The sequence below is a fragment of the Coturnix japonica genome, chromosome 2 (assembly GCF_001577835.2).
Source record: "Coturnix japonica isolate 7356 chromosome 2, Coturnix japonica 2.1, whole genome shotgun sequence".
NCBI classification, from domain to species: domain Eukaryota; kingdom Metazoa; phylum Chordata; class Aves; order Galliformes; family Phasianidae; genus Coturnix; species Coturnix japonica.
In genome coordinates, this window is record NC_029517.1 from 54,951,990 (window position 1) to 55,063,918 (window position 111,929).

The window sequence follows — 111,929 nt, forward strand, 5'->3', positions numbered from 1 at the left end:
TCTTCAAGTGCATGAGCAGAAACGTAACAGATAAAGAAGCAGTGTCCATTACAGAGTGACAGACTAGTCCTGTTTGACTTTGGAAAGCCAAGAAGGAAACAACACAGCCCTGTCCTAGACAACATACAGGCACTGTTCACTATTAACCACTGTTCTGCAATCAGACACATGCTCCTTACCCACACAGCCCATTCTACTCTCACCTCCCCTCTCTTTAAGAGTCTTGGTTTGCGTTCAGGCATCATGGTCTGGACAGGTAATGTCATCTGAGAAAGAAAAATGTGACAAAGTCACTCTGGCATAACCACTAGAAATGCTTTGCTGATTAAACAAAGAGAGAAATAATGCTGGTGAGAGGCAAAGCTTAAAAGCTTATACTTTCATGTATTTGTAATAGTACTAACTCTGTTATCTGAAAATATGGGGATTTATTGCACCTGCAAGTACAATGCTCTTCCAACTGGGTGTTTTGATAAGCTGCCCTTATGTAGATACTTGTACAATGTAAGCTAATGCTCCACAAAGGCAGAAAATGTTTGGGATTATCCTGGAATGATAAAGAGGGATCATATGAATTACAGTAGTATAAATTGCTACCCGTTGGTTTAATTAGTTTATGGGGGGCTTGGCTGACACAGAAGAAGCTCCAGGGAAACAGTCAGTGGGAAGATTTAGAAGCACCAGTTAAACTCAAGAGATGAAGGAATCACAAACTGTGGAGGCTTTCTCAGCTCTCTCCTGTACACTTTGTTTCCCACTTTTAGATTCAAAAATTGTTGGCACTTCTCCATGTGCAATATTTTTATGGTCCTCTGCTAGTGAGCACTGCTGACATACTGCAAGTCTAACATCTTTTCACTTTCATCTGTAGCTATCATGACTGGCAATGCTTTCTGAGTATCTATGAAATACACTCAGAATCAGGTCCTTGCAAAACAAAGATCAGTTTATGCATCAGACTGGAGGAATTAATTACAACACCACTGGCTTTAGTCTGGGAGAGGGCAAGTCCAAAGTAGTATCAACAGAGGATTTTTCAAATATACATTTTCATTTTGATTCAGAAAGAGCCATTGTTGTGAACAAACAGGTTGTCAGAGAAGATGGAGGAGGAAAACATTTTTGAAGATGATTAGCAACGATTTTTGTTTCTCTCTTTACATGACAAGCATCGTGTGGGTACTTGCTATGGTGAAAGGCCAGTACAGCTATTGTCCAAGTACAGAAGTAGAGACTTCTAGATCTTCCATAAAGTACATTCCCCTCATCTTTCACATGCTTGTGGCTCAATGTATAAACATGGCCTTTCATTTTCCTCTCCTCTCCTCTCCTTCTCTCTCTCCTCTTCCTCTTCCTCTTTCCTCTCCTCTCCCCTCTCCTCCCTCTCTCTCCCCCCTCTCCTCACTTTCCCCATCTCCCACCTCCTCTCCTCTCCTCTCCTCTCCTCTCCTCTCCTCTCCTCTCTCTCCTCTCCTCTCTCTCCTCTCCTCTCCTCTCTCCTCTCCTCTCCTCTCCTCTCCTCCTCTCCTTCCGGTTTATGTAATATTTCAGGTGTGGAAAATGTTTCATAGCTCAGCAATGACTTGAAATAAACAGTCCTTCACATCTGTACTTGCAAATATGAGAGGAAGGCTTTTTGTACAAATAACCCGTTAAGAAATTTTTGAGTCCCTCACTTGGTTGGGTAAGAACAGAGTACAGTGAAGAGCTAAGGTATTTCAGGGGAAGCGGTATTTGTATGCCAAGCTCTGTACCATGCCAGAACTGTCTTAATAGCTAATACTGGCTGCTATTGGCATGAATCCAGCAGGAGCAATGCCCTTGCCCTCAGCCACGTGGCTTTCTGGTACAGCTTTGGGAACAGTAGAACTATGGCAGCTACAGGGAGCTGCTTCAGTGCTGCCTTGCTTCATATTTTCCTCAATGACTGAACGCAAAAGACATGACATGCCCTGTGTACTCTGATGGCCCAGTAACTATGAAGTCTGTAAGTGATGAATTTAAACTGTGCTTAAATCTTGTCATGATCAATTTAGCAGGTATATCACATGACTCAAGGTGTTGGACAAGCTCAGACTTCCTCTGACATCTTCTTGGGTGCTGGCTCCCCAGGTCCACCATTTAAATCTCACCCATCCTTGTAACAACTACACTGAGAAGACAAGAGGAAAATAAAGAAGCTCTTAGAAGATTCAGGTACTGCACAATGTGAACTAAATAATTAATCTTAATAAAATAGAGGCTACTTCTTCAGTTCATATTATCCAATTTTTATTCAACTGAATACATTTCCAGCTGCACCGAACCACTATAGCTCATTAGACTTCAGAGCTTTGCCAGTCTTAAACCTTCTGAAGATTTGACTCTCAATTTCTGAATGTAATGAAGCTGCCACTAAATTAACGCAATACCCAGAAACCAGAGATGCCTCCTGCAAAATTTAGCCTAGCTTGTCACATTGTATACTAAGCCCTGGAAATATCATTTATTTTACTGAAAGATTACTTGAGGAGGAATTTATTAGTGATTCTAAGCTGCTAAACAGGCAAGCTTGGGTGAAAGTTCTATGTATCTTTGTATTTATAGAGTAAAAGGCTATGCAATCTAAAATGTTCTAGAAGATGCTGACAGAAAAAATTCTTTTGTGAAAAACTGAACATTTAGAAGCTTGGTTTTAATCTGAATTGAAAATTTTTCTAATGTAAAATGCACCACTCTACTCATGCTTCAGAAAGTTCTAATTCCGAAAAAGAAAAAGTGTTTTGTTAGCTATTTAAACTGCTAGATCTCGTTTAAAAATACATACAACAGTGAGTGTTTGCAATTGTGTTTCCGCATGTATATTCAGGATTTGTAATGAGTGTTTTGAATGTTTGCATCAAAACAGAAACACTACCCCCCAAAAGATAAAGATGCAATAACATACGTATAATCCTTACAGCTAGATATTATACCTCAAACTATTTGCTTTGATATTTCTCATAGAAGGAAATAAATGGTTTTGAAATACTTCAGTTTGACAAGAGTTCATTCAATACAGTGGTGAAAAACTCTTCTGGCCTTTTAGGGATTGACTTAAAAGTTTTATATTCCTCTACAGGGAGGAGACAGTGTAAAGAATTAAAAAACACATGTCAGAGCAAGAACTGAAATTTGGCAGGAGAAGCACTGAACTTCACACACCCAAAACCTCAAAGGAATTGTCCGAGGGCCCACTGAAATCAAGGGAATTTTGGGCTGGCTTCAATGTGTGTTGGAACAGACCCAGAGGGACTCTGTTCAGCAAAATACTTAGGTGGATTTTACTTCAGGCATGAGGTTAATGAGACTTCAGCAGGTACTTAAAGTCATGCACACACGCTTTTTTTGAATACACACTTGAATTTTTTAAACTTCTTAAGATCTACATTGTGACTTGCTGCAATATAATAAGAAAAATCTTGAGCAAGTGGTCTTTAGTAGCCTCAATACACAGCGAAATGATTCAATGGGAAATACTGGGCCACACTTCTCAAAGAAACCACAAAAAAGACAGCTATTTCAGAAAAAAAAAAAAAAAAAGTAGTTCTAGCAGAATGGGAAGTGAGAAAGAACAGATGTTATAACCAGGGGATTTTCCAAATTTTAAATATGAGGCAAAATTTGCGCTGTGGTAGGACTGAAAGATCAAAGCCAGAGGTGGTATAAATTAACATACCAATTACTCAGATTAAAGGTTTGGTTCAGTGTGTCCCTGCCCTGGAAGGGAAAAGAAACGTAGAAAAGCACTTAATAAAAAGGCTGATTTCTGGATCCAGTCCCTTCCCCCAGCCCTCGTTTCACCTACAGTAAACTTCTTAGTAAGTGAGAAATAGCTTCTGTTTTTCAATTTTAAAAATAGGAGCAGGAGAACGGCTTAGGTACGTATGGAAATAGAAATTCAGTGCAAAATGCAGCCTTGCAGATTCCAGCAGCAAGGAGCTACTGAAATATCACTTTTTATTTATTTATTTATTTTAAGAAAGCAAGCTTCCCTTGCTACATTACATGAAAGATATTCTCAATGGAGAGAGTGAAGAAAATTAGAGGTGAAGCTGGAAAACCAAGACAGGTGGTTAAAATCCCAAACCTGACTTCAGAAATCTAATCCCTGACTTGCTTCAGAAATCAAACCTCGTTGTACAGACTGAAATCTGAGGTCCGAGGACACAGCATTTGAGTAAGTTTGGAATTACACTTAGCACTGAAAGTGATATTCTAACAGGATGTTTTTCACTAGCTTGTAGCAAGGGTGATCCCTCCATGTCTCTGAATAAATTTGGCCCTCACAATTAGTATAATGCACTTCTCTTCCAATTTTAGCCATCTTACAAAGATTCTGTCATGCAGACCTGACTTAGCAGACGTGCTCAACATGAGGTATAGTCACCACATGAGTATCCTGTCTGTTTACTGAGTAAGCTGCAGTTCTATTACAGCAATCAGTATGAGGCACTGGCCACCCCCAGGGGATACTCCCATCAGAGAACAGTCATTTTCTGGAATGGCAGTCCTGCAGTGTGAAACCCGAGAAACAATAAACCCCTGGCTGTGTAACCAAAACCCCGGACTTGCTCAGAGGTCAGGTGACTCATGGAAAAGCAATCTGCATCAGGCACGAGACAACGTTTTTGTAGCCACAGCAGCTTTCCAGCATTTGCTGCTGCTCTCAAGTATGGTTTGCACTCATTGTGTTAGTCATCAGATTTATGAACGCATTGTTCTGAGTTTCAAATTGCAGCCTTCAGTGATCGTGTTCATGCAGATCATCTCCCAGTGACAGGCAGCACCAGAAAAGTCTTAGGAATAGGAAAGAGTGCACTAGCAGAATACCGCTCATTTAAAGCAACCCTATTTTAAGGCTAAAACCTTCCATGAAAGTTGGTATCTTCTCTCTTTCCAGTTCACAAAGCCAGCAGACAGCCCTTTAACCCTCAGGAGACAATGTGCCAGAGTGCTGTGGCGATGGATTTGTTCTCCTAGGATTAGCCTTGCTTGCTCCTACCTCAAACCATTTCCTAAACTTGAATGTTCTTGTGGAAAGCTTTAGCTCTGAAGCATGAGCCGAGGTATTCACATCAAGGATTCCAAAAAAGGAGTGTTAATTAAATTGACTATTTAAATTTCCATTTGGGAAGAATGCTGGATTTTACTTCTAGCTCCTCCATTTAACTGTAATAAGTTTATCCATGTTTTCTCTCTGCTCTCTGTTTTGATCTCCTCTTCTGCTTGTGGCAGGAAGGGTAGCATAACTGATGGTGTGTTAGATGGTGACTTTACCACTCTCAACCACAGCATTTGTTTGAATTGCTGAGGAAGTTGTGTGTGCAGTACAGGCTGGGGAAGCTCAGGATGTACAATCCTCCTGCCACTTCTTTTCTAGGAAACTACAGTGTTGCAGATGAATTGACACAACTTGACTCTCAGAAGCCTTTTGTCATATTTATTTAGAGAGGCTGAAAAAAGTTAAGGATATCAATAGTTCCCCTTAGGAGAAAACTTAGAGTAACAATAAATAACCGGGACCTTTTCCTTTCCTTAGGTCGCACACAGAAATCCACATACCACCAGTGGACACAGCACCAGATTTAGGGCAAGTGATATGTGGACCTTTTTACCAAAAATAAATCAACTTACAGAAGTCTGCTGGTGACACAGGATGGTAATGGATTAAATAGAGCTGTAGCTTCTCTGTGCTTTCCATATGAGGGAGCAGGAAAGCTGCCACCTCAGGGCACAGGGACTGGGAGCGCCTCTCAACTGTAGCTGGGCTTCCAAGAATAGTGATACCAGGAGTTTTCCTACCCTGTGTGAAAGCAGAAAGGGGATTTTTATCTCTGGGACTATGGAGCTGCAGGTTTTGAAAGCACAGCAGTTACTGGTACTTTCTATAATGAATTACAGTCCAAGAAAAGCAGGAGAGGAAGCAGCATTCATAGCTCAATTGATGTGTTGTCAGTCATTATGGTGGGCCTCCTCATCCCACAGAAATGTGACTTGGAAACTTTACCAAACCTCCTAAATGGTGCTTTTTTTTGGAAAGGATGTTTCTACTGGGCACAGTGTTGAAAGAAAGAATGAGGAGGCTCTCACTGACAATCTATTGAAGAAGAATTTTACTGGGATTTACAAATTTCATGGCCCTATAAGACATGACCCACAGGAAAATTTCCTATCTATTAGAAGGAAACTTTCTGTGATCAAGACATTTTAATTTATCATGCCAAGTTTAAGATGCAGAAGATGTCACCATCACAGATGGTTGTGTTTTTACAAGGTGTACTTGAGATGTATTTTTAATTTAGGGAATAAATCTGGGTCTGTTCTTTGGTCTATCCATAGATTAAAGCACATATCATAAACCTATGGGAGGTATGTTTTAGGTCTAAGGCTTTGTATATATAAAATATACAAATATATAAATATTTGGACCTGGAATGGGGGACTGAAGTCTAGGTTTATCTTGGTAAACACTAAAGCAGCCATAAAACTACAGTCCTAAATAGTTAGCTTATCCAAGACATTCATTCTTTTTGCTGCTGTATGAGCTCTTGGGATGCTGTTAGCTCTGATTTTCAGTCCTCCCAGGATCTATCCCAATGCTACTCATGACCACATTTCAGCCCAGCCCAAAGCCCTCAGTCCCACCTTGAGGTATGTTGCAGGTGGCCATTTTCTGCTGTTCTTGAATTGTTTAGAGTTTCCAGGGATGCCTGTCCAGATAGACTCGACCCATGCCTTCAATAAATCATCACTGGATTGTTGATGGACCTAGTTCTGTCACCAGCCTGGTCTTACGATGGCAAGGGCAAGGCCAGTGCTAGTGTCCTGGGTTCTCTGATATCCTTTTTCAGACTCAACAGGAATGACTAGGCATTAAAATGGATTTTAGTATTTGGGCCTTCTTGGCATTGCTTATGGCAGTTCTGCATGGCTCACTGCCCTTTACATTGTTTTAGGCCAATAAGAAATCAGAAAACAGAGCAGAGCACGATCTTGAGAGTTCAGCATAAGTTCCAAAGATGCTATTTCATATTAAACAGACAATCTGTCTCTATACAATGATATTTAGAAATGTTTTCCAAGCACAGAATTATCTTTCCTTACTACAGTTACTCTTCATTTCCCTTTCAAAATCTCAAGTTGCTTTCAGGATATCTCAGTTTTAAAGATTTGGTGCATGCCTTTTAAAGTTAAAAGGCACTTCTCTACTCCCAGGTGAGGTCATAATACATACTAGGAAACACCAGTGTTCAAGAAAAGAGACTGAAGAATGGATGTACTTTCAAGAAAATTCAAAAAATAATTACCCTGCAAACTTTATAGCAACACTTGACATGAAAACTGAGAAAATCATTTTAGATCTTTCTTTCAGCATACTTAACAACATCGTTAAATATGGGATTGCTGAAACTAAATTAAGAAGGCTTGATGGTACTTATCTCACAAGGAACAGCTTGAAATTCACAGCACCTGGAGGCTGTTGTTTTCATGCTGTCTTGTAAATGACACCATGGGAAAGTGCTAAGCTATCTTCTAGGAGTGGAGCTTTAGTAAAGGAGTATTTGGAATTAGCTTGATAAAATGTTAACAGCAGTAGGTGATTGCTTAAGCAATGGTTTTTGCAAAGTTATGTGATTTAGAAGATATTGGTGCTTTACTCATGACTTTCTGTACAACAGTGAAACACACCAATGCTCAACAAGCTGGGAACAGGCTGTCTGTAACTCAGCTGTGGGCAAGCTTCAGTTAATGTTTTTTCGGTCAGGTAAGTTACCCAGTCCATTGTTGCTATGGCCTACTTATTTCCTGCCCCTAATCCTCTGAGTTTAAATGCTACTCTCTGTTAAGCATTTTGTGACTGCAGTCCTTACTGTCCTTGGCCCAAATGTGGCTCCCAAATGTATGTGTGCAACTCCAGAATACATTAACAGAAATCAATTAAGTTACTCTCCATTGATATCAACCAAAAGCTGAATTTCACCAGTCTACTCTTTACTGCTCCTTTAAATGCCTGTATATTTTCTGGCTAAATGTAGCGCTGCTGTGCTACTCCGAGTCTGAAGAGAAATTAGCTATGTATCCAAAAATCAATTAAGTGAAACCTTCTAATAACGTACAGTAACCTCTCAGCTTGGCAAGCACATGGAAACATGTACCAATGTCATTGTAATAACAATAATGAAAAAAAACTAAAAAAAGAAAGTGGATCTGAAGCTGCTATTTTTCATAAATACACTATTTGGGAATATGGAAGGATTTCTGTATTAGATCATATTCTCTTAAACTAATTTGTTTAACTTCAGGGACAGTCATATGAAAAAGATCTGCCATATTATGAGCTGTCTATCTGATATGACAACTTCGAGGCTCCGGATTAATCAGATATCTCTGACTCCTTTTTTCTAAATGGAAATATATTAATATATATCAGAAGAATGTTTAGATGTCTGAGAATAGACATGCAGGAATAGGAATGTTTTGGCCTTCCTAAGATGAAGGAATATAGATATTTCCATTATAATGATGATAAAAGAAGCAGATATCTTAGGATAAAAGGAAAGGTAAGGAGTATGAGTCCATTCCAATTTAATTTAGAAATAGCTGTAGTGAAGTGTAAAGATATTATGAGGTAAAATTGGGTTCAGAATCTCCAGTTATCTCACACAATCACTCAAAGGGTGACATCTTATTCAGTAAAGCCCCCTGTAATCATTGTACTGGTCTCAGCTAGCAGCTTCCTTCTTTGACTCACATGCTGCTTGTTAGTCTTCTGATAATGAAGCTCCGATTTATTTTTCTTACCAAGAATTGGAGGGCTTTTACCTTATATGGTGATAATAAATAATACTTTGACAGATTGAATAGTGCTTTTTTTTTTTTTTTTTTTTTTTTCCCCCCCAGAAACAGGTTGAGAAAACCACCTTAGGAGTTTTTTGCTATAGTACTTCCTTACTTCCTGAGATTAGATTTACTTTATCCTTCTGACTGCAGTGATGGAATTAGAAGATCTTCATTACATACACTGGAAGAAAAGCAAAACCCAAATGCAGCTAACAAAAATCTCTTGCTAATCAGTGCCTGGTTCATCCTTTGTTTATTGGCTACTTGCCTACAGGTCTGCTTCTCCAAACTGGTGTTTGCAACCAAACAACTAGCTTCTAGGGCTCAGAGAACAAGACTGATGTGGAACAAAGATGGCTCACACTGATGCCTTAGCTCAGGGCAGAGGTACAATGATGGAAGTAAGAGCTGCCTGTTTAATTTCTGTAGCCCACGGCTACCAACTGTTTGTGTAGATCCAGGAACTTATTATTTTCCTCTTCCCATCTCCAGGATTACAGTCTTAAATGATAAAGTGATAATTACATGCATCAATAGATCTTCACATTTCCTTTCTTCTGTGGCCTATTTTGCTATCTGATGAAGTCAAAGGGAAAGTTTCCTATGAATTTGTTGGTGCAGGATAAAGCCCTAGGTGTTTTTTTAAAAATATAATAGAGAGATCTACAGAAGTGCCAAGTCAGAGCAATGTTCCCCTCTTTTTTTCTCTCCTGAAGTATTATAACAAAGCTGATGAGTTAAGAAGGTATGTTTTCTTCCCGTGTATCTCATCACATCAGATTGCAAAGGATATGAAATAGAAAAATGTTATAGAAATGAGTAAAATGATAACATGATCACAGCATACATTTCTCAAAGAAAAATAGCTGCTGTATTTCATAAAGAGAAACACCCCATGCTGTGAAGTAGCAAAACAACACATTCCAACAGCAAGAGAAAGCTAAGGACTTTCAGTGTGGCAGCCTATACAATGGGTTCAAAGGATTCTTCAGTCAATTCAGAAAATCTTGTGTGATCAAATCTTCCTCTCTCTTTCCGGTTGTTGTTTGACATTTTCTGGGAGCTGGTTGCAAATTATATAGTAGCAAGATTTGTAGAAAAGATGGAGAAAGATAAAAGGCAGACCTGGAGAACAGCGCTGAGTAAAGTCTGAGCTATACTGAGCTTGCTGCATCTTATTGCTGCATGCTCAAAAGAATGCTAACAAACAGCAAAATATCTAGGTGAAGTGTGGCAAGTAATTAGGGAAATCCAGGCTTTAGGTTGCATGTGTTAGCTTGCTCTGTAAAATGACTCTTAGTCCAGCCCTTTCTCTTTAGGATCATTCCTTAGTCAGAGCATAGAGTGTTTCAGTGCCCGGAAGGAGCAGTTTTAATTTTGGCCCCACTGTACAGTGTGTATCCCCTTATCTGATGCTATTCCCTACTGATAGACTGCCTGTGGTAAAGAACTGAGAATCTGGAACTAGTCTCTGATTCTTTGGGGTGTTCATGACAATCTAAAGAATTTATGAGAAATCATTATTTTCCAGATGGGAATTAAGCTTCTGAATTTTCAGAAAAAGGAAAACCACAAAGAAAGGATATTTAGATTCTCAGTTCCCAGCAAAATTAATGTTCTGGGTGTTAGTCGCCTAAATTCCTGTAAGCCTGGAGGTCATAAGGATTGTGCTCTTTGTTTGTAATTGTGCAATCCTGGATGCCTGTGGCCTCTTTAAACAGGTACTCTCATGAGGGCAGCTGCCCTATTCAGAGCACAACAGCTTCTGTGGGCCTCAGCACCTCTGCAGATTATAGTCTGGGAGGAGGAACAAAATCAATTTAAGAACTGATATTTAAAGCTCTCTCCTTGTGCCCTGATCATCTGTGGTGAAAAAAAAAAAAAAAAAGGATCAATGGTATATTCAGAATCACAGAAAATATCCGGGGTTGGGGTCGAATTTTAATTTTATCTTTCAGCTCCAAAACTCCATGTTGATTTTCTTATCACAGTGCCCCACAGTGGTCCTATTCACCCTTAAGGCTCTGGGGAGATTTGAGCAGGGTAGATGGAATTTTCTACGTGTTTTGCTATTAAACCATCGGACGGATACAGACTGAAATAGTCAGAAGATTGTAATCTGGTTTGAGTGGACATTTGTCAGGTCAAAATCCAGTGCTGGGATGACGTTTCAGGTTTCCACCAGTTCTGCTTGTTTCTTTTATTCTTTTCTTTTCTTTTAGTATTTGCTGCACACTGAGAAATCAGAATGTGAGAACTACTCATTCCACAGATATGCAATGCATGCAAACACATGCATTTGGTGTAAAAATGAGATCTGTGCAGTTGTAAACACACACACACATATATATACATAGATACTTCAAGTAATTGCTGTAGCAAGGTATAACTGATATAGTGTTCTGCATTAAATAATCTTGTGAAAAGGAAACTCATTTGTATTAGCTGTGTCTACAAAGAGTGGAATCTTTTTAAATGAAATAAATGTATCTCAGAGCAGATTAAAGCCAAATACAATACACAAGAGTGTCATTCTCTGCTAACAGTTAAGCATTCTAACATGAAGCAATTTCCAAAGCACTGGCATCTGCTGTAGAATATTTCTTTGAAGTTAGCTAATGTTTTAGCTCTAATTGGACGTTAGAGCATTAGGAATAGTCTGTGTTTTAAATGTTCTCATCAATATGTTCACTCTCTGACAGGAAAATAATGCTATGAAAATTAAAATGTCTTCTCAGCCCAAAAAAGGGCTTACATCGTTGCTTTGGACAAAGAAGAGAAACACTCGAAGTATCCAGATTATTATTCGTTCTCTTCACCAGTTCTTGTGGGTTTGTTTTTGATGTTATTTCCTTACAGCATATTAACAAACAGCACAAGTTTAGTTGTCTTATGTTTTTTAGTGCTGTTCTCTGCAATTGAATTTTCTAGACCTCTGATTAAGTAGTTGCTGGTGAATTCAAAGTAGGCCTCAGTTTCATAGATACCCAAGCTTAGTGAGAACTGTCTTTGAGATGGTACTTCAAGAGCTTTCCAGTATATTCAAGAAGCTGATCTGATCTTAGCATGAGTCAGAAAACTTCACTTATTGCTATGTACAATGCTCTGACATGAAAAACATATTGTTCTGTGCCAAATTTGGTTGAAATTAAATATGCCCTCTGACTCCCTCGCTTCTGTATTAGAGATGGCCAAAACACAGTTCTTCCAAGTGTGCATGGGTCAGTGGCTCCTTGCTTCTGCCAGTTCAGCAGGAATCCCACCAGAACTTCTGGCAGATGTTTCTGTTGCCTCTGATGAGCCCTCAGCAACCTCCTCAGGGTAATGCATGACAGCAGCAGACTCACTGCCCTTCCATCATAACACTTCAAAGAAAGTGCTTGCTGCCAATTTCCTTCTATTGGAAAGTCTTGGTTACATACCAAGCATCTGAGTTGTCATTTCTGGTAGTACATAAGCACTTGTTTTGCTACCTGTGTTTATGGAGGGGAGAGCAAAAGAAAGGAAAACAGCATAAACATTTTGAAGGGACACTGAACATCAAAACGAGAAGTGACGGAGCAGTCTACTGAGTTATTCAAGGTATTTCAGCAGGGTTATGCAAATAAAGACAAACGCAATAATATTCTTGATTCAATAAGAAATGCAAATTATTGGTTCTCAGATGTTTTTTGTTCTTTTTTTTTCACTTTCCAAGTTACTCATTTTAATTGTAAAAATTTGTCTTATCAGTTGGATTATTATTTTTGTGTTGTTCTAGTATGCAAATTTTATTTTGCAATGATCTTGAATGTAATTGACTGTTATTTATTTCCTCTCCAATAGAACACTGCTTTAACAAAATAAATAGAAGTACCTCTATTAGTCTTAAGTCATGCAAGCAGACTGCCAAATTGCTCTATCTGTGCTCTGTTAGTTGAGCTTTAATTTTTTTGTTCTTTCTCTAAGTCATTAGTCTTCTGATTTTTAAAAAGAGTAAATAATAAGTTATGTTATTATCATTAGTTTATTCTTATCCCCAGTATCCTTGTAGGTGTACAAATGTTAGTCCGTAGGAAGTGGCTTCTATTTTTTCCTGGCTTTGTGCTAAATAATAAGTTACTTCTGGGAAAAGAAAAACACATAATTCTGCGTTTTATATCCCTTTGTCTTCCAAAACATCATAACTTTTATTTGTTCATCTCCCTTAAAAAAAAAACATATTTGAGTTATTAATGTTTTAGATTTATTCACTGCCTTTGTTTCCAGCTCACATAGAGGTCTGAAAAGATGGAATAATTTCTCCAAGTAGAAGATATTTTTCCCAGGTATGTAAGTTATGTTTATTTGCTACAGGACAAGATCGGTTAAAACAAATTCCTTAGCCTACTGATAAAAAGCTCTGATAAGAATGAAGAAAAGACTTTGCATTGAATACTTTGGGGGTTGTGATCAAAACACAAAGGACAACTGCTTGTTTAAGAGTGATGAACCATATTCTTCCAACTTTATCTTCTACTTTCCATCCATCTCTGTGCTTAGGAGAAGGAAATGAGAGAAATGTAAGAATTTTCTGGGGCATCTTGTAAAGGAGGGAAGACAAAAGAAGAGAGGCAGCTCTGTGGCAAATCAAGCTTTCATTACCCATGAATATGTGTAGTGTTTGGTCTTCTATGAAAAGACTTAGGATTTTAATTCTTGACTTTCTTGTAAATTAAAATATTTATTGGTGAAAGCATATTTCTCTGGACACAACACTGTATGTAGACACTCTTATTCAAACTATATTAATTTTAAGACTCTGGTTTGAAGAGTAATTTAGACCACTGCATTTACTTATCATAGGAAGTAAAAACAGTGTTTTTTGATTTAGAGGACTCTCACCTCCTAATGCAGTTTTCTGAATTCTCTGTGAGAGAAAGATATATTTTTTTTAATCCTTTGGAGAGATGGAATGGTGTATTTTACTAATTTTGATGAAATGCTTTGGTTTCAACATCAAAGATTTTAAAATCCTTGTGTGACTGTAAACACGAGGTCTGAATTTGCACTGCAGAGGCAATACTTATGGTGATAAATAGGTAGAGTTCTGTCAAGTCAGGAAATCTGTTGACTCTCATGTGCACACAAAATAAGTGTATTTCAAAACTATGCTATTGTGTGGAATTAGTATATTGTTTCCTTTTTAGACAAGATGCACAAGGTGAAGACCACTATTGTCACACATTATGCCGCTTAGCAGAGAAGAAAATGTCAGCTCAGATTTCAGCATGGAACTGAAGTAACTTTCCTTATCTTTGGTGAAAACAGACATGTGGCTGCTGGGGATTGGAAAGAGATGGTTAAATACAGCTTTTAGTTTATCTCAGGTTTTGTTTTGTTTAGCAATTGTGTTTTGTTAGCTTCAGTATGTGAAGCATCCAGTTGATTATAAGAATACCTTCACAAACAATCAGCTGATCTGAGGCGGCAAGTTGGATACAACAGGCTTTTCTGGTTAGATCCCCATCTTTTTTTTTTTTTTTTTTTTTTTTTTTTTTTGCTGTTGCACTGAAAAGAGTGGGATTCCTCATCATGGCTCTTGTAGGTGAAAATGGAAGTTGTTGTGATCCTTGAAGTATGTAGGTGAATTCTGTAAAAGATGCAGAAATTGAATAGCCTCTCTTCCTACTTATATGTTACTATCTGCCATTCACTCTTCTCTGATCACTGAGGCATACCTGGAACACTGGATTTGTGATGTTGCTTATCTCTCCAGCAGACATGAGCTGATCTAAACATCTGGGTATATCATTTCTTTTTTATTTAATTTTTAATTTTTTTTTATGAAAATAGTGAACTTCTCTCTCTCTCGTCCCCCCCTCCCCTCATCACATCTAACACTGATTTTCACTACAAAAGTAAATGAGGTTGCTGCACAGTTAAAACAGAATTGCAGGAGGTTGTAACTAACCGTAGTTCAGCACCAAAGTCAGTCAGTGTCAGGGACTGTGGAGGATGGCATGAAAGAAAAGCACACTGCAGAAGAACAGGAAAATCCACTTATCTCATCTCTAATTAGATAATTTTAATAGGAAAAAAAACCTGAATGAAATGCATTAAAATCATTTTTTAAGGTTTCAGGATTTCAATATCAGTTCCTGCAGTGCCTACACAGATGATCTGGAGGGATCTAATTTTCTTTCACTGAGGTGATTATAGGACGGTTGCTATGGTATTATTTGAATTTGCTCACTTGTTCTTCTCTAAAGCTTTGGAATTGTCTTATCCCTGCTGTTTGAACAAATATTAGGCCATCATGCAGCAATGAAAAGAAAAATGCTGTGACTGTAAACATTTAGTTGCTATTTGTCTCCAGTAAAGACAGTTTTCTCCGAACACCAGTCTAAATACTCAGTATCTCCATGAGTTATTTTCACTAAAACTTGAACTGAGATCTAAATTTACCCATAGAAATCTTCTGACCGTGTCTTTTATTTTATTTTAGTTTTGTTTCACTATCTGGAATACTTTGAGATGATTTCAGGAAGTATTAGATTAACATGTACCAGTTTCTTGTATTAGAATTCTTTTAAAAATTCATCTCATCCAAATGAATTGGAAGTTCATTCTTGTTTAAGGCTGTGCAACTCAGCAGAATACACGGTGTTAGTTCTTCTGACTGTGAGCAGTCAGCCTGTTTTTGTCTCTTGATCATCACAAACAGTTTCCTGGGTTTCATTTTGTTAGGCTGAAAAGGCAGGTCACTCTAGCAGTAGAACCCACTGTTAGCTGAATAGTATTAGCTGTGTGCTGAAAGGCAGAGTACCAAATTTTATCTCCCAGATTCCACTAAATCTTTCCATGTTCAACGTTCTGCAGTTCAGTACCAGGAATGGAGCCTTAGAGGTGCCACTTTCTGCCACTTGGGCTACTGTAGCGTTTGATAGTATCAGTAATGGGATACAAAAGCAAGAGGATCTCTTCCAGTCCGCATCTTAGTGGCTCTATAATGGACAATGTGTGACGAGACAATCTTCAGTCTCCTTCAGCTTCTGGGGTATGGCCACAGGCTCTCCTGCATGATTCTTTCTTATCTTGACTTCTTTTGCTCCTTCCTATCTTGCCTGTCCACGTTAAAAACACTCTCCTAGCTCCTTTCTCAGGCCTGCCTCCATTCCTTGCAGTGCACATTTGATGTAAGACAGCAGCCAAGACAAAGGAGTACCCAAGTTTTATTCTGCTCCTTATGTTATAACCAACAAGCACTTTCTGTAAGTGTCTTTAAATTCCTAAGCACTAACTTTTAAACATATGTCAGACAGAATATAAGGTTCACAAAGTAGCTTCCCTTCTTTCACTTTCATGGGAGGCAATGAAATGAAACATTATTAATGTAATGTGTGTACAAACTGAACTTCGAGGTACACTTCCTGAAAAATGGTCTCAGACAAATTAGTACTAACTTTACTGGTTTATTACTGTTTTGGGAATAACGTCCTCTGTGTCTATGAACGAATTATTTTGCTTATTTAGCAAGATGTTGGAAAAAGTTCAAATATTTCCTTTGATGCTTGGCTATGCTTTGCACTTCATCTTGTGCTGTTGAATATGTTGAATGTATTATGGCATTATGGCATCTCTTGCTTTTGGCTTGTGTTCTATTTATACTGGACTGCTGGATTCTCTGAAAGGTGCCTAATGTATTAGGACTCTTTGTTATCCAACTTCTGGCTTTTTTATTATTTTCATTTATTTATTTATTTATTTATTTATTTATTTATTTATTTATTTATTTTATTTTTATTATTAAATATGAAACACCTACGAGTTCCTTTTTCCTTTTTCCAAAGGGTTTTGTAAACAGGAAAACTGTTTACCAGTTTCAATCTACTGATCTAATATATGGCATGAATTTTGAAGAAATTGGTCATTGCAGCTATATGGTAGGTACATAGTCCTACTTCATGCATCCTTAAAAGAGACTTGTAGTGAAAAGTATTTGGAAGTATGTCTGTGCACCACTCCAAGTAGAGTTACTTGCTGAGAGAAAGAACATCTGGTGTTTGTAAGCCTGTTATGAAAAACACCTAATTACTAGACAAGATTAAAAGAAATCTCATTTTAGCAAAGAGTACAAGTTAAGATACATATTTTCTGAAAAGTTAGATAGGATATCAACAATAATTCTGTTGTGGGGGCTTTTACAGAGATATTGGGCCCTACTTTAATTACTTTGTAGGTCAGGATCCCTTTTTAAATAGTAACCTCTGGAGATGTTCCTCCTTTTTGGTGATGCTCTGAATGCAAGTGAATCTTAAAAAAAACACCTTAACTTCCAATATTGTCCTTTCCTGCTATTCAGCTCAGTGATACTGCATTCCTACTTGTCACTAAAAATACAAATTTACAACTAGATTGCCTCATATAGGAGAACTTGTAAATATGAATCCAGTTTTGCCTGTTGTTGTAGCCTAACTTCACTTTTCATCAGATTTGCTCTCAGACAGAGAATGTACAGTAAATGTGGTTTCTTTCCTCACCCAAGAGTCTGACTTCAGGTTTAAATTGTCTTTAACTAGGCCACTTTTCCTAGTTTACACGATCTCTTCTTGCTTGGTGGAAAATTTCTTTCATAATCACTCTTAAAAATGCTGATGGCATGAACTCCCGATGAACTCCACAGCTTGCCTCCAGCATTTCTTACAGATCAGTTATGAGACACTGGTGCAGTAGGCAGTGAAGGAAAAATTAAAAATAGATATTTGGTCAAATATATCACATAACCCCCTTTCCTCAATCACATTATTAGAGGATTTTTTTTTTTTTTCTCTTATTTTTCACAAAGCAGTTGTTGTTTCCAATGATTAGCTAAAGGAATTCAAGAATGGTTCCATATGACTTTTCCATCTGAAATAAGTGACCGTTGATTTACTATGAGGTTGGTGGAGCGCTGGAGCAGGTGGCTCTCTGGGTCTCCATCCTTGGAGAGCTTCAAAAGACATCTGGAAGTTGCCCTGAGCAGCTGGCTCTAAGTGGCCCTTCTTAAGCAGAGGGCTGCACCAGATGGCCTGCAGAGGTACCTTACAGCCTCAAGCATTCTGTCATTATGTGATATTATAGTTTTTCACCTTTCTTTTGGTAGTTTATAGCATTTTTAACAATCTGACTTGAGTGCTTGACTGGAATTAGAAAAGTTTGATTTTGTAGTTTCTCTTTCGTGTGATGTGTAAACAGGAGCCTACTAGCTAATGTGATAGTATGGGGATATCCATGCTCTTAAAATATCTTTCTGTCTTGTCTGAGAGGACTGCTAGGGCAATTCATTTAACTTTTAGCGTTTTAGCATCCTATAACAACAAAGTTTGTAGCAAGAGTTTTTCCGTTCCTCCCTCCCTCCCTCCATCCCTCCCTCCCTCACATTAAGATGTGAGATCATAGGAGGCAACATGCTGCATGTTTGGCTTATGTGAAGTCCTGCTGGTCTGAGAGGCAGATGAGGTTTTTCTGTGAGCGTCCAACAGAATAACATCTGTGATCAGGAATTAATTCTTCTTTGCTCTGACTGTTTTGTTTCTGCATTCTTTCCAAACCCATACCCTGAAACAAGAGTTGTCTAGGGCATGACTATGCACGAATCTTACATTACATTCTGTAGAAAGTGTACACAACCTTCCAGCCAGCTGAAGATCTCATGCTCTGACTTAACTTCTATTTATTCCATAGTGTGAAGTTGCTCTGCCTAACTCTCTAAGGACATACCTGCCCTGTATGCCATCCATCCAGTGAAATACATAACACTGCAGACTCACTAACAGTGGGGGCTCTTAAAAATGGTCTTTTACTTATTTGTGCTTAATTTCTTTTTGACTGTACAGCTTGAAGCTTTCCCAGGGTAATGGCACTGAAAGGTATTCCTTTTTTCACACGACTCTCATCTTACTACATCTGTACTATTATATAAAATAGGCCTTTTTAGTATAATTTAACATAGCTAAACTGTATTCCTGCTGTTCCCATTCCTCAAAAGTGGTGTTGTCTGTGCTGTTGGTGGGGGGGAGCATCAACCTTCTGCCTTTTGCTTTTCCCAAAACTGTTGCTGGACATTGATAGGGAGACTGTGTACTGTCATAAAGGCTCCTTGGCAGCTTAACAGTTGAGCTATTGTGTTCCAGGGTTCAAGCCTGTGTCCTCACTCTGTTTATGAATTTGCTAGTAAGCAATGCTTCTGTAGGTACTTGGATGCAGGAAATGCAACTTATTATCTTTTGCCTGAACAGTGCATTACCAAAGGTGCCAGGGACTCCTCTTGTGGAGCAGGCAGGGCAGGCATGTAGGGCCCATCCCAGTGCCTCACCAGAATCAGGGCTCTGGGGCAGTGGGGCTAGGGATTGGCCAAGGCCAGGCTGGGCTGTGGGCATGTGAGTGGGTCCAGCTGGGCAGAAGCCATGTCCAGGCAAGGCAGGGCTGTGGGGAGATGGAGCCCAGCCCCACTGAAGCCTCACTGGTGTAGGGGCTGATGGTTTTTTATCTCTGAGCATCTTATTGGCTTGCCTTAGATGTGTTGCATGGATACAGTAGAGCACGAGCTACACATGATATGGTCTATATTTATGTATATCTTGTAAGAATTAGCCGTAATTCATGTTTGTTTTTTTTTTTCCCTAAATGTTTTTCTCTAGTGCTTGTACTTACCTGAACTTTACCTAATGTTTGCTTAATAGTCTTGATACTCGATTTACTTGGCCCTGTTATTCCATGTTTATATAATCAGAAAAGTTAAAGTTTGGCTCTGCTATTTTCCTTACTATTTGTGTACAGTTCTAAAGAGTTCTTTGAGGCCTCTCACACACACTGATGCCCACTGTTCATTTCCATTCCATTTCCTATGCATCTGGTGCTAGTCTGAACCTCACAGCCCATTTGTTTCTTGCTGTTCTGCACTGCACTGATGTCACAAAGATGCAAAATCTGAGTCACTGCTTACTGTCTCAATATGGGGGCTTTTTTTCTTCTCAGCAATCCTTTGCATAATGAGTTGTCTTGTCAGAATTTTTGCATGTGACCCTGCAAAAAGAGCATTTCACTATTATTATTATTTTTTCACAGTAGCCACAGATCTTTGGGACTTGTTCACTTATTCTGCTTTGTATTTTGTATGCCTTCCTTTGTTCGCTTTTCCTTAAATTTTCATGCTTTCCTTGTTCTGCCTTCTGAAATAGTTTTGTGACTGTTTAGTTTATACTCCCTATTTGGATGAGAGCTTGTTCACTAGCTATGCACATCTTTAGTTCTCTGTGTAGTTAATGGGCTCTCTAAGTATTTTCATTTGAGAGACCGGATTTTTGTCCTGTCATTACTCTATCGCAAATTAGTTCAGTATGTAGAGTTTGATAATTGCATGAATCAGTCATCTTTGTATCGTTTGCCAGAGCTCTGACCCATTGTTCTGCAGGTTCTTGATTGATGGAAAAAACAGCCTTTCACATAACAGGAATTTTTAATGAATTAAAATGCTCAGGGGCATTAAGATTTCTCCCTGCCTGCTGCTGACATAGTGGGATGTCACTGAAGTGTAAGAGACTCTTTGCCTGTAACTGCAGTCTGCTCCAATTATTTCCTGTCTTCTAGAGCTACACTACATTCTTTTATTTGCTTTCTGAGGTTGCATAATTCTGTATGTTCTCCTTTTAAACTCTTACCTGCTCAGACACTTAACTATATTTTTCCTTAGCTTGTGACTTTTTTTGGCTATGAGATCACACTGAATTTTGATTCTGTCATTGTGCATATGAACACAAGCAAGGATAGTCAAAGCAAGGCCATACTCATGTTTAATTCTTTCCTTCACATGTTAGGATTCCACATGCATGAACATCTTGTATTTGGGAAGAGATCTATGACATTGTTCTGTCTGTGTTAGCCTCACCTTTCGGTCTCTCCATCTCTCCATTCTGTGTCTGGCTTCTTGTCACTTGTTCCTTATCCCCTGACTCTGTTCTCAGTCTCTCACAGTTCTGTGTCCCTTTATCTTTGCCCAGCCAACTCCCTGTCTACACGCTTCATCAACTCTGTCTCACCTATCCCTTAGGGCATCTTTTCAGTGGTTTGCAGGTTCACTGCTTTTAGCCTCTTTGCTACAACTGTCCACACCTCTTTTTGCCGTATCTACTTGCTGTTACTATCTTTTATTCTTCCATTGTGTGGGAGTCAGGTAGACTCCTATTCCTTCCTTGGGATCTAGCACACCTGGCAGGAAGCTGATGTGGCAAGGAAGGTGTTTTATCCCTAGAAAACTGGGTGAGACAGCAGTTTTAACTGTTGAATTCTAGTTAATCTCTACTGTATATATATGTATCCGGATTATTCTTCAAACCCTAGGAACCCTTTAGGTCATTCTATTACGAATGTCTATTTCCAAAGGGGAATTTCTTGTTATGAAAGTCATTACCTTTCTCATGTGCAATTTTTTTTCTGAAACATGTAATTTTCAACCAGATTGGCAGTATAATACTGAAAATAAAAAAAAATAATTAAAAACAAAAAACAAAAGACACTTCCAAACATAAACTTATACACCACTTCCCCAAAGCTTTCAAAAATATCTGACCTATGGTAAATAGAGAACTGTCAGAAAATCAGGTTGAGCCAGTAATGAAAGACAAAATTCTCTTTCCAACACTTAGAGAATCAAGGTTGCAAGTAAAACAGAACAAATTAATACAGGGAAATGAATAAGATTATTAAAATAACAGTTGATTCTAATAAACACATATTAGTTTGAGTTTACTAAAAATTCATCACTTTAGGGGGGGTTGAAATAAGGAACCGGAAGATGCATGGGTGAATAGTTTCACTTAAATCCACTGAATCAGTATGCAAGAAAACAAATATAATATGATATCATATATTAGTAAGAAAGAAGTAATTATCTGAAGAGATGATCTTTTCCCGCAAATTAAGGCAACTAAGTGAGCTGCCTGTGCACAAAAACAATGTTAGCATCTGCCAGGGCTAACCTGAAGATACTAAATTAATGGAGTAAGGAAAACTTTGTATCTCAAGTGAATTTTGTTTTGAATCTCTTCACTTATGATAAGTAAGATTGTTCAACTACAAATCAGTAGGTGCAAATTTATGAGCACAAGTTATATTTGGGTGTAGATCCAGACTATAGCAATCTGGGTCTAATTTGCCAAAAGCTAAAAAGCTTCAAAAAGAACAGCCATTTTCTCATACCTGACAGGGCACTTTTGGGTGAAAGCAACAACAAAACTTCTAAATACAGTGTCACTTTGGTCATTTCTATTTTCAATCTGCAGTAAAGGGATAACCATTAAACTTGGACAGACCAGTGTTTAACCTTTAGTGCAATGTCTTCAGTGCATTCCTACCACAGTTTCTGTTGACTTTGCAAGATGATTTCTTTTTTGGAGCCTGCCCCTGTTATTTCCCTGGGTTTCTTTGTCTACCTTCATCTTAATTACAGACCCAAGTCCAGATGCTGTTTCCAAATACAATAAGCTGTTTGATCCTGTGACATCTGTTGCTTTTCTTTCTTTTTCTTTTTCTTTTTCTTTTTTTTTTCTTTTAGCAAAGATGCTGAGTCATGGCCTGAAACAGTGACTGAGCACCTGGTGGGAAGGCAGGGCCACCCAGGGGTGCTCAGCTGCATACAGTGTACCTGAGTGACCAGAAGGGGTGGAGCCAAGATCCCAGACCTCACTGAAGGGTCTGCAGTGGAGGCAAGAAGATTTTGCTGAAGATCTCTGCCTACCTGAGGCCTTCTAAATTTCAGCAAATTTTCTTCCTTTGTTTCTGCATCCACTGCTGCTGCATATGGGCTTATCCATATTTGTTGCGGATAAGGACTTTTCCACTCCTCTGTTACTGCTATATGTTCCATCACAGTGTGTGAACATTTTCTGAGCACTGACATTGGAAAGGTACTATATGAAGCAAATGCAATCTTAGATCTTTGAGCCCTGAACTATTTCTTCTGACAAGTTCCCTTAAACCACTGAGTTACTATAATAAAGCACTGTTATATTATAGGTAATTAATCCATTATCATACTGATCATCCAGATTTTATTACTGTGTGTAGGTTTCAGAAATTAATTAGAGATTCACAGGATGTTTTTCTGTCTTGGAGTTAAAGTCCATTTGATATAATTAGAATCCCTCATATCACATTATATTAATGGCAAATATTTTGGAATTTGATGCTGTCACCATTTAAAAAAAGAAAAAAAAGCCTCTACATTTTAAAACAAATGGCCTAATGTACTTGCAGGTATTCAAACAAACTTAGAATGGTTTGGATTAGAAGTGACCTTATAGATCATCTAGTTCCAAGCCATCTGCTATAAGCAGGGAAACCTCCCTCTAGACCAGGTTGCTCCAAGATCCATCCAGCCTGGCCTTGAATGCTTTCAGAGAGGAGCATCTACAACCTCTCTGGGTAACCTGTTCCAGTGTCTCACCACCCTCACGGTAAAGAATTTCTGCCTTTATATCTAGTCTAAATCTACCCTCTTTCAGTTTAAAGCCATTTCCCCTCATCCTGTCACTAAATGCCTTTCTAAAAAGTCCCTCCCCAGCTTTTCTTTGGGCCCCCTTCAGGCACTGGAAGGCTGTTACAGGGTCCCATGGAGCCTTTTCTTCTCCAAGCTGAAAAGTCCCAGCTTTCTCAGCCTGTCCCTATAGGGGAGGTGCTCCAGCCCTCTGATCATCTTTGTGGCCCCTCTGTGGGCCCACTCCAACAGCTGCATGTTCTTCTTGTGTTGATGGCCCCAGAACTGGATGCAGTACTCCAGGTGGGGTCTCACGAGAGCAAAGTAGAGAGGCAGGATCACGTTCCTCAAACTGCTTGACACTCTTCTCTTATTGCAGCCCAGGATATGATTGGTGTGTCGGGCTGCAAATGTATGTTACTGGCTAATACTGAGTTTCTCATCAACAAACATCCCCCAAATCCTTCTCCGTAGGGCTGCACTCAAGCCATTCTCTGCCCAGCCCTGTATTTGTGCCTGGGATTGCCCTGACCCAAATGCAGGACCTTGCACTTGGCTTTACTGAACTCTACAATACTGGCAATAACAAATAAGAATTTTGTTTTGGGCCCCGTGAAAGCCTCAAGGATAAATTGAGTGAATGTGGGGCTTTTGTTGTTTTTTATGTTTTAGGGGAGGTGTTATTTTTATTTTTTTCCATTTGGTCCCATCTTACATTCACTGAAAGAGTTTGAGAGAGGGGCAATGCAAGAGAAGCACTTTGAGAGTTTTATTGCAGCCTATAATTTTCGTGGGAAAAAAATGTATTCAGATTGAAATATATGACAGGTTGACAGAACTCATTTGTGAGTTTGGCCTTGTTTTTTATTTTTTATTTTTGTTTTGTTTTGTTTTTTGTTTTATTTTTTGATATATTTGGTATGTATGGTTGGATGATGACATCAACCCTTTAACAGGAGCAAATAATGGAAATTGTAATGCTGTGTTTCACAGCTCATTTCCCCTGACTTTTTAAATTGAGAAGAATCGGTTTCTACCAATTCTTGGTTTCTCCCCCATGAGTCATAGTTCAGCTGTGTTCCAGTGCTCTTCTGTAGCAGGAATACAAGGCCACATCTGTGCTAGTCACATAAACATGGCTGAAACTCCTGCACTGGCCCTTGATAGCATGTAATAGTGTTCATGGTCCTGCTTGATCTGTGGCATCTAGTATGCTTCTACAAATAGATCAGGGAGGACCACATACCGAGGACCCTTGTTGGTAAGCAGTGTAGATATGGCCATCCAGCTGGGCACATGGGGTGGAACAGCTTGGCCATGTGGTTGCAAGTCAAGTCGCGCTACTTGCCATCTTCGTGCTAGAGGTTGGTTGAGCCCTAGTCTGCTGTAGTTACTTACATGGTACAATCCAAATGGTCAGCTGGCTGGGCTGTGTAAGGTGTTATTCCCGGTGCCTTGGCTTCCTTGGAGTCATTCTAGAAATGAAGCCAGTCCATTGCCGTGCTTAAGTTCTGACATGAATGTGGGCTTTCTACTTTTCTGCTGTTTAACCGCATGCAGGTTGATGATTCTTATGGACGTATCAACAGAAAAGGACCAAGAACTGTTTAAATAGTGTCTGTCCTTCAGCCTCTCTTTGTTTCATAGAACTGCAGAATGGCTTGGGTTGGAAGGGACCTCAAGGATCATCTGTCTCCCTCCCCTCTGCCACAGGCAGGGCCACCAACCTCCAAATTTAATACTAGACCAGGCTGCCCAGGGTCCCATCTAACCTGGCCTTGAACGGCCTTGAACACCTCCAGGGATGGGGCAGCCACAGCCTCTCTGGGCAGCCTGTGCCAGCACCTCACCACTCTCATAGTAAAGACAGTTAAAAGGAAATAATGAAGAGCAAATGTATTATTTTGTTTCAAACACTCTTCACCTGCAAGTTAATTGGGTTTAATTAAGGTTATTGATAAAATACTACTGGTGACTAGCCATTGTTAAACATTGGTAAGATATCATATGGTACATTGTGACAAAACTGAACAGAGATTCTAGGCTGGATTTTTGTGCTGAGAGTTCACAGACTGGGAGAAAACAGTAGGCTCTAGTTCCTGATACACTGCCAGTGCTCACCACCTGCTCATGCTGGCAGGTGTGAGAGGGCACAGACATTTCAGAAGAAATATCTTAGAGGTCAGCAGGAAAACAACATTGATTTTGGTGGCAGCACTGGTCAGCCAGGTTTCCATGGTTAATATCTATGTTTCCTCTTCTGGTGTGTATCTGCGCTGACAGCCACTGAGCACAAGCCTGTAAAATTAGCCAGAAAGCACCTTGTCTTCTCATCCAGGCTCATTCCTGATCTCTTTATTAATTACCTGTGACACCAGTCTTCAATGTTATGTTCTCTCTATGTGCTTCACAAAGTCAATCTGATAATTGCTTCAGGAGAATAGCCTGCTTTGCTCTCTCAGCTTGCTTCCTCCCTGCTTTGTCTTTGCTCATAGGCTGTCCCTCTTTCAGACTTTCCCCATCCAGAAACAAAACTGCTGTCTGCAGGTCTCAGCACTCTGGCTCTCATCTAAGTGAATTGCTGTCTTCATGTCTCTTTTCCTGCTCACTGAACACAGAGTGGGCAGGTTTTCAAAATGGAAAAACTGGGACGGCATTTGTTACCAGCACAAAGAGTGGACTGGGGATGTCTCTCCACTTCCACTCAGGCAGGAAGGAAAAAAGAAGGCACAGAGCAAACATTTCTTTCTCATCATGTTCAGCTAAGCTGAATTTTCTACAGACATGTGGTAATGAAAGACTGTAATGTAACTGTCAAAATGTGAGACAATACAGGACTTATTGGAACTGGAATGAGGGCAAGAAAAGGAGAACAGATCCTCATTTAGTTGAGGAATAATGCAAGCAGGAGAAAGGAAGGATAGAAACAGAAGGGGCAAAAACAAATACTCTGAAGAATAATATTTCAGAAACAGCATGGAGGTAAAAATACAGAGCAGTTTTCCAGGGTTCTAAGTTTTTGTTTTTGTTTTAAATCTTTTGGTATTTTTAAAGGTTTTGTGTCAGGTCTTCGATCTGCTGCTGTGGTAGAACTCTCTTGAAATGTGACTGTAAACCAATGTAGAAAAAGGAAAGGGGCCATATCTACATAAAGCTTCAGTGGCCGGTTGCAGTTTCCATGGAAAATCTGGCAGTTGAGAAGGTTTTGACATGTTGATTGCCCCAGAATAACTCATGGCTTACACTTACAGAACAGTAAAGAAGTGACCTAGAAGGAAATTAGCAACATTGCATACACAGATGTATCTTCTGGTTAATGTCCTGTTTAATTTACTTGCTATTAAGTAGGACAAATGTGCCTTGTCTGGAAGGTAATTTTAAAACTGAAAGGAGAGTTGTTTACTTGCAGTAGTCTGCAGAAGCACAGGAAGGGCTTCTTGTAAAAACAATAGGCAACAGCAAATGAAAATATCACTGATATAAAAATAAACATGTAAGACTGCGTGTAAAATGTAAATAGCCAGAACAAAAATTGTTTTTAGGGCATGTGTAATCAAATTACATCGTGCACGTGAATTGCCTCTTCCCCACTTGTAATCAAAGCAAAACCTGAAGGCACTGAAGGTGGAGAGCTAGTTTCTGTGGGCCTGATTCAAACCTACCCTGTGAGAATAGAGCTGTACTTGTGCTGTCACTCTAGATGCTTACGCTATTTTATTTTTACAAGTACTGCATTCCTTCTTGACACCTAGTATCAAGTAAAGAGACTTGAGTAGCTTCCATAACAGGAAAATCCCTAAGTGTGTGGTGAGTCAGTCGGAGCCTATAAAACATATAAACATATAAAAGCAACCATCTGTGCACATCATGTGTATTTGCTGTTCCTTATTCATTGTGGGAAATCCCAGCAAGCTCACTGGAGATGAGTGAGAAGGTCCACCCCACTCTTGTCAGGTCCTGTCCAAACACAGGTTTTGCTGATAATAAAGGCTGGTGAGATTAGCAGTGCAAAGATGTAGGGCTGTATGTCTGGATTTCTGTAACCTGTTCCACAGAGTACTGCTCCACTGGATCCTCTGACTGTTTCCCTCACATAATAGTAATGAGTGTATTTGAAATAAAGTAGCGTCAAGTTTCATGACAAAAGTACTGTTTTTAAGATATATTTTCTCACTGAATTGATTGGTCTCAACTAGAAAAGGACACAAATACATGTAATTCAGTTAGTACTTGTACGTCCTCATTAAATTCTTTTCCATTACAATATCTCATTGACAATTAGTGTGTACAAACAAAAACTTCCAGTTGGCTTCACAGCAGGTTTGTGAGGGTGTCATGCCATTCATTTGAAACCTCAAGAATATAGGTGTGACAGGAGTAGAGCTCAAGCAGGACTTGAAAAATGACTTCCTTTTTTTCTGTGGATTTTTTAACCTGGATGAAAGTATATAGATGTTAAGAGAGAAGTTTCTAAGTTTAGAGACATGCTCCTAGTTTGGTCAAGCAAGCATAGGTACAGGGAAAACCTGGTGATACAAACATGGTATTTCTCTGTGATTAAAAGCTGTCTTATTGGGCAGTGATAACCACTTAACCACTGAGGCAGACTTCTAAGGCCACCCCTTGTAAAGTAATGGATGGTTTCAACATGAAGTGGCCTTTGTAATGCATTTTGAGCTGCTGTGGCACCTCAGAGGTCATGATGTTCTGATGGTTTTTCATAAACTGCCTATGTTTTTTTTTGGTTTTTTTTTTTTCCTGCCATTAATAAATCATTCCATAGCAAGTAGTGGAGATGTGAAGGTATGTATTTGCTGAAGAAGATGTATCCCACTCATTCTGTTGTGTGTAGCATGCTGCTCTCAGATATACAAAGTTGAAAATCTGTAAATTTCCATGGGAGTTCCGTTGGCTATTTCCCATGTTCTTCAAATAGTATATCCAGAAGTCACCAGAATTTCCTACAGAAGTCCAGTGCCTGAGAGAACACACAGAGATTTCATTCACTGTGCTGCCCGTGGAAGAATAGTTAAATCAAATATAAAGGAAAAAAAACAGTTTAAATGAGAGATTTTTCATCTATGCCACATTTTCACATGTGGCTTGTGAGAGATGAAATTGCAATGTAGGGTCAAAGAAATCTTGTAGACTGACACATTTTTGGTGTATTTGTTCAGAGGACAAAATCGCAATGAAGTCAGAAGGTTTAGGGAGTTTTGTGGTTGTGCTTGCTGTTCTGGCACTGCCACAGCTGCTGGTGGGCAGATGCAAAATAGAGCATGGGAGGGGAAAGACTTGTGATAGCTGATGCAGGGTGAGGAGAAAAGAATGTGACAGCCTGGGAAAGGCACTGGCAAGTGAGACAGCAGTGACAGTAGCTGTAATGAGAGGGGGAAAGAGATGGAGGAGGATGGAGATAGGAGTGTAATAGTTTGTGTTCGGTGATGGAAGCGAAGCAAAAACAGACGGGAGGATGCAAATGTGAAAGAGAAGGGAGCAGCAGTCAGGCTCAGCTGCAGAAAGGTTGAAACCTCCACTCATGTTTAATGTAATTCTCTGTTAGACTCTTGCTTTGAGAATGGGGATATGTGGGATATGGATTATGGAATGGCTTGGGGTGTATCTTCCTATGTGACAATTGACATCACTTCTGCAGCAGCTGGCTTTGGCCCTTCAGCCCAAACAGAATGAGCTATGCAGATTGGTGAGAAGTGCTGGAACCACTCCTCCTCCTTATCTGTCTCACACTGTCTCTCTGGATCAGCTAGCCAAAGAACTGACATCCTGAGGGGGCTTAAGCATCTTGCCAAGAATACCTAGGAAGCAGAAGGGCACTGGAACCATACATCTAGAAGTCTTGCTAAACAAAATCTGTGGTGATATACATAAAATTCATACTCTTCACAGAGTTCTAAAAAATGAAATTCACCATTTTCTATCCTTCCAGAGAAATTACATACTGTTTTTAAAAAGATCTGAAAAACGGGTGCCATTGTTTATTACATTCTTTACAATAGATGCCTTTATGCCCATCATGTTCCATAGAATACTTTTCACTGGCAGTTTTCTTATATTAGCAACAGAGACTGCATTCCATTTTTGTGAGGCTGATATACTTGATTCTATTCACGGAGAACTCTCACATCACTGAAGGTGATTTCTGTAGAGTCAAAATGAGATTAATGTGAGAGAAGCACTCAGCACATTGTTTTCCTTTGGTGGAACTTTATAGATCTCCAGTTCCAGTGACAAAAGTTACTTGAGGTATAATGCCTTAAAATGAGTGTTATCCCTGTCACCCAGACTGCTGTAACAGAAATGCTGTGTTTGCTCTGAGCAATTAGACAAAAAGGATGTTGCCCTGTTTTGAACCTTGAGTCAAAGGACATAAATATTTTGGAAGGAGCTGCTGGCTTACAGAAGTGACTCCAGCTGAGACGTTAAACATCAAAGAGACCTGTTGATAGAGATCAGTAAGAATTTATAAAGACATGTGACTTGGAGCATATCAGACAGAGATGAAAAAGAGATTGAAGTCCTGTGATCCTTATTTTCCCATAGTAAGTTGCGCTTTCCTGGGGATGCTCAATTGCTGTTAAAGAAAATAATAGTCCCCTCAATGTTCTTTTTCATTTCTGTATAATATCAAATTATGCTCAGTGAGAGATGAGTCACTGACAATATAAAATTTTTATTACAATATAAAACTTAGGAAAGACAGTTTATAATCTTTCAGCCATCAACAAAATTCCCAGGATATTACAGGACTCTGGAGAAGCCCTTATTAGGACAGTAGGGTCAGGTAGAAAAATTCAGCTCAAGTCTTCTTCAGGTAAACTTCAGCATACTTCACCAGAGGTTCATCTTGCTGAGAATGACTAGGAGGAGGAAAGTGATGTGTAGGAGTCACAGCTCAGCCTTTCACTGGATGGTAGTGGCAGCAACATAGGCCCTCTCTTGGAAAGAACCTTCCAAAGTGTCCATGTCTTATCTTTTATATGTGACTGCAAAAAATTTGAGATGGATTTTTGGTTTGTTTGTTCAGAGTGGAAGATATTGATATCTCCTCCATCATTTACCCTGCTTCTCTATTTCCACACGTTTATTTGTCTAAATTTATGTTACTTCTTAGAGAAAAAAAGCAGATATAGAAAGTCACCGCATCATATTTTGATATCATTCGTTGTTGCCAGTATGAAGGAAAAAGCAGCAGAAAATTAAACTCACCTTTACCATCACATACACTTCTTTCTGCCTGTAATTAAACTTGACAACAAGTGGTTCTATAACTCACTTATAGCCTTTTAGATTGATCATTCTTTCACAGTAGAGCTTGTAGTCCCTTTTCTAAGGAAGAATCAAATCCTTTTATCTCTTTGCTCTAAAGATGCTCAGGCCTGAACCTTTTCTGAGGTATGGCTTGTATCTGCAGTACAGCTATTCCAGTGGTGCCAGAGCCAACCTTTTCGAATCATGAAATTGCATTATGCTACAAAGCTTATGGTGAGGCTCAATCTGATCTCTTCACTGAGGAAAACTGTGTAAGCAGCTAAGCCTCCGAACATGCCCACATACCATCTGAGCTTCACAGTTAGCTTTTCAAAGTAATTTTTTTAACTGCCTCTTATTCTTTCAGGGGTGAAGGAAACAGTCTATACAGTTTCTTTGCAGTTCTAGAGCTCTCTATGAAATTTCAAAAATGATCATACAAGCTGAATGTCTTTTAAAAACTGAGGGTATTGCTAGGTTAAAATGCTCCCAAACTCTACCTTTAGTCATTTTAGGGAGAAAAATATGCTCCGTTTTAAAATTATTCTCAAGATGATCTTTTTTCCTCATGGTCTCAGAATTTGATTTAATCATCTCCTAGGTTCTTAGTTCCAGGTTAGTATATCTACTAGTAAAAAGAATATATATATATATATATAGAGAGAATATATATATTTCTAGTCATGTATATATATATGACTAGTAGATAGTATTCTGGCTATATATATATATATAAATATTGTATATACATTTACAAGAAGGATGAAACCTTAGCCATACTGAGTCAATAGTCTAACATTTCTTGTTAAGTTTGTTGAAAAAAAATCTTTACCCCAAATGTTGGGCTTCAAAAAGGGTATAGTCTGGTTCTGATATCAGCCATGGTTACTGATGACCGTTATAAATTGCCCTCATATTCTTCATGAAGATATTTCATGATTCAGACATGAGTGAGACTGAGTAGGATTTCCCACTTTCCCACCAAGACCGAAAGCTGAGCATTGAAATAAAGTCTAAATGGCATTTCTATAATGAGATCTTCTGCCTCCATTTTAAATTTTATGTCTAGTACTTCTCCTTTAACTCTTCCATGTTCAAAATTTGCAGCAGCTATGTACTGAGCAAGGTTACTGACTCAGAAAGATACACTGAGCATAGCACATCCACACAAGCACTGGATGGTGTTTCTGTGCAACACATATAGGCTGATTTTGTAGAAGTGGCTGCTTCTGTGTCCCTTGTTTATTACTGAGGCAGCATCATAACCACTATGATCAGGTGATGAACATATTTTAGTTGCTAGGTTGTCCTTCTCTCAGCTTGCAATAAGGCACCACTGTTATGACAATGGAAACAAAGCAAGTTTCTTATTGAGGGATGGTGTTACAATTTTTAAAACTAATATCTTTTTCAGGTATCTGACAAATTCACTATGCAGAAGGGTTGCAGCACAGGAAGAGTCAGCCAGCAAAGCTTTAAAATTACCGTTTATTTAAAAGAAGGCAGGAAATCCATGAAACTGCATCACACTGACACCTACGAAGTCTACTTCCTTCTGACATTATGTTCTTAAAAATAATTCTTTTGTTTGCATTAATTGCTGCCTCTGGCAATCATTTAACTTCCTTTATTCTTCAATAATCTTTCTGCCGTTTTCACAGAAGGTATTTGCTGGTGTCGCTTTCTCCTCCTCTGTTCTAACTTTGGTCATCCATTTTCATCTGGGAACTGAAAGATTAAGGAAAAGTTTCAATTTAGAAGTGTGTTCTCATCTTGGCCTTTCTTTTCCTGTAAGTACTTTTTTCTTCCACTGGCTAGCATTTTCTTTATAATATCATACTCACTCTCAGGTAGTGTCTGCAGTTTGTTTGTCATATGTACTGTCACTGCTAGGACTCTGGGTTTTATTTTTGTAGGTGGAAAGCATTTCTTTGGGGAATAGCATTCTCATTCAAAATATTTAACCTTCCTTTCTCTCTTTCCTTTTTCCTCATGTTGTTGTTGTTGTTGTTATTATTTTCTGCCTGGAGAATTTGAGCTCTCCCCATCCTTCTGTCCCCTATCTTGACATTTGCACAGTTCTGAAACTGCATTCTGGCTATTACTCAAGCTATTCCCTGTGAGTTCCTTCCTGTCACTCTTGCTTTTGTTTTGTACAAGGAAACCTTCTGGTACTGTGTGTACAAACACCTCTTTTCTTCTGTAGTCATTGCATTCTCATTCCTTTAGCTGAGGTCTCCTGTAATACATGCCTACTGCTGCCCACCTCCCTTTCAACCAACACTTTCATTATTTTCTCACATTGCTCTTCCCCGGAATATGGTTTCAGAACAAAATTCCATTGTGCTTTTATTTTCAGGCTGCATTCTGTCCAGTTTTGTCTTGTACACCCTCTATAGCAATGCATGATTGAGTAGAATATTTCTAACGAAAATTGCTGTTAGTGTTATAACACTAGGATCAGGTCTCATAACTCTGAAACTGGGGTTATGCTGGATTCCAAATCTTTTGTTTAAAGGTAACAATTCTTCTTTTTCTTTTCTGTGAATAACAAACCATCTAGCCATAGTAATTTAGATACCATCTACAGCATATTCTTTCTGGTTCCCATATTTTCATCTTCATTTTTTCTGTTTACATAGGAGTGCAATGTAAGTATGTAGTGGTTCTTTTTATTGCTGGGTTGAAAAATAAGAAATAGAGAACATAACTATGTATCTCAAAGCTAAAATAAAATCCTCCCCAGTTATTGCTGTCCCCAATAGGGAATTTCTTCCAAGTTCCACATTTTCAGCCCTTTGTTAATCTCTTCATTTGACTTTACATTTTTCAATTTTGGTATTATTTTTCCCTCCTATTCCCCAGTTCTTAACTTGAACAGATGGCTTTTCCTCCTTTGCTATTCCTCCTTTGCTATTTGTCTCCTTCCACTTTAGTCACTTCTCTCTATAAAACTGATATATTTCAAGCTAGGATACATTATTTTCCTGTCTTGTCTAGCTCTATCTTTACCATGATGGGGCCTGTTTAATGTCTCTTTTAAGGGGGCACCAGGTAACCTCAAACCTAGCTAGGGAACCTATATCATCAGGGTCTGTGGGGAGAAGGTGCAACATTTTTTCCTTTGTCAGCACAGCACAATAAAAAGAGGTTGTGTTATACATTGACTGAATTTTAAATGTGCTAAAAAATTAAGCATATCATCTTAAGATCTAATCGAGGACTCACACATCACATAGAAGGCAACAGCTGGTAGAACTGAATTTTCACAGGTAATTCAATTCTATTTTTCTTGTTGTCTTCATGCTGAAGGCAATTCACCTTTACAAACTGGAACCTAAAAATTTTTCATGTCTAGGCTATGGAAAACAAGTTCTGGGGCAAGGTGTGCTATAGCTGAGCTTTGATTTACCTTCCGTATCTGTTAGCTCCTGGGGGTAGCCACCTCTACAGAGTAACTTCCTGCTGCATGTTGTTTTCTAAATCTGGGACTTTTTCACAGCATTAAGTAGGCTTTTCAAATGAGATATTTTTATGTAGGGAAGTACATCCTGATATCTGTTTACTTGTGTTTCAAATAATAGTATTAAACTGCCTCTACAGTGCATGTAAATTCCCAAATACCAGTTTATAACTGCATGGAAGTATCATCACTGCTACAGTTTTTCACTTCTCATTAAATCCAAACCATGCTTACACATGCAGGAGCTTACTTCCAAAGAGATTTGTAGGGCTCATTTATGGATTCAGGTTAAAAATCAGTGTCATAGGCTGTTGTCGTTTAGGTCTGGCAGGCAGCTCAGTACCACACAGTCATTCACTGACTCTCACCAAGTGATATGGGGGAGAGAATCAGAAGGGTACAAGTACAATAATTCATGGGTCAAGATGGAGTTTACTATGTAAAGAAAAAGCTGTGCATACAGGAGAAGCAAAACAAGGAATTAATCTGCTACTTCCATCAGCAGGCAGGTGTTCAGCCACTTCCAGGAATGTGGGGTTCATCATTTGTCACGGTTTCTTGGGAAGACAAACACCATTACTCCAAATGTCCTCCTCTTTCTCTTTCTGTACTTAAATTTTATTGGTGAGCATAGCACCATTTGGCATGGGTTATGACTTTGGTCAGTTTGGGCTGGTTGTCCTGGCTGTATCCACTTACAGCTCCTTGTGCACCCCTAGCCCGTTTGCAGGCAGAGCAGCAAAGGAAGCAGGAAAGGCCTTGGCCCTGTGCAGCCGCTGCTCTGCAACAACTAAAACATAAGTGTGCTATCACCACTGCACTAATTTCATCAGCAATCACAAACACAATTTCATACAAGCCTCTGTGAAGAAAATTAACACTATCCCAGTCAAAACCATGATGTAGGCTGAAAATGTAGGTCTTCAGAGATGCAACAATTAAGTGAGTGCTTATAATTTCATTGGAATGAAAACAGTGCAAAGAATTCTAGTGTTATTTTTGAAGTAAACAATCCTTTCTTATCCAGTTATTGTTTGTTTCCTTCTCATTATGTAGTTGGTACATCATATACCTTGTAAAAATGCCCAAAAATACTTCAGTGTATTTGGATTTCTTTTGGGAAGTGTGTCTGCATGCTTCACTGGATCCTGAAATTTAAAGGGCTTGCTTAATTTAAGACTTAGTTCAACCCATTAAATGATGTTGAAAAGCATCCATTTGTCCATTACAATAAAAATATCACTACACGAATCAGCAAACACTAACACCTTTAAATCCCCCTATATTAAAACTACATGAATATTTACATTTATTCCTAGTAATTTCAGTATCTCCTGAGCAATAATGGGATTGCTGACAATTTATTAACCTGTCAGGGTAAATTAGTACATATCTAAGACTTTTCAGAGTGCCTTTGCAATTTCTTGAGGTTTCAATTTCTAAAATATAAGATGAAATTGTGATCACGTATCATTACTGATGACTCTTGGATCACAGTTGGTAGGAAGGATGGATGGAGGGGGGATCAGGTAGTCATTCTTAAATTTTCTTGCAGTTGGCTGTCCGTTTAATTGCTGCCTTCCTCTGGTCAACATTTAAATGAAAAGAATAAAATATTACTTCTCTATACAGACTCTGAGGAAAAGTGAGGAAAATCTTCCATTAGAGTGTGAAGGAACTTTTAATACTATTTTGTAATTTTTAGGATCTTTAAGTTTTTCAGCAAGAAGTGTTTTTAATCTCAAAAACAAGCAAGTGATCTACACAAAGCTGAAAGGAGAATATTTTCAGTATCTTTGCATCCAACCACTAAAATCTGTCAGCTGTTTTCTTGGATCTCTTTATCCCAAGCATGTGACCTTTGTAGCTTAACATGAATGTGCAGCTACTTTCTCTTTGAACAACAAATTTGACTTCAGGCTACGGTGCAGTGCTCAAAAGCCAGGAGCTGCTAAGAACATTTGCAACTAAAATGGAAACAGCCTGTCCATCATCTCCTTGTTGCAGGGAGCTCTCATTTCAAATTCAAAAGTCCTGTGTACACACAAACATTTCCCAGCTGAACAAGGGGAAAATTTATGAACAGATACAGCTTTGTGCAAGTTTGCTCACCATTCTTAGCTGTGTGTGGCCAAGCCTGGGTAAGGGACCTTGACTTCGGGGCTAGCACTGGTCATAGTTGCACCACAATAAGCTGTCTGAATACTCTGGGAAAAAGCCAGCGCTTTCTGGCCTTACCAAAGCACACATCAGTATGTTCTGTACTCAGTTGCTTTTACATTGAAATAGTTTGTTTGTATTAAAATAGCAATATTTTTTTCCTGGATTTTAAGGTGAATTACTTTCTCTCTGATATGACAGAGTTAAGTTGGGGATCCATCCTCTCATAACATCTCATACTGATGTGACTTTCTAGTGTTTAGTATTAAACTGCATGGACATAAACACAGTGTTCCAATTCAATGTAAACAATCAAGGCCTTCAATTATAAAGAACTATGAGAAAGTCTGACCAGAGATATTTAAGGGAAAATGCATAAAAACAGCTGTGGAATCTTCCAACATATCTAAACTTGTAGGTAATTAAATTCAGAAACTGTTGGAATTCTTTAGAAGTTAGGTAGTTGGGGAATATAAAATTTTTCTCTTGTAATGCATTGATTACTATGGTATTTCAGCAACATGTGAAGAAATCAGCCCCTATGTAAATCAGCCAAGATGCTCCAGGGCTTCTTTAGAAAGAAATCTTCAGTCTTGTTGGTACAAGGTATAGCAAAAAGAGACTACTGAAAGCCATAATCTTCTCTTTGGCATTGCAAATGAGAAGTCAGGTATCTGAATTTATCTGTACTGGTCAATGACAAGGTAAGCTCAATTGCTAAATAGGTGTGCTTATGAGAGGTAGAGCCCATCTTTCTCATTTCAACTCAAAAAGCGAAGTGATGGGAAGAGCCAAATTTTACGCAGTGGCATGAAACATAAACACTACCTTCCCCAGAACTGCTACTGCTGATAAACCAGCACCTAAATATAGCTGGAAAGAAAGAAGCGTTTTCATCATCAGGTTTTCCTGGGCCCAAGCAATTCCAGTCTGCTATAAACGAGGGTAAAATCTACTGATTCAAACCTTTGTTTTTATTTTTTTTGTGGAAGCTACCGTAATTAGATACACATGCTTAACTGTGTACCCAGGTGGCCAAGAAGGCCAACAGCATCCTGGCCTGCTTTAGAAATAGCGTGGCCAGCAGGAGCAGAGGTAATCATCCCCCTGTACTCAGCACTGGTGAGGTTGCACCTCAGGTATTGTATTTAGTTTGGGGCCTCTCATTACAAGAAAGACATTGAGGTCCTGGATTGTATCCAGAGAAGGGAAACAAGACTGATGAGAGGTCTGGAGCCCTAGTCTTATGAGGAGTAGCAGAGGGAGCTGGGCTTGTTTATCCTGGAGAAGACAAGGCTCAGGGGAGACCTCATTACACTCTGCAGCTTACTGAAGGGAGTTTGTGATGAGGAAGGTCTTGGCCTCTTCTCCCAGGCAGCGAACAGGACCCGAGGAGATTGCCACAAGTTGTACCAGAAGAGGTTTAGATTAGACATAAGGAAAAACTTTTTCTCTCAGAGAGTGGTCAGGCATTGGAATGGCTGCCCAAGGAGGTGGTGGAGTCACCGTCCCTGGCAGTGTTCAAGAGGCTTTAGTTTAGTTTAGTTGCTGTGGTAGTAATGATGATGGAAGGAAGGTTGGTCTAGATGATCTTGTAGGTCCTTTCCAACCTCATTATTCTATGATTCTATGATTCTATGATTTTATGATTCTGTGATTCTATGATTCTAATTCAGAAATCTTTATGTGAGATCTCATTCTAGTTTTGATGGAACTCAGGTAAAGTTTATTCTTGTGCAAACTCAGCCTATCCCAATTTTTCCTTTTTCTCCAGTTCTCTTCTTAATAGTGCATAATAATTAATTATGTTCCTTGAAAATAAATTTGAGTGTAGCAGAAAATGTTCATATTCTAGTTTTACTTTTATAATGTGTAGACTTGAATTCAGATAATTAATAATTTAAATTGTACAGAAAAAAAATCTACTTGAACTCTAGACTCATAGACTCAGTGTTAAGAAAATATTTCACTAAGAGAGAAAAGATTAACTTTTTTAGATGAACTTAAGAGGTCATCAGCAATATCTTCACTAACTTTAGAAGAACATCAGTGAGCCTGTTACTCTAGAGCATGAAAAGTATCATTACATTCTGGGTAAGGCCATAATCATTAGCAGACAATAATCAAAATGTAGGAAAGAAAGATAGGTGAAAGGTGTGATCAGGAGTAAACACCATATAGAACTAATGTCCTGGACAAAACTTGTTGCTCTTCTTTCTGCTTTGCCTTATTCTTCTGGAGTTGTGGTTGTAAGACAAACTATTACGTAAGGCAGTATTAGAAGACTTTCATTATTCTACTAGAGCAGACAGTCTGGGTTATTTCTCACACTATTTCTTCCAGAGACAGGAATAAGGAACATTGTGCTAAAAGCACAGAGAAGAAGAAGAGAACAATTTGTATTTAGCCTTCTTTTCCAATTTTCCTTTATGATAACTTCGAACAGGAGTTTCCTGTGATGAAAAGCTTTATACGTTTTAGCTGCCAATGCCAAAGGGAAATGTTGTATTCTGCAATCAATAGCACTTTGCAGTATAAATCATTATATATAAGTGAAGCTCTTCTGAACTATGAAAATATAGGATATAGGATATATATATATTTTTTCTTTTGAAGAGAGAAGACACTGTTGCAGGTATCCTGGTTGCTAAGATTCCTCATGTTTTATTCATGTGTCCTTCAGGATCAGGGTGGACACTGGCAGAAAGTACTGATTGAAACTATGCATTGATTTCCTGTGTCAGGGGAGTATATGGGCCATGGGGTGCTGGCAGGATTGGGATGGTGTGTACCCAACAGACTGAAAGAGCCATGTCCTCTCTGGCTGGGTGCAGTCCCATCACCTTCCAACAACAGGAGCAGAATGAAACCATAGCTGAGAACCCCAGAGAGCTGCGGGCTGGTGATGACCAGATGAGGCTGTGGTGGCAAGACCATTTCTGGGTGCTCTGGGTGCAACCAGGCTGTGAGCCAGGGGTCTCAGTTACTGGGACACCTGGCCAGGCACAGTCATGGTTATAACACAGCTGCGTTATAGCTCAGATGGAGGTCAAAGGTGACAGTCACAGATAACAGCGGCTTCTAAGGGAGGAAGGAGCTGCCCCTGCTGAGACTTCTTCTAATTTTCTTCATAACAGCTTTCAAATCCAGCAGCTGTATTTCCTCTAAGTTGGCTCTGAACCCAAGCAGCCAAATCCCTGGGAACAGGGGGATGAACATTTAGCCTTGACACTGCCTGTTTGCATGATGCTGTAAAAACAGAGGTCAAATCAAACAAAATACTGATAGCAAGTCAGACCAGAGTTGCTAGTGGCTCAATTTTCTGTGTCTGATAAAAGACATCGACTTTCAAGAATACAAGGACAGTACATTCATATAGCAGTGCTTCTCCAGGGATTTGTCCAATCTTCTCTTGATCTCCTAAACATCTCTAGCATTCCTGGAGCTCATTCGTTTATTCAGCTTTATCAAAAGTCTGGAATTTTTTTTGATGTCTTTGCCTTTGTCCTAAAGCTGTGTATATCAGAATCTCCTAACTCTCCTGCTACATGCCAAAGGCTCTGTTTTGGCTGGTTCCACTCTGAAGAAACCTCTTACACAAACCTATGCATTATCAAGCTCCAAGTTGGCTGACAAAGATGGGGATGTGAACTTTACTCCCCGAATATCTTGAAAAAGATGTGAACTAAATGGTTTTCTGGACAGAATGTAATTCTTGAGGGATTCCTCTTGCATGAACTCGACTACTGCTCTCTTCAAAATAGGTAAACTTTGCTTCTATAAATTTATCTTGTAAGGAATTTCACCAGTGAACAACACATAGGTAATGAACTCCCTCCTGTTTTGAAGCTTGCTCCTGCAAGACTTTGTCATGGCAATTTATTCTAACAGTAAAAGGACTCAATGTTTAATCTCTGTGCCTTCTTCATTTTTCCTGTTGCTTTATGGACCCTTATCTTAATTGCCCAGGGTTTTTCCCCCAATCCACATGAAAGAGTGCTACTTCACATAATCACTATCTCTATGGAAGGTTGTCCATGCTTGTAATTATCCCTTTCATCAGCTTATTCAATTCTTCCATGGCCTTTTTAAAAAGGGGAGCCAGAATGACTCAACTTAATTTGTAAGGGAACTCTAATTCCTTATGGTGGTATAACAATATTCTCTATTTTGTTCTCATTTTCATTACTAATGATGATAAACACTTCATACATTTCATACCTATGATCTTTCTCCTGAGTGCTGCTAATAGTCAGCTCAGAAGTTAACTTCTTCCCCTTGTGTACTGCTTTACAGAAATCTATACTGAATTCCATTTGATTTTTCATTATCTAGTCTTTAAAGCACCTCTACAGGTTTTCACTATCATTCTCTATAATTCCTACTCAGTATCAGTTCATGCTGTCAGCAGAATTTCTCAATTCACTGCTTATGTATGTCCTTACTGTATTGATTAGCACATGCTCCCGATACAATTTTTTCTAGATTTTAATAATCTTGATCTGTTCTATTTTCACACTACTTTCTGTTTCCTGGCTTTTAAACAAATAGTTGTCATGAAATGTCATGACCAATTAGTTTCTTGAAAAGGCACTATAGATGGATTTTCTGAAGAACAAAGGCAACAAAAATGCCACCATAAAACAAACAAACAAACAAACAAATACATCAACCAAAAAACCAACAAAATCCTTCAGAAAGCCATGTAGCTGATATCAGCTGGATATACATGTTGATTGTGCAGAACTTGTGCACATTTTGCTAGACAGACCATGTAAGAAGTCCTGTTATTTTTTCCCCAGGTACATCTTTATCCACATATTCTTTAATTCTGTTCTTTATTACACTTTATTATCCTGCCTGACACAGGCATGACCAGAGTTCCCTTCTGAAACCTGTTTAAAAATCTAACATCCTGTTTGCTGCCTTTCAGTCCTCAGATGCAAGGTCTAATAAACAAGAGATTACAAACTACATAATTTTATTTTTTTCTGCTCTTTGCTTCATTTCCTTTATAATTTTGGAATAAATATCTTTTAGTTTTGCTTATTCTGTTGTTTTTTGTCCTATGGTATCTTCTGTGGTTTGTTATTTAAGTTGTATTCTCTGAATTGCTAACAATGAAGACTCCAGTGTGGAAACCTCTCAATTTTATTCCACAATTGGCCCCTCCCTTGATTCTGCTATAGACCTCTGCCAGAATGAATCTTTACCTAGCAAAAACAAAACAAAACTATTTTCTAATTAGGTCAGGGTAAAAGTCTTTGAAATGTCCCCCCAGTGGGACCACTATAGAGTGGTTAACTTGTTGCAACGTTTCTGCTCTCTAGTTTAGATTCCGTGTAACCTTTTGTGCTTTCTCTTCGAAGCATAAAGTTTGAGTTCATACTTAATCTGATCATAAAAAATGAGAACTGAATGTTTTTTAGTTGGAGCAGCTGTGCTGCAAGGCAATAAATTTTGGTTGCAACAAGCTTATTGTGCCTGATGCCTAATTGCATCATAAGAAAAAAGTGTGATATCTTGTAGTTTTATCAATTATGGTGTTTTACACTAGTGTACAGGTCTGGATGTTTTAGAATTGTTGTCCAGAAAGGCAGAATTTTGCCTCTAAAAAGCACTGCCTAAACTGTCAACAACTGGTCTAGAAAAATTATAGTAAAAATGATCTTTTCCTTTCTGTATTTTGCACTCAGTCTTTGGAACTTCAGAGAAATTATTCCATTCTACATCCTTCCCCAGCTTCCACAAATCCTTTTCATTAATCCTTTAACAGTTTCACATCAGAACAGTAATGAACCTTGCTTGTACTGCAGTGTCCTGCTGATCTGCCAAGCTGCACTTCTTGGACTCTGTAGACCACGGCTACCAGATGCAGCCAACTTGAAGCATCAACGAGATGTTGATATTCTCTGTATGAGCAACACCAACAGTCATTTCAGGCTTCACTGGAGCATATCAGGAGGAACTTCCAGTTTGGGCAGTGTTTACTAATTTCTTTTTTACAGCATATGCAGTTGTGTCAGGCACCTTGAGCAGCAGACCCACAGTTCCAGGCATTCGTTCCCTACCTTTTGTCCTCTCTCAGACACTGAAGTTTTCTTACTATTTCTAACCTTCATTAAGCTCTTGAATTGTCCTTGAGATTACAAAATGATTGGTTGCATACTGTCTTAGTTATGCAAATAACTGATTGCATGAAAATAGAATATGACTATCTGGCAATTGGAGGACTCTCCTGATGAAGGCTGTCTTTGAGTTTTGAACAAGTAATTGACAGCCTGAGTGTGAAATACATCCTCTTTCATTAGTAATTCATTGAATTCACAAAATACATTTTTTGTAAGTATTATTTGTATTGCATATGAACCTGTATTTGTCAAATAAAACTGGATAGGAAGTTCGAAACTTTAGTAACCATATCTCTATTTAATAAAAACACAATGTATTATACAGTAAACTTCAATTAATAACAATATAATATTTCCCCCTTCTGATTTCTGCTCAGTGTACAAGGCTGTGAGAAAATGACCACTTTTTACCACCTTTATCACTAGCCTTCAGCGTACCATATACTTTGTTTGCTGTGCATTCAGAGCCAAGCCTGTCCTGAGTAAATAATTATTTCTGTGTGGGCTCCACTGCTGATAATAACATTTCTATGTACTTGACAAATATTACTTAATTTACTGTCCAATGGCCTCTGGGAGATTGAGGTATGCTACTGACGTTTCACAGGTAGAGGATTAAAGCCACATAGTACTTTGGGTTATGTGTGTGTACACATATGTATCCAGGTAATCTGAGTGACTGCTTTGAATGTAGATAGATAGAATTTTCCAGAAACTCCCTATTGGATGCAGAAGCATTTCTCTGGTGGTCTGAGGAAACTGCCATGCTTCCTTAGTACTATGCAGCCTGGGCTGTAGAGGCTACAATGTAGAGAAAGGCTGTGCAAGTGCTTGCTCAGCACCTTCTACATCCCCATCAGCATCAAGGCTCGGGTGCACAGAAATGGGTGAGCACAAATCGCACTCAGTACAAGTACTTACATTGCCTTCTGGCATGGCACTGGTCTTCATTCCAAAGGTTTGCTCAGGGCTTTGCTCTGTGCAGGCCAAAGGATAGGGCTCATTACTCTTCCTGTTTGCGTGGTGAATATGGGGTTGCAGAGACAGAAAACAACAACAAAAGCAAGGGTGGAAAAAATACAAATAAAAAAAAAAAGCAGATACATAGATAGTCAAGCACAGCAAGGTCTCATAACAGAAGAAAAACTCTGTGGAAGGTTTACTGGCTGGAAGTCTTGGAGATGAGATCAGGGAGATGATCTTTAGCTGCTTGACTTCTTTGACACTGAAGGAAGAAGGATATTGCACATTTCTGTGCCTCAGCTGGCCAGGATCAATGACACCTGACCCCTACCAACACACCTTCTTTTTAAGGTGAATTCTTCATACTCCTGGTTTTGTTTTCTCTGGTTAGACACATACTCTTGCATTTGGAAGACTAACATTTTTAGCCAAGCTCCTGCTGAACTCTTATATTCACAGGGCACTCAGCACACCTACAAGGAGATTTTGATGTTGTCAAATGACATACAGAATAGTTTTTTGCTCTAACGGTGCTTTTCAAGATCATTTTTGTTTACTTGTTATTTATTTTTTTCCAAAATTCCCTCATATGGAGTCATCCTTTCCACGTAAGGTGGGATTCCATACAGCACTGATTTTTCCTAACCTATGATGGGAAACAGATGTTTTGTTCTTTTAAACAGTCACCAAAGAGGTGAGAGATCCACAGTTTGTAGTTACTGGGTTATGGCACTTTTCACTTCCATCTTGGCAAATGACTCTGCTCTGGTGATGCCCAGCTCTGCCTCATTTCTCCCACTTCCCACGCCCTTTTGGCCTGTCCCTGTTTGCTCTGTTGATGTCATTCAGGAAGATGAGGGGTGCATTCATGTTGATGTTTTAGTTTGGATCAGGAAAGCACTTATCAAGTGACTGTCCCATGAATCTCCTCTTACCATGGTTTGTTTGCAGTGCAGATCTGTTTGGTATGTGCCGGCTAGATTCCTTGTGGAGGAAATTAAACTGTAACATGCTCAAACAGCCTAATGCAAAGTGTGCATACAGTCAACAGGAGTAGTTAAGAGACAATCTGAAATATTTTCTTCCCTTCCAATAGTTCTTCTGTCACTATTGTGCCACGATACTTGTGAGCTCCTTTTCCTGACCTTCCTGTTGTCTTACATTATTAGATACATTTCTTCCCTCAAAATGAGAAAGCAAGTTTTTGATACCATGTTTATATCGATTAGGCAACACAATCCATTGATTCAGTGTTATTACATCACTGGAATTTGTATCCTGCAAAATTAATGCTATTTCACAGATTAGAACTATGGTCTAGACTGCTGTTAGTCTCACATCTATATTGAATAAATAAGACAAAGTAAGAACTGATGTGTTCTCAGTAAGAAAAGGCTTTTCTGGTAACAAAAGCTTGGAAATAAAATAACATACGTGAGTTGTTCTGACTTTGGTAATTAGGATGTGTGATTTCTCATACAATAATTTTATAAATTGTGCAGAAAGACTTCACAGGTACAGTCGGTTGGTCAGTGTGTTGCAGGAGATACCTGATGTTTTTACTTACACAGTTAATTAGGAAAAAAAGATAGAAACCAGCCCTCCTTTGCATTCTAATTTACTTAGTTTCCTTACCTTTCCCTTCCTCCATCAATTTGCCTTCTTTTTCCCATGAGGACTCACTATATAATTTCCCATTCCTTTCTTTCCTTTTTTTTTTCCTATCTGTTTCTGCAATGCAGCCTTTTGTTTTGCTGTCCTTGGGCCCCTCTCATGTTCAGTTTGATTATGGGATTCTTTTAGAGTTTAATTTGGAACATAGCATGCGTGTTGTCCTTCAGGCTTTGTCAAGCAAGTAACCCTGCTTCTCATTCCCTGACAATTAACCATTTTACCTTTCAAAAACACACCAGCCATGGCAGGCTGAGAAATCTCTTGCATAGCAGATAAATACTGTTGTACATATAGTACTAAGTTCTGCAAGATAAACACATTCAGATCTTAAGACCCCATACAAAGATCCTGTTACAGGTATATGTACCCTATAAAATTAGTACACAATACAATTTACTTTTTAGTGAAAATTATTTCTTAGCAGGAAACATCTGCAGTTGATTAGCTGACTTAGTTTCAAAAAGATGGTTGTTATCTTCCTGAAAATATCACTGTGATCACATCTGACTGAGAAATTCAGCCTCTTTCACAAAAAATGTATTTTTCTATGTTTATTTCTCGACATTTTTCTGTTTAAGAGAAGAGATATCACTTCAAAGATTTAAAAGTGAGAAAGTAAGATTTTTAATATTAAAAATAATCTGATTCCTGTTCAAGTGTTCTGACTTACTCATGGTACATCTGTCTATTGGTGGAAGTATCCTGAGTTACAACGTGCACAGTTCTTTCAATACTCGTACTGTAATTCTGTATTGAATAAAACAGTTGTTGTAACCAGAAATTAATTTGTTTGCATCACAAACAATAATCTGTAATAGAATGTTTTAAACAGGCATATTTTCTTGGTCAGTCTAGAAATTCTATAATCAGTTTTTTGATTTTTCTTAAACTACAGCAGCATCTTCCTTGTTCTTTACAATTTGAATCCAAAGCAGCACAATATATTGATCTATTCTGTGGGTAGAATTCTTAATTCCAGTCCAGCTTTAGGCAATTCAATATGGATTTGAAAAAGATGTTCAGCTGCCCATATCATTTGGCAGAAGCTGTCTAAACTGTGAAAGTGGGGGCTAAATGCAGACATTTTGAGCTGTTTCAACCTCTCCTTGACTCGACATATCCATCCATTATGAATCCCTTGGGCCAGACCCTCACTAAGCTAAACTGGCAAATTTTCCCCAGGTTCATTGCTCCTGTGCTGACTTGTATCAGCTGGACCTGACACTATTTTCTTATTAAGTGAACAAAAGTAACAGGAGCATGCCTGCAGGACTCAGAATTGAAATGCATTTTCTGTAAGTACTGCTTGGCCTTGGCAATGGAAGCCCTTGGTACACTGTGTAGGCACAGTCACAGGGGAGAGGGAATTATGGTAATGTATCTGCAGCTGTTAGCTATTCTCCATTTGAAGAAGAGGGAACTAGCTGTGCTGATTGAAGTGGAGGAATGAGGAGCCATGCTGCTTGATCCTGGGCCTGCTGTGTAACAGCATCAGTGCCCATAAGGTTCTGAAATTCTCTTCTTCCTACTGATGACCTGGCTTTCTCATGACAAATTCCAGATATTTCACAGGGAAGTCCATTGCAGGAGCTGTGGAAAGGCTTATGCAAGGGAGAATCATACGATCATTAAGACTGAAAAAGACCACTAAGATCATTTAGTCCAACCACTGACCCACTGTGCTCCCTACCCCATGTTCCTCAGTACCACACCTACATATTTATTGAACCTATCCAGGTATGGTGACACCACCCTCCCTCCCCCTGGGCAACCTGTGCCAATACCTCACCCTCTTTCTGATAAGTTTTTCCTAATATCCAACTTGAACCTTCCCCAGCAGAACTTAAGGCCTTTCCCTCTCATCCTATCCCTGATTCCTGGAAGGAGAGACCAAAACCACCCGCACCACAGCCTCCTTTTAGGCAATTATAGAGAGAAATAAGGTCTCTTCTCCAGACTGAACAATCCCAGCTCCTTCAGCCACTCCACATAATACCCGTGCTCCATATCATTCACCAGCTTTGTCATCCTTCTCTGGACATGCTCCAAAATAGTAATAGCAATAGTAATAGTAATAGTAATAGTAATAGTAATAGTAATAGTAATAGTAATAGTAATAGTAATAGTAATAGTAATATGGTGCGTTCCAAGGTATCATACCTCACGTGTATCTGTACTGTGCCTCTCTCCTGTCTCCTCTAAAACCCGCAGAAGCAGGAATCACTGACCAGAAATAGTTTTGTAGATGTTGATTAAAGAACTCAGTGTATACGACTCAGAGCAAAGTCCCTCTGGAAGGGACATTTTTGATACCTGGGATGCATTCTCTCATATGATGTGGGAAATAAGCAAGCAAATCACCAGGTATTTTCATGATGGATGCCAGATTTTTGGTTCTTCTAATCCAGTGTGAAATTAGTTTGTTGGTGCCTAATCCATATTAAACAATAATAAATTCCCAGGCACAGCTCTAATACCACCAAGAAGGGCTCTTGGCTGTATTCAACTTATCTGGAAAAGCTAGAAATGCTACTGCTTCTGAGAGACTTAAAATAAGATTCTCATCCTTACAAGCCTTCCTTTTTCTGTATCCTGAGCATGCTACTTGTAGCATGAAATATGCAGCCTATGTAATGCTAGAGCTCAGGCGTACCTTTCAACTAGGGAATCTTCTTGTTTCTGAGCCTGAAAAACCAACAGAAGAGTGGAAACAAATGGTATTAGTTTGTAAATGTATTGTTGCATTTAGCCATGATTGTGTACTTGATGTAAGTATAAGATCCTGCTTAGCACTGATAGTGAATAAGAGATCTCTCAGAAGACAAAAAGGAATGTTTCACAAGTGGCACAAAGGCCTGTTAACTAGGAGTTTAAAAGATTTTAATTGCTGGGGGAAAAAACAGCAGTGTTTAGAAATGCTGACTGATTTTATTGGCTGATTGCTCCAGAAATGACCAGCATGATACTCTTTTTATGTGCTGACTGGCCGTTTTGAACTCGCCTCTGCTGACTGCATTGAGCTCAGTTTCAAATCTCTCTTAATCCTGCAATGAACCTTTAATAAAGCTGGATTGACTTTAAATCAGTACTTAGAAACATTAATTAAAATAAAACAGGAGGAACCGAAAGATCAAATGATCCATTGTGGTGGTGGTGGTGGTGTTTAAATCAAAGCTCTCTTCTCCACCCCTCTCCAGAAGAAAGCAAGCCTTTGAAGGCTGCAGCTGTCTGACTTTCAACATGGTTTTTAGGCTGGCCTTAGGTTTTAATTACTTTTGCTGTTTTTGGTTGGCATTTTCTCTATTTTGGAAGAGTTGTTTGAGACACTTCTTTTTACCCCTCCCTTTGGGATAAACCGGGACAGATTGCCATGAATAGTGTGGGCGGGCATGACTAGCCTGCTCAGCCCTGCTGCTGTCTAACAGGGAGCAGAGTCTCCTGTAGAGGCTGGAAATGGCTCTAGAAAGTTCTGTTTCCTGAGCCAAATTATAATAGCTAGCATATCCACTGCTACAGCTCTGGCATTTTTATTTTTAATTTTTATTTTACTTTCCATGTGACCCTCCAGCAGTTTCTTTGTACCCTTTCCCACTACCAGCCAGCAGTGAGCTTCTGCAGACAATGAAGCTTGTATAGCACAGCGCTGCACTCCCCGTTGTTCTGCTCTGCTGTGCCTCAGGCCTGCAGGGATTCTCAGCGATGGCAGAAGGAAGAGCGACTTGAAAAGAAATGTTAGCCTCTCTAAGGACTGATATTAATTACATGATATGCTTACACTTCAGGAGCTAGTTCAGGGACACCTGAGCCTGCTATTTCATAAGTGAATGATCTCATCAGTTGTTCTTAAAGCAGTTGATCTTTATTCTTTGTGTTGTGCACTTCCTTAATAAGTGTATTGCTTTTTTCTTTTTTCTTCTTTTTTTTTTCTTTTTCTTTTTTTCTTTTTTTCTTTTTTTTTTTCTTTCATACAGTTAAGAATGTGAGAAGTCTATCAGCTGTGGGAAAGAGAAACCTAATAATCAGCAGCTAAAGCAATGCCTTAAGCGTCTTTTATCTGCTGGATCTGCAGACTTTAAAATGTTTGCTAGTAGTACTGAAAGTGGAAGAAGAGGGGCTGAACATTTCTTCCAGCCTCAGACAGATAGGAAGGCATGGATCTGTCTTCCAGGAAGGTGACATAAAGCTAACATAAAATGTGTGGTGTCAGACACAGGTAAGGCAGTTCTCTGAGGTGGAAAATGAAAGATGTTTAACTTATGGTTGCTGTATTTGGGTTGGTTCTGAGTCATGTAGCCTGAAGCCCTGCAGGGTTCCACTTAGCATCTGTATCCCCCCTCTCCAGAAACTTGTGGCCCAGCTTTCAGGAAACCTACAAGGGCAAATTCTCATAGCCTGCGCTGAGTTTTGAGAGTTACCACTGTGTCAGATGACACTGGAGCCTAGAAGATATCATGTAGAAATTAGTGCTATAGTGGCATGTCCTAGGCATGGACATGGCTTGTGTTGGACCACTTGTAAAGTAACACAGCTTTTAGCCTGTCTTACCATCCTAAGACACAGCTAAAGACAAACTATCTTGTCTGGAAAAGAGGAGGCTCGGGGGAGACCTTACAGCTTTCTACAGTTGTAGAAAGTTACCTGAAAGGAGGTTGTAGTGAGGTGGGGGTCAGCCTCTTTTCCCAGATAGCAGCAATGGGACTAGAGGGAATGGCATTATGCTGTGGTGGCAGCCTTCAGGTTGGATGTTAGGAAAAATTTCTTCTCAGAAAGAGGAATGAGGCATTGGAACAGGATGCCCAAGGAGGTGGTGGCTCAGGGTCCCTGGAGGTGTTCAAGAAGTGTGTAGATGTGATACTGAGGGACATGAGATAGTGGGCACAGTGGGGATGGGTTGGTGTTTGGACTAACTGTTCATAGCAGTCTTTTCCAACCTTAGTGATTCTATGATTCTGTGAAATCAATCAGTCTGGGATGGTCATGTTGCACAGGAAATACACTGTAGGGAAGGCTGTGAAGTGAGAAATACTTTAATACTTTAATATGCTCTTACTGGAGTGGGTAGAAGTTTTGTTGCTTATTTCAATGAGAGGATACTCTGCTTTTGTTCTCTGTAATATCTCACATCTGGGTTTATTTTTTGAGAGGAGGGAGGAAAAGGTTTGGAATGACAAGTAAATACGCAACTACTCATTTTCTTGGTTTAAGTGTAGTGCTTTTTCTATAGCATTGTGTTGCACTGGGCTGAGTAGGAGGAACGGAGTTGTCAAAAATAATCATGAGAAAAAGAAAGCAGAAAACTCAAAAATGCTGAGAGTGGCTGCAAGTTTAAAATATATGAATTCAAAAGGAATTACTTCTTACGTAGCAATGTGTTAGTTTCGCTATCGGGCTAGCTGATCTTGATGCGGTCTCACAGCATTAGTCATAGCATCTTGCTAGGCACCAGTCTGTTAGGTCTCATGTTACTGCGGTTAACTGCTTTGTGAGCTAACTCACCTAATAAGTTAATCTTTTTCTCTCTCTCTATCCCCTCTGCCCCATTTGAAACCACATCAGTATCACCGTTTATTTTGGGAGGTAAATCTTAAGTGTAAAAAGGAGATGACGAGAGCATTGGAGGATAGTCAGAGAAGGAAAAAAGGATGCAAAAGAGGTTTAAGTGATACCACCACTATTTCAGCAGAAGCAAATCAGTGCACATCTATTGCCCTGAAATAAATTTTGCAAATTTATACCTTTGGAAGATTTTGATTGCCTCCTATCATTTTGCTGCATGGCATGATTTTAAATTAGTTGGAAAATGCATTCCTTAAAAAGGTCATTGCAGTTCCAGAAGCTTTAATGACATGTATTTACATGTGAATAGAGAAACAAAAACAGAAATTAAACTACATTACTTTAATAAAAATAAGTGAAAATAACTTTCTGTCTTTAATTTAAATTTTTATGCTCTGTATTGGAAATAAATGAAGACAGCGATTTCAGAGAATTAGACATAAATGCCGTTATTATTATTATTATAAGAAAGTAGGTGGTGAATGATGGGCAGAGAATGTGTGGGAAGGGAAAGTTACTTCAAGAGCAAAAGTAAAAAAATAGAAAGGGAAGAAGCAACAAAATAAGAACAGAAGTGTCAAACTAAGTACTGCTTGTATACGGGTTGCTCCAAAAGTAATGTTTTCTATTTATTTCCATGGAAACTACAGCTGATACAAAGAGCACAATAACACTATTTGACAGCAAATTCTCAACTACGAAACACTATTTTTCAACATTATCACCACCATTAGCTGTGCATTTTTGCCAGCAATGAACAAAGGCCTGCATGCCACAATCATAAAATCTGTATCAGTGGAGGTGACACACTGTTTCACAGCTGCTATGACAGTATTGTTGCTAGGAAAATGTTGCCCATGCAGTCCATTTTTCATTGGCCCAAACAGATGGAAGTCAGAATGTGATAACTCTGAACTATACAGTGGGTGTGGTAGAACAGTCAAGCCAAGGTTGTCAGTTTGCCCCATGACTTTCAGACTGGTATATTGGAGTTATCTTGTTGCAAGAGAAAGGTTGTCTTCTTCAAAAAATTGTGGCTGTCAGGCAAAGTCCCCAGTGTCTGGAAAAAGGGAAAATCACTCTTATATTCCAGAAAGAGAGAAAAGAATACCCTGGGAACTACAGGTCTTTGAGCCTCACACCAGTGCCTGGAAGATCATGGAATGGATCCTCCTGGAAGAGGTGTTAAGGCACGTTCAAGACAAGGAGGTGACCCAAGACAGCCAACACAGCTTCACCAAGGGTGAAGAAGATTGTGTTTGACCAATCAAGTGGCCTTCTATGATGGAGCGATGGCTTTAGTGGACAAAGGGAGTGCAATTGATGTCTGCCTGGACTTCTGCAAGGCCTTTGACATGGTCCCACAACACATCTTTTATCTCTAAATTGGAGAGAGATGGGTTTGAAGGCTTGACTAAGTAGGTAAAGAACTGATTGGACGGCACAGCCAGAAGGTTGTTGGGAATGGCTCTCTATGTCCAGGTGGAGGCTAGTCAGGAGTGGTGTCCCCCACAGGTATGTCTTGGGTCCAGTGCTCTTCAACATCTTTAAACAGCAGGGTTGAGTGTACCCTCAACAAGTTTGCTGATAACACCAAACTGGGTGGTGCAATTGACACAGTAGAAGAAAGGGACGCCATTCCAGAGGAAGCAGGAGACGCACATAAAGTGAGCACATGAGAATCTATGAAGGAAGATTGAGGGAGTTGGTCTTGTTTAACTTGGGGAAAAGAAGGCTCCAGGGAGATCTCACTGTAGCCTTCCAGTTTGTGAAAGGAGCTTACAAGTAGGAACTGATTTTTTGCACAGTCTGATAGTGACAGAAGAAGGGGGAATGTCTTTAAAATAAAGAGGGTAGATCTAGATTAGACGTTAGGAAGACATTCTTTACTCAGAGGGTGGTGAAGCCATGGCAAAGGCTATTCACAGAGACTGCAGATACACCATCTCTGGAGACATTCAAGGTCAGGCTGGATGGGGCTCTGGACAGCCTGATATAGTGGTTTGCAACCCTGCCCATTGTAGGGGAGTCATTAGAGCTAGATGATTTTTATGATCCTCTCTAACCTAAGCCATTTTATGATTCTGTGATTCTTCTCTGTCTTGATTCTGGAAGCTCAGGCCTTCAGCTTAGTCAGTATTTCTATGTAGCTGTCAGAGTTGGTGGTTTGTCTGTATTCCAGGAAATACAGAAGGATCATGCCTTTCCTATCCCAGAAAACAGTGCACATCAATTTAGCTACTGGGAACTGAGTCTTGAACTTTTTCTTTAATTAGGAATTCACATGTCACCACTCCAAGGACTGCCATTTTAACTCTGGCCCATAGCAGTGATATCATGTCTCATCACCACTAATGATGTGATCTGGGAAACTCTCACCTTCAGCTTTATATTGGTGCAGTACGTCTTGACCAATATGCACAGTGTTCTTTCTGTTCCTGTGTGAGCATTTGTGGAACCCAACTCATGCAAACTTTGCGATATTCCAGCATTTCCAGTGCACTGAAGGCAATATTCAGTCAATTGTAAATGCTTCAAATGCCAATGCTGAATTGGTTTATTCTTGAGTTTCTTTAAAATGTGCACAGATTACAAGGCCTTAATGACAAGGTTGAACTGGGAGGACTAACTTATCCTTTGCCACTTTGCCTATCCCCAGTAGATCTATTCATTTGGAACAAATTGCACTGTTGAACTATATTTGTGTGATCCTTAGCACACTGAGTACCAATATGAGCAGTAGGTATCAGTAAGAACTGTCATCACTGGAAAAAAGTGGCCAAGCAAGGAAAAGATGGACTAGTTTGAACTGAACTTGAGCAGGCATGAGGATGGAGCTTTGGAAATCCAGTGTTAGCTTTTATTTTCACATCCTCTTCACTCACAAGCAAGTTCTTGGAATGCAGAGTCTGCTTACAAAAAAAGGCTTTTTTATTTGAATAACTTATATTTTTGAATTAAGGACCTCAGAGCCTTCTTTAGGATTTGACTTTTAAAATTTAAAAAGCACTTTGAAGAACAAAATGTACCTGTTAAATACTGAACATTAAACTTATTTTAGGCTTAAACACTGTCCATATGAGTAAACAGATTTTTATGCGATCACAATATATTTTTTATAGCATTATGCATTATTCCAGTCTCTTCCTTTGGATGAGGAGTGAAATAATCTATTTTTCATTTATTTGTGCTGTTGTTAGTGCAATTTTTACCAGCAAAAGATCGCTGGAGATTGTTTATGGAAGACTGTGATATTTGGTAGGTAAAGAAATCCTTATGGACATTCAACCCCCAGCTCTCCACTAATATATGAAAAAGTGCTAGAGAAAGCCAAAATATGATTTATGCTCTTAGAATTGCTTAGTAATCCTACTGTATCATTGCTTTGGTAGCAAGTGAAATCATTTTTTTGCTTGTTTTCTATTTTGTTGCAATGCTATGTGAACATATATATATGTGATGTTATTTTAGAAGCCAGAATTGATTGATGCATACCATGTTTAGATGGAAATGATTTTGAGGTGACACAGACCACTAAATAACATAACAACTTTCAGAACCTTCCAAAATCTGTTATCAAGTTGAGCATCTCAAGTCATTAGGAGACTAAGATAACACTTCTTCCATTCCCACTCTCTACCCACCACCTAGAGGCATGGTTAGTGAGAAGACTTAGCCAGAGGAAAAAGGTAAAGAGATTAAATCTGTCCTGCTTATCAGAGTTATGAGGTATAATGAAGGTATCTTCTGGGTTAGACCTGTGATGAAAAGAGTCTGATTTTCATTGTACAAATGAGATTTGAAAAAAAAAGAAACATTACAGTAGCTTTTCTTTTCTTTGATACCCATGAGCTGTGGTGTGTAACCCCAATACTTTATAAGCTGTGGGTAGCTTAAGGAATAAGCACTTGAAGCAAATTTAAGAATGCCTCTTTATTTCTATGATTAATTCTTAATTTTATGATTCTATGATTCTATGATTTGTCTCTAAATCTGACTATAAACAGACTTTCAAAGAGAAACTGCCAAATGTTGTCTGACCACACTTGTGTGAAACTCAGTTAATACCTACTGCAGGTATGATGAACCCCAAAAATAAAGCTTATCATTGTTCTCCTTTTCCTTGAAATCCTGCACCAATCCTGATGTGTTTTCTGCATTTCTAGCTTACTTTGCCTTATTCTGGGCCTTTGTGTACATATTTCTATTGTCTCCAGCTCTGAGAATTCTCAAAAATAATGTTGAAGTGAAATTCCTTGGGAAAATGCTTCCTGCCACCTTCACCTATAGCCTTCAAGAATCAGCCCATAAAACAAAAGGCAGAAATGAAAGTAGTGAGTTTTGTTTGTTTTCTTTTGCTCTTGTAAGTACTTTCCAATTAGTATAGTTACTTTAAACTGTAAAAATGCAGCCTCAGAAATACTTAGTGTCACAGAGAGCCTGCTATCTTAAACACATGTACATTCCTGTGCGTCTTTAGAGCAAGCAAATAAGACATCTGAAACTTACATTAGAAATAATCAGTTTTAGAGCCTGCCTTCTGGTTCTGGTCCCATCTATTTAGCCAGAATCTCTTTCTTCCCAGCTGCTATGAGTGGTGTTTCTTACCAGGCTGTGATGCTTCGGGACATGAATAGCCATCAATTATGCAGCATTACTCAGACTCCAGCTGAGCACACTGCGTCTTATGAAAGCAGGCAGAAAAGCATTTGGGCCAGAGTATCTTGATTCGTATGCATTATTCTTTATTTACATGAAGCACATGAGATAGGACTGTAATTCAGTGCTGAGTTATTGTCCGCAGAAGACAAAGGTCATGCCTCTTCCCTGCGCTTCTTTTCCTTTCATGTGGGGAATCAAGGGCCCTCTCCTGCTGCCCACACTTATTTACAAACCTCCAAGTTCTGAAGGTCTTTTCAGACTCTGAAAATACCTCTCCACTGTAATCCATCCTCTAGCACATTAACAAGTAAGTCCAAAGAAAACAAGGTTTTGATTAACCAGGAATCCTGTGGCTTTAAAAAAAATAATCGCCAAACCTGTGGTAATTTTAAGTTATGCTTATCTCTTTTGCATTTTATTTTCAACAAAATAGACATCCTAGTAAACAAGTATGTGAGATCACGTGTAGGCCACAGACATGTGAACCAGTTAACTCCAGGGAAACCGAGCTGCCCTGATTTTTGGAAAGCAGAAAAACTATCACATTACTTGAAAACAGCTAAGAGCTGCCCCTAATGAATGATTCAGGGCTGATTCTTGAGTGATCAAATGTCTCTCACCATGCAGCTTGTTTCTTTTGCAGGCTTGCAAATGCTCCCTTCCCTGCCACAGTACCTTTCTGCACCAAGCGTAAACATGCTGCATGGCCTTTTCAGTCATGTGGCCTTTGACTGACATGTCAGAATTTCTATAGCTGGCATTTTCATCCAAAAAGATAGAAACTGGTACAGCAACATCCAGAAAGAGCTCACTTTCAGTGCTTTACAGTCCTTTTGCTTGCAGGCTCTTGATCAGCATTCATTTATGTGGTTGTTTTTTTGGTGTTTTTTCTTCTTTCTGAAAACACCTGAAAGCTAAAGGGTCTGCTTTTGACTCTTGGCATGATTGCAGGGGGCTGCATGGTCCATGACAGCAAGAAGGTAGGAGGAAGAGGACTATTCCCTTTGTCCCTTGAGTGGGGAAATTACAGCAAAGGCAACAAAAATATTTGCCCAAAGTCATGTAGGAGGACTTAAACACTGACCATGAGAATGTTCTTTCTCCCAGTGTAATCTCTGCATTTTCCTGGGCTGAGCAGAAGCTTGGGAATTTGGGGAATTTTCCAGGCTACAGGAGATAAATGCCTGGAGTAGGCGTGGAAGTGGTAGCAGATCGTATCAGGAACCATTTTGTAGCTGGAGCTTGCTCCTCTGAACTCCAACAATGGTAATGTTTTTATGAGCTCTGCTTGCTAAGAAAACCTCAGAAACCTGAATCATGGGGGCACAGCACAAAGAGCCTGCAGCAGTAGTTCTGTGAGGTGCAAACAGTCCATTCATTTCAGCAAGATAACTCAGCTGGTGACTAATGGTAATTTAAATGTCAGACTTGTTAGCAGTTTCATTCCTAATGAAAGACATGGCTTTACAGATAGCTTTGCTGGATGACTTTTCTGATAAAACCCTACTAATGGAATCACAGTTATACTAGCAAAAAAAGTGCTACGACTAGCATAGTTTGCAGTGGTTCAATGTGTGAAATGAGCTGTGCTGACTAAAGCACCTTTGGACAATACAACTGCTTCTATGGAATCCAGCAGATTTGTGGCAATGGATTAAAATGAGGCTGTTGAAGTGGCTATTGCCCAGAACTTCGATTTAGGTCTGTTTCTGTACATTGAGTTGAAAACTGAGGTAATTCAGGAAGCACAAACAGATCAGGTGTCACTGCCTAGCAGCATCTGCAAAGGGTCCCTGGGTCATTTAATTGCAGGCTGTAGTCACAGGCATGTCAGAACACTACACTAGAATTTTAGGCAGCATAAGAACATATTTTAACAAATCAGGTGCACACCTCTGGATTTAACCAGTATATAACTAAGCCAGATAAAATCTCAGTTTCGTGTAAGAAGGGCCCTCACATTTGCATTGCACTCACATAACACTGCACATGGTCGAAGAAGTGCTGTGTTTTCTTGATGGCAAAAGTGCTACTACTTTTTCCTGATAAGGAAGAGCCAAGTGAAGAAACCTAGCAGAGCTACTGAGTTCACTAGGACTGCACTCAGGGGCTTTGTCAGCACTGTTGTATTTTGAGCACTGATGTGGTTCACTGCATGAAGCATCTCGAGCAGGCAAATTACTCTGCCTGTAGTAGCAAATCCCACTCTGGTTTTCTAATTATTTAAAGAATAATCGTATTGGTTAAGTATGCCTTAAACTTGGAGTTTAAATGCTGAGAGGAAGCTTAAGAGCAAAGCAGTGCATCAAAGGTTGCTTTCATTTTCTGATTTGGTGAAAGCAATGTGGAAATGTTAAGTTCCTGGATTTGGTTTTTCAGGGTAAATATTTGGATTTGCCTGTGGATTTTGCTGTGCACTGACTCTTCCAGTCCACAAACCCCACAGTAATGCATAAATGCACTCTCCTCAGGCAGGCAGTATAGGATCTCAGTTCAGCCGTGCCTCTCCCCAAGCTTTTGCCAGCCTGGCTCCAGGGGGGACCATTTAAAAATAATGGCCAACGCCCTCCGACAATGAACTGTAGTGTCACTCTGAGCAATTGCTTAAGATTGTATCACCAGGATGTCAGCCTGTTTCTCCCCAGAGGTGGATCTGTGCACAGAGGTCATCTCAGACAGAGCTTCCATTGTTAACAGAAGCATTCCCTGTGTTATTCACCTTCATGGAGGCGTCTGTAACCTTAATTCTCTTGTAGTAAAATAACGTTGTTGGTTTTTTTTTTCTCCCCTTACTTGTCTTCCTGTCTTATCTAATGTCGGAGCAGTATCAACAATGGCAGAGTGGTTTATCTGATAATTCTGATATGGCTGGCATTTGAGACCTACAGATTCCCGCACGGGATTTGTCACAGTTTTGGTAGGTGATGTGACAGCATAATAATAAATTGAACATTTTTTACCTGTTGTCTGGGGAAAAGGAAATGCTACAGGCTGCCATGTGTTTTCTAAAACTTGTCTTTGGCCATTGATTGTATGTGTTGCAGAGTGTTAAGCTGTTAGGTTTTGTCATAAATAATAATGGAAAACAACTTCCTCGCTCATGCAGCCCTTGAGGTCGAATATAGCTTTGCGTACAGAACTGAATTATTTTGTGACCAGCCACTTTATATTGTATAGGTTTCACTGAACACTAATATTCTGTTTGGTAATCCTTTGTAGAGCAGCCATCATGCCTGGGTTACAAAACACCTCTCTGAAACTGAAAATACATGGCTGCAGAGTGCAAGTATTTGATATGCATGACTTTCATCTGGGATTTTGTTTAGTGGGGTGAAATCCTAGCTGTGTTCAAATCAGCAGGGCTTTTGCCATTTGTTCCAGCAGGCAATGAAATTTTTAGTCAAGAAGAGAATGGGTGCAACCTTCTCAACTTTGTGGGTTTAGAATTATGTCCAGACAAAGATTAGGTGGGACATGGCTTTCAACTACAAGTTCAACAATGCTTTACAAATTTCCCTAGAAGTTCCCTACATGAATCAATATTTATTCCTGTTTTAGGGAAAGCAAATGGATGATTTTTAAAAAGTTGCCCAAGATTGCTCACTAAAAGTCACAAAACTGAGGGTCCAAACTGACTGGTCATGTGCTTTAGCTTTTGCAGTTCTTGACTTGAGGAGGAGTGAATCGTGCCTTTTAGAGCCAGAGAGGCTGGAATCTTCCTGTAACCCTCAGGAGATGTGAATAGCACAATGAAACATGGTTTATATTGCTTTGTGGTGATGATTTCCTGGTTTGTTTTGTCCCTTTTCACTCTGTCGCTGCTCTATATCTTTGATGCCTATGCTACATTTAAGGATCCTTTTGTGGATCTAAAGGACACTCAGAAATCTATGACAACTTGCTCAGAAGTAGGCAGAAGTGGTAGATTTGAAAAGTGGAAAGGTTAGATAGCTATAACTGCATATATATAAATAAATTCCATGAACAATGGAAGGCTTTCTGCCCTCTGCCCTTGGACGTGGGATGGAGGTGGCTGCAAATCAAAACAACAGAAATTAAAGGTTAAACTGTACAGAAAATACATCATTTCAAAACCACTTTTAGCAGAAAGTCCCAAATGCTTTTTATTTATTTTTTATTTTTTTCCCAGTTAAATATATATTTTTTTCTCCCTAAGCCTTTCTGAAGTATCCATTTACACTCCAGCCACCTAATGCATAATGCACAAGTCTCGGAAGGTCACAGCTGGGTGGGGATGGTGCATTCCTTTGTTGTTTTAAGAGTCTGCAGCTCCTGCTATATCTGACTCTTGTAGAAAGAGCAGCTATTTAGAAAGCCTCCAGAGCCAAGGCTTTGAAGCCCAAAGCACCGCTGTGGGCTTCCAGTTTGCAGAATAGAATGACGCCTTGACAACTTCAATCTCTGGGCTTTTTGTCGGTATGTTGTGTGAGACTGGCTGAAATAGCTGTGTGAAAAGCAGAATCCTAAATGAAGCTTCTTCAGTTAGGATCTATTGTCTGCAAGTCTCATTAGTATTAAAACACTTTTTGTGCATTGGTCTGTAACAAAATCTCTCTCTTATGGCACTGGCTGTTGCTTTAGGAAGTGGTGCTGGAACTAAAGAAAGATAGCTCGATCCCCGCGTGGAGCACTGGGAGGCTTATGATGGAAATGTGCTCCTTACAGTAAGTTTACATTTTTTTCCTCTTAGCGTATCACAGGATTCTGAGCCAGAAAGGGAGGAGGGGGAACTGCAGACCTATAACTCAGGGTAAAATAAAGCAGATCCATACAGATAATCTGTCAGCTATAGCCTTCCCCTACCATCTGGTAATAATCAATACCAGGCATAATGTAAATAACTCACAGTGTACTCGGTGTGGATGCATGCGTGTACTTGCACATGCGTGTCCTGCACTCCTGTTCCATCTTGAAATCACATCTAAGCTTTATTAGGGAGTTGCTTGGACACGATCATTACTATTACTCCAAACTCACAGCACTTCTCTGCTCTACAAAAATAAATGTTTCATGTGTGTGACTGTATGCATGCAGAACTGCAGACTGTGCCAGAAGTGCAGGTGAATCGCTTGGGCCTATGGAGGCCATGTCATGCAGTGGGACTCACGCCTGTGCGTGCACATACACAAACAGGTTCGCCCTCTGTCTCTCATTCACTCACTGGATTTAATGTTTATTATCATGGGGAATGCTCTTATCCTATTTAATCCTGTCTAGATGGCTCTAGAATTTCAGATGAATACCCTGACTGAGAAAATGCAATCCAATAGTACTTTGTTTTGGGGAGCTGTTGAATGGGATGCAGCATACCAGTTCTGTTTTAGCTATTAACTTTTTCCTGCTCATCATGCTGTTTGTCTTTGCCTCCTTCAATAGCTATCCTCATTTCCCAGTACGCTTTCATAGCAGTGGCAGCAACAATCACAAAGGCTGTGTCAGACCTTAGAGCACTCATGTTTAGATGGATAATTAAACTCAGAAATATTTTTCAAACATAGAGGTGCAGCCTATATGGTGTTTAATTTTAAGTAATCCATCAGCCGAAGAAAATACTGCTAGAATATGTAAAGATACTGTAATATTCCTCTTGAATCTCTGTTGTGAAATTGTTGCAGACGTTTGAGTTACTCTATGACTGCACCCATAAATAATAAATTTCTGAAGGCAGCATACTAGGAATAGCTGAGCTGCATGGTGATGAATTTATGAGGAGCTGAGCAACCTGTCTGAGAGAGCTGAGAACTAAATTAAAATAACCTTTACTTCTCTCCTCCCCTCCCACCTGCATGCCATACTCCAGGGAAAGAACCATTCTTTTGTTTGACAATAGTGCATGCAGTATGTCAGGTATTTGCTTGACAGAGAATAAAGGAACGGGTGTTGCTGTAAGGCAATTGAATATAGGTTGCAAAACGTGATGGATTTGAAGGTCAATGGATCTAACATTCAATCTATTAAACAATCTATCTAGCTTGAATTATCTGTCAATACTTAGAGCTTGTCAATATTTTCTTTTATGAAGGAACATTTGTATGAAAAATGTTTCATTACATTAGTTTTGCTTCAAGTTAAACAATGTTTGGAAAAAAATTGTATGCTTTGATTTTATACTGAAATGTTAAATCACTTAATGTATTTATGAATACTGGCTTTATACTACTTTAATAAAATGTCAGAAAAAATAATCCTTTTCTCCCCCCCCAGCCCCTTCCCTCACCCCCCCCAAAAAAAATAAAGGTCAAGGCATTTGCTTAATTTTGTAATGGAAAAGAACATCAAACTACCCAAAATTTAGAAGCTAACATTTATGTTTCAAGGAAATGCTTTTAGCATCCATATCACAGAGATTCAGCAGCAGCTATCAATTACTAGCAAGGTTTTAAATTATCATCATACACTATGAAGTTGCTTTTTCAAGTAAAACCCATTGCTCTGTGTAGTTTGGTTATAGCTTGGTAAACAAGCAAGCCTTGGCTACTCTCATCTTTCTAATCAGATGGAAAAAGTCTGCTCATGGAGATTACATTTATCAAGTAATTAGAATACTTAGCTTTTTTCCCACATTTTTTATTATAAATAAAGAGCAGGATAACTGTTGTTTTGACATAAAATGCCCCCGCACCAACAATCCAAACCAAACTGACACAAACCCAGCCAAACCAAAACGATACAATAGACAATTCATTTTTTTCCACCTCTCCTCCTTTGTACAGGAGCTTGAGTAGGAAGCTGGACCAGGTGACCTCCAGAGGCCCATCAGTCCTTCTCTGATTCTGTGAACTGATGAGCTCAAAGGTAATAGGTCCTGTCTGATATTAAAAGTGGTTGCCAGGAGTAGGTGGCTGGGTTTATGGTGAATGCTGTGGGATGACTCAGTACAGCAGGTCCTGAGGTGTACTTGGTAATGTATACTGGTTGACAGTGTTTTCTTTTGTGCAAAGAAGACAATTAGGAATAAAACTGGAAGAGGTGATGCACTCAGCTTGGATACAGATGGAATGGAAGTTATTGAGCTCTGAGTATGTGCGTTAGTTTGCACAAATGAAATGCAGTGTTGGAATTACTGATTTGTAATCTAAAATGGCAAAAGGATACATTTCCTATTGGCTCCTATTTTGATATTGTCTGTGACTGTGGTGATAATGCATCTCACATTGTATAAAGACCCCATTCCTTAAAATAAACAGTTAAATGGTGCCTCTTTACCCACACTTCTTCTAGAACACAGAAAGAAAGTAATACTTCCAGTATTTTGAAATGTTTGGTCTTTTTTCTGGAAGCATTTACCCTATTACTGGGAAAAGTAATCTCAGTCAATAATTCATGGAAGACACACCAGTAGTTCATGTTTTGACCTTCCATTTTGATAACAGATCTCACTTCAACTCTCACAGGGCCAGGACACAACCTTTTATCTGCTTCTCAGGACCGAGGCCTTCTGCCACACCTTCTGCCACAGCCAGAAGGATTTTCAGTAAGGGTTTTGGGCTGTTGTTAGAGTTGTATTTCATAATTTTCCCCTTTCTCAAATAGGCAGTGTTTTAAGGTATCAGTGGTTAACTTACAAAAATGAACAACATGGTCAGGTATTTCCTGTGCATAATATTTTTGTACCTGAGATAGACACAGATAGATAGTCCTGCTTCTCTGAGCACTGTAAGATGAATCCTATTTGTCTGCACTACATACTGATACAGACAAAGCCAGCAAGCCCTTTGCATGTCTTTTTTCATGAGTTAGTGCATGTTTATATACCATATTGATTTGGCATGGCTTGATAAAGGAACCTTTTAGCTTTACTCAGTTATTCATGTTCATCCTAGAAAATGGTATGAACTGGAATTTTAGATTTACTTCTGAGCTGCAGAAAACAAGAGAGGTTCTTTGTTTTTCAGCAGTGTAGTGATGGTTGGAGGGTCTCAGCCAGTGGTCTCCGAGCAAGTGGAGCAGAGTTTTTCCCTGGTTCTTGCAACATATATGCTATAGAGCTTCAGAAGGACCAAGCAGCTGCTAGGAGTTTTGGTATTTTAAAGCTTACAAATATTAAATAAGAATTCCCTTGAATGTCATCTATCAACACACCCTAAGATGCAGCTGATGGTACCTAAGATCAAGCAGTTTTGTTTTATTTCACTTCAAAGCTGGGCAACTGAATATTGGCTGCTCACTGCAATATGCCTAAATAGATCTATTACTTTTTCTTGCAGGTTTTCTGTAAAGTGATAACTGCAAATAACCCCATTTGAAATAGAATTCTTTTCTATGCTGTTTTTATGTTGCCCTGTCACTACTTGTTACTCAGAATATAAAATGATGATGAAATATTCAGTCACTCACAGTTATGAAGAAACAAAGTGAGTGTGAAGCCTAAACCTTGGTTTTAGGTGAAAAATCCACTTTGCTCTAAGTAAGGCATTTTCATTCTGGCATAAAGTGGTACTGCTTTGTTGAGGTCAAAGGACTTCAGCAGTTTCTTCAGCTCTGCAGCTGCAAAATATGTACTTCAATGATGCAATATGATAAAAGGTGGTAGGGTGTTTGATCGGAAGCAACTGGGGGAAATAACATGCAACAACACCATGCTGGGTTCCTGAAGTGGGAATGAATCTCTGTGCCCCTCAGCCTCCAATAACATGTTTCTTTTGTTTTGGTGTAATAACCCTTCCATCTGATTCATTCATTTTTAATAGGTATTTATGAGCAGTCTTTTAGATGACAAAATTTGGAGAGGTCCATGGAAGATGAATTTACTTGTAAGCCCCTAAGCTACACTGAAATGCTTCCTTATGTAACCTCTCTGCTGAGGGGCTGAGATTACCTAACTGCTATATTACTAGTGATATTATTGATCCTTTTATTAAGAAGAATTATATCATTGTCTGTGCCAGTTATAAGACAGTGATGGGCAAAATACTCATTCACTGAGATCAGCTTGCTTTGTCACGCAGAATTCACAAACCAAAGAAGGAGAAGAAAGGTCTGAGTATGAGAAGTTGCACACTGTCACTTCCCACCTCACTGTTGTTGTCCCCTTTGCTAACTAAAGTATTTTAAGAACTCATTAATTTTTCTGAAATAAAATGGCAGAATAATAACCAGGAGATCTCTCAGGACATGAAGCAGTCTGAGAACAGGCATTTAGATGACATTAATTTTGCTCAGAAGGCAAAGGGTTCTCCATCTGCTCATGTATTTCATTATTTAGACTATGAAAAGCTCTAAATATTTTTTCAGTAAGTCCTTAATCTCCATGAGAATATTTACTACCCTGACTCTGCAAGTCAGAGTTGCCATCTGAAATTCCAATTATCACTGAATTCCTTACGAAGCTGTTTGCGTATTCTGAGTTTCCAACACATCCCTACTGATGTTTTATCTTGAAATGTGCATTAATTAGGTTTAGTCAACTTGGAAATGAACTGTGAGCTTACTGAAGCACTGCCAACAGGCAGCGTGATTCTGTGCTGTTTGATCTATTTAGATGTCTTAGACATGTTGATTCATAAAGGCTGGAAGAGCTAACCAAGCTAGAGCCAACAGTAGCAGTAAGAAATCACATTTTGTATGTCATAGATTAATATGAAGGATTCAGGGGGATTTAAAACTCTCTGAAGTTGTTGATTAATGTCTTCCACACATCCAAAAGGAAAGAGGATTGTTTGGTTCCCATCAGGCCACAGGGGCATCAGTACCAGCTTGAACCCCAGCTCACCAATTTAAGTCATTTCTGTACGAATTCTAAAGGAATTTTTTTCTGTCTGAAGGAATGGTGATTTCTAAAACATTATGGTGTCCTTGTTTCCTTACATTGCCTTACATTTGTCCACTGATTTGGGAATTGTCTCTTGCTAAATGTTTCATGATGTTTGTTAATAAGCTCATGACACCTTTTATCTGTTATTTGTTTTCAGTGACAAATTTATGTCCCCTAAATTCAAGGGAAGTGTATGATCTCTTTTGAAAGTTCCAGGGCTTTAGAAACAGTAAGTTCTTTGAAAGATTCATACCTGACAAGAGTAACAGAAGAGATAAAACTTAAATTGTTACTAGTTGTGTCTAAAACACCTAAGACCATTTCCATGTACAATGGTAAGAATGTGTGTTTTCTGAGAAGTTTTCACTGGATTTCAAATAATTCCATTTAAAATAAAGCAGTCAAATGCTATTTATAAGAAGTTTTCAGATCACACTTCTTAGTCAGGTACCAAGCCTTTTTGTGGGCTGAGTGCATGCGTACGGCTTCACTGAGAACTTCAATCTGTCCTGGGAATGGGAACATCTAATTTAGCGCTGTGCTGCTTCTGAAATGATTGCCTATAATCAGTCAAATCTGTTGAACAGATCTGGTGTTGACAGACTGCCAGATGAATGGTCCTAGGAAACAGTGATGCTGTTGTGTCATGTACTGTGAAAAGCAAATTGAAGAATAAGGAAAAAAAAAAAAATCAGTCAGCAAAAATACAAGAGAGAAGTCTGGCAAGGGTAATATCATGGATTATTAAATAGGGGAATTAAGTGAGAGTTCTGCAGGAAAGGGAAAATAGAATCCTCAGCTACTGCTAGGTCTCTGCAGGTGGGAAACCTATCGTCTTGTAGTTAAGTGGGTTGCCTGAAGCAGAGTTGTTTCAGACTTACCTCTTAAGCATCCATTTTACACCTCTCCCCACCTTCATTGCATTATACATTCTTCTGCTGCAGAATGCACTCCAACTTAATTGCCAGGCTGGCTGATTACAAAGAAAAGAATGGGCTCCACACAAGGGCATCTGATTGGATTGGTGAGTAGTGATCAAGTTGTACAGTGTAACATTCAGGTGTCCTTCACCAGCCTTCTCTTAAGCATGGGCTGTAAGGGAAGGTGAAACAGACTGTTAATGTATGTATTAGTTATCTTGTTCATTGTATTCTAGGGTTTACAGTTCCATAACTATCTCATTCACTTCCAGCATCCTGACACCAGTTTGTAACAATTTCATACCACCTTCTTCCCAAAGAAGAATAAAAGGAAAGGCAGATAAGAACAAGGCAGACGCTTATGCTATTATTTAAATTATCTTTGCCTTCTCTTACTTCTCTTACTTTCAGAAGAACTTTAGGTCTTCTGAAGTATTTGAATTAAATTCCAGATTTCTTCTTTCTGTTGCTGTAACTAGACTAGAAGTTGCAGGCCATTTTAATACAAGTATGGTACTGCTGTGGGTGTTACTGCAGAAGAGCATGGGAATATCTCAGCCAACCAAGAAGTCTCAATGACCAATATCTGCTTAGGCATGAGAGAACAAGTCAAGCAAGAAACAACTATTCACTTCCTTTTCTGATACACAAGCCAAATAGCATTAGAATAAGCTATTAGGTGGCAAGACCAAAACAAACAAAGGGAGACAATGCTTCAGAACACTTAATATGAATCTGTGAGACTTTTGTGCTGCAGGATGTTGCAGATGCTAAAACTGCATGTGGGATTGAAAATTGGAAATCCATATCTTATGGAAGAGAAGTCCACTGTGGATTCTTACACACAAAAACAACAGTTCTGACCAGGAAAGTCTCTAGGTTGCAAACTGATGATAATTATTTTGTTTATATTTAATGTTTTTCTGCATGCCTTCCTTGTTTTTCAACTCTTTTTCAGGCATCCACATTTGGCCACTCTTGAGGTAAGTGGAATAAGACAGTAAGCTGAATGGGTGCTTTACCTAAGTATGACCATAAAATGAAAAAAAAAAATCCCTCTATTCTTCACAGGAATCTCGTGTGCAAGGGGGCAGGAATAAGAGGCACTCAAGCTGTGGACTGCAATGAGGCAGAAACCAGCAGTTGTGACAATGTCTTGGCAAGCAGGAAGCTGCTAAAGAAGACAGTGCGTGACTAAAAAAGGATGAGGGGCCATAGAGCACAGCCATTGGCTGACAGTCTCCAAAAAAGCCCAGAACAAAGCCTTGTAGCTTAAAATCTCAAGACTAGTTAATGGGTAAGAGTCCAGAATACTACAGAAATAATCCAGGACCTGCAGTGAAATTAAATTTCTGCTTGGAATGATAATATTCATATGAATCTTGCACTAATTTACTCAGTTAGGATCTGAGTCCTATCACTTGACTGGTGGGATTTTAACTAGTGAAATTGCAAATGAGTACTGAGAATGATTTCTTGAAAAAGACTATTTTTAGAAAACCTTGCAGCTGAAGTTACATGAATATTATATGCAGAATTACTCTCAAGATTAGGCAGCAAGTAGAACAATCAATGATTTAGAGTGAAAGAGTCTTACTGCACTAATATACTCAGTCCCTGATGAGGTAAATGCTGGTAATGAGGTAAGTTGGTCAGGCTACTCTACAGAAGCTGTAGTGTCTACAGCTAAAAAAGGTACTGAATTAAAAAGGGACTGGGATGCTTGCCCCAAGCACTTCTAAACAAAGGTTCAGGATGGGCTGTAGGTCTCTGACACTTAGTATAGGACTTTTCCTTCTTAGTGCCCTGAGGGCAGAACCAGTCTGAATGTCTCTGTCCACTCCTTGGGGATGCACCTACACCCTTCCCACAGCCCAGCACCCTATTTCTTCCCACAGGTCCGTCAGACCCTCTACTTTCAAGGCTGTAACAGGGACAGTCTCCAGCTCTCCACAGTCCTCATCTGCCTTTTTGAGTCTCTTCCAGTCAAAGACCATAATTAGCCTATTTTTTCCCCTATATAACTGCTATCCAGGAAAACAGGATTAAGGAGGAATGTGCAATAATAATGTTCATAGCACATCTCCTGAGGTTGTGACTAGGACCTAATTACAAGCACAGTATTTTCTTTGTGATGAAAGAAAGCTCAAATTCTTTTCCCCTGAAAGATTACAGGTTGCTGTTATGTTCTCAAGCCAGCCCTAGGAGCCCCCAGCAAATTTAATGAGGGAAAGAATGTGACTCAGGTAGTGCTTGCAATTGGTTTGATGCAGCTGATACATTAGGAATTCTTTGGATAGCACCAATTCCTCACCTCTTAAGGCAGCTTAAGAAAACAGAGACCCTTCTTCTGGATGGTAATGCCCACAGTTTTTACACACAGTAAAAGTGTGCTCACACTGCTAAAGTTATTCACCCACATGTAACAGGCCAGTGAATTATCACACAGCCAGTAAGAGAAACGTAACTTGGAGTTTTCCCATCCATCTGGACTTGTTCAACCAAATGAGCCAACTAGCTTCTGATACGGCCTTTGTGACGGGAGACATAAGCTGAGCATTGGACATTTCAAGAGTCCACAGAGGCCTAAATCCATCATCTTGACTCTGTTGGTGAATATTTGAGTTAATGTGAGGTATACAAACATTCACTAATTGTGAATAACCTGTAGAAAGAGCACATTAGGGACAATCATGAGTCTTGACCAGTTCAGAAGTATAAAAAGTACTATTCCTGGTAGACCAGGTAAAAATTGCAGATACTACCAGAAGTTTTCTCTGGGCTATGGCTGTCTTACTGGAACTGGCTTTGCTCTGCTGCAGTTCAGATGCCTTGCTCCCTTTAGTGCCGAGAAAGAAACAGGGACAGATGTAATCATCTAAGGCTCTAATTAATTAAGCTTTTGAACCAATATCTAGTTAGATTTTTATTCTCTCTCCACAGCTTCAAAATTTGGCTTTGACAAAACCAAATAGGATTTTGGCAATGAGTTTGAAATTTGCTTTCTTGTCTGTAGTTATGGACTTTAAAGAGAAGTAACTGGTGCCACTGCAATAAAATAATTATTATATTATTTTTATTATCATTTTAAATTATTTTGAAATTATTTTACTGTTATTATTTATTGCAATTATGAAACAAGTAAGAGAGAACTGGGTGCTACAGTTCAAAATGAGAAAATTACATTGCACAGAAGTGGACTTTTCTGTGTGTTCTTATCTGGTGACACTGGAAAAGAAAAAGGTTATTTTTATCTTAATGAAGTGAATGTGTGTACAGGATATGAAGATTTTGATAACAGTGCTTTCTATGAAGAATGCAAAAAGAGGAAGGGAATATAAATGTAATTGAGAATGAGTGTGCACATTTGGATGTATCCATGTGTTCCTGGATGTATGTACATATTGTCAAATTGAGGTTGACACTGTAACTACAAACATTCTTTGGGTCTTTTCTATGAGCAGATGCAACCTTACAACAGAAGGATGACTGTCTGACGTGATCCCTCAAACACGTGTCACCATGTCAAGACATACCCCATTTTGGTGACAGAAAGGAAGCAGTGGAAAGTGTGAAAACAACAGGACATACTGCAGCATACAAGGACCTATTTACCTGGACCTGAGCAAGGCCTTTGACATGGTCCATCACATCCTCATCTCCAAATTTGGAGGGATGTGGATTTGATGGGAGAATCACTTGATGGATAAGAAAGTGGTTGAAAGGCTGCAGACAGAGGGTGGTGATCAATGGCTCTATGTCCAGGTGGGGGCCAGTAACAAGTTGCATCCCCCAGGGATCTGTCCTGAGACCGGTTTTCTTTAACATCTCTATCAATGACATCTACGATGGAATGGAGTGCGCTCACAGCAAGTTTGCTGATGACACCAAGCTGAGTGGTGCAGTCAATACGTGGAGGAACAGATGCCATTCAGAGGGACCTTGACAGGCTGGAAAGCTGGCTCGGGTAACCTAATGAGGTTCAACACGGCGAAGTGCAAGGTTTTGCACTTGGGCCGGAAGAACCCAGGCACCTGTACAGGCTGGGAGGAGTTGTCCTTGACGAGCAGCTCGGCTGAAAAAGACTAGGGGTCTGATAGATGAGAAACTTAACATGAGCCAGCAGTGCGCTCTGGCAGCCCGGAAGCAAATGGTCCTGGGCTCCATCAGGAGAGGGGTGGTCAGCAGGGATAGGGAGGTGATCGTCCCTTACTCTGTCTTGTGAGCCCCATCTGGGATACTGTGTCCAGGTGTGGAGCCTCAGTAAAAAAAGATATGGGATTTTGGAAGGGTCAGAGGAGGGCACAAAGATGATCAGGGGGCTGGAGAACCTCCCCTATGAGGACAGGCTGAGGGAGTGGGTTTGTTCAGCCTGGAGAAGAGAAGGGTTGCGGGGTGACCTCATTGCAGCCTTTCAGTACCTGAAGGGAATTACTCCAGAGGGAGCTAACTTCTTCGAAAGGGCTGATAATAGCAGGACTAGGGGAAATGGTTTTAAGTTGAAGGAGGGAAGATTTAGGTTGGATGTTAGGGGAAAGTTCTTTACTAGAAGGGTGGTTAGGTCCTGGAACAGGCTGCCCAGTGAGGTGGTGGATGCCTCGTCCTTGGAGGTGTTCAAGACCAGGTTGGACAGGGCCCTGGGCAACCTGATCTAGTAAAGGCATATGTTTGGTGGCCCTGCTAGGCAGGGGGGTTGGAACTACATGATCCTTGAGGTCCCTTCCAACCCGGGTAATTCTGTGATTCTGTGTGATTCTGTGACCTCTGTACGGCACAGCAGTTGCTCTCTGCCTTTGGGGAAGCTACAGAGAAGCAGTGGTACTCTATACAAAGATGAGAATAGGTCAGAAAAATAAACCACTGCACACTTACTAAGTCAGTGCTATATACAGAAGTTGATAATTTTTCAGCAAGGACTTAAAGAAATTACCTGGAAGGTTGTAGGCAGAAAATCCTGTTTAGAGTAATAGAAAAAGCATGAGCTAAAAGATCATCTGTTGCCTAAAGGCTGGATTACAATAAAAAGCCCTCAAAATGTCCTGATGTCTTTGGTGCCTAAAGCTATGTGTGACTGACCTCTCTGTTTATTTCAAATAAGTGTCAAAGTGCAATTGCTCCTGCAGGTAGGGCTTGGGGTTATATATGAAGAAATTCAAGAGCCAAAATGTAAATGGTTCAGGATCCTAGAAGCTTCTGGAACAACATATAGTGATTCAAATTATTTATAGTGTTAGCATGGCTTTATTTAGCGTACTATTTTATCCAGGTAGAAGTTTGCTCATCATTCATGCAGTGTTATAGTCAGCAACTACAGAAAAAACGTGTTTAGCCTCCAATGCCCATGCCAGTACAAATATTGACGAGAGATGGTGCAACTTGGACATCTTCCTTTACTTCTAATAAAATACAAATCTAGAGAGCCTCTATTTTTGGTTGAAGTTCCAGTCAATTTCAGTAGATCTGTGCAAATCTATACTATCTGATGACTTGACGTGTACTTGGTGAGTTACAATGGCTTCAGAGTGTGAGAGACTGGATTTTTGTCATAGATGATCAGATAATCTTGCATAAGAACTCCCACTGTTGTTGTTGTTATATAATAAATTATTATTATTATTATTATTCCAGTGTAATAATGCCTGGAAATGAAGCTTTATCTCATGAATGCAAATTAGGTCTTCATGGAGCATGAAATTCTGTAGATGTGATGATGTTCCTTTCATTAGTATTTTAATTTCTTGCTCTAAAACTAGCAAAAAGCTATTGAAATATTTGCAGTTGGTGGGCCTGGGAAGAAAACATTTCCAAATATTGCTAGGTCCTCAAAATAAAAAGGCTAATTAGAACAATACACTTTGCTGTGGGCAGTACATTCATTACTGCTACAAAGTGATTAACAGTTTCACCATCTGTTACAGGTGTAATAATAATTGACAGATTTATTCATACAATTGGCAGGATCTTTATTTTCAGTCTTGGTTACTGTTTAATTTAGTTATTTTCTTCAAACAGTATAGATTTGTGTTTGCTGACTAAGCATACTATTTCTTTTCCTACAGTTCTTTGCTATTGTTTCCAACCGTGACCTGGAAGTCTTTTAAAAATAACTAAAATATAAAACAAAATAGAGAGAAATGCATGTTCTATTTTTTTTTTTCTTCCAAATGCTGTGACCAAAGTTTCCTTCTTGAATTCAGACTTTTGTTTTCAACAACTTGCTGTATTCATGTCTTAGACATTTTAAATAAAACAACACTTTTGTTTGGTTGCTTTTAAATATAGCACCTGGAAATGTCATTGGATGCCATCCAGTTTCTGAGGTGTGAGAAAAAATTCTGAGAATTCTCTTAGGTTGTAGAACCCATACAGATTATCTTCTCCCTTTTCTGTGGATGCCGGTTCAAGCGCTATCAGAATTACAGGGAAGCAAGGATTTTACTGGGGTTTAAATGAGAAATATAATGTAACTAAATGAGAAAAGCATCCCATTCTATTTGTTAACAGAGCACATTTGCAAAAAACACTGATCCCAAGAAACGACAGATGTATTTTTTGTTCTCTGATGCAGTTCTACAGTCAGCATGGAGTCAAAAGATTATGTCCACTGCTGGGCAATAAATGATGATGGTGACTTTAATATGCTTCTTAACAGTTATGTGTCTCTAAAACGTGTCTTATTTAGATAGACTACTTTAAATGCATGAAAAGATGAGAATAAAGGAACATCCAGTGTATGGTGAAAGAAGTTTGTGAGAGATATGCTTATATTAGGAATAGTTCTAGTCCAGTAGTTTCAGAATATATTTAAATATATTCATAAAGAAAGGAGGCTGATTGGCTCTCATGCTGTTTCCTATTTGCAAGAGTTTGGAGGAGTCCATGTTATTCATAAAACGTGGGATTTTCCTGATGATGTAGTGAAGGTGACAGCAACTGAGGTTAGTGAGCCCCAATGTAACTATTTCTTCTAAGCATATTTGTTGCAAAATATTAATAGACTTCTTAGATATTTCTTGATTTTCTATATTATGTATTGTCTAAGCTATGTTTTCAAATTCCCAGAAGACACTTTCTCTGGTTTAATGGCCTTATTATTTAATAGCCTATGCAAATATGTTGAATAATCTAACAGCCCCTAGCACAAGCTGTATAAGTACAACTTAAAGAAGCCAAGTCTCTTGCAGTAGCTAGTGACTATGAATGTTAAGCTACTTGTTCTCTGTGATATTTTTTTGAGCTAGAAGTTGCTGGTACCAAACCAAAAGCTAGTATTTTCTGTGCTATCTCTTTTGCCCTTCCTTCTTTTTGTCTGACATTTAGGTAATGATTAGTTCTTAAACAAAGAAAACAAAAACCAGAAGGTGAAAATACTTAGGAGGAAGCAAACTGTTTGATAGAAATACTGGCTAGATTGGGAAGAGAAGTCTACTCCATTCCAGACAGCATCTGCAACAAAGCACAGCATTTCTGAGCCAATTTTTTTTTCTGTCAGAATTTGAGTGGCCTGCTCCACAAGGGCAAGAATTGGTGTGGTGGATGCCCAGCTGCCAGGAAGGGCTGTGCCTTCTCTGACGGGGTACAATCTCCCAGTGAAGAAAGAAAAAGAGCAGATCAGGTAAATAAAGCAAATAATGTTAGATGTTGTCCAGACAGATGAGAAAATCCAAAGTGATGAGGTCCTAGGCTGGGCTAGGTAGTCCGTCTATGGGTCAGGATCAGGCTTCTAAATCAATTGGGTGCTTGGCCGAACACAAACAAAGCTATAACATATCTGTGATGTAACCCTGGTGGAGACCAAGGACAAGAGTTACAGCTAATATCCACTCCTGAGGGAAGCAGAGAGCCATCAATGTGGCCTCCCCACAAAGTTTTTTCTTCACAGCAGTTCTGGTCAGCAAGCGGACTGTGTAGCCAGCAATACTCCTGTTTTGGTGGGCGTGCACTCAGCAAACACTGTCAGCAAGCGTATGAGTAAGTCATTGCTAAAGCTTGGTTCCCATTTTTCCCCTTAGAATTACAACAATAAAGTTGCTCTTAAATGTAAGGCAATTGCCAGCTCTTGCTGTCTGACTGCCCAAATATATGATTCAGTCACTGTCACTGTTGCCACATGATTAAATGCAGTTTGTGGTTTTAAATTCCATGAATCATCACAGATTTAACTTGGTTTTATTTATATGATCTCACATTTAATCATGTAATGCCATACTTTTTGGTTTGTAGGCTCTTTCTCACTCAGTATGCAGTATGGATGGCTAGTAGGAGATTTTCTGCCAAGTAAAAATGCTTTATTTTCTCATTTTTATAAATGAAACACATGAAGAAAGAAGATTAGGATTGATATTTATAATGATTTATAATTATGATATAGAATTTCCCATCTTTGTGTATGGACTAGCTTCATTTATTGCTGCAAAAATTCAGTGTTGCTTTCAGTGAACATGGAGGACATCCATAGAATGAGAGGAGGGCTTACAGGGAGAGAAAGGTTATTGCTAGGGTAAAGCATATGGATCCTGCGTAGGAGAATTCTCTCTGTCATGACAAGTTTAACTTACTCCTCCTAACTATAAGCCAGAGTTTCAAAGAAAGTGTTAAACATACACAGCTGCTACTGAATCCACCAGAAGCTAAGACTAAGGCACAGAAATAGTTGTAAGAATGTAAAGTACTTTCAAAAAAACAGACACTACTCATATCTGGGTAGCGCTGCTGTATATGCTTTGCTTGCCAGTCTCTAAATTGGGTTACGCCTCGCTGTCTTTCAAACTTCAGTGTTCCTCCTTTTTCCTGGCAACAGAATTGTGAAGATAAATTCAGATATTGCAGTGAACATGACCGTACAAAATTCCACAATAAAGCCAACAGTTATCAATTTAGAGCATGCTCATCTATTTTCTGACCGTATTATAAATATGTGGAATTAGTATTTATTTTCCAGATCCTGCATAGCCTGATAATTTGTTGCCAATGGAGATCATGCCACAAATCAGCCAAAGAGCCTTCAGGTCTGTGTTAAATTCATGGAAAGAGCACCTGCTTCTGTCTTTTGACAAAACCAATTAGCCTATTTTGTTGTATTCTAGTGGTTGTAGCAGCATTAGGCTTCCTCCATTCTTCTAGCTGGTCTTTTGTGTGACATACTTGCCATTCAGAACATGTTTCCATCTGCCCCCTGCTAATGAGCAAAAATCAGAGCATCCGCTGGCACCTTCAAAAGAAGGCTTTTGATAGGGTTTACAGCCATTACTGCCTGAATTCAGATGAACAGCTTGTGTGTGCCTTATACTTTCAGGATCGATTTACTTTGAACTCAAGGTTTGACAACAGCAGTTTAGTTTGACTTTTTCTGACCTTGCATGTGTTATGCTGTAATGTCCTTGAGAATTCCTTGTTATCAAACCTGCTCAAGCTTCACCTTCATTTTTAGATTTCATGATGACAACAAATATTGGTAGGATATCAAATGCATGTTGAGCATAGCTAATTTAATTGTGCCCCTTAATTCTTGCTTATTGAATGAAAGATGAATTTTCATCTGTTTGACACTACACGCAACCTTAAATTAGATCTAGCAAAACTACATATATTTTTCTTAAACAGTGTACAACTGCATCTGGACACAACCAATACTCATAAAGGAATTTTTTTAAAATTTTTATTTTATACTCCAGTTTGTCTCCTTAAAGTTTTCAGAAAATAATTTCTTTCTCTTCATGGGATTTTTGGTTTATCAGTTATCCCTTCATTAGGCTGAGTCACAAACTGAAAAATATTAAGTCCCTGAGGAACACAGAAGGGTAAGAAAGAAGACCCTGGTAATTACAGACCTGTTTGTCTGTAATTAGGCACCTTCAGTGCCTGGTAAAATTATGGAGAAGATTATTCTGGGAGTTACTGAAAAACACTTGAAAGACAGTGCAGTTATTGGGCACTGCCAGCAGGTTTTTCTGAGGAGAAAGTCCTATTTAATGAATTCAATTTTCTTTTATGACAAGATTAGTGACCTAGTTGACCAAAAGAAGACAGCCAATATAATCTTTTTGGATTTAATCAAAACTTCCAATAGTGTTTTTCATTCTTCTGGACAAAATGTCCAGCATATAGCTAGACAAATAAATTGTGCAGTGGGTGAACAGTTAACTGATGGGTTGGGCTCAAGGGTTGTAGTAACTGTGGTTACATTAAGCTGGCATTTGTAGGGTTCCACAGGGACCAGTTTTTTTAAATATTTTTTTAAATATTTTCATCAATGACTTGGATACAGGACTTAAATATACACAAAGTTTGCAGACAGTGCTAAATTGGGAAGAGCTGCTGACACCTTTGAGGATAGAGAAGCCACATAGAGAGACCTTGACAAACTGGAGGGTTGGATGATCTCCAACCACATGAGGTTGAACACGCGCAAACAGATTCTGCACCTGGGATGGGGCAACCCTAAACAAGGTTGGGGAAAGGGGCAGCTGGAGGACAGGGAGCTGGAAAGCAGCCCCGAGAAAGAGATCTGGGTGTTCTAATTGATGGCAACTTGAAAGTGAGGCAGTGAACTTAGGAACCATGTACAAAATAGTACATCTGAAGAATGTACAGGAAAAGCTCATATATAGAGTATTGTAAATGAGATGTCAGAAGAGCGAGTGAATACAATGTCATAAACAAAGGATTTCAGTGTCTGTAAAGCATTGTATCACCCCATACCTGCAGAAATTCTGTTTGTAGCCTCTAAAACTAAGCTTGCTTGGTTTTTGGCAATCAGTGCTGGACTTGCCAGAGATTCAAAGATTGCTTTTTTGTCAGGATTTGAAAGCCCTTACCATAACTTCAGTCTTTTCTAGGTGTAACCATCCCTAGTATTTATGGACATTACTGAGGCTCTGCAGTATCTAGCTTCATGTTTGTGTTTGAATGTTAGTATTTCTGAAGTTTGACTTCCGCTTTTTTTTTTTATTTTATTTTCCCGGGGCTTGTCCATGGAGGTCAAATTCCTTCATACATGTTATTCAGAAACTGGAATCCTTTGAAGGTTCCTCTACTGGAGGCACTGAGAAATGGAAGTCTGGAGGCCAAAGTATGCTTATGGCAGAATGGAAATGACTGTAATATTTATAGGTTATGTAGGTAGTTTGTACAGTGTTTAAAACGTGTTTTAATTTGTTGACATTAATTAGTGTTTTATTCCTAAGAGGGAGATTTTACTTACTTCTCTACGTCTGTATTTTATGAGGAAGAACAAGTGCTGTCACCATGACTTTGGATCATATCATGATACCTCTTGATGATTCTCAGGTAATATCTTGTGATTTCTTGTGTTGTACAACTCCGAGGGCTGTTTCAACCTCTCACATTATGGTAGGGCTGAAAACAGACTCATGCTCTGCATGCGTAACTTCAGCTCAGCCTTCGGTATATTTCACGATTTTTCTTTTCTTCCTGGCTTATCAGCCTTTGAAATCTGATAAATATTTGCCTGATAAATGTTCATTTAAGTTTATTATTAATGTTTACAACTCTGGTGTATTTGATGAAAATTTATATTGTTTTCCTGGGTTTGTGAAATAAATCATGACCAGACAACTGAATTATTCATGTTACAAATATTAGTGATGTTAATATGTTCATTGATTATAACATAAAAAGTATCAATTATTTGCTTGCTTAACTTTTGAGCAAAAATTGTTTGTTAACTTGCTTGCTCACATTTTCCCTTCTTCTATACTAATCAAATGACACATACTACTATCTGTCAAAACAGAAAAATTCCTAGAAAGATTTAAAATTCATTAAAAAATGCATAATTAAAATCAAATGACCATAAATTAAGTTTGTTTTGAATTCCTTGAATGTGTTTTTCAAAGCTGAGGCTTCAAAGCTAAGGTAGATACCAAATCTTGGATCAAAATTGTCTGATTGTTTAAGCAGCTGTAGCCCAATTTTAGAATCAGATCTATCCATGTGGTTTGACATTTTTTGTTCTTAAACTTGTATAAAATATATAAAGTAGTCATAAAGTTTTCAATCTGTTCTGTTGAACTGTAGGCTAAATGTGAGGTGCATCAAATGAAGAATGGGGGAGGGTGGGATTTCAGTGCTGCTTGAAGGACCCTCAGTGCATTGCTGAAGGTCACTGTGCTGGGTTTGTTTGTCTTCTAAATAGGAACCAGCATATCATCTGGAAAAATACCCTGAGATTCTATATAAAAAAGATTCATAGATTATATTGCTTGCTTGTTTATTTTCTAGCCTTCCCACTCCCTTTTATTTATTTATTTATTTTTTTGGTCACAGTTTTCTTTAATCTGTGCGAATCTCTTGAATGATTCTTCTCCTCCTACCTCCTATACATTGTGATTCAAAGGCTGAGAATTGTGAAAATCTTCCAACCTTGTCTTTACTAAAAGAGTTAGGAGAGCAGTAACTTGACAGGAATTCAAAACTAACAGCAGAGTAGCAAGGCTAATAGGGACAAGCAGCAGGAAGCAAACTGAGGAAGAAAGTCCTTGCTGATGTAAAAGCAGTAATATGTGTTGATGTGTAGTGAGCTCAGGCTCTTGGAAATGATCATAATAGTGTGTTGCAGAGAAAAAGAGTGTTGCTGTTTGTGGTGTTAGTCACAGATCAGAAATATTTACATCCTTTAGTACCAAATGACTATCTTTCATCCTTTACACTTTCCACAGGACTGCTATCCAGGATAGAAATTTCCAGTTTTATATGCATTTTCTGTCTCATGTGGCCATAAAAGACCCAGCTGCAAAGCTGAGGAGTGATGTTTTACTAACTGTTCACTCTGCACAGTGAAACTGAAACAATGACTAAGATGTGTCTTAACTTCCTAGTATCCATCCAGAGGTTGAACAGCCTTGCTACTTGCCAGTGTGAAAATAGCTTTTTCTCTGAATGCCATTTGAGTAAAAAAAAAAAAAAATCCTTTTAGTTGGTTCTGATCCCATAGCTCAAAACTGCCCTATTTATTCCCTGAATGACTTAAAATTCTCCCTGACATTTCCAGTTTCTGCAAAGATGGAGCTAGTAAAAATGCTTCTTTTACATTATAGACAGTAGCATGTTGTCAAACTAAAGAGGAAGAGTAAAACAAAGTCACATTATTGTTAGTATCTGAAGATGAAATTTCACTTTTTTCTGAGGAACTGTGTCAGTAGATACCTGTGAAGGATGCATGAATTGCAATCAGTGGAACGTGGCTTGCAATCAGTGGCAGAAGTTATAAGGAATTCCCATTGAATTGTTTTTGTAGAAAGTAATGCACTAAACAGATCTCAGGTGAGAAGTCTGGAGTCTTGCTGGAGAATTTAGTTTTATTCAAAACTCAGTACCAGATCTTTGCCTGTGGGATCAACAGTAACAGTGAATCTGGTCATAACATCAAGTAAGAGTTAGTAGTTTGGGAAATGAACAACTCTGCAGAATATTATCAGAAGCCTAAAGGATTTATCTGGATAGACAGTTTTGGGCATTGATTTTTAAAAGGATATACTTATGAGAAGGGAATTTCTGCAGTCTATGCCAAAATCTTGGAGATTAACAGGAATGTAAGTCTTAACTTTGAAAACTTTCAGAGTTAGTTTAAAAGTATGTAAATGTTTCTGTTGTTTTGATTATAATTAAAACCTTTTAATGTAGTTTTGTTCAAACAAATGAAAGAAATGATAAAGACACTTCTAAGCAAAATAACATCAGTAACTGATTGAGGAAAGCCTCATTTTAGAGACACCATTGTAACAAGCTGTGTTCAACTATTATTTTAGTTACAGGAAGATTAAAAAAAGAACATGGCTTCCATTAACCCTTACAGGGACAAAATGGGAAGTATGGAGAGAGTCTATGTTTTAATCGCTGCAGGGAGTAACCTGTCTTTTAATTCAGTAGTCAGGGACAAGCTAATGTTAAACAATTGGCAATAGCTAAGACAATGCCTATTCTGAGCTAGACTGTGAACTTTCACCACATGCTGGAAATACACTCCAGAAATGTGTTCTGTCTATTATGGCTCTGTGCTGTACTGTTAGTTCTTCAGTGCTGAAATGACTAAATGCATGGTGTAAGCAAAGTATATTAATACATAAAAAAAAATAATATTTATTTCCTTTCTTTGAGGAGTAAATAAGTTCACACTCCCTATGGAGTGTCCTATGAAGAACTCATAGAAGAAGACAGTATAGTGTATACTTTGTGAACATATAAATATAAACATGGGGGTTACAGCTTAGCATTGTATTTGCAGTTTCCCTTCTCTATCTACTAAGTTCTATCTGTTTTCATTGAAGGTATTCTTCAAGGTAAAAGAAAGAGAGATTCTCCTGTGTTATCAGCAGGGAGATGTTGCAAGTAAGCATTCAGGTACAGAACTGAGAATTAATTTTCTTTGATTATATTTTATAGGTCATTACTTGGTGAGAAATATGGGAATAAAGATCAGCCATCCCAGGGCTAGAGGGGAATTATAGTTCAGGAACAGAAATGTTAAGGATTTTATGTTACATGGCTTAGTGTCTAGATTTGAAAAGTATTTTAAGGCAGAAAGATATAAGTAGTCCTTTAATCCCTCATTGAAATAAACTGAAAGAGACTCCTAGAGACAGATGACAACTCCCATAGGTGTGATTCCCTTGCCTTGAATGACCTAGATGGTTAATTTCTTTTTCAAAGTTACTTGGAAAGTTAGCAGTCCTACCAGTTGAACCACATTTTTTGAGAGGTTCAGCTAAATATCTTGGTCTGTAATTGAGTCACTTTGAAAGACAGTGTGTTTATGCGAAATGGGCTATGTTCATTAGAGGAGAGGCTAGATTATCTAGAGAAACATGGGCCTCAATGTGTTTATGAAATTACTCACCAGGATAGGCTTAAATAGGTCGTGTCCCCCTGCCCTCCTCCTTCCCCCCCCCCTCCAAAAAACAAAAACAAACAAACAAAAAAAAACAACAAAAAAAAAACCCAAAAAAACCAATTAAAAAAAACAACCTGGAAAATAGGGAATACTGTTTCAACAGCTTGAAACAAGCTAGACTTTCAGGTATGCCATGCTCATAGGCCTATCGAGTTTTTGGATGTAAACTCCAAAAAGTAAATGTAGTAAAAATCTGTGTACTATGCAGAGCAATGGGTCTGATAGATTGCCATCTGATAATACTCTATATGATAGTATATAAATTATTAGTCTTAAGCAATTTTTAAAAAAATTATTTATATGACAAGGTTGTTGGTCATTTTGAGGAGTCCGGTGAGGGTGACTGCTTTATTAGGGAGATTAGTGTGAGAAAAATCAAATTCTAGATGGTAGGATCTGGTTAATTTAGTCCAATAAATAACAGCAAAATGTTGACACTGGCTTGGACCTTTGGGGGAATTTTGTTTCTATTTACATAGTTTGACTACAGTAGATATTGTCTCCAAGCAGAAACCAGACTATACTGTGTAAACAGAATGTTGCCAAATAGTTGATAATAGATAACCGACTGCACCAGACTTGCCTGACATATTCACTGGACTGTGCCTTTGGAATGAAATTCTTGAGCTCGTGCTTTGGAGGTGTCTTGTTTACACTGAGGGGGTGATTGCACAGCTACACAGTGACTTGGCTGGTGGTTTTAAGGGAAGCTGGCAATTATTTGGACATGAAATAGTTGAATCAGGGAATTATCAATAACCTTTCACTTGGGAGTGCTATACTAGCCCTGTCTATGCTGAGGACTTTTCTGTAGAAGTGAAATATATTGGTAGCCTTAAAGGCAAGTATTTGGTGCTGTTTTTTTGAGACAAATACAACTCTGTAGTCCATAAAAAGGAAAGAAGAAATTCAGGAAGTTGATCAGTTTTCTATTTCGCCTGAAATGAGGTTGATTCTTTTGATCTTTGGAGAGATATGACACTGTTAGAAGCTGGGACCGTCATTTAACTGCTGTATGCTGTTAGTTATGTAGAGTCATAGAATATCCCAAGTTTAAAGGACATACAAGGATCATTGAGTCAAAAATTCAGCACAGAACAACCAACACAAGAGTGAGGTCAACCATTTAAAAGACATCAACACGTTTCATAATGCAGGTACATTTCTTGAAAAATTATGCTTGGTTAAATTATGCTTCTCTACAATAGTAATTTCCATTAATTTTCTTTGCCTATTGATTTAACCATCAAATGGAGAATAGAAACTGTAACTGGAAAATCAAAATAAGCATCTATCAAAGTTTGCATTAAGGTTTTGTAAATGATAGGTCAATAATAGGCTCCGCATATTTTTAATAACATGCCATTAGAGACTCCTAGAAATCCATGCATAATTTATAACAACATATTGCTTATAACCACATATAGCATATATTGTCGATGTCTGTGACATGCTTAGGACTGCTATTAAGAGTCTCTTAGCTATTCATGAACTATTTGTAAATGGGATGATAAATAATACATGCCCAAATCTTTTCTTTATTCCCAGTGACATCATCTTCATCATCATCAGCCAATTACTCACTATTGTAACTCTTTCTTCTTTTCTGTAAATCGATTCTAGACTCTTCCAGTACCATGTAGCTTGGTTTTAGCTGGAAGCTTGTTTAGAAACAGCTTGTACACTTCCTGCTATACTAAGATTTTCCTAGTCCTCAGATGAAGTGCTTCTGTGAAATCAAATTCTATTGTTGCTTTTCTTCTGCACTGTGGGATGGTGTGTAACTATAAATACTCTTCTAGTCACTGCAAAGTGGCTGGTAGAGTTCTTTGCAGCACTGATAGAAATTTTGTACATATCCACACGAAGATATTTATCAATATCAATATCCAAAAATCATGACCTATTATCTTCCACGTAGTGTTGAAATCGCTCAATATAGACAACTTATGCTATTTTCTTGCTTTTTACTTATATTTGATAGTCTCTGTGTAGTAAGGTTTTCTTTCTGACCTTGTCTTTCTGTTATCCTTAATATAAACAGCACCATCTCCTCCACATTCCTCTGCTGATTACCTCTTCTAGATCTTGTCTCCAGCTGGTACTTTCAGATCACATAAGCTGAAGAAATGCTGCAGTTACCCCTCCACCCCCCAAAAGAAAAATTTTCAAAAAGAGACCCTGCCTTGAAGCAGCTTCAGTGGTTAGAATTCAGCACTGTGAAAATGAGGGCTCACATTCAGTTCATACTGAAGTCTCTGTTGGGCAGCAGAAGCGACATCTAATCCATCAAACTGGGTTATCTTCCATCTGCTGGTGTACTGGTAAAAGGGTCAACAGATCATTAGGAACATCCTGAGGAAGGTAATTTCTCTAAGAATCAATGTTAAATCCCAGACTGTGAACAGCTTTTGGTTTTATTTTTATTTTTATTTTTATTTTTATTTTTTTTTAATATATTTTATTTGGGGTAATTATAACAAAACATTATAGGGAAATTATGAGTAACCAATCTGTTCACACTCATTTAAATTTTAATTTTACTACAACCATAATTAAGTCAGTTTCATTCCTAAATTCCATACAAATAATTGTGCCATTCCCCAGTCTTTCAGAAGAGCACAGTGCTTTGACGTATGTTTATGGGTAAAATTCATGGTGCCCAGTTCAGGTGTTACTGCTTTAATCTGTTGCTCTGCTTCTTTGCTATGCATTGCTGTTCCTAATGTGGATTCAATAGAAAGAGATTTCTGTTCTGGTATAAGATTGTCATTTTAGATGAACCAGCTTTCACAGGTGGTTCAAGCAAAATTCCAGGGGTGACTTAAGTACAGACACAATCATTTTCAGCTGTATTTTGCCTTGAGCAATAGCACAGACAGCTGGAAATAACAGTGCTTAGCTGCCATAATTAGGTGCATGGCCTGTCCTTAGTGTAGTGTATGTCCTTGCAGCTTTAGTTCTGTCTTAAAAGCTCCTTTTTTCTTAGATATCTAGAGACCACACATCCCCCTTTTAAGTCCAGAAAATGACCTTCGAAATCAAGGTTGTACATTCCGCTTTGAAGAATGATTAGAAGATGCAGTTGCAGGAGAGGTTTTGCCTATTCTACTAATTACCCGTGGAGAATAAGTCTCATATTTCAGAATCTGGAATTGTGAGACTCTGGTTACATCAAATAAAGGCCTGGATGCCTGGATTTGGTGATATGGTTGTGGTATGCAGCTCATAAAGTCTGATGTACAGTCAAGGTAACAGGGAGGCATAGTATTTGTGTGGAATATGGGTTTAGTTTGTTTGTAGAGGTTTACTTTTTCTGTCCTGAAAAGGTATGAGGGAAATTTGTGAGCTAGGTGTTCCATTGAAGAACAGCCAGCTTCTATTTCTTGATGTGTTTTTTAAATGGCACGTGTTACAGTTTTAGTTAATTTTCTCTGGAAAATAAGGAAGTGTATGTTGTAAGGGGGCTTGAAATGAAAGTTCTGGAGAGCAGATATTTTAGCAGTGGTCACAAGAAGCACTGTTGCCGTGAATGGCCTTGGCATTGAGAGTCTATGCCTTTGTGTCCCTCTTCACAAACGTCAGAGAGGCTCTGTGGCTGTTCCATTTTTCAGTGAATTTTCCTTAATAAACCTGCTAAGCATTTGCTATCTTTTTATTTTCTTTCCCCCTCCCTCTTTTATTTACTTTGGCTTTTAAGATGGATGTGAAAACTGTCAGAGCAGAAACAGAAATAGCATTTGTATTAACTGTAAGAGTTATCTAAGGTGACAGATCCAATACTCCCGCTTTATGCATCACCTGAAGTTTGTTTACTACATATCTCAGTCAAATGTGAGTGTATGAAATATGTACCAAGTAATGATTAGGAAACGTATTGCGAAATGGAAACGTGTGTTTGAATAACTGAAAAGCAGATTTTGTTATTAACTGTCCATTTAAAATTGTAATTTATTGTGAATTATTATATTATTACCAGTAACAGGTATACAAAAAATGGCTTTACTTAAACTAGATGGAATGATCTTCATTATCACATTTTATGTACATGGATCTACACTTTTGAATTTCAAATTCATTGCCTTTTGCACATTTTCAGAAGATGATGTGCTGTTTAAATGGTGGGATTCCTCTTAAAGTCAGTATGAGTTTTATGACTGATGTAATGAGCGTAAACTTTGTGAAATGTGTTGTATGAACAAATCTTAATTTAAAACCTTTTTTTTTTTTTTTAGTGAAAAACTCATAGAAGACTTCTAAAATATGAAATGCACCAAGTCCTAAATACTTAATACTACTAGTATGTCCAAATGGCTAAAGACTTATATCAGCAGTGGTGTTAACGGACATGGTTTTTTTAGCCTTGCATTATTAGGGTAGATAGGGACAACTGAGCTTTAAAATAGTTTAAATACAATTGCCATCCTATCTCATTATATACTCCTCAGTATCTAAAAGTTCCACCAGTATATTATTATTAGACATTTGTTATTAGCAGGCTTGGTTTTGGACAGATGGCAAAAAAGAAGTAACAGTGGGACCAAGTATGAATTGCAACTGAGTAATAGTTCTATTGCAATGCATTTAACATGAAGTAGTTCACAAATGGCAGAATAGACATAGCACTGTTAGAGTAGCAAATCAGGAAAGGGCAAGAATGCCCATTATGCCCAACTGTTTCTAGACTTATTAGAGAATTAATGTGAAATATTGCTCTTCTGCTTTCCTTTCAGGCAGGCTTATGCTGAACAGACTGTACTCTATCCTTGCTCTGGTGGGCACAGATTACCTTATGACTTCTAATGTATGGATGGATGGCCATTGTTATTTCTTTTGTGAAGCTGAGTGATAGCAAAAATAAGCCATGAACAGAGGATAAGGTTCATGATTTTATTGGTGGGTGAGCCTTTGCAGTGCTTATTTAAAAATGGCACAGAGCAGAGCAAAAGTAGATGCACTGTGCCTTATTCTGAGATATAGCTGGCCTGAATCAAAGTGTAGCTCAGATGCTTGAAGGTTTAGTTACTCCATTAGCTGGCAGAATTGCTTAAAGATCTATTAAACCATTTTGTAGTGCTCTGATGTATGACTTCAGGATTAATATCTACAGTGACATTTCTTTAGTGTTAAGTCAGATTGCCCAGCAGCAGTTCCATATTCCAAACTTCTGCTCCAGGGACATCTCAAGGCAGTACTGGAGGAAACTCTGAATTGCCTTGTAAATAGGCTTGGAGATGTCAGAATGTTAGAATTTCTTTTGTGTGCGTGTGTAAACCAAATGTATTTCTAATTCAGAGAAGTCTAAATAATAAACAGTAAGAACAGCTGAACCTTCCTAGTGTTTTCAGCCTCAGGAGACACACTTCTGTGGAGGAAACAAAACCAAAGTGTTATTCACCCTGAAAGCTGACACAGCACTCTTTTTACTTCTAGGCTTAATGTGAACATAAGCATTTGTGGTTTACTGACATAAAATAGGTCAAGGATTAAAACATGATTAATTACACACATTTTCTATAGTGCATCCCAAAACCCTGTGGCTGAATGAATTCTGTTAGGTATAGACACCATTTTTCTGGCTTCAGACTTCTATTTTGTCAACAGAGAGTACATGCAGTTCCTCAGATCTCTGGACTGATAATGCACAACTGCCCTATTTTCACCTGCTCTGTCTATTGAGATGCATTTTCTTTATCTGTTTTGTGACAGATACATAATTGGCTTTAGCCTATTATTCCTCAGAAATGAAAGCAAGTTTTGTACATGTCACTGAACTTCCCTAACAACAGTTCAACCAGCCTATAACCGTGCATTTATTGCAGTTGAATGCAAGAGGCTTGAAGGCATATGAAGGTGAGACTGTTTCTCATGGACATTGTCCCAAAAGAGGGAAAAGTTGCAGTTTTCTGCTTCTCAATGTGTTTTCTGCACTGCATGGAGATTTCAGGGCAGGGTAGATACCTAAAGGCTCCCTTTCCAGCTAAGCACCACCAACTGCATGAGCATGCAGCCCAGGCTGTACTCCACTGAGTGACTGGTCAGGCTCTCATTACTTTCACAAGGGCAGCATTTTAAACTCCTGCAAGCACAGCCAGCCCAATGCTGATCAGCTCATCTATTTCCCTCCAAGTAGATCTGCTGAAGACTCTGTGCCAAGAGCAGAAACAGGGGAGCTGGCAGATGGCACTCTTCTCAGCATAATCTCATGTCAGGAGGGTGCCCTGGGGAACCAAGGCTCATTACTGCCTCTCCCCCAAGTGCAGCTACTTCTCTCTCTCACAAAGCAAGGGCATCCAGTTGTTTATTAACTATTGTATGCATAATGCCAGCATGTATACATCTGTGCCTATATGTGGCCTTCTGTTTATGCTTTGCAGTTACCCAGTCCTTGGGACTCTTTGGTGCACACCCAAGAACACATCCTTACTTGTGCTGCCTTGGGCTGTTGCTCAGTCTGGCATGTACAAAAGGCTCCTTTCAGTCAATGGCTTCTGGGCCCTGCTGGTTTTTGCAGAGTTAAGTGAGTGCCATAAAATTATCCCCAGTATTCTGCCCCCTCTACTCAGTAGAGATGATAAAAAACTGTTTCCAAAATATAACTTCTTGTCGTCAATGTGTTGAATTTTTGGAACATTTCAACTGGCTCCACTACTGAGTTCTCATCTGTTGTAATTTCTCCTCCTGGGCAGGAGAAAACCAAAAGGCCAGCCTTTGGACTGGGAGCCAATGGATTAATTTTGTTTTCCAAGTGTCAAATGTTACAAGACAAAGAGATTCTGTAATAGTGCTCGACTTCTTATAGCCTTTAAGAACAGCCTCTCTTATTAAAATTATTTCCGCAACTCATCTAGAGAATTAAAAGCTCTAGTTTGCTCTGTCTAAACAGAAACCTCACTGCTAGAGAAATGATCTTGTGAAACAGCTCCAAGCTCTTAGTTCCTATTTTTACCACTAAATTTGCCTGCAGCTGCCAGTTTGAATTACTTCCATCTTTTCTGTGCTTAGAACAACGAAGGGAGTAGAGAAAAGAGAAAAAAGAGAATCTGTAGAGATTTTGATTCTTTAAGAAGTAACAAGAGTTTTCATCTCTGAAAACTGGTAAGCACATGGACAGAACAATGGATATTTTCCTAAATATTTGTCCTTGTTGGTTCCTTCATTTACCTCATGTAACCAGTCAGATCATAACCATTACAGTGTAAATTCATAGACTATCTAGGACAAAAATGCAACTTAGTTTCTAGCAGTGATCTTCTTTGACTCTTATGCATCGTTGGTTTTTGCAAGGTCAAAGAGTTTGCAATTTGGAAAGAAACATTTCCACATCCATATTTAAGAATTCAAAGACAAAGCTTGGGTTTATGAATCTAACAGTTATGCTTTTAATGATTTGTGTGATAAATAAAAGGTACAGCATGAAATGGCATGGGGAAAACACTGTAGTTTTGATTTATAGGGTCTGATATGTGTTGACCTCACTCTGTCTACAAAGCAAAGGAGTGTGGACTTGTCTCATCATATCACTTGTATTATAGTGATCAGTCTACTGTAATTTCTGTATTTTCTGAGAAACAAGCAGTCTAATGTTTCTCATTCCTCTGTCCTTTGTGACATAAAAGATTGTGTTGAAATAATTGAGTACTGATTGATAGTTAACTTGATGGTTAAATTTGAAAGAAAGTGCACTTCATTATATATTATTCACAGTTAGAGAGAGAAAGGAAAATGCAGTAAAATTTCAGAAGTTTTACAGCAAGTCTGTCTCAAGCTCCATCATGCCATGTATTAAATTTGGTTCCTGCATTTTCCCAACTGTGCTACAGAAAGAGAACGGATTTAAGGTTCTCTCCCATGATACATTCACATTAAGGATGCTCAATAACTGCTGGTTTTTTTTTTTTTGTTTTTTTTTCCCCTCAAATTCCACTCATGTGACTATGCTAAAAATAACTCTGCCTGTGGTTTCTCTTCTGCCTTTGTAGATTTTCTATATTTAGGGTAAGAGGATGAGGTAGGGGCTTGGAGTGAAAATGATTACTCAGTAGAGAGTGTCTCTCTCAATAAATCTCATATAAAGAAACAGATACTAATTGACAGAATTAACTTGAATTAATACTGGTTTTTCACATCCTAATAATATGTTCTATATTCAGACAGACTGGGAAAAGTAGATCTCTTCAGAATCCTTTGAACTTCTAAGTACTTCTATTTTAAATATTTAAATTTAGATGAAAGGTGGAAATAGGAAGCTGTTTACCGCATACGTTTGTCTTCTTTCCTTGGAGAATTAAGTAATGCTTAAAGCAAAAAGTAGATTCTCTATCACCAAGGAAACAGGTTGACCTATACCAATAGTAAAAACATGTTGAAGTGCAAAATAATATCTTTTTCATGATGTTTCGGGGATGTAGTTTAGTTGTTGGTAGCTTTACAAAATGAGGGACTGGAAAAAAAAGGACATTTTAAAATCTGTAAAAAGAAGGGCTGTGTGGATGAGTGCCTGGGAACATTAACGCAAAAGGAACAAGACACAGCAGGCAATAGTGAAGAAAATAAAATATCACCTGGTGAGAAACAGATTTACCAACAAATAGCCAAGTGATTTCAGATAAGGAGAATTTTGCTTTCTTAAGTTCCTGCTGAACTGACCATCAACATGTAGCTTTACATTTTGACATGGCTGAGTTCTTGCCACTAATTTAAGAAAACCTAAGACCAAGCGGGAGCATGTTTGAGGGCTAATTGAGAAGACAGTCTGCTGGACAAAATATATAAATCTGCTCCCAGTGGATAGTGTGAATAGTCAGTGGAAGACTGTAGGTCTGAGTTGGGAAGAATCTGTCTCCTCACTTAGACAAAATACTTTTTTGATCCCATTGATTACCTTTCATAGGATACTGGCACGTCCTGGGAACAATGTAAACACTAAAGCTCTTGCACGTGGCCAGTCTAATATAAAGCAGACTCACTATGAGTGAAAAGCATAGACATGCATGTTCATTTTACTAGTAACTTTTGCACTTTTATACTGATATACCCTCCTGGTGGTTAATATAAATTTTCAAATAAAACTCCAGTGTGGATTTCCCTAGACATACAAAAGAATGAATTTAGAATACTGTGAAAAACAAGGGAAGATATATATATATGTGTGTGTGTGTGTGTGTATGTATATATACATATACACACGTAAGATATGAAATATATTGTGTTGTGATTTCTCTATTATCAGTCCCTGCCAAAGTTTATCTGTCACCTCTTGTGGTGCTTTAGAAGACAGTTATTAGAGAAAGCAGTACAGCACTGGAATCAAATGATCTTTATGATCATTCATTGGTGATGAAGCTCAGCTAAATAGTGACTCATTTTTTTCTTCTTTTGCACTTGCTATTATGTACGCTTGAAAAAGTGAATAGTAAATCTAGATTGTCTGCAGAACTGGAGGTCTGGGAATGACAGTTGTGCTTGAAATCTATTAGCATATCCACACTGGCTTTAGGAGCCTCAGATGTGTAGGTTAGGAGACGCTATTTTCACAAAATAGAAACTGAACAAGAGGTAGCAATGTGAGGGCTAAGGAAAGATAATATTCACAGCCTTCCCATGGGACAAATAGAGAGAAGGCTGCATCAAGAACACCCTGCTTTTCTATTCTTTTTATTTGAATCCTGGTTCATATTACTTTTCAACATAATTGTTAACATATTAGCCAGACCTTTTGAATCTTTTTTCTTTTCTTGAACTAACATTCCTGTTTTACACTAAATTTTATAGAAGTTCAGAGTGTGTCATATTTGAAGCTCTGCAAATGATTACAAAATCTCAAATGCTATCATTACATAAAATACCGTCAATGAAAGTCATATGCCTAGGAGAAAAGTGGTTTTAGATGCTGGTTTATATTGCTAAAAACCATTAGGATATCATAGAACCATAGAATGCTTTGGGTTGGAAGGGACCTTAGAGATTACCCAGTTCCAACATCCTGCCCATGGGCAGGACTGCAGCCCACCAGATCAGACTGCTCAGGACCCATCCAACCTGGCCTTGAATGCCTCTAAAGATGGGGCTTCCAGGGGTTTTCTGGGAAGCCTGTTCCAGTGCCTCATCTCTCTCCGAGAAAACATTTCAGCCTAGCATCTAATCTAAGTCTCCCCAGAAGCTCTTCCCCAGACTGAATAAGCCTAATTCCTTCATCCTTTCTTCAATGAAGAAATGCTGCAACCCTCTGATCATCTTCATGGCCCTCCTTGGGACTCACTCTAGTACTGTAGAACTATTGCTCTCAAGAGCCAAAAATGTGAGAGCCAGTAATGAATCCTGCCTTTTTATTTTAACAGCTTCCCAGAGGACAAGATAAGGAAGAATTATATTATATTTACAAAAGATCTTAAAGTCCAAGCAAACATCAGTTTGTGCAGAATTAGGGAACCACACTGAAAAACTATAACAAATGTAATCATTGAATCATAGAATGGCCTGCATTGAAAAGGACAATAATGATCATCTAGTTTCAGCCGCCCTCTTCCATATGTAAGGCTGCCAACCACGAGACAAGGCTGCCCAGAGCCACATCCAGCCTGGTCTTGAACGCCTCCAGGGATGGGGCAACCACAGCCTCCTTGGGCAACCTGTTCCAGTGTGCAGCCACCCTCTATGTGAAAAACTGTCTCCTAATCTCTAACCTAAACCTCCCCTGTCTTAGTTTAAAACCATTCTCTCTTGTCCTATCACTATGCACCCTTGTAAACAGGAGTTCCCCCTTCTGTTTAAATGCTCCCTTCAAGTACTGAAAGACTGCAATGAGGTCTCCCTGGAGCCTTCTCTAAGTTCCCTCAACCTTTCCTCATAGGAGAGATGCTCCAGTCCTCTGATCATCTTAGTGGCCCTCCTCTGTACCCACTCCAAGAGCTTCACATCCTTCCTGTACTGTGGGCCCCAGGCCTGGATACAGTACTCCAGATGAGGCCTCACAAGTGCTGAGTAGAGGGGGACAATCACCTCCCTCTCCCTGCTGGCTACGCCTTTTTTAATGCAGCCCAGAACAGAGTTGGCCTTCTGGGCTGCAAGCATGCACTGTTGGCTCATAGCCAGCTTCTTGTCCACCAGGACCCCCAGATCCCTCTCCGCAGGGCTGCCCTCGAGGAGATCTTCCCCCAGTTTGTATGAATACCTGTATAAATGTCCCGACCCAAGTACAGCACCCTGCACTTGGCTTACTCAACCTCATTAGTTTAAATGCCTTGTCTTGAATTATATAGAGATGCAGCATCTGATGCACAGACTCAGATGTGAACAATCCAAATCGTTTATTACAAGTTCTCACATCACTTATATACCTTCACAAATTTTCTTTTTCTAGCTTTCCCATTTGCCCCTACAACTTTTCCATCCACCTTTATGCGTTAACAGAGCATTCTACAAACACTCTTCAACCATTCATGTGGGCACTTATCCAATCAGAGCCACGAGCTGTTCTTTCTTCTTCTAGAGGTGTCCTTGGTTCTCATGCTGTTTATCTTGCTCCACAGCTGCTGCTCTGAACAGTCTTTCTTGTATTCCCACACAGAGAAATTTAATACACAGATGTGTGAGTAGAATGTCCAGATCTCTGGTGATAACTTTTTGAAAGGATATTTATAATCGTGACTCTGTCCTTAACTAACTAGCAAAGATTAGGAGATCCCTAGCATAGCAGTCAGATATCTGAGACTTTTATTTCTTTTTCTTTTCTTGTTCTCTCTCTCTCTTTTTTGTTTGTTTGTTTGTTTGTTTGTTTCTGCATCAACATATTACATACACACTTACAGGATTCCTTCTCTTTCTTCTATGGGATCTGACTGCTGGCAAGTCACTGGACTATGTTTACCCACTGACCTTCTGTGGTGGTTCCTATGTTTATGTTGTGTTTGAAACCACACACATGGATATAGATGTCTTTGGTTAGATGCCTAATTGTTAGAGAGTCTTGGATGCTTGGCCAGAAAGCTGGTGGGAATTTAAGTTAAGCAGTTATCCAGTCCTTAACTCAAGCCAATTCCAACCTTTCTTCACTCCATAGAAATGCTTCTGTTTTTCTTTTTTTTTTTTTTTCCTTTTTTTCCAAAGATAGTTTCTTTATTATTCACCTCTTTCTGACTCAAAATGGGATTTTTTATTTTTATTTTTTTTTTTTTGCCCTCAAAAGCATCCACAACACTTCCTTAAAGTAAGTCAGAAAAAATAGTAAAAATATGTTAGGAACATGACTTCATTCGGCTTCAGATTATTGAGGACAGAAGTGCAGTCCTGCATTAACTGGGAAAGCTGTGCAGTGTTGCTCTGACCTCAGGATTTCTCCTCTCTTTCCTGCCTAGCACATCCATTAGCACTGCTAGCAGCTGTGAGTACACTCTTAAATGATGCTCAGAAAACAGGTTATGTTACTAAGCACTGTTCTCTCTGTGGTGTTTTTGTCTGGCTCCAGTGTTAACTTTTTCATGTACATAGAATCATAGAATCACAAGGTTGGAAAGGACCTACAAGATCATCCAGTCCAACCGCCCTCCCATTACCGCTGCTACCATAAGCCACTAGACCATATCGTGTAGCTCCTCAACAAGATGCTTCTTTAACACAACCAGGGACAGTGATTCCACCACCTCCCTGGGCAGGCCTGCCTTTCATAAACCTGTGCTGGCTGGGCCTGATCCCCTGGATGCCATGCACATGCTGTGTGATCTCACTCAAGATGATTTGCTCCATAACTTTCCCTGGCACCAAGGTCAGGCTGACAAGCCTGTAGTTCCCTGGGTCTTCCTTACAGCCCTTCTTGTAGATGGGAGTCACATCAGCAAGCCTCCTCTGGGACTTCTCCAGATAGACAGGAATGCTGATAGGTGGTGGAGAGCAGCCCGGCAATCACCCCTGCCAACTCCCTCAGCACCCGAGTATGGAGCCCATCCAGATGTTCCTGATATGCTGTTCTGATAGAGATCAGTGTCCCAAAAGGCCAGGCATACCTCAGGATGCATGTAACATCTATGCAGGTGGATTAGCACACCAGGAATCTTTCTGACCTACAAAATAGCTACTTTGTTTCCCCCCGCCCTCTCCTCTCTAGCCTGACCATGATGCCATTGATGAAGTATGAAGTCTTGAAAAAAACTATCTTATTGTCTTCAGAAACAGTCTTTTGTAAGAAGTAGTCAGTTGCATGTGATTTGTATGAACCATATTGTATTTTACATCAGGTAACTTTCAAGAATTCCTAATCTAGTTCTTGTTGGCATTATCAATTTATATGTGGACTCTCAGATTATAGAAAGAATCCATTATTGGAGATGGGGTAGCTTCCACCTCTCCACTTTCGTGGAGATATATGATGATATCACTCCATAGAAAGAGAAAGAAAGCATTATGCAGAATTTGCATGGTAGATGAAGTCTCCATAGGTTGGAGGATTCAGCATACTGGAAACAGTGTGACTGATGATGGAGGTGAAGGGCAGAGAAAATTATTTGGAAATAAAATAAATCAAAGCAGAGGTGAAGAGTGGAAGATGAAAGAAAGAAACTCTGAGGAACCCATGAGATCAGAAATATGTCCTTGCCTGTCCTGTACAGTCTTTAATACAAAGGACTGTCTAGGATTAGTTCAGTGTGAGGGAGCACTATGAGGGAATTTGTAAGTGAAGCTGAAAAAAGGATAACATTCCAGTGCAAGTATCTGTTTCAAAAAGCCTTTGACAGTCTTCCAGAGGGACCTGGACTGACTGCAGAAGGACCTGGATGGGCTTGAGAAGGAGGCCCAGCCTCCTGAAGTTCAACACGGCCAATTACAAGGTCCCACAGTACAGGTTGGGCAGAGAATGTCTTGAGAGTAGCTCTGAGGAGTGGGACTTTGCAGTGTCAATTGATAAAAGATTCAACATGAGCCAGCAGTGTCTGCTTGCTGTCCAGTAGGCCAACCATATCCTGGGATGCATCAAGAGGAGTGTGACCAGTGAGTAGAGGGAGGTGATTCTGCCCCTCTGCTCTGCTCTCTTGAGACCCCACCTGGAGTACATGCTCCCAACAGAAGAATAACATGGAGCTGTTCAGAGGAGGGCCATGAAGATGGTCAGGGGGCTGGAGCATCTACTCTATGAGGACAGGCTGAGGGAACTGGGCCTTTTCTGCCTAGAGAAGAGAAGGCTCTGAGGAGATGTTATAGCAGCCTTCGAGTACCTGAAGGGGCCTAAAGGAAAGCTGGGGAGGTACATTTTATAAGGGCAGGTAGCAATAAGATGAGGGGAAATGGCTTTGAACTGGAAGAGGGTAGATTTAAACATGATATTAGGAAGAAATTCCTTACTGTGAGGGTGGTGAGACAAGGGAACAGATTGCCAAATGAGGTGCTGGATGCCCCCTTGGTGGAAGCATTCAAAGCCAGGCTGGATGGGCTTTGAGCAACCTGATCTAGATGGAGGTGTTCTTGCCTGTAGCAGGGTATTTGGAGCTACATGATCTCTAAGGTCCCTTCCAATCCAAACTATTCTATGACTCTGTGATTTATTCTATGATCTTACCCTCCTAATCTACAATGTAAGACTAGCCAAAACAGCAATTTTTTATCCCCTGAAACAAATGATTAAGTCATATCAAAACCTTTGGAATGCTTTGTCCTTAGAATACCATCAGAAAAAGAGCCTGTGGGAGCAGAAAGGAAGAGAAATTCTAGAAAATCCAAGCCAAGCCAAAAGGAAGCATTTGGCACAACATTTCTATTGAAATTAAAACTGTAAGGGTAAAACTCACAAAAACGAAACCCCAAATTGCACTAGCATTTAATTACAAGCTTCTTAAAACTCGTGCACAATCCATGTTTACTCAAGGGAATGCAAAATCTACTTTAATAAGAACAATAAATAAGATTTTGGTGGGACAAAACCATACTGTATCTTACATATGGAGAACTGAAATTTATCCAAGTGACAGTGTGACATGGACTGACAGTCTGGTTCTATTCATCTAATGTGTACATGTTTCTCTATAGCAATAGCTGGTCACTCCCAGAAAGTGTAGGGGAAAAAAAAAAACACAACACACACACAATACAGTATTTTCCCCCAACAAATATCAAGTGAAAAAAAAAAAAACAAAAACAAAAACAACCAAAAACCCAATCAAATGATAACAACAACAAAACGCCAAACAAATATGAGGTGCAAAAAGATATAAATTTCCTTTTGAATTGATAAACCCTTCTGTCTTAATAATCACACTCCTTTGGGAGTAAACTGAATGATCTGAAAAAGAACTGTGAACCTGAAACTACAAAGGGTTATTTCAAATCTGAAAATTCAGGGAAATTAGGAAATTGTGTTGGAGGCACAGAAGAGGATCTTTTGTGGTGTAGATTTTCTACCTGAAACCTAGGGTGGTAAGAGAACAATATTAGTAGTTATATGAGTTCTTTAGGTCTTCAAGAGCTTGCGTCCTTCCTCATAGCAACTCCAGATCCTGCCATTTCTTTCTTCCTTTCTTCCTTTCTTCCTTTCTTCCTTTCTTCCTTTCTTCCTTTCTTCCTTTCTTCCTTTCTTTCTTTCCCCAAGTCTCAAGGACGTTTAGCTTGGTCTGTTGTCAATTTTGTAATAATATTAATTTTTCTGAAACTTACCTCTGGGGAAAACCCCTTCTAATTCTGGTCAGCTTCACTTCCTCTTTCTTTCAGTGTTTATTCAGGCCTACTTCCTTACAGATATTTGAATACATAGCCACTAGCTAAGGGCCTAAGTCTCACTGAAATCAAAACCAGATTCTATTATTTTTTGGACTTCTGATATTTTTTGAGTTTCTGTGGTTGACAGTCTTGGTCTCCTCTCCTTCTACCATGTCCATTTAAATATTTGCTGAGCTGAATACCCTGGTGTCTGTCCCTGTCTCCAAGGCTTTACAAATATTTCATGAGCCGTGCTTTGGCAGAGCAAAAGAGCTCTTTGTAACAGATAAATTCACAGACCTTGACTTTAACTGATCTATCCCGCTTCAGAGTGGAGAGTGTGTAATGTTTTAGTTCATGCTGCAAACAGTTCTGGCAAAAGTTCCAATACATATAATCTTCTAAAATGAATAGCTTTGACCAAATTCCACACAATTCACATTTTAAGCTAAAAACACTGTCATGAATTAGGATGGGAAATTAAAAATAGAATGTACTGTATAAATTATTGTAAATATTGAACACCTGAGCCTTTAACTCTAGTATTGCAAATAATATAATTGTTTTATAGAACCTAGTGGTGATGAAAGCATTTAAGTGCTGGTCAAAAATATATAAAGAGATGACAGTGGACTTTGGCTTTCTCTTTGTATTGTAGCTTACCCATGATTTTATAAGATTGGCTTACTGGAGTGCTTGCTAAACGGGCAATCAGGTGATCGCTGCTTGTCATCTTGATGCTTTCTACAGTAGATATCAGTCAAAAATGAGAATAGTCTATGCTCACTTGTTTTTTTCACTTTTTCTCTGCTATGGATACATAGGTTTAAGCAATCTTGTAGCCATGGGTCTCAGTACAAAAAACAAAGCTCTCTAAAGGCCCAACAATACAGCCATAGCATACAAACAGTACAAACATGTCTGCAATTAACAGATGAAGTGTTGTGGCAGAAATGCTGAGTCACAGCCTAAAGCAGTGATTGAGCACCTGGTAGGAAGACAGAACCAACACAGGGGAGCTCAGCTGCATGCAATGTGGCTGAGTGACCAGAATGTGTAGACCTAGGATTCACCCCTTCCCAGACCTCATTTAAGGGTTGGCAGTGGAGGTAAGGGTATTTTGCTGGAGATCACTGACTATCTGAAGCCTTCCAAGGGTTAGTAGACTTTTAATTTTTCCTCTTTGTTTCTTTGTCCATGACTGCTCCATTTGAGCAAATCTTCACTTGTTGCAGCCTGGAACTTTGCAGCTCCATTGTCACTGTTTTGTTTTTCATCATGTTACAGCCTCACAAATTGTGATACTGATGTACCTACCAAGATCCTGGTTATTCAGTCTAAAAGCTGTACCACCCAATGCGCTCAGCATCTGCATGCTGACCAATATTCTTATACCTAGTTGGCTTTCCCAGTTTCTTATCATGTCCTTGTATTATTATTATTATTCATAGGTCTATAGTTACCATACTTCATTCCTTCCTTGCTTCCATACTTACTGTTGCTTGCAGTAGGTCTACCTGAAGCTCACAGTTAGCTGTATAGGAAGTAGCTAATGGAAAAAGGAAAATGGAAAGTTGTTGCTTAAAGTGTTTCAGAGCTGTGTGGAAATGGCAATCTTGAAAACATTCTATTATTTTCAGTAAATGATGAACTGGAATATTTCAATCAGTGGTTTGTTATCTTTTGTTCAGAGTGAGGAAAGACTTTTAAGTTATATTTCCATCCCAAATTTTCCCTAGTTAATTTGTAAAGCTTGTCCTTTCCTTCAGAGTTTGAGAAAGTAATTATGTAGGTATATTTTAATTATTTTGCTTGCTTAGATAAATAGTGGAAACTTTTGACTGTAGCAATAATGTTTTTAAGAGTTATGCTGTGCGGCTGAAAAGCATTTACGCCCAAAAGTATAGGGTGTAAAAGTCAGCAACAGAGGTAATAAATGATGTCTTCTGCCTTTTGCGTGTCTTTAGAAGACTTCCTCTTATTCATTCCATCAATCTAGAAGTGCAGACAGCAGTAAGGCTAAAATGAGGTTAGTTCTGAGATGGATTGAATCTGTCACTGTGCACTAAACTTTGGCAGGGTTCCATAACAGCCTGGAAGTTGGTGAACTGCGATGAAGAAGTGCTTTCATCACTATGAACTAGACGTGTCAGCATGCTGACGCCTAGGATTCAGAAAAAAACAGAGCTTTCAGGAGATACTACACCTGCTTCCAGTAATGAATGATATGTTACTTCCTAACTCTTCTCTTAAACTGACCTGTGTTTGTCTTCTGTTGGACTCCATGATAACTTTGAAACTTGAATTAAGAATCTTTCAAAAGATTAACTTTCATACACAGTACAGACCTCAGCAGACAATAACTACAACCCTGCCAACTAAATAAATTTGTCCAGTAAATTTCATCACTGGTTTGCAATACTCATAGAAATGTAATATCCAACTGTAAGTGTATCAGTGATTCTGGTTGACTTTTTAAGCTAATGACTGTGGAGTTGGATGAAAGCACACAAAGTACTTATACTGGAATGATCTCTAATGTGAAGTGGGCAGTTTGTTTTGTTGAAAAGAGAATAGAATGGGATTTATTGTTTGCTAATTTGAAGCAGCTGCCACTTTATCATGTCACCTTATAATTCATCATTGAAAGTTATATCCTGGCAGAAAGCATCCAAGGGAAAATATTTTCTTCCAAGCTAAATATCTGATTTAAATTCAACTGTAGAAGGTCAGGATCAATAAAGACATGACAAATAAACGTGTATTTGGCTGATCAGCAGGTATTCTAATTCATCAGCACTTTTAAGGGTTTTTACTGAGCTTTGTTTAAATCTGCTTTCAGAGGAGCACTATTTTGTAGCAGTAAAGAAGCTTGGCACATAAAGCACAGCTACAGGAAACTGTTATTAAAAGCAAATCTAATAAGCAGCAATTGGGAAAATTCATACAATCTACTGCATGAAAGCATGACTTTTTTAGTTTGTTTTCCTTTCAAAGAAATTTAGAAGGGGTTTTAAATTTATATATATAAATCTTAAGGCCCAGTTGCTTCTGGGCATTCTGCTTGTGCAGTATCTATAACAGGTCACCCATAACTAGAGTTTAAATGCGGCACTGAAGCACATACTACCAATAATATGCATAATTTAAATATGTTATTTTAAATCACAATTTAATGGTGGCTCAGCTCTCTTCTGCTTTTGTCCTAAAAATGGATTTTATTCTGCTTTCTCAGGTCCTGCTTCCTGCTGGCTTTGTAGTAACAGAGTTTAAAAAAAAATGGTTTCTCTCTGGTAATTTTAGTATTTTTCAAGAGCTATGCTTTCAGCAGTGTATCTGAATTAAGAGTGCAATGAAATTCAAACCAGGTGTGGGAGGCTGCATCACCAGTCACTTCCCTGCTGTTGCTGCTTTCCACATCTGATCTTAATTTGATCCTTTCGTTCTGTACCACTGTGCTATAAAGTCACAGTTGGATATTTCATGAGAATCTCAGCATTTGCCTTTCCTTTCCAACACTAGAAACATTAAAAATGAGGACAAAAACAAGAGGAAAATATTAACTCCATGACAGAAATATTATAATTTTGTTCAACAGACAGGTAAAGGATTTTTTTTTTTTTTTTTTTTTTTAATATGGTAGTACAAATTCACATACACTTTATCCTTACTGTCTTTTTTTGTTTGATTGTGGAATTGGTAATCTTCAAAATATCTTTAGTCTTCTGTCCCACAAACAGCAGTGCCATGCTTCTTGCTGATCAGGTCAATTAGCTGTAGTGCACTAAATGCTGATGTTGGCCTCATGAGAGCTCAGTGAATGCTTCTGTTTCAGTTTGTTACCTGCAGATCTTGTTAGGAGGGATTACTGAATTGCACGCATCCTCACAGTGAGATCTAACTAAAAATATCCATAACCAGTGTAAACAGTCTTTTCATGTTCAGTGATGTAACTTAAATCATCCTGCAGATGATGTGTCTATTTTTTTTTTTTTTTTTTTTTTTCTGGTCTAGCTGTAGGTGTCCCTGTTCATTGCAGGACAATTGGACTAGGTGGCCTTTAATGGTTCCTTCCAACTCAAATGATTCTGTGATTCTATGATTAATGTCTTTTAGAATCTTCTTCACTGTAATGATTACTAGAGACTTCTCTGTGTTCTAGATAAGTCATTCTGCACATGGAAGTACTTCAACTGTGTCTCTAAGAGATACATATTTATGAACATGCTCAAGTCATATCATATCATCATAGTATCATAGTCTCGTGCGGGTTGGAAGGGACCTTAGAGATCATCGAGTCCAACCCCCGGGATTCGAGCCTCTGTGTAGCAGAGCGGCACTTCTACCACTTGCGCCACAGGGGGGATTCGAACTCCGGGCCCCAGTGTTGCAAGGTGGCGTCCTATTGTTTTAATTTATCAACTGTGCAATGACATGTACAAAAAGTTTTAATGAGAGATAGTCCCCTGGGATTTCTAACTTTGGGGAACTCTGTAGCTGATCTGAAGCTCAGCTACTACTGCTTCAGATAAACAATCAAGCCTTGAGTCATTGCACCCTAAGGATGACATTTCTCTTCCTGATTGTGTATGTGGGGAAAGTTTAAGTTTTCCTTTCACTTGCCACTAGTGCTGACAGTTTCAGTTCTTAAGATAAGCTGTTTTAGGAAATGAGAACCTTAAAATAGCTCTAAAATGTCACACTGGCAAGTTTTTTTAAAAAGTGAACTAAATAATGTGGTTGTTTTCAAAATTTGGACACTCTTTTCTGTACCTTGTGGTCCAACATAGGTTGGGAATGTTGAGAAAATTCAGACTGTTCTTTCAGCCCAACTGGCTGTGATCTAAGAAGGAGGAGAGGCAGCTTGCCTCTTTTTGTGGTGTGAAGCAGGGAAGCGCACCAGTCTAGGGCTTGAAGACTTCCCATGTCCCGTAGTGTACATGTATTCCATGAACCAGACTTTCCAGATGTTGAACCTGTCTCCATGTTGTGCTGTGGTCCCAATTATTGAACCTCAGATGTGTTGAATCCTTTTGATCCTGAGAAGTGACTAAACATTTTTCACACGTGTCTTGTTCCTCAGCAGTTCCTTCTTCAATTGGAAAGCCACTTCCTGACACTTTTATATATATATATAATAATGTATATATATATATATTTGTGACAGCAGATCTGTATTATGTCATTATACAGACTTTGTAACTAATACCACTGTCCCCATCTCTGTTGCATTTTTTAATCTTCTTATTGGAAAATCCTGATTCAGTTTTACACTTGAAGCAAGGTATCTCTTCTGGATTTTCTTTTTGATTTTCTTTCTTTTTTTTTTTTTTTAATTTGACCTTTGGTCTAAACCTGAAGCTTTTACTTATGTATTGGTTTCTATTATCTGTCCCTATACTTCCAGACAGGAAATGCCAGCCTTGGGCAATGCATTTTTCTTCTTTATCATCGTTGGCAGATATTCAGATTGAATAGATTTACCAGTCCAAGGGCTACCAATGTAACTAGGATGGAATGGTTTAGTAGGTTCTCTTTGATTGCTCCACTGTAATTTCTTAGCTAGTGCCAAGCTTCAGCTTCAAAATTAACTTCTAAAGCCTTCCTGATAATTTAAGTATAAACATTACACACCACCCACAAAACTGAGGTGGGACCTTAAAGCAAGAGATACAAATTACAAAGATATGGAACTCTGTTGCTTCAGATGTTAAGAGAGGGGCTGAGGGAGAAATAGAAACTATACAAAAGAAATAACTTGGGCTGACAGGGCTAGATGACCAAATAATGTATTCTATTTCTGACTAGTAAAACATAAATATCTCCATATATGAGAGAAACCTAACACCATTAACCTGAACATAAACTCATGAAGTGCACAGTTGAGATTTTGCATCTGGTTGAAGTGGGGGTGGCGGGTCTGTATTAAAACAGAACTTTGAGTTTATAAATCATATTTCACCCTAATATTTATACATAGCTTGTTTTTCCAAAAGCATTTTCTGAAAAAGGGAGGAAAAAAATGCTTTACATAAAAGGAATTCAACTGTACATTCAAAAGAGTTAGCCATCTCATCAGCTGGTTTAAATCAGGGTAATTTCATGGATTTGTAGCAGCTGGGCATCTGGCCCAGAGATTTGTGTTATCTCAGACCCAAGTCCTGATAGATAAGGAATTCCCAAATTCCCATCAAAGAATTTGAAGCTCTTTATTTTTTATTTATGTATTTATTTATTTTTTGTTGGTGTTGTTGGTGTTGTTTTTAATCATGAGTGTTCTGCAAAAAATAGGCTGGAGAAAAATCTAAAATGTGCAGCTCTTCCTAATTATGTTTTTCTTTGTTTCAGTTACTTTTTAAGGAACTTCTGCATTTATTTCTTATTTGATATCCAACAGATACAATTACCTACTAAGTAGAACAGTAAAATGTGTGTATTTTCCCTTTAGGGACCCCAGAAATGGACACCAAGACAACTGTGTTGCAAAGAGCTTTTAGTGTTACAAATTCAGCTGGAGGTTTTGGTTCATGCTCTTCTCATTCTGCTAGCCATCATTTACAGATCCCTATTTGATTTCTTATTCTGCTCTCTTTTCCTTCTTCCTGTAAACATGGTCTCCCTGAACCGTGGAAACTGTGTATCTTCCATTGAATCAATTTCTTCTGCAATTTTGATAAAAAAAAAATAAAATGTGTACATAGCACTGAAATGGCAGTATTGTTTATCATGTTTCAGTGTAGAATGCTGGATTTATTTGTCAGTTAAGTGTGTGTTTATATATGTTGTTATACACAAATATACTACATGCCAAACAGCATTGTCTGTATGTAGCAAAAATGAAAATCAAAAAGTAAAGTAAAAAGATCCAGACTACATTTTCCCCCTGAGGTGCTGAACTCTCACACTGGCAGAGATGTTACAAATGTTTAGAATTAAGAAATCTTAAGTGAAAAAGGTGTACTGATTCACAATGATTTTAAAATGACAGGGAAATAGGAATTTCTTCGAAGCGTAGAGCTTAGAAATATATCAATTGTTCATGTCTTCCCTTCTGGACATACCTATATATTAATATTGCAACTTATGTTTTACATATACATTCATTTGTATGTAAAAATATAGAAATATCATTCCATAAAGTTACTTTCCTCAGGAGAAAAAAAGAAAACAAACAAACAAAAATATCTTGTGGTAAGCTTAAATATTGTATCCAATGAAGATAGCTGAATTCTCACAGTTCTTTTCTTTTGGATAAGGTTTATGGTTTACAGATATGAATGTTTTGTAACAACTAGTTAAGAATTGGGACAGCTGAGGAGTCAACGCATCTCTGTTTTGCCACCCCCATTACAGCTGGAGGTCATAGTATTCTAAGTCTGCCTAAACTCATCTTTAAACCCTGAACTTGTTAGAATTTAAACACGTGCTCATGTGTCAAATCAAGCCCTAGACAAGTCAGTGGGGTGGCTTACTCTATATGAAGGTAAACAGGTGTGTAAATATTCTCAGTATTGGGTTCCTTGTGGAGGAATGTCCTTTATTTCATGGAAAAGGTGATAGAATGAACTCTGGTATGTTAATGTTCTAGTCACTGTTCTGAACAAGTTGCAATATATCTCTGATAAATGCTATATCACTGAGAAATGTTTTGGTAATATATCTGGAAAAGGGCAATATTACTTATAGGAAAAGGGAAAGAAGGAGTGAATTGCCAGAGGCACATGTGGAGGAGCTGTTGACTGCAATTTCAGTACTTGAGAAGTTCTGGGCAGCTGATGTTTGAATAATTTTTGAGAGCTTTGCTAGTGTATGTGTCAGCCACTATGACACATTTTATCTTGGAGCAATGTCAGAGAAGGATGTCTTGAAAGAAAATTTAGCTGCAGTGATTAAACGAATCATACAGCTAACATAAAAGCAGGTACCATGAGATTTAGCACAGCACTGAAACATACAATGAAAAGGAACACATAAAAGGAATACATTCTACTTGTAATCTACCACTAAGATTATGTTTGGAAAATGCTTATTTGTAACCCTTCCTGGCCTACTATGATGATTAAAGGTGTTAGGAATATAACTGAAGATTGCTACTTCATAAGTTAAGGCTGTTTGTTGACTGAAGAAGCCAGAGATGTTCCACTTGTATGGATACAAATCCTCTGTCGGAGTAATTCAGTAAGCTTTCATGTGAAAAGCATTAAAGAATTAAGACTTTTCTAATTTCTTTTTTTAATGAAGGCACATTTTCTTCGGTGTTTATATTGCTGCTTCCACAACACTTTTGGTGAGAAATCTAGAAATTAAGTATTTGGCTGAAGCTTCTATGATTCTCTTTATTTTAACAAATCTTTTAGTTTTATATTAAGTAGTATGTAAAGTTACCTTGCAGCTTCTTTTTTTGATTCCTTGTTTGTAGTGAAATTTTACGAAACCTCTTGCCCTCTAACTACCTTCTCTCGCTGGGTAAACTGCTTGTTCCCTTATGTTTACTGTAAAGGAATAGATTGAAGAATGTGCTCTTTTATATTCTTCCTTTCCTGTGAGTGGATTACATTAATTCCTATATTACTAGTGTTGCAGCTTTGTATATTCTTCCTTGATAAATCAGGGCAATAAAAGTTATATTTAATTATGAAATTTATTTTAAAGTATTTTCCAGTATTATGAATGATAAGGTATCTTAATTAGCTCATCATTACTTTTGAAAGCTGATGGTAAAATGGAATGCCTATTAAATAAAAGAACTGCTTGGTAATACATATGACATTCTGATGTGTGGTCATCAAGGCGTCAGTCACCAGATCAGCTTTTGTCTGTTAATTTTTTTTAATGAACAGACTGTAAGTGGCCCCAGGAACCTCAAGTTATCAGCTACAAGTATCTGAAATGTGATTTGGAGCTTGATTACTATTGAGAATTAAAATCAGGGTGTATCAGAGCTGGCTAAACATAGTATTAGGAGAGAGAAGATGTTTTTACCTACTTAGAGAGAAGCAGAGTTGCCTGTTTTCTGAGTAGTTTCTAAGACCTTCCTGGTGGTGTCCAAGTCAAGGTAGGGTGCTTCCCATGTTCAGCAAGTGTTGATGAATGTTGGTGGGTGCCTTTTTTTCTACATGGAGGAATTCAGTGATACATCTCTGCTTCATATGCACTTCCATGTCAAATGCCATTCTGTCAGACTGCCCCTCAGTTGCAATCCATCACACAGCAACAAAATATAACTGAATTTTGATGGGAGGTTTCAACATCTACTGTCATGCCACCAACATAGCTCTGACAACATGGGCCTTTATAATAAAATAGAAGGCATTCCTTTTGTAGCAGCCCTCATCTAATACTACACATAACTTTCGTCTCATCATCTCTCATTTTGTGTGATATTTAAAAGATTGTATTAAATGTTAATCTGTAGTTACTCTTCCTTCTGTTTTATCAATCTTCTTAAAGATTTTTAAAGATTTAAATTTTCTTTATATATATATATATATTTTGTCTTACGAGTTTATCAGAGCCCTACAGCTCAGTCAGTTTTCCTTCCTTTCTTTCTTCAGATGAATGCTGGCTTGCATAAATCACTATATGTCCCCCAGCTCTGGAGTATATTTGAAAATACCATTGTCTTCTTTTTTAGAAATGTGACAGACATGGCTTTCTTGAAGATTTCTGTCTTTTTTTTTTTTTTTTTTTTTTTTTTTTTTCCTATTAAGGATTTCAGCCTAGACTCCTGGCATCCCATATGGGTGGTAGGTTTGTTAAAAAACAAACAAACAAGCAAACAAACAAAAAGTAACATAATAACTTGAAGTTGCATTCAGTTTCCTTGAGATGAGAATTCTGTAAGAACTTGTTCTTTGAAAAACTCAGATACATGCCCTAGACAAAAGCTCGCATCATGGAGGAAAAAAGAATCTTATTAACACCAGCTGCTATGACTGCCACTGTTTCGACAGAGGTAACATTACTTTAAATATATCAGGAATGTTACAGAAGTGTCATTAGTCTCCATTGGAGAGAAAGATTTTCTATCACCAGGATAAGAATCTGACTGTTGAGCCTATTTTAACACCATTTAATGTAGATATAAGTAATTCTACTAAAACATCGTATTTTACACTAGGTCCACCTTAAGATGTACTGCATGACTAAAATTCTGTATCTTTTCATATAATTCTTTCCTAGAATGACCATTAAAATCTGAGGTTCTCAGAAAAAGACATAGTTAATAATGGGCATTTCCCTGAATAACAACTCCCAAATCTGGCATGTTAAGAATGTCAGTTTAGATAATCAGTATCAGACACACTTTTTGGAAGAGAAGCCCTGTTGCTCAGAAATAGTGAAAGGCTAGTCTGTTCTTGATGGCAATTCTACCATTCATTTTAGCATAGTTGAGACTCCATTATGCAAAAATATATAGACTTATTCCCTTTCTGAGAGAGTGGATAGATATTGGCTTAGTTTTTGAACAAGAGTTATTCCTTCATGTGATTTTTATTAAAGGAGTTACGCCGTAGAAGACTGTCAAATCTTTAATGTGGTTTCAGGGCATTCATAGAGAGGAGTGTTAGGTGTGAAAGTCATCCCTCTGTGAAGCAAATAGGAGACAACCTCCAGGAGAAAGTGGTAAGACAAGAAATAAAAAAAATTAAAAACAAAGGAAAAACAAAGGAGAGAGACTACATGAATGGTGTACAAGATTATTTATTTGTGATTGACAGTGGGTGAGCACTCAATCTTATGTTACGACAGAGGCATATTTGGCAGACTTCAATTTAGAAGTCTTTTGAACTAAATAAATACTGTTTTGTTTGTTTGTTTGTTTGTTTGTTTTCCTTAAGTGTGGAGGACCAGTTTGCATCACTTAATTCAATTTTAAGAGCTCTCAACACCTTGAAAAGATTTTCAGCTTAACTAGAACACTTTTTTCCCTCTACTTTACCTCTTAACTTGCATGTGTTGGAAAAACTGAAGATTATTTTCAAGAATATTTATTCCAAAAATTAGCACTGAGAATTTCTCTTAAAAAACAAAGGCAAGGTGAAGAATTTAAAGCCACAACTATTGTTTCAGTTTTCAGAGGCTTCTCTGAAAGGCACCATAGGCTGTTCCATATAAGATTGTCAGTGTTGATTCTGTTTGATTTTGTGCCATATAGACTTCAGAAAATGGCTTGGAGAGAACAACAATATGGCCGCTGGCTTCTTTGAACAAATAAGATCCCTCCTGTGGAGTTGTGCATCATACTACCTTTCAGGAAAGACATCCTGCTATTCCCATAGTGATAAAAATACACGGAAATCTCACTAGCTACTGAAAAGACTCTTGTAATAGCTCTTCCTATACTGCGGCATTGCACTCAGAAGAGGCAGTCTTGGTCTTCCACTGATGTGCAGAAAGTCCCTTCCACAGCCAGTTCCCTGCCTAAGAAAGACATCCAAAGTGGTTCATATTTATGTGACCAGACGATCAGATCATCAGAATAATTTATAATGCCAGTAGCCCAGTCCTGAGCAAAAAAACTGGCAGAAAGCTTTGGCTGGATCTCTTAGTGCTGCTCTGAAATAGAGGTGAGAGACAGAGGTGTTAATATGAATAGAAACCAGTCATGTCTCTCTTTTTCTCTTGTAGTCTCTATCTGAAAGAAGTAGGTCTCCTTTAATATCTTTTTCCTGCTCATGTAATAAATAGGAAGAATCTCAAAAGGTGCCATAAGTAGTCAGTTGAAAAAAATATTTTTCAGTGCATTCACAATCTTAAAACCACACAACCATAAATAATTGAATGTATCAATTTAAATAATTTTCTTGGCTGCTGGTAGGTGCTTCCAAGACACTTATTCTGTTCTATGAGAATAAAGAATATATAGATACATACATCTTGAGACATATTCTTTACATATGTATCTGTGACTAACTTGCTTCTTTAAAAGACAATGAATCTAATGTTTATGAGGAGCAGCAGTATTGAAAAATAATTTGCCTAGCACACTGTGTAATGTTTTTGCTGATGGGGAAGTTTGTCAGTGATGCTCTTAACACTTTTGACAAACCTGCTGTCTCTGGGAGATTCTCTGTTTTATAAATCGTCAGTTGCCAAATGAAAGCTATTACCTTTTATTTTTCTGTCAATTTTATCACAGCAGAACCAGCAGATTTGCAGAACTGACAAGCTAAGGGTCAGGCTCTAGATTTGCCTTAGTGTCTCTCTGTAGGCATATACAGCTGCCTTGCTACATAAGTGCAAGCAACCTGGGCATTTATGGTAAGCCCAGAACCTCTTGACAGCTTGATCTGCTTGCTTTCATATTTACAGGTTTGCAGTGAGCCTATTAGGAAAATATGTAAGGGAGATAGGTTCTGTTTTGGACATAACATTGAAAACCAGAAGCTCATTACTAGGATGTTCATTTCTTTGATACATCCTGAGCTAGTTCTTCTGTTCTGGAGAGGAAATAGCTTGTTAAAACACAGATTGTTAAAGGCAATGATTTTGCTTGATTTTCATTCAGAAATGGTCATTAGTGGATCACGCCAGATGTATCAAGAACTTATCCTGTAAAATAGCAGATGATGAGCCCAGATTAATTTTTCTTTTCCAGGCACTTGGACATTTGTTGTGCCATGCGACTTAAAGCAAACACCACTGCTGGGAGAAAAGATAGCTGAATCACCAGGGCACTAGCCTGCTTCTGCTCTTACTGATATTTGTACTTGTGAACTTGATGAATCTACTTCTTTCCATTCTGACTATGAATCATAAGCAATAATTTAGTTTATAGGCAGTGTTTTCTTGTGCCAAATCTAAAGTTTTTACAATGATCTCTTCTAGCTTCATGATGTCATGTAATTATGTTAGCAGTAGCTGAGACACACCAGTTATTAGACTGCTAAAGGAAGAAGGAAAAATGTTCTCCTGTAACATATATCATAATCTTGGGATTCTTTCAGAATTCCAGTCAGTTCTTGCTATAATCAGACTAACAAGTGTAGCAGCTCTCTTCTTAAGTATTATTTAATTTTAAACTGCAGTCAACCAAGTGTTTTTTCTCAGTTCTCTTCTGTCTGTAGACTTACAGGTCTGTGCCTGAAGCTTTTCTTATGAAGTTCCTTGCTCGGTAACACCACATTAAATCTAGTGCAACTGTACAACACCGTTATAACTGAAATGAGAATATACCTTCTAGTGTCATGCAATATTATTAAGTTTTATGACTTTAGGGTTCTTTTTCCCATGAAAAATCCCTTTCTAAAGGGAATCAATGCAATGATATTAGTTCAAAAAAGCATTTGCAATGTGAAGCAGTAGTCTAGTGGACAATAGTAGCTTCACTGAAATTCATACGCTGTGAGACGCTACAATTGATGTACTGGATTCTGAAGGGCAATATGTTATTCTTTTTTAGCAGAGAGTAGTAATTTCTTGGCTCAGAGTTTATTATGTGCAAATGAAAAGTCTGTTTGAAAGCAGTTGTTCAGCTACTGCATCTAAGCTGAGACATCAGTAGACATCTGTTAAAATCAGAATCATTATCTGTATAATTGCATCGGGCCATGTCATCCTTCCTACCACACCACAGTAGATTTATTTGTTTATTTATTTATTTATTTATTTATTGTTAATGTTCTAGAATTAGACTGCTCTCTTCATTAGTGTTGTTAGTTTGAAGAATTATGAAAAGTTACCAGTGCCTTTAGCCATTTAAAACAAAGCAATCTTGGATTAAAATTCTACCTTAATGTCCTGTGCTGTGCTGATGTTAAGTATTGTAGTGCTTCATTTAAAAGGAACGGAGTGCTTAATATGTGTTCTTCTACCACAAGCCTTCATCTCCTTCTTGTTGACAACCTATGTTTTTATTTGTATGTGAAATATAATTTTAGTTTTTGGTAAAATCAAAGAAGCATCACTAGTTCATTCTAAGATGTACACACTTATCTAGCAATTATTTATTCATGTGTTTTTGCTTCTGTGTGGCTGTTTGCAGCTGTTACCTGAGAAGGGTCAAAATGCTTCTCTTTTGCATGCAGCTTGTGCTTGTGTCACTGAGATAAAAGGACAATATTTCTTATCTGGTTTCATCTAAGATACCTATGTTTATACTTGTAGGCTTCTATCAGAGGTCTCTTGAACTTAGGTGACTGTATGGAGTATAATAACAAATACATGAAGAGCTTTAGAAATATTTCAGGTGGTATTTTCTTCAAACAGATTTCTTTATTTTGAAAGAATTTTAAGTAGCTTTAGAAGATTCCTGTGGTTCTTTGTGTTACTCTGCATGTTAAAGCTCTTTCCACTCCATGGTCTCTGTGGCTTTATCTGGAAGGAGTTGAGCGGGTAAGTATTCAGCTTCAGTTTGAAGTGCATTATTTGCATTTATAGTGTTCAGGTGGGCACAGCTCTCTCTTCCTGAGTTGTTTACGCAGCCATACACCAAAGAAATTCAGTAAAACAATAGGCAAATTATGTTTATGTAATTCTGTATTAAGTACAAGCAAGAGTGTCTGGGTTATCCAGAAGAATGTACTAAACAAAAGTGTGAGTTGGGTTTTCCAAGGAAGCTAGTTGTTAGCATTCCCTTTGAAATTTCTGGGGTTATTTTATGGTTGACTGAGATCCATTTCTCTTTGAGGTAGAGAAGTCATTCTGAAAGAAGAGTAAGTCTGTCTCTCCAAAGACTGAATGAATTACCTTCCATTGTCGAGTGATGAAGTGAGATGGAGAGGTCTTAGGAGTGATGACGAGGAGCTTAAACCAGACCTGTGATATTTATGCGGTTAACAGTATAAGAAATGAAATCCTATGCCCCAGTACAAGAACAGTATAATACAGACTGAATAAGATTTTTCTATTCCTTGTTCCACTGTAACATTTTTAATACAGTGTGGGGACTTTCCATCTGCCAAAGGTCAGTGAACTTGTTTTGGTTAGGAATGTTATCAGCCAGAGATAGAAGATGATGGAAATCTTTTTTATTAGTATGTGCAGTAACATAGATATGAACTGTGAAGAGATCTATGCTACTGAAGCAGAGGCAGTGACAATAAATGTGTCTGTCTGACATTTACATCTTCCAGAAATTCATAATTGCCACAAAATAAAATCATCTGAGATTTTCTCTTCCCAGAGATCAAAGATTAGGCCTTGCTTCTGTTAAAGTAACCAAACAAATACAAAAGAGTTAGGAGGGAAATTTTACATTGTAATAGATTAAGAAGCAGTCGTGGCTTCAAAAGTCTAATCTGCATTGCTCTTTAGCTAAAAGTGGAAATAAGCATGTGACCAAAGCTGCTCGTGGGATAGATAAGCATCAGATGATTTTACTTCTGCTTTTGTATTAGATTTAAAGTCACTAAATTACTGGTGGCTTTTTTTTTTTTTTTCTTTTTTTTTTCTTTTTGGTGTTTTTCAAATATAACATACTAAGCA

General features: G+C 38.6%; 2 long non-coding RNA genes across 2 annotated transcripts; one reads left to right on the top strand and one right to left on the bottom strand.

The window, feature by feature from the left end:
• Nucleotides 1-30,076: 30,076 nt before the first annotated feature.
• LOC107309511 lies at nucleotides 30,077-55,474 on the bottom strand. Its single transcript, XR_001553207.2, has 4 exons — nucleotides 55,061-55,474; nucleotides 43,280-43,370; nucleotides 32,090-32,325; nucleotides 30,077-30,339 (listed from the first exon to the last, which is right to left on the bottom strand). It is a non-coding gene; the product is annotated as an uncharacterized LOC107309511 (long non-coding RNA).
• Nucleotides 55,475-59,654: 4,180 nt separating this feature from the next.
• On the top strand, nucleotides 59,655-69,548 carry LOC107309510. Its single transcript, XR_001553206.2, has 5 exons — nucleotides 59,655-59,898; nucleotides 61,948-62,029; nucleotides 65,933-66,012; nucleotides 66,980-67,205; nucleotides 69,373-69,548. It is a non-coding gene; the product is annotated as an uncharacterized LOC107309510 (long non-coding RNA).
• Nucleotides 69,549-111,929: the final 42,381 nt, after the last annotated feature.